Raw genomic sequence first — 144179 nt, 5'->3', positions numbered from 1 at the left:
TTAGAAATACTTCCTTGAATCTCTCTTTGCTCCATTCTCCTCAGCTAGCTATATTCTTTGTGCTGTTCTTAGCCCCTGCTCTCTTGGATCTTGGGCCTTTGGGATGATTTAGAGACCAAGGCCTCTCACTTTCTTATCTCTGAACAAAATGCTTCAATAAAAATGTAGCTGTCTCTATCTGTCTAGTTGTTTGACTCTTTCCCTGGCATTCCTCCCTTGACTATGCAGAAGAGAGTCAACAGAGTCATCTGCAAACACTCTCTCTTGCCTTGCCATGTCAGTCTGGAAGTCACAGATTGCAAAATTCCGTTATATGTTTCTTCTGTTGCCAAAAATTTTCTCTCCTATGTTCCCACCGTGAGCTCATCTGCTTTCCTGCAGAGGGACAGATGCACACGCGTGTTCCATGGTTTGAAATCTGTTACTTTAAGGAAAATATAAAGAAGTGGCACTTAGGAGTTTAAAACCTCTCTGCCATCTCATCTGAATGACCCTCCCTTGTCCAAATGGAGACCAGTAACAAGTGGTGTCCCTCAGGTGTCTCTAGTGGGACTGGTATGGTTCAATATCTTTATTAATGACACAGACAGTGGGACTGAGTGCACCCTCAGCAAGTTCTTGGATGACAGCAAGATGAATTTTCTCTCTACAACATCTCAATATTCCTCTTGTGTAACCTGAGTTTGTTTCCAAAATCTCTCAAAGTCACTTTTTTTTTTTTCCTTCTAAGTTCCAGAAAGAGAAGTTAGAACTTTCTTCTAAGATCCACAAGAGCTCCCTGTTTAGTGAAGCTACCCCTTTGCCCTGCTTGACTTTTACACATGGGAATTTCCTGCTCCTGTGTCTTAAAAGATAGCTGTTAAAAAGTGACAAGCAATACCCTTGAAAGCAAATTCCCAGGGGACCTCACAAACTAGTTTCTTGAGCAGACCAAAATCTGCTCTTCCAAAATCCAGGTAGCGGCTCTGCTGATAGTTTTTCTCATACCAGCTAAGACTTTAAATTGAATCATTTAATGATCGTTGTGGCCAACAGTCACCAATCTCTATATCACCCACAACACCATCTCTATTTACAAAAACCAGATTTAGGAGGGCATATTTTCTAGTCAACTCCCTTAGTTCCTGAATCAAAATGCTATCTTCAATATTATTCAGGAAATTCCTCCACCATTTTGTGTCTGTTACATGTTAGTTCCAGTTAGCATCTGGAAAGTTGAAGTTGCCCATAAGAACAAGGGTAAATGATCTAGAGACTTCCCTTAATTGTTTCTAGAATAACCATACAGTGTCACCATCATCCCTGGGTGATCTGCTGTAGACTCTCGCAATAACTTCCACTTTATTTGTTTTTTTCCCTAATTCTTACTCAGAGGCTTTCAATGATATATCCTCAACTGCAAGTGCTGTCCGGTCCATCCCCTCCTTTATATACAGTGCTACCCCTCCACCTCACCTGCTCTGCCTATCTCTACTGAAGAACTCATAACTGCTCATCACAGTAGTCAATTCACAGGTCTCTTCACACCACATCTCATTTATACCAGTGATGATGTATCTTCTAGTTCCTCCTGTAAATTCTTCGTACTGCATGCAATAGTGTACAAACATCTCAAAAGTTCTCCAGTGTACTTAGTACATTGTGGAGCAGAGTGAAAGCCCTCAGTAGCACTCCATCCCTCACTGTCATGACATCCCATAGCTTACCACTAGTAAGCCTGATTTTTACCCCTTTCCCCCTTTGTATCTAGTCTAAAGGTCTTTCAATCAGCTCTGCTAACTTCTGAGCAAAAATATTTTTCTCCCATTAAGAAATGTGAATCCTGTCAATCACAGCAAGCTTGGTGTTCTGTAGATGACCCGTGGTCAAGACCCCAGAATTCTGCTGGTGTCACCAGTCTCAGAGCCAGGCATTGATAAACTGGGTCTGCCTGTTTCTTTTGAAGTCATTTCCTACAACTTGGGAGGGTAGAGAAGAATACTGCCTGCACTTCCAATCCCTTCTGCAACCTCAACAAGGACCTGAAGTCTCTTTTGATTGCCAGTGGGCTTTTCACTATGGCTTTGGTGGTACCCATATGACAGAGCAATAGCTGATAATAATCTGAGGACCATAGAAGGCTAGGAAATTGCCTGCTAATTTATTTAGCTTGACTCCCAGGGTGGCAGTCTGCTGGAAGGCAGCTGTGGTCAACAGATCAGACTCTGTTCTTCTCAGAATGGAGTCACTTAAGACAATAATAGAAGAGGTAATGATACAGATAATAGGCTGACCTGACCTTGGAGGCTCCTCTAGCATAGGTGGATCACTGTCTACTTCATTGTGACGCTGTCTTTCCAATTACAGAGCTTTACAGCATTACATTTCTGATCATTACAGATCTCCCCTCATTCCAGACTAACAACTCTGCTTCTCTTTTTAGCTCTCAGCTGCAGTGAGTGCTTGGTCCTATGTTTTAATCCAATTTCACCTTCACCTTTTTTACAGGTGGCTCAGGAATTCCCATTATTTCTTTCTCTTCCATCACCTAATTGGTCTTCAAACAAACATTGTCAAATCTCAGTGACTATCTTTCTTCCCACAGTCCCATTCTCTAGTACTGACCTTAACTGGGGAAGAAGGATAAAAAAATCAAGCTTGATTTGGAGGCTTGCAACTGACCTCAAAGTGGAGAGTGTTGGCACAAAGACAGGCAGGGCCCTGAGGGCCTGGGGAAAGTCCTGGTTATGGAGGGATGCTTCTCATCAAGCCTGTGGTGTGGGTCTAAGCAAGGTTTCTGCTGCATATGTCAGATGTTGTAAAGGGAGGACTGTCCAAGGGGCAGGAAGACTGGTTTACATTTTAGAAGAATCCACTTTCACTGAGCTTTCTCTCAGATGCTCCCAACATGACATGACCAACCAATGACACATACTATGGATTTTTTTCTTTCAGCATTATTTCACCTGATGTGTCTGTCTCCTTTCTTAGCACTTCTGTTTTCACATTTTTCCCCAGATTCACTGAGAGACCTTGCTATTTCTAGGATAATTTTTTTTTCACTTGCCTGAGGCGTGAGCAGTCAGAGAGCATTGCCTTTTCAGTGGTGTTAACTCAGATAAAATACAGACATCTGAACCAGACAAACAGCAGTTTGGCACATGCAACTCTCCTGCCATTTTCAAAATTTTCTGCTGTCATCTTGCCCTAAAATTGTGTTTGTGGTGTTGCATGTTCTCTAGTTTTCATGCTTACAAACTCTCTCCTGGTTTTCCTTTAGATTAATAGTTCTTCAGGAGTCCACCTCATGTGGATAATCTGTGTCTCAGGTAGTCTTCAAGGTGGGGAACATCCTGCCACTGAAGTCAGAAGTTGCTCCTCTTGAGGTTATAGTGTAGTGGTATTGTCACGAAACTCCAGGAAATAAACTCTCCAGTCAGAATGATAGGTTTGCAAGTGACATGACTTTATTATGGTACCCGGTGCATGGGAGATCAATCCACCTGTCACACTTACTGAAGAGACAGTTTGCAGCTCATGTATCTTCATTGCATGCACATTCATCATAATTCTGTGAAATGCCCACCCAGCTCCTGTCACTCATTGCATATGGTAATTTGGTCAGACAAGGCTGTGGCGCAGGGGCTGTGAGCTTGAGGAGTTTTCTCTGAGGGTTGCAGTGCTTGTCTGGGGAGAAATACCCCCACTGGGTTTACCCTTCTATGGAAATCCATTCGTTAAGGACACTGGAATGTGTTCAGTGTTTCCCATTAACTACATGTTCTTGTTTGGGATAATTTATGACCCTGAGAGGTTCCTCGAGCTTTTCTTTCACAGCCATTTACCTATTTGTCAGGCCTTACCAATAGGAGGAAGGCCTACACTGGTTTGAGAGAAAACATCTGGTTCTCTTGTTGCATGCCTTCCTTATCTCTATATCCTCTATACACAGTCTCTATCTGTATAGCCTCTATGCCCAGTAAACTTCTAATTTAAGAATCCTTGTAACCCTGTCTGTGTCTAAGTCTCTATATTCAGTGAAATACTAATTTAATTTGGTATCAATTATACCATGAAATAAGTAAAGGACTAAGCTATTCTTTACCTTCAGTGGGGATGGAGAACTAGAAATAGATTTAAAAAGCCAGAAGGGTAATTATAGAAGGCATTAAGAGAAACTTTCTGGTGGCAAATACACTGCTGGCCCAAGTTCCATTAGACATGTTTTTAGAATTCTCCAGACGCTCCTATATCCCCCAAATCAAACCTGAGTGAACTCCTAATTTTCTGGATCCTGTACAAGTGCAGCAGGAGTTTCTTTCCTTCTGATTAGAGGCCTACCCTGATCTTCCAGAGGGCACTTGCATGAACCAAATAGTGTGGTAGTGTTTACGAAGCAATCAGACTGTAAAACAGGATAGAGAGTTATGTTGTATTTATCCACTCCATGCTGTGCCTCAGCTTTGTGGTCTAGTCAGGAGATTATTAAGAGTATATATTTCATGTTAATTATGGTAGGCAAAAGGGCAATTTGATTACTGTTAGAAGCTTAGTCTTGCTAAGTGCTCTACTTAGTTAGAAAATAAATAACCAGAACCTAATAGCCTTGGGCCAGTTTTAATTCACGCATGTAGAAAAATGGTTTAATCCTCCTTAGTGGTAGTCAAAATAATAATGGAGTTATAGACAATTCACAAATGTGCTGTCAAAGTAAACGTGATCATAATTAAAGACTATATTCTTTCAGGGAATTTTATTTCATGGCATCCCATGATAAGCATAATTATGGCATCCCATGATAAGCACAATTAAACTTCTTGGTAAGCTGAATATTTAAGCTGAGTTAGAATTAACCTGCCACACATCAAAAAATGCCGCTGCTGAGGTGTAAAAAGGAGCCTAGGATCTGTGATAGCTGGAAACATGTGAGTCTTACAGAAGAAGCTGCTTTTCCCTGGCAGTCTTCCCATCCCTGTTGTCAGACCAGAACACAAAACATCCATTCTTGTGCATATCTTCCTATCAAAGGTACTATCTGGGGTGGGGAAAAATCTAAGCAGAGAGTTCATGGTGGCTTACTACCAAAACATTCAAGCTTCAACTGATTCACATATTCACTGGAAAGCCCTTTCAACTGAAAATCTTATTCAGCTTAATCTCCATAAGACTTCTAGGTGTTGGAAAATGGACCTAAAAAGAGAGAGAATGTCCATCACTTGGCCTGAAGGAGAATCGAGTTGTCATTCCCTTACCTCTTCTGAGCAGAAAGCACAGCCAACATTGTCAAGAGTGACTACCTTTCCTCTCTGTTCTGTCACAAAACCTGGAAAAATATTTCCTCCTGCAAAACACAAAAGGTCACCAGCCATTTTCTGGTCCTTGCTGGACAGAAATCAGCTGCAAGCTTTAAATCCAGCTAAAACTAGGCTAGCATCCCAATGAAAGGGTCATAGAAAAAAAGGGAAAGAAAAAATGGCTTCTCTTGGGAGACAGTAAGAGCCACAGAAAAACAACAGCACTGGGTGAGTTTTTGTAATAGAATGTAAAACCTGCAAGTTCAAGGGAATTTTCTTTGTTTGGTTTCTTTTAATAAGCAGGATTGAGAAAATCTTTCTTTAAAGAAAAGATCATTGCCTCTGCAGAAGATCATGTGAAGCCCCCAGGAGAGGCTGGCTGCCAGACTTGTTTTACAGTCCAGCAGGTAATCATAGCCCAGATTATGGAAAGCTGGCTTTCTATTAGAAACTGTCATGTACATCTGCTACTCCCAAAGAACTGCCAGAGGTCCCCATGCCAGTGTGCTGCGTGGGTTGCTCTTCTCAACCTTCCACAGATCATGAGCGAAAGTGACAGGAAAACTGAAGACAACCCTATCCAAACCAGAACTTCTTTAGTTTGTCCTTCCTCTGAAGTAGCTGAGCAAGGCTGAAAATCCACAGCTCACATACTGCAGGTCTTTTGGAAGGTTATAGAATCATAGAATAGTTTAGGGTTGGAAAGGACCTCAAGATCATCTAGTTCCAACCCCCCTGCCATGGGCAGGGACACCTCACACTAAACCATCCCACACAAGGCTTCATCCAACCTGGCCTTGAACACCGCCAGGGATGGAGCACTCACAACCTCCCTGGGCAACCAATTCCAGTGTCTCACCACCCTAACAGGAAAGAATTTCCTCCTTATATCCAATCTAAACTTCCCCTGTTTAAGTTTTAACCTGTTACCCCTTGTCCTGTCACTACAGTCCCTGACAAAGAGTCCCTCCCCAGCATCCCTATAGGCCCCCTTCAGGTACTGGAAGGCTGCTATGAGGTCTCCACGCAGCCTTCTCTTCTCCAGGCTGAACAGCCCCAACTTCCTCAGCCTGTCTTCATACCGGAGGTGCTCCAGTCCCCTGATCATCCTCGTGGCCCTCCTCTGGACTTGTTCCAGCAGTTCCATGTCCTTTTTATGTTGAGGACACCAGAACTGCACACAATACTCCAGGTGAGGTCTCACGAGAGCAGAGCAGAGGGGCAGGATCACCTCCTTCGACCTGTTGGTCACGCTTCTTTTGATGCAGCCCAGTGTGGGAATCGCCGGGAGACGAGCTCATCCGATGATGACCGACAAGTCTCGTTTATTGCTAAGCAGATGGATACTTATATACCTTGCATACAGAGATTATTGGCTCATAGCTTTTACATGTTACAAGATCATTGGTTCGTAGCTTCCACATGTTACAGGATCATTGGTTTGTAGCTTCTACATGTTACAAGATCATTGGTTTGTGATGCGGTAACGAAGTTCAACAGAACAGGATACAAAATAGAACCAGGGACAAGGAGTCTGGTAGTGAGATAAACATTAAACAATTTGAAGGTCACAAACTTAATTATCGGTCTGCTTTTGCCGCAGTCTATCTCCAGGGCGCGCTCTTCTTGCTCCCTTGTACTTCTCTATCTGAAATCTGCACCAGTTACAGTATGTCACTATGACCTTTATCTTTTAACCATTCAGCAACATAGCAACTCTCCACAGCCCAGGATACGGTTGGCTTTCTGGGCTGCGAGTGCACACTGAAGCCAGCTCATGTTCATTTTCTCATTGACCAGCACCCCCAAGTCCTTCTCTGCAGGGCTGCTCTGAATCTCTCCTTTGCCCAGTCTGTAGCTGTGCGTGGGATTGCTCCGACCCAGGTGTAGGACCTTGCACTTGTCGTGGTTGAACTTCATAAGGTTGGCATCAGCCCACCTCACAAGCGTGTCAAGGTCCCTCTGGATGGCATCCCTCCCCTCCAGCATATCAACCGGTCCACACAGCTTGGTGTCATCGGCAAACTTGCTGAGGGCGCACTCGATCCCACTGTCCATGTCAGCGATGAAGATGTTAAACAAGACCGGTCCCAACACCGATCCCTGAGGTTGTGGTCTTGTTCCTCATATGTTGCTTTTCCAGGTAAAAATCAAATCAACTTTCCTTCATCTAGAAGGACTTGGAAAGTGTTTGCTTGTGAGTCTGTATCTGGATACTGGGAATGGAGTAATGGGCAAGTGGGCCTCTTGACTTTCTTACACAACTCTCTGGAGTACAGATACTCTTCAACAGTTGCCTACTGTGTTCTGCAGTGCATGGGACAGTATCAGTAGCTGTTCCAGTGAAGTCCAGGTGTCTTCCTAGGTGTTCACTATGGCAGTGAAAATTGCTAAAGTCCATTTCTGTCCTAGAAGCAAACTCAAGCTTTTCCATTTCCCGATAAACCCCTGTGTTGTGGGGTTTTGTTGTGTGTAACTGGGGGCAGTTATGCTTCATACAGCTGCTTGCTCAGTCAATCCACCCCCAGTAGGGTGGGGAGGAGAGTCAAAAGGATAAAACTGATCAAACTCATGGGTTGAGATAAAGCAATTTTAACAGAAAAAGCATAACTGCCTGAATAAACAAAGCAAAAAAAGGAATTCATTCACAGTTTTCCATTATCAGGCATTCAGCCATTTCCAGGTCTTGATCTGTCATAACGATTAAATGGGAAGATATGCCATAACTCTGAATGCATCCCCTTCCTCCTTCTTTCCCACAGGTTGTTTCTTTTTCTTTGCTGTGCATGATGCATAGCAAAACAAACAAACAAAAAAAAAGTTATGGGATATCCCTAAGGCCAGTTGGGGTCAGCTATCCCAGCTTCTTGTGCACCCCAGCCTGCTTGCTGGAGGGGCAGTGGGAGAAAAAAATATGGCCTTGGTTCTGTGGAAGCACTCTCAGAAATAACTAAAACACCCCTCTGTTATCAACATTTTGTTGGTCTCAAATCCAAAACATTGCACCATATAAGCCTCTATGAGGAAAATTAACTCCATCTCAGCAGCATCATAGAATCCTAGAACGGTTTAGGTTGGAAGGGGCATCAAAGCTTACCCAGTTCCAACCCCCTGCCATGGGCAGGGACAGCTTCCACAAGACCAGGTTGCTCCAAGCCCCTCTGTCCAACCTGGCCTTGAGCACTGCCAGGGATGGGGCAGCCACAGCTTCTCTGGGCAACCTGTGCCAAGGCCTCAGCACCCTCACAGAGAATAACTTCTGCCTAAGAGCTCATCTCAATCTCCCCTCTGTCAGGTTAAAGCCGTTCCTCCTTGTCCTGTCCTTACAGCCCCTTGTCCAAAGCCCCTCTCCAGGTTCTTGTAGCCCCTTTAGGCACTGGCAGCTGCTCTAAGGTCTCCCCTTAAGGAGCCTTCTCTTCCCCAGGCTGACCCAGCCCAGCTCTCTCAGCCTGTCTCCAGAGCAGAGCTGCTCCAGCCCTCACAGCATCTCTGTGGCCTCCTCTGGACTCGCTCACAGGGTGGGTCCTTGAATATCGATCAGCTTCCATGGGTCCCTCTTCTTTCCGGGGCTGTATCCTTTTGGATTCTTCAGAATAGATATCTGAAGAGGTTAAAGTCTGCCCTCTTGAATTCCTTGCCTCTAGCCCTAGTTTTTGCTTTGCTCCCTCCTCTTAGAATCCTGAACTCCACCACCTCATGGTTACTCCAACCAGGATTGCCCACAACTTTCACATTCACAACTACTTCTTCCTTGTTTATAAATTTCAGGTTCAGCAGATTGCCTTTCTTTGCTGATTTCCCAAACACCTGTATCAGGAAATTGTCGTTAGTGCCCTCCAGCAGACTCCTGGGTTTGTGCTCTCTTGTGTCCCTTACCAGCAGATACTGAGGTGGTTGAAGTACCCTATGAGGTCCAGGGCCTGTGAATGAGAGACTTCTGGTTGTTTTCAGAAAGTCTTATCTACTCCTTGACAGGGAGGTCTGCAGCAGACATCCACAAGAAATTCACCCATGTTATTCTTCCCACTAATCTAGACTCATCAGCTCTTGACTTGATCCTAACACATCCACAGGCAGGGCTTCATGCATTTTGGCTCCTCTCTCACATAAACGATAAGCCCTACTCCTTGTCTGCCAAGCCTGTCCTTGTTGAAAAGCCTATCTCCCTCCATCAGAGCACTCTAGTCATGTGAGTTATCACACTGTATCTCCATGAAGTCATAGCCCTGTATCTGCATACAGACTTCGAACTTCTCCTGTTTGTTTCTCATGCTGCATGCATTAGTGTAGACTTGCCCCATAAGCTGTTCTGCAGGCAATTCCTTCTTTACATACCTATGCATGAAGTGACTGCATTTCACTTCCATTTTGTTGAATGCTACATTCCTTCTCTTCCAGTCACCCTAAGCCCTCGTCTTTCCCACCTCATCCACAACTCCTTCACTTGTTATTTGAGAAATTTCTCTACGACATCAGCATTCCTAGTTTAAATCTCTTCTTATCTGGTTGGCAAGCCTGTTGGCAAAGATCCTTTTGCCCCTGGTTGTCAGGGGGATCCTGCCTCTTCCAAGTGGTTGTTGATCCTCAAAGAGAATCCCAGGGTCATAGACACCGAAACCCTGGTACCAACACCACCTGAGCAATCAATCAGGCCCTTATACCTCACCAGCAGGACTGAGGAGAGCACCTCCTGGCTCTGGCTCCCCATGCCCTTGATTACTGTATTAGCATTGTGGTAACTTCCTAGGTCATCCACAGCGATGCCTACATAGAAGAGCAGCCCTGTGCAATAGATGGATGTACCTTAGTAGCTGCTTCACATCACCCTGAATTTGAGCTTCCAGCAAGCAGCAAGCCACCCTTGATGGCAAATCAAGCTGGGGGCCTTCATTATGTGCAGTAAAGCCTCTAGTCTTATGTGCAATTTCCAAAACCAGACAGGATTCATTTAAGCACTGTCTGAAGCTCAATCCCATACTGTCCTAAATAGAGATGCATGCTTAATGTTTTCTAAGCGTTACAAGTGCAATTTGTGTGCTGGTCTCCTTCCTCATTGTATGGTATTTTTATGAGCAGTTTGGGTTTGGTTTTTTTTTTCCCCTGGGTCGTGATTGAATCCTGGTGTTAACTACTTCACACTCTCCATGCAACAGTGAATTGAAAATATCATGGAAATGTGAATGTGTTTCTGATATGCATTACTGAAGTTAAAATGCATGAGGCTTGGGGAGATTCAGAGCTGTTCTCACTAATAAATGAACTGGTATCTCACTACTGGTGGGCAAGAAGAAGTGTGAGAAGGCTGAGAGAGGAAAATAACTTTCTGTACTGCTATCATCAATGCCAAAGTTAAACAAAAGGAAAACAAGAAAAAAGTCCTTTCTATAGAACTCATCCTCTCTTTTCTTTTACAAATGACTCCTATTAATGCAAGTGAATCTAATCTACAGTACTTTGCTTTTATCCTCCTGATCGAGCTGCACATAATTCTGTAATTTTATTATCTTGTTAGTGGATAAGCAAAGTGTTTTTTACAATTTCATACATATTATGGCAAAGCATGACCCCATGTTTGCAGATGCATACAAAAGAAATAGTATCATCAGAAGAGTCTTTCCAGCAATCAGCTAGAACATGAAGTAGGAAAGAGACCGGGCAGTTTTGTTTTCCTGAAATGCATAAGCAAATTTTTAATATGCTGTAAAAGGGAGAGGGTCTTATTGACACTGGTGACTTATAGAATCTAATATCACTTTAATAGTTTGCTCCAACATCCAGTGGAGTTAATGGGAAAGCTTTCAGTGAGATAGAGTCCTTTTGTTGACAGAAGTCAGCATTCTGGTCTAGGAGGGTTGGTTCATTGTCCTTCTTTTACAGGAGAGGTATCTGAGATGGGATTTTTCTTGCTGCCCAAGGGCAATGGAAGTCTCTCAGCTTTCTATTTGCAGTTTCAGTCTAATTGCTATCAGGAATCCCATCTACACAAATAATTGTAGTGATTCACAATACAAAAATCATTTGCATTTCTGTGAATCCCACATAAAAATGTAGGTGAAGTCAGTAAAGAGCCTGGCACACTGATGAAGAACATAAAACTCACAAGATAAAAGCAAATGTGCTTAGGGTCAGATTCACATTGAACATCCTACATGGGGATTCTGTGTTAGCAGGACACATAATTTATGACACTGCAGTACTCACAGCAGGCAGAAATGTCTTTTCTTACATTGTACTTTGAGAGGTGAAATTAGATATTTCAGCTATTCTGAGTCAGAAATACATTTGTGGCCAGTGTCAATTTACATTAAATCAGTCTCCTTTTTTTTTTAGCTGGGCTCACCTGAATGTTAGTTGATATGTTTGGTCTCCTTTGAGGATGCTTTCTGAACTTGTAATTTGCTTTTCAGGAAATTAAAAATATTTGTGAAAATATATAAATAGATATGTAAGTATATAATTAATTTACATAATGAATTATAAGTACAAATATAAATACAAATATTAGTACCTATGTATTGGGGATATTCTTGTAGCCTTCTAGAGGAGTTTGCATGTAATACAATTTTTAAAAGATTTCTACCCCAAGTATGTATTCGTTTTGTTGACTTCCAGATTTAAAAATTTCCAACTTCTTGTCTTGCTGTTTTCAGTTTCAGAAGAGGAATAATATAATTATTCCAGATTAATGTGATTTCACCTCACAAATGAGAGCTGACTAACTGTAGAGCCTCTGGTGTACAGTCTGTGTCTGGTCATATTTGTTTTCATCACCAGCTGGAGGAAAAGGTGAGGGTCAGCAAGTTCTGCAGCACCATGGCTATGCTTTGTCTCCTCTAACCTTATTTAGCTCTGCTCAGAAAGCTTTCTTAGTAAGGACAGTTCTGAGCTGTGACAATTAATAGAGCTGCTCTGCACCTTGCAGTCTCAGCACTATCCAGGCGCAGAAACAAGACATCAGCAGGAAATTTCAGCCCTTGCAATTCAGTGGGAACTGACCCTGAAAAGCAACTTGGAATTCCCTTTTGGGCTGCTCTGGGATTTTCAGATCTTTGTGAATATGAATTAGCCCAAAAGCTTCTTTGTGTTCAGCCTGTCTTTAGAGTGGAGTTTCCCACACTGAGGCTGTTGCTTAGACTGAGTGAAGCTGGTTCGGTGTTGAAAGCTGTATTCCTTAGCAAGTCTGGACTCTTATGCAATCCATAGTTGGAGACAGTAGAGGAGTGTGTTTCAATACACTTAGTCTCCTGCCTCTTGTCTGCAAGACTCTTTTGAGATGGGAGGTGTGTAAGATAGGTCCTACTAGGACCAAAGGGCCAATCTGGAGAGCTGTTGGCTGCCTATGGGGTATCTATCGTCATTTTCACGTTCTGGACTAAGAATTTTGATGTTGTTTGTAGGCAAAAGAGGCAAAGACAAGTACTCTGGATCAGACCCAACACTGGACCCTGAGGGACACTGGTCTCCAACTGCACACTGAGCCATTGACCGCAGCTGTCTGTGCACAGGCATCCAGCCAATTCTTTATCCACTGGGTGGTCCATCCATCATATTTGTGTCACTCTGCAAGGATGAGACAAGGGTGTTGTGCGGGATAGCATTGAACATTTCACACATGTCCACGCCGAGAAAAAACACACCTGGAGCTTTTGTTGCAAGGATTACAGATGTGGTTCCTCCCTGTGCCTTGTGCCGTGGAGCTAGTCAAATCCTATCATACTCAAGCACATATTGAATGCTCTTCTACCAAAGAGCTTCTGGAAGAAGCAGGGTTAACAACATGCTGGTGGGTATGAAAAGTGCTGGTGAGCAAATATGGACATGCTCCAGATATGAGTGTTCTGACCAGAAGATAAATGCCAAGGTAGAAGCACCACAACGCCCAGTTTTTAATGTATGGTGATCCCAGTTGTTCATTGTTTGATTGGATTAAGCACCATCCAACCCGGCCTTAAACACTGCCAGGGATGGAGCAGCCACAGCTTCTCTGGGCAACCAGTGCCAGTGTCTCACCACCCTCACAGGGAAGAGCTTCCTCAGATCTCATCTTAATGTCCCCTCTGTCAGGTTAAAGCCATTCCCCTTGTCCTGTCCCTACAGGCCCTTGTCAAAAGCCCCTCTCCAGGTTTCTTGTCGCCCCTTTGCGAACTGGCAGCTGTTCTAACATCTCCTGGAGCCTTCTCTTCTCCAGGCTGAAAAAGACCAGCTCTCTCTCGCCTGTCTCCAGAGCAAAGCTAATCCAGCCATCACAGCATCTCTGTAGCACAGTCCAGGTATTAATAGTCCAAGGAAGAAAGGGGTTTTTTGTTTGGAAGTATGGACAGGCCTTCTTTCCTTTAACATCACTCTCAACATATGTGCTTATTTTTAACATTAATTGACAATTTTAGCACACTTTTGATGTATGTTTTGCAGCAAAGTCTCCTTAGTTTAACAGGGACAGTATCCTTTGTGACAATAAATGCACTTCTCTTTCTTTCCTCTGGATGCCTGGTGTGCTCTTACCACAAAGTTAGGACTAAGAGTCTAGCTGGAAAACAGAGTAGTTGCTAGCTCTATCTTATACAACAAATATTCAGAGATGTACCTCTGCCAGAAATAATCCATCCTGAGAACATACCACCCACCACTTTTTGGATGGATGGCAGATTGAAAGGGGGATTCATTAAACAGGGCTCTGCTTGTAGCATATATTGTTTGAATCTTTATTCTCCTGTCCATTGGCATTGTGGGGTTTTTGGTGTTCCTTCCTGGCTGCTGCAGTTGTGAATCCTGGTTGAAATGCTGCTGTCAAGCCGTGGGTATGAGAGACAGGCAGTTTCTTGAGGATTACTACTATAGGTAGTTTAATATATTTCCATTTCAGTGACATCAAAGGGTTCAGTGATTCATTCCTTCTTTCCCCTGCTGTGGTTTTCCATCCCTGATAAGGGTCAGGATCTTCTCCTAAGATAGATTTAACCTTTGATGTGACAATGCAGAAATCTACCCACCACAACCAATGCATGCTATGCCACAGTTGGCCTTAGTCGTAACTTCAATTTCAGTGTTCTTATGCCAAATTGTTTCCAAGCTATAAACTATGCTCGCACCTTCCTTCAAATCCCTCAAAAGGGAAACAGGGAGACTCCTCTCTGCCTTTGACCTACTTTTACTTGGAGGGAGGGGGGAAGGCAATTTTTCATGGTAAATATGTGGGGCTAAAGAACCTTTACCTGAACCCCCCCCATAAAACTTTCATCTTTCTTGGTTTCTTTTCCCTGCCTGTGGCAGGGGTTTGGAACTATATGATCTTAAGGTCCTTTCCAACCCTAACCATTCTATGATTCTATGTTTGTATGATTTTTTTCCTAAAAAAAAAAAAAAGCTTCACAACAGCTCCATTCCTGAGGTATTGAATAACTTTTTGAAGTGAAGAAGAAAAGGAGAATGATTCCTGTAGTAAGTTGAGTGTGCATGTGGGATGACAATTTTTCACCAAAAAAAGTCATGGGAATTTGGAAGTTTTGTGATAATTGCTCTTTTATACATTATTTGTTCTTGTTTAGGGGTAGGAATGCACAGGTGAGAATATCACTGCAAATTCTTGTGAGGAAGTGTGATAAAATGACAGTCTGTAAGTGCCCCCCTCCTGCCCCCCATTCTTGATACACTGAGAAGTATGTCACACCTGCCTGATTTCAGCTGGCAGCTGAGATTATCTTTCACCTATGCTGCTTTACGCATCATAAGAGTTGAGCTCATACAATCAATACAGAGCTAATGACAAATGTGCTGTCCCCTACTTGTCCTTCCTAACAAACACAACACTTGACTTGACTTGACTTAAAAAATAAAGGGTAAAAAAAATCCACAACACCCAAAACCGAGATGGGAAGAAACAGTTTTCCTGCTGCAGGAGTTCAACCCTCCAAGCTTCTGGTACTGATTTTCTCTCTTAATTGCTTTTGTGAACCAGGCAATCACATGATGCAATAATCAAACCAGTAAATCTATTCAAGCAGTGATATACCTTGTAACTGAGCAATGAAAGTAATCAGCCTAAAATGGGGGCCATAAAAAATTATAGTGTCATCAAGCAATACCTCCATCACAGCTCTTCATACCGTTTGGCAATAATGTGGAAAAGATTGTTTAGTTATTAAGCCCCTCAATTTTGGAATTTCCAGTAAGATTCAAGCAATATTTAAATACCCTGTCAGAAGGCAGAACTACTTTCCAGTTAAATCTCAGGTACTCTCTTACTGTTGAACTGGTAGAAAACATTTTTATCTCCCCTGAAGTCTGATGAGAATTGAGTTTCTGACAGTGTCCGTGTCTTCACTCTGGAAACCTTTATTTTAAAAGGAAGAACACTGTGTTCCTATCATTTTTACCTCTCTAAAAGCTTCCCTTTTTTTTCCATGGAAACCCTTTACAAAAACAAAGGCATTTTACATTTCTTTGTGATCAAAGTAACCCCTTGTACAATTAAGACGAACATTTTGTGAAGTAAACTTTCTCATGTGGTTGAAAATACTTTTCTTCTAGAAACTGGAAACAGAAATGAGTAATAACTTTTTAAACCATTGGGGTTTCTCTGTAACCTTTTATGCTGAAGTCTTTGGTTTTCAGGTGGTTTTGAAAGAAATGCATGAATTTTTTTAAATACCAAATATGGTTTTCAGAAATCAAATTGCCACTATTATAGAATCATAGAATCATAGAATAGTTAGGGTTTGAAAGGACCTCAAGATCATCTAGTTCCAACTCCCCTGCCATGGGCAAGGACACCTCACACTAAACCATCCCACCCAAGGCTTCATCCAACCTGGCCTTGAACACTGACAGGGATGGAGCACTCACAACTCCCCTGGGCAACCCATTCCAGTGCCTCACCACCCTCACAGGAAAGAATTTCCTCCTTATATCCAATCTAAACTTCCCCAAAGTTTTAACCCTTTACCCCTTGTCCTGTCACTGCAGTCCCTGACGAAGAGTCCCTCCCCAGCATCCCTATAGGCCCCCTTCAGGTACTGGAAGGCTGCTATGAGGTCTCCACGCAACCTTCTCTTCTCCAGGCTGAACAGCCCCAACTTCCTCAACCTATCTTCATACGGGAGGTGCTCCAGTCCCCTGATCATCCTCGTGGCCCTCCTCTGGACTTGTTCCATGAGTTCCATGTCCTTTTTATGTTGAGGACACCAGAACTGCACACAATACTCCAGGTGAGGTCTCACAAGAGCAGAGTAGAGGGGCAGGATCACCTCCTTCGACCTGCTGGTCACGCTCCTTTTGATGCAGCCCAGGATACGGTTGGCTTTCTGGGCTGCAAGCGTACACTGAAGCCGGCTCATGTTCATTTTCTCATCGACCAGCCTCCCCAAGTCCTTCTCCTCAGGGCCGCTCTGAATCTCTTCTTTGCCCAGTCTGTAGCTGTGCCTGGCATTGCTCCGACCCAGGTGTAGGACTTTGCGCTTGTCATGGTTGAACTTCATGAGATTGGTATCAGCCCACCTCACAAGCGTGTCAAGGTCCCTCGGGATGGCATCCCTTCCCTCCAGCGTATCAACCAAACCACACAGCTTGGTGTCATTGGCAAACTTGCTGAGGGTGCACTCAATCCCACTGTCCATGTCAGCGATGAAGATGTTAAACAAAACCAGTCCCAACATCTATCCCTGAGGGACACCACTCGTTACCGGTCTCCAGCCGGACATTGAGCCATTGACTACAACTCTTTGCGTGCAGCCATCCACCCAGTTCTTTATCCACCGAGTGGTCCATCCATCAAATTGATATCTCTCCAATTTAGAGAGAAGGATGTCGTGTGGGACAGTGTCAAACACTTTGCACAAGTCCAGGTAGATGACATCAACTGCTCTACCCTTGTCCATCAGTTCTGTAGCCGCATCATAGAAGGCCACCAAATTGGTCAGGCAGGATTTCCCCTTAGTGAAGCCATGCTGGCTGTCACCAAGCACCTTGTTGTTTTTCATATGCCTTAGCATGCTGTCCAGGAGAATGTGCTCCAAGATTTTACCAGGCACAGAGGTGAGACTGACTGGTCTGTAATTCCCCAGGTCTTCCATTTTCCCCTTCTTGAAAATGGGGGCTATATTTCCCTTTTTCCAGTCGTCGGGAACTTCACCTGACTGCCATGATTTTTCAAGTATGATGGCCAGTGGCTTAGCAACTTCATTCGCCAGCTCCTTCAGGACCCATGGATGGATTCCATCAGGTCCCATGGACTTGTGCATGTTCAGATTTTTAAGACGGTCTCGAACCAGATCCTCTCCTACAGTGGGCCCAAGGTCTTCATTCTCACAGTCCCTGCGTCTACCTTCTAAGACTTGGGTGGTGCTGTCAGAGCCTTTGCCAGTGAAGACCGAGGCAAAGAAGTCATTCAGAACCCCAGCCTTCTCCAAATCCTATGTAGCCAGTTCTCCTGAAAGCTTCCTCAGGGGGCCTATGCTGTCCCTAGTCTGTTTTTTGTTTGCTACGTACCTGTAGAATCCCTTCCTGTTATCCTTAACATCCCTGGCTAGGTTTAATTCTAACTGGGCCTTAGCCTTCCTAACGTGGTCCCTAGCTTCCCAGACAACATCCCTGTACTCTACCCAGGCCGCCTGTCTTTGCTTCCACTTCTTATAAGCCTCTTTTTTCCTTTGAATTTTGCTCAGCAGCTCCTTATCCATCCAAGGAGGTCTCCTGGCCCTCCTGCTGCACTTCCTTCTAGTTGGGATACAGCACTCCTGAGCTTGTAGCAGGTGATCCTTGAATATCAACCAAGAGTCTTGGGACCCCCTGCCCTCCAGGGCTATATCCCATGGAACCTTACTAAGCAGGCTCCTGAACAGGCCAAAGTCTGCTCTTTTGAAGTCCAGGGCAGTGAGCTTGCTGCACGCTCTTCTCACTGTCCTGAGGATCTCAAATTCGACCATCTCATGATCGCTACAACCAAGGCTTCTTTGGAGCATTACATTTCCAACCAGCCCTTCCCTGTTGGTGAGCACGAGGTCAAGCATGGCACCTCTCCTTGTCTCCTTGTCGGCTCCTCTATTACTTGCAGAAGGAAGTTGTCTTCCACACAGTCGAGGAACCTCCTGGATTGCTTGTGCCAGGCCGTACCGTCGCTCCAACAGATGTCAGGATGGTTGAAATCCCCCATGAGAACAAGGGCCTGCGAGCGTGAGGCTTTTCCTATCTGTCTGTAGAGTGCTTCATCCACAGGTTCTCCTTGACCAGGCGGTCTGTAACAGATCCCCACAGTAATGTCTCCCACGGCTGTTTTCCCTTTAACCCTGACCCACAAACTCTCTGTTAACTGCTCACCTGTCCCCAGACGGAGTTCCATACTCTCCAGCCTATCCCTAACATAAAGGGCAACTCCTCCTCCCCACCTGCCTGGCCTGTCTTTTCTAAAGAGCCTGTTCTTGATTAGAAACTTGTCTTGAAATACAGGAGTTGGGGGGAAGAGTGTGGTACGTGTGTGGTTTTTGGTTTGTCTGTTTATTTTTTCATTTAGCATTTCTGGAGTTCTTTGAAAACTTGAGCAAAAACAGTGAGAATAAAAACTTGACAGAAAAAAGCACATCCAAACTGAAGCAAGAAAGTCCTTCTATTGAAACTCTCATGGAAAATAATATCACCCTGTGAGTTTTGTTTCAATGCTGTTTTCTACAGCTGGGTGTTAGCACTGTTCTTACAAGCTGCATTTATTTTGTTTGGAGTTAAGCTCTCATTATTATTTGCTTGGTAAATGTAGCTTAATTGATTTCGTTTTCTGCCTACTGTGATATTTTAAGCTGCAGCCTCAATGAAGTCAGAAGATCTCTCAGCTGCATCACAGGGAGTGCCCTTTTTATCCAGCTAAATGTATCACCATGACTTGAATCTTCATCTGAGATTTGTGAATTGAATAGATGGATTTCTCCACCCCTCTGATTGATGTACAATTGTGAAAGCTTGACCTTTACCTGCTGAATACCCATTTCATTTTAGCCTGAAAATAATTCAGTCCCAGAGCTGTAATGAAGTTTTCCGAACTTGTTTGTCTGCTAAGTAAAAAGTTCTATCCTATGCAGGGAGCCAAGGAGGGAACTGGTTACCAATTAATCGTAGAATCATAGTATCATAGAATAGTTAGGGTTGGAAAGGACCTTGAGATCATCTAGTTCCAACTCCCCTGCCATGGGCAGGGACACCTAACATTAAACCATACCACCCAGAGCTTTATCCAACCTGGTCTTGAACACTGACGGGGATGGAGCATTCACAGCCTCCCTGGGCAACCTGTTCCAGTGCCTCACCACCCTCACAGGAAAGGATTTCTTCCTTAGATCCAATCTAAACTTCCCCTGTTTAAGTTTGAACCCTTTACCCCTTGTCCTGTCACTACAGTCCCTGATGAAGAGTCCCTCCCCAGCATCCCTATAGGCCCCCTTCAGGTACTGGAAGGCTGCTATGAGGTCTCCACGCAGCCTTCTCTTCTCCAGGCTGAACAGCCCCAACTTTCTCAGCCTGTCTTCATACGGGAGGTGCTCCAGTCCCCTGATCATCCTCGTGGCCCTCCTCTGGACTTGTTCCAGGAGTTCCATGTCCTTTTTATGTTGAGGACACCAGAACTGCACACAATACTCCAGGTGAGGTCTTACAAGAGCAGAGTAGAGGGGCAGGATCACCTCCTTCGACCTGCTGGTCACTCTCCTTTTGACATTTCTGCTGTTTTCCTGTCCCAGAGAGACTTGACGTATCCCACAGATCTTCTCCTTGTGTCTTCAGGAAGTCTACACCATATTATTCTGTACTTTTCCATTAATATATACTGTAGAAGATAAATGTAACAAAGCTATGCAATCCCTTATGGAAGGGGGAGGGAATTTTATTTAAAATGGTCTCTCAGTGGGATAAAGCTATGCGCTTGCACTTTCAGATCCAGTCACTAGCACCAACATGAGTCTGCCCAGCTGCTTTGATTAAGATCAGTTATGTATGGCATAGCAAGAGTATGTGCACACTAGGTTAAAATGGCCAGAAGCACTAAACTTAGCCCAACGTAGTGTTCAAAACACTCCATGACAACCCACAGGACTAACACCAGCAGAGACTCTCTCTGGGAGGCACCCAGCTATACCAGGGACATATATTCCAGCTAAGACTAGCCTATTGAATGGAGATGAATGGTTGACCCAGTACATTTTATATATGCAAAAAGGGTTTAAAGATAAAAGGAGATATGCCCAATGGTGCCATACCACACCACCTGAAGTGCAGGTACGTGTTACACAGCCAGGAGACAAAGTCTTAATTAAAGTGTTTTTCCAAAAATAAAAAGTGGAACCTAAGTGGTAGGTGCCATGTACTGGTTTACTGTGTTCTTATTTTGCTGTTAAGGTTTTAGGAAAAGAAACTTGGATCCCATTCTCAAGTGGAGAAAGTTGTGGACAGCCAAACCAGCAGATTGAGGACAGAATCCTGAACAGCAACAGGGTCAAGTGGGATATTTCACTACTCTGACACTGCCAACTCTAGTGACAACTACACCATAGCTAAGTATAACATTAAAAAGAATGAGTATTAAGGGTGGTCATGTTGTACCTGTTACTGATAGTCACCTTTATGCGAAATTATGGAGAACGATCACATGATTTGAAAGATTTTGTTCAGCATATTAGTAGGAGTGCTTAATAAAAACAAAGGGAGGACTGTTGAGAGATATTAGTCACTTAGCTTAAATGAGCAAGTTTTAAATAGTTTAAGTCACTTAGAGTTATAGTACTGTGTGGTTTAGTATGCTGTTTGCATATCTTTACTTTCTTAGCATAGGTAGCTGTATTTGCTGAAGCCTTAGGCTGTAAGCTGTGAACTTCCACCTAGACATGAGTTAGTTTTCTTAGTAATTGTCCTAGAAGCTGATACAGTGCAGTGTTTTGTCTTTAGTGTGAGAAGAATGCTGTTAACACAGAGATGTTTTAGTTGTTGCTAAGTCATGTTTATCCAAAGTCTAGGACTTTTTTAGTGTCCTGTAGTTTGTCTATGAGCTAGTGCAGAAGAAGGACAAATCAGAAGATGAGGAGGCTACCACCATCAGCAGAAATGTGTGAAAGGCCTATCTAAACCCTGATTTGTCCAAAAACCTATCAAAACAAATCTACAAGATTCAATGAAAACTCATTGAGAGGACAATGGAAGCATCCATTGTTGTCTGTCCTGAACACTCTGGATGATATGTGGTGTGTAGATTTTTCTCTATTCATAGTTTTTCTCTATTAGTACATAATAACCTGCAGATCTTGTACAAAACAGTATTCTGGGTCCCCATCTTCATCTAATCTATTCTTCTTTGCAGGGCGTTTAAGAGTATTATAGAGCAACACACACTCTTTCAAAATTCTTTGGGCTAAATACTCGTCTGTTTGCTTTTGAATGCTCTTCTCAGCTTCTTGGGGAATAGGATACTGTTTTATGGCCAGAGGGGGTTTCCTCTCTTTGTTTTTATGTTTATGGGTTACTAATCCCACATGAGTTGTAGTTTACTGCACAGCTTTGATAGTACTCATTTCAATACTTCTGGTATTTATGGCTCATTTTGTAAGCTTTTGGTAATCACACTCATCACCATAATTATTAAGTCTGTCCCTTCAGGTAACATATGTAATTCTACATCCAGAGACTTCAAGAGATCTCCCCTAGCAGGCATGCCAGGGGGTCCTCTGCTAGTAAAAATTGCCCCATATACTCATTTCCTATTGTTACTAATCAGGGCTTACTCAGATTCCACTCTTGTTGTCCTATAACTTCATGTATTAAAATTCTGTTTGTGGTCCTGGACCATCTCAGTGTAAAAGTTGAAAGGGAAAACATGGTTCCTGTATCCACCAATAATTCAGTTTCATTCCCTCTAACTTCACATACGTTATGTCCCTACTGGTCCATTTGAGTTACCCACGTATTAAAAACCTCTAACCTTTCTAGACCCCATCCAAATCTGCAAAGTCCTTCTAAACATTGTGACTGCGAGTCTTCCTGGGGCAATTCTCTGCCATGGTAATTTTTTCGTTCTGTCCTTTCCCATGGCTGGAGTGGATATTCCCACTGTATATGTCCTAAATTCCCACAATAATACCATGATTCTCCAGCATTCCTTCCATTTCTCTTTCCCTTTCCCCTGGTCTTAGTTCAGACCTTGTATCTGCTGTCTTCGTTTCCCAGCCCCAGTCTTTTACATGTAAGTTCCTTGCTAAAGCCACAACCAATAAATTTGTCTCCTTTTGGTTTATTCCTTTCTTTAATTTGCTTAGCTTTTTGCCTTTCTCTTTCCTTGCATCCATCATATACAAATACAACACTCAAAATCTTCTGCAAGTTCTCTACCTGCCACCCAGCCTTCCAGGATCTGAAGGGTGCCTACAAAGATGCAGGAGAGGGACCCTTCGTCAGGGACTGTAGTGATAGGACAAGGGGGAATGGGTTCAAATTTAAACAGGGGAGATTTAAATTAGACATTAGGCAGAAGTTCTTCCCTGTGTGGGTGGTGAGGCCCTGGCACAGGTTGCTCAGACAAGCTGTGGCTGCCCCATCCCTGGCAGTGTTCAAGACCAGGTTGGATGGGGCTTGGAGCAACCTGGTCTAATGGAAGGTGTCCCTGACCATGGCAAAGGTTTGGAACTGGATGAGCTTTAAGGTCCTTTGCAAGCCAAACCAGTCTGTGATTCTGATTCTATACCAGGGGTTGCCTGAACCCTAGTTGTGAGTGCGTAATTAAAATTCTGAGGTGTTATTCTTCTGTGTTTTAGCAGAGCTTCTTAGAGCCATCCCCAGAAATCACTAGGGTGCTTATCAGGTCTGCATTCTTCTACTTTAGTCCAGTTCACCCCTTATTCTCTTAATAGGTTCTACTAAATTCTAGAGCCTTGTCTGACAAATGGCTCATCCCTTGCATTTGTTCCCAATTTGGACCATTTTCTAGCCAGGGATTTATTTTTACCTCCTGCCTGTTGAGCTAGTTCAGCATCCTTATTTAAGATTTTACCTCTCTCAACAGGTCAGAATAATTCTCTCAGTAGCACCAGGGTATCTCCCCAGCTGGGATTGGGCTGAGTGCATATGTTAGAAAATAATTGAGTACATTTCTCAGCATCCTTCTTCAGTCTCGGCATTTTACTTCCCCGTAGAGCCAAATCACCAGATCCATCAGACTCAGAGACTTTCTCCTTCAGACCTTATGTGAATAACTTTCTCCCAAATCAACATGCAGAGAAAATTAAGCCAGAAGATGAGCTTGAAGAAACTAGCTATGTTTTTTTTTTTCCCCTATGCTTCAGCTTATCCAGCTTATCTACAGACAATTTCTGAGGAGGTACAGACAGCCTATGGATAAATTCATAGTAGGGCATGCAAAATGGTCATAAGAACAGACCTAGAAATACTGTGGAAATAGTCCTGTACAGTAGTATTTCCTGGAGAAAGGGGGCCCTATAACTCTAACTCGTACCTGTTTTTTAATTTTCCTCCCTCACTAGGCCTGTAGAGATCTATTAAAAGTCAGGTAAGGATGTGACAGTAAAATCGTGCATTGGGAAGTACAGAAGACTTGGTCTGTGATCAAAATGCAGAAAGAGCACTGCACTTTTCAGCACAGTTGACTGATGTCCCACTCTACTCCATTATAATGTCTCTGAGATCTCCTTTGGGTTCACTGGCATCAACTGATTTTGCCCAATGATTTCCAGTATTCCATCACTGATGCCTGTCAATGTTTTTCGCTTCCAAAAGTGTAGGATGCCTATCAGGATCACAGGGGCAGAGAGCCTGCAGTCTTCAGGGTGTGCTATGAGGTCTGATGTCAGGAGCTAGGTTACCTCATGTAATATAATTTGACAGCTAAAAATCTAAACAATGTGACAGGATCTTATAGTACTCTGTCAAGATTTACCCTGTATACTTGTATACCCTACACACAATTACTCATCATCATAGAAGACTTATTCTCCATGAAATCTCGTGAAGTCTTTCTTCCCCTGAAGACTGCCTTACTGTCATTGGGGTGTCTATACATTCATAGTTTGATCTGTGGAGAAGCGAAGGAATTAAATACCCAGCAAGGTAAAAAGAATATGCCTATTAGCTGTGGATTTCCCAACCTACTCACTTTGTAAGATGCTGATAGTACAGAAAATAATTATTTTTATCCTTTTGACTAGAAAAATTCTGAGCTTCTATAAATATGAAGCTAACTAAGAGGAAACTAGTTCTGATCTGCAAATTAAACCCATCCCACTGCTAGCTAACTTAGCAAATATGGACTTTCTCAGCATCCTGCTATGCATGGTCCCAGAAAGTGTGATCAGCTTCTTAGGGACCAGTGGTCTTCCCTGGGTATTTGTACACTTCTGATTTGGCAGCAAGACACATCTAGCCACATCAGTTGTGCTAGACAATAAATTAACATGATTTAATCTAAAGAAGAGTTCTCTTGGGACATAAGCTAAAATCCAGTGGCTAGCCCTGGTCTGGCCACTAGGCAGTGGAATCACACTTGTTCCTCGAGGTCTGTCTACATGAAGAAGAATCCATCCATGCATGATCAGTATTTTGGTATCTGCTGTGTATAAACAAACTCCCAAGGGGATCCTATGGGACTGCCACCTTGTCTAGAGCTGTGACATTGTATATCTCACTTATTGCTTGGAACTGAAAAGGAAGTTGCAGAGAAACCTGGCCTTGTGCTTGTAGGCCTGCCTTTGCTATTGCTCCTGCCGCCGTCACTAAGGTGAGTTAGAATAGATTTTCCTCTGGAAGCATGATTCTCATGGGTCAAACTTCCTTTCATGACCTCCTTCAGCAGCTGCCACAGCCTTCTTCCATTTCACTTCGCTGATGAACTTTATGTATCCATATTTGTGTTATCATACAATGTTAATACTAGAGCTCTTGATTCACATTAGGAGTAAGAATTCACTCTACATTCATTTTTGGAAACTTGTGTTCAAATACTGCTCCTGCAGAAAGCTGATGCCTTTCTTGTTTTACTTACCTTCGTTCTCTGTGTATTGAGAATGGCTTCATGGCCCAGCAGTGAAAAGAATGCATGTTCAATGAATTTTCAGTAAATGAGTGGGACAATTTGAAATCCGTGTGGTAACAAGCAGCAGACTTCTAAAGCCTATCACAGTACAGTTTCTAGTTTCTGTTTAATTTTCTAGTGTCAATGCAGTGTCATATCACATGGAGCAGAAGGCAAACCTCAGATAACACAAGTGTGCAGACATTCATTTGAATTTGGTTTATAAAGTGATTGTGTCACAGAGGTAGCTCCAAGGTAAAACTGGAATGCAGAAAAAATGGGTCAGTTGAGACCCCCAACATTTCAGAATGAAGGGGGAAACAAAATCGACATACTAGCAAGCTAGTATAATGTGAGTTATATTTTTGGAGAAGAGAAGGCTGAGTAGAAACCTCTTATCAGCCTTCTGGTCTCTAAAGGAGGCCTACAAGGATGCTGGAAAGCGACTCTTCATCAGTGACTGTAGCAACAGGACAAGTGGTAATGGGTTCAAACTTAAACAGGGGAAATTCAGGTTAGATATAAGGAAGAAATTATTTTCTGTGAGGGAACAGGTTTTCTTCCTGAAAATGCGGGTTATATTTCCCCTTTTCCAATCATCAGGATCTTCACCTGACTGCCATGATTAATTTGTAGAGGAAGCCCCAGCAGGGAATTCACCACCATTCCCAGCCAACCTGGAAACCTGGATGAGAAACAGCACGATTAGAATAAGAAAACAAAATTTTCTGTGAGCTTGCTTAAGCTTGCTTCAAGCATGCATTTCTCAGTCGTGTGTGGGCCAAGCATGAATGGAACACCAACCAGGCCTCCTCGACTCAAGCTCCCCCTGCCCTGCCCCTGCATGGTAGTTAGTTCCAGAAACTTGCGGAAATGATCCTTGCTCTGCTAAGCTGTAACTGGCGCAGTGATGGGGAGCTTGCAGAGAGGCATTCATCTTTACTTGCTTGAATAATTATCTGCTTTGCTTGATGTGCATCAGCTGGCTTTGTGAATTTGATAAATGTTATCATTTGAAGATTAGATTTTACAAAAGAGGATTAGATGAGAAATAGCGTGTAACTAATTAGTGGCAAGCAATGTGAAATTAAAAGGCAGGCAAGCATATGGAGCAATGCTTGTATTTCACCCAGATTGAGGCACATTACTGATTAAACATTTAGGTTATTGAATCCTGAAATGCTTTGACTCTCAACAGAGGACATACTTCTCTTTCTACCTGCATCTCCTGAAGATTCAATAAACACAGTGATTTTTTTCATTTCATCTGTAACTGATTTTAGCAAAAAAACATCATACAGGAAGACCTTGTGTAAGAGTTAAATCATGTTTCCAAATCACATCATTTGTATTCAGGGAAACTCATCATTTGAGTTGTTCCAGCCTAGATGAATTAATTTGGATTCGACAAAGCACTTACACATGTGCACTAATGGAAGTACCTGCTTAAGTTCAGTTATTTCAGTGTAGCTTAAGAGATGCTTTAAGTAAAATTCCTTCTCTTGTGGTTTAGCTTCAATTGGAATCTGTGCTTTGGCCATTCTTGTCTAATATTCAACTCATTCAGATTTAAGAACTGTTTTATGACTACTGAAGTGTCGCTTCTGCTGGCCAGTAATAAGCCATCCATTTTGTGACTATTTAATAGGGTCATAGCTGATGTGTTCCATGGACACTAACATTGTATAGCATAGGTAACCTTTTTGTTTTTTGGTAAGGGATTCACTTGCATGCACTGGACATGAGGCAGATGTGGAAATGGAAAGAATAAAAGGCTATCTTTTTTTTTTTTTTTTTTTTGCCTACTTTAGCTATAAAATTTATTACATGATCAGAGTAAGTCCCTGGAGGTCTGATTTACTAGTTGCTATAACCCAAGAAGACAGTGGGATTATGTTATAGGCCTAATAGATATGGTGTAAGAAATATGCTCTTAAGAGAAGAATTGAGGACAGACGCAATATTTTAGCTCCACTTGCATTGATTTGTGCACATGTGGATGCTTTCAGACAAAGGTGAAGGGGGAAAAGGAATGGTAGTGGATGTCCTTGCATACTCTTAGAGAGAAGCTTGATGAAAGAACAGTGTGTTGTGTAAAGCTGTGGTTGTGTAGATAGGTTTCCTCATTGTATGGTTGACCTTTCTTTGGCTGCAAAACCTGAAGGAATAGACTCTCCTACACTGCTGCCTGCATGCAGCCTTGTTCCCACAATGGCTGTGGAGCTGTCAGTTGACTGACACTGATTGGACCAGTGCAAGAAATGCCATGCTAGTAAAAACATGGAATGAGTTTATTGGACATATTTATTTATTTATATGACATTACAAGTTACTTTTTTACAGTGCCACTAAGGGAAAGAGTACTCATTCTAAGGAGAAATTTATGTCTGTATTTTCTGGATTACACAGACTTGCTATTTCCAGGTACTGCTATTTCCCTCATCCTGATTCAGCAAGTACTTTCTACCTAAAATATTACTTCATCTTATGTTTAGATTTCTTAACAAAGTGAGGCGGTAGAGAGCAAGTTCAGACTGAAATAGGAAGGTATGAACTGTTGGTTTGTGTCTAAGTATTATGGTCTCTTTAGAGACATCTGAGTGTAAACAGCATAATACTGTAACAGCTTAATTTACCAGCACCATATGACATACCTAGGAGTAATTGCTCTACAAGTGCCTGAAGTATCTAAAGAGATATGCACACATTCACTTCATGCCTAATGAAAAATTAAAAATAATAAACAATTAGATTTGTTGTTGTGAATGGGAAATCATGCCTACTGATGAGTTCAGGACCCAGGGCTACTCTTTTTACACGGGAAAAGAGCTACAGGACACAGTAGTATACTCCTCATACTCATACACAGCTGAGTATGCTGTTTCCCTCTGCTCCTTTTCTTTGCTCACAAATAAAGAAGATATAATATGCATGCCTGTTTCTGCATGTCATGGAGACAGGGTGATCAACAAGTATTTGCTTTAGGTTTTAAAAGAGGAGACAGCTAAAATTTGTTCATTTGTGTGATACCTGCAGCAAGTGCTCACCTTGAAAGGCCATCTTCAAGAAATCTGAAGTGGCTTTTTCTTCAGATCTAGCAGAAATGGTTTAAAAATCCTTTCACAGTTTTGACAAATGGGAAACATGCACTTCTTTAAGGGAATTTGTATGTATTTTTTTTATTTTGTTGGAAAATAAAGAGCTTACTTCAGGACTGATGTAAGCTGAGTAGAATAGCAAGAAACAAAACAATACTTCTGAAGAGACGAAATGTCTAGGATTCTGAAATGTTTTAAAAGCCGGAAATGACAGCTGAAGAGCAAACAAAAACATTAAGTAAGTTTGTGCTGAGTGAACTAAACCACTGGGGGAACTGAAACTGCTGTCCACAAACTACCGTTAGCAAGTGTCTGATTCCTCTGTCTCAGTAGCTGGTTTGACAAGAAGTTAATCATCTTATTCAAGGCCAGGCTGGACAGAGCCTTCGGTGACATGGTCTACTGTGAGGCACCCCTGCCCATCACAGGGGGATTGGAACTGGATGACCTTAAGGTTCTTTCCAAGCCTAACCATTCTATGATTTTATGATCCTATCTTGCTGCTGACCAGGTCCTGCCTGCAGCACACTGAACAGTGCTGCAGGTACATCAGTGAGAGTTGATACTAAGGTGGGAAAAAAATTACCAAAACCTCCCCAAAACAGCTAAAAAGAAACAAAGTAGGTTCATTCTGGGCAGCTGCTGAAGTATTTTCTATAACCTTCATACTTTCTTATTAGTAACATTTTTAAATGGCAACTTGGCATTGATTTCAGTTTAGCAAACACCATATGGAATTGAATAATCAAACATTGCATTTAAAGATGCTGAAATAAAACATCTTGACTCATGTAATATTTTTTTTTCTTCATTTCCTGGAAACAGACTCTTTTCCTTCTTTTTGGAGAATTGAATATTCATTTTTTTCAATGAAAAGTATGACCAAAGCTGATTATTGGCTTACACCACTTTTTTACACAGACATCCGTAAATGCACAGACACCCAGCTGATGGCCAAGGAGTCTGAGTTCCATAGACAAAGCTCCATGGAGATCTTCCTCTGCTTGGTGATCCTGTGCCTTGTTCGCCTTGAAGAAGAGGGAGCTGCGAAGTAGCTGGTGTTGTGGTCATGTTTCACAGATTCATGTGTCTTGATTTTCTGTGGCAGCTGCATAATCTGGAAAAAATGGAAGCAGTTTTCGGACAAAAGCATGGGCACATGACCTTTGAAGTGTCACCTGGTTCTGGGGACAATCCAGCAGCAATAAACAGGTCAATGAGAAGCTCAAAGACCTCTCAGGGCCTTCTGCTTGATATGCTTATTGTTTTGCATGGCTTTGAAGGCCCCTGTGGGTGACACCACTTTATTCTCTGCACACAGGGGAGGACATTTGCTGTTGCAAAACTTGCCATGAGCCTATAGACAGGAAAGATGCCGTTTCTCAGTAGCCCTACTTGTCTGTGCTGACCCTTGGTTGCTACAGGAGTTTTTTGGTGTAGTATGCTCTGGCAGGGAAAAACCAAGTTTAGGCAATTAGGTGTTTTAACTATTATCCGCCACTTCTCTGATCCTTTTGTTTGAGAGAATTTGAATTGTTCATTCTCAGACTCCAGAATATAAGAGGAAGTTGTGTACGAGGAGGTTAAATAATGTGTGGTGAGCATGCTGTCTTCTTTTCCAAGAGTATCCACATGATGAGGGAAGAATGTGAGGTGATATATGACAGACCCAAACTATAAGCCCCACCCAGAATTATATGGGAACATGGGGGGGGGGGGGGGGGGAAGGGGGGAGGCAGGCAACACAGACTTAAAAATGCTGTGTTAATTGCACAGGAATGTGGGCACACAACTCCACCAGGCTCCCAGGTTTATTTCTTGGGCATAGCCATCTACAGTGACACACTGCTAACAGTGTGTATGGGAAAGAGAACATCAAAAAGATATGCCCTTTGGACTGGAAATGTAGGGGGTGAGGTAGGGCTTAAAAAAATCAGGTTCCCTACCCCCTCTTGGTGAATAAAGTGTAGAATAGAGTATAGAGTAGATGAGATAGAGGTAGAGATAGAATAGAGAGATAGAGAGATACAGAGATAGAGATAGAGATAATAGAGACAGGATAGAGATAGAGAGAAAGATAGAGAGACAGAGAGATAGCGATAGAGATATAGAGACAGGGCAGGGCAGGGCAGGACATGGCAGAACAGGACACGACAGGATAGGGTAGGGTAGGGTAGGGTAGGATAGGATAGCATAGGATAGGGTAGGGTAGGATAGGGTAGGGTAGGGTAGGATAGGGTAGGGGAGGGTAAGGTAGGGTAGGGTAGGGTAGGGTAGGGTAGGGTAGGATAGGATAGAACAGAACAGAATAAATAAAAAGAATAGAAGAATGAAGAATGTAGAATAGAATATAAGGATTATAAAATGTAAAGTACAATAGTTCAGTTGGAAGGGACCTCCAGTGATCACCTAGTCCAACTGCCTGGCCAATTCAGGGCTGACTAAAAGTTAAAGCGTGTTGTTAAGGGCATTGTCCAAATGCCTCTTCAATACTGACAGGCTTGGGGCAGAGAGGCGGATCCAAGCTGGGGGCGGACATCAATCTGAGCACAGGATCCCTCCCGCATCTTCCCCCGAGAGCTCTGCAGGCTGCAGAGCCCCGGTGCCTGACAGCTCTGTCCCGCGAGGAACAGTTCTGCCGTGTCCCTGGACCCGCACCCCTGCGCCCCGCTGCCCCATTCATTCCCATTCCTGTGGCTTCGGGGACTGCTGTTCCAGCTCTCCCGCTGCCGATAGCAGGGTGGGCAGCAGCAGAAGCCCAGGCCGGCTGTGTAATCGTAAAGGTAGAGGGTATGGCTCTGCTTCGACACGTAGCGCTCGCAGCACACGCAGCCCCTTCCTCACCTTCAGATGCCATCCAGAATTCGGGATGAACCGTGGACGATCTTAAAGGTCTTTTCCAACCTAGTTGATTTTATGACTCAATGTATAGCCGCAGTAAACTGCAGGGAGGGGGACCCGATCACCTCCATTCCCCCCTCCCCCCACCCCCCCGCCCCGCTTTCTTCAGCCTCCTCCTAGGCTGCAAACATCGCTGGGTAGCGAGAGAACTGAGCCGGGCGCGGTGAAATCCAAGCGAAGGGAGAGGGAGGAGGAGGCTCTGCTCCCTTCCCCTCTTCTTCCTTGCCTCTCCAACTCCTTCTAAGACCTTGGGGATTAGAGGGAAGGGGATCTCCGGGAAAGACCCAGAGCAGAGGATGCGGACCCGCTCTCCCACCCTCTCGCTTTTGCAGGAATCCGTATTTGCAGAGATGTCCCTTGGTATACACACACAGTGACTCCCGAGTAGATGCAAGGACGCGATTGCAGAAAGCATCAGCTCGCTCGCAACCTCCCTTCCTTCCCTGCCGGCAAAGAGCGAGAAAAGCTGGGCATTCTGCAAAAACCCGGGATGGGGCTGGGGGTGTGTGTGCATGAGAGAGCACACGCACCCCCCGAAGGGCTGGGGAGCGCCCAGGCAAGGGGCGGGGGAGCCGGGGGCAGGGGGAGGGATGGAGCCCGGCTCCCGCAACGAGGGGAGGAGGAAGGAAGGATCGTGTTGGTGGGATGGTCCGGAAGTCCTGTGATAAAAAGAGGGGCGCGGGGGGAAAAGTAGGGAGCAGCTCTGGACTCCTTTGCGCTCTCTTCTCCTCATCCCCGAACACGCAACTTCCCCGGCACTTCCCTTGAGCGCACGGGAGCCGGTAGGACCGGAGCGGAGCTGCCGCAGGGACCTGACATCGGCCCGGCCCGCCTCATCTCAGCTCATCCCAGCTCAGGAAAGCTCATCCCAGCTCACCACATCGCTCGCCCGCCGAGCGAGGTACCGGCTCCGGGGCGGGATGGACCGTGCGGTGCTGTACCGTACAATGTTGTGCCTTGCCGGTGTGCGGAGCGGCAGCGGGCATGCAGGGATGGGGAAGCCCTTCTTATCGTCGTCCCCGGCGCTGGCGGGCCCCGTGGTGCCTGTGCCGGGCGGGGGAGCAGCCGCCGAAGCGAGCGCACCGCTCCCAGCCTTGTCAACCTTGAGCCGTCCCGGGTGTTCCCGAGGAGGTGAAGCCCTCGCTGGCGTTGAGCCGGGGAGAGGGTTCTGAGGGATCAAGGTGCGGGATCCTTCCCCGCATCCATTATCTCTATCCCTCCTCCCCCACCGGCACTCGCGGATGCTTCACCTTCAAACGCCCCCTCGGTGGTCCTCCGTGGAGCTGCGGCTCCCGAGATGGACCTCGGTAAACCGAGAAGGCGACAAGCAGGAGGGGAAAACGAGGAAGTTCAGAGGTTTAACGCCTTCCTTCCCGCCTGCAGGAGAGAAGCCCTGAGGAGCATCACACGGCTCCTCCAGGATCACTCCCGTGTTCCCTTCCCTCCTCCTCCTCCCTCTTCCCTGCTCATCAGCATCCAGCTTTGCTCCCCCTGTGCCTTGTCCCGCAAACCCAAGGTCTGCAGGTACGGCAGGTTGGAAACTTGCCTGCACCCAGACAAGGGGAGAAAAGTGAGACTGAGAAGAAACTGAGAAAGACCAGGCATCAGAGTTTTCTCCTTCTCGAGAAACCATTCCTCTTACAGTTGTGCCTCTCTGCAGGGTGCCCTTCAAGGACTCCTGATCCCTGTGCATCTGAGGTGTGAAGGTGGGCAGCACCGCTAAGCCATTGTCATGGACTTCGTCATGAAACAAGCTCTAGGAGGTAAGTGCAGTTGGCACAAGAGGGGCCTCCCATCCTTCCATCCCCTTCCCTTTGCATCGTGGCAAGAGAGGGTCCCTGTGAGTCTCTGTAAGGGTCTGCAGCTGGAAGAGCTGTCTTGAAACACATGCTTCTCACGGATTCGTGATCCCACAGCCAAGTGTCTGAAGGCTCTGGGCATGAGAGGGCAGCAACAAGCAGACAACAAAGTGTCAGGGGAGAGATCACCACAAGGTGTGCAGGGCCTGGGTCATGCCCCATCTGACACTTCACTTGCTCCATAGTGCACAGGTCTTGCCTTGCTTCATGTCATACTGATGAGATGGGAATTATAAAGGCTGCAGAAAGTTTTAGCTAGGGTAAACCCAAAGAAAGGGTAGCATTCTGTGTATGCGCATGCACCTCCTTTTCACCCTCTCCCCCCAGACCTTGACCAAAAAACAGTGCAGAAATGTTTGTACATGGCGTTTAGAGATTTATTTTTAATAAGACAATCACTGCAATAAGCAGTGATTAAATACTAATAAAATATCCCCCACATATGCACCATACATGGATTCTGGGCTAACCCCAAATACATTTTTGACATATTTCCCTCCATGTGTGATTAACTGTTTTGACATAATGGTGGGAAATAGAAAAGGCAATGGTGTATGTGTATGGGGAAACTGAAAACAATGCAGAAGTATTTGGGGATGAGATTGTTTTGTTCTGCCACAGTTAACATTGCCTTTCTGTGCTGCTTGGCCTGAACATGCAGTCCAAGCAAGGCTGTCACTGCGATCATGATGCTGAAGGATGGCTGCTGTTGGGAACTGGAATAGTTGGCCTCAGAGGAAGTCACTGAGGTTGATCTGATCATTCCTTTCTTGTACTGTACCTCATGTGTGAATTTTTCATTGATTTTCATTGATTTTCCTTTGGAGAAACTGTAGAGTCATGGGACTGTGAGAGTACTTTGTGCATAGTGTTACTCTACGGATGTCATATGCAGCTTCAGCATTTACTGCAGGGCTCTCTCCCATGGCATGGGAGCAAGATTTTGATCCTTGAAAGCAAATGAACTGTTTGAGGCTTTTTTTGTTTTGTTTTGTTTTGTTTTGTTTTTTTTTTGCTGTTGTTGTTTTTATCACCAAGAGAGCAATGTTCTCACAGTTAAGACTAGAACAAGCAACCCAAGTTTTATCTGGGGTATTTTGAATGGGAAGGTTCTACTGGAGAAGAAAAGGTCTAATTTGATTGTACAAAATAGCTAGATATGGAGGTATCTATGTGAGAAGACAGCAGTTTGCATGGTAGCAGTGTTACATTTCATTACTCTCCAGGACCTGTTTTGAAGGAGAAATAGTTTTGGGAAGAGTAGATTTTGCACTGTTTACTACTGCTTGCACAGAAATGACCACCTGTACCTACAAACTGGAGATACAGCCACTGCAGCTGGAGATCTGTGAATCCACCAGGTGAAATAACTGCTTAGAGCCTGCAGTTAAAGGCAGGGGAGAATGGCTGCAGCAGAGCAGTAATGGCTGAGGTGCATGCCTTTTTGTGCAGCTTAATTTCTAACCTGAGCTGGAAGCAGTGCCTGCCCATGCTTAACATCCACCCTGGGCAGACATTCATTCTAACATAATGTTGCATGCCAGAGTCAGGATTGGCATCATAAAAGGAGTTGCTGAGAAGGCAAAGTCTGAGTTCCTGATATCTGTTAAGATGCTGTCCAGGGCACCAGCTCTTCTGCCAGGCGACTTAATGTGTCCGGAACTTGCCCACGTAATAAATGAGAAGTCTCTGCAGAGTGGTAAAATCCAGGAAATGCTCATTCATTAAGCAGAGACCTGTTTTTAAATTAGAAATAGTTTCTAAGAGGAAAAATAACATCTCCCAGGGCAAACAGACCATGGAAAGCAAAGCTAGTTTTGGATCCTTGTTTCCCACTGGAGCTAAAGCCCAAGCTGATGCAGTCTGGCTGCACTGGCACAGTAAGATAAGGACTAAAGGTTGCAGTTTCCTCAATTATGGGGCCAGAACCCTTTTGTTTGCTGGTTCTGACATCCACGGGGAGATGCTCAAACTGAGCAAAGCACCAAACCTCTGGTGGGTAACAGGCTTGCTTTGGCTAGGATACATGGTGTGATCTGCTAGTGGGCTTTTTCATTATTCACACTTCCAGCAAGATCTTCCTGTGGATTTTGTGGCTTTTTGACTTCAGTTTCATTTGGCTTTTCCCAGAACATCTCCAAATTCATTTTGCTGCCTGCTTGAGATTTTTTGAATGGTGTGAAAGTTCTTACCCAATTCTCAGAATCTCTTCTGGCTACCCTGGAAGAAACAAAAAATACTGCAATTTTGTCAGTGAGGTCCAGTTTACAGAGAATCAGACTTGCTACAGATATCATTTGGAGATCACCTTCAGCTATGATAGCTTAACCCTTGCACTACGTCAGCCACGACAAAAGCCAATGAGCTTCCTTGTATAATCATTATGGTCATGACATTTGCTCTTCCCAGCATCCAGCACCAAAGTGGGGCCTAGATCAGAGCTTATGGTAGCTCAGAGCCTGTATCTGAGAACTGCTTGCAGGTTGGGTGTTTTTCTGCTTTCCTGCTGGACAAGGCTGTACAGGGCTCTGAAGTATATGTGGACTTTGGGACCAGATTTTGCCATAATAGAGTGGCTAGACTATGTACTGGGAGGAAAACTTCATTGCTTTCCCACCTCCTCACTCATTAGTAGAACATTTCTGTGGGAGTTCTCCTGTTGTCTTTGAAGCTATCCTGGAGGACGTTGTCCTGTGCCATTAGAGACAAGGGAATCAGGTTTGGTTTTCGTTGGAGTTTTGCCAGTCAGAGAAGAAGAAGTCAGTGTGTCTTGGAAGGTAAGTGGGCTACGTTAGGAAGCAAAGATATGCAGTTATGTCATGTAGAGTCGCTTGGCTTGGAAGTCTGTGTGACTGGAAAATTTGCATTTTTTGAAATCGGTTTTGCAGGTTACTGTGTTGTGAAAGAAGAATGTGTCCTTGCCCTGACTTGTTAAAGGGCATCTGTTTCTGTGCAGTGGAAGGCCATACTCCGCTATACTGCTGCACTGGGATTTTGCTGCTCATACTGGCAGCAGAATCTGCATGGCAATTGGCCATTTCAAATGTGTCTTTGCAAATCCCTGTCCCCTTCAAGGCAAAATCCTTGTCCCTATCATTAGCAGTGGAGACTGGTTGAGGAAAAGCTGTGCAAAATATGAGCTCATTTGGCCGATTTGCTTCCGTGGCTTGTTTTGTGCTCCTTAGACATTTCAACACCCTGTTTGAAAGTCACCTCATTTATTGTCTGACAATGTCAGAAGCTACAGAGATACAATGCAGTCATGACGGTTATTAGCTGTGTAGGACAGCAAGAAGAAAGTAGCAAGAAGAAACCCAGAGGCTTTCAATTGTGACTTCTTACGCAAAAGTAAAAGGGACAGCAAAGGGGTATTTTGTAACTGATCCTGTCACACCAGCAGACACTGACATAGGTATGCAGCAAGGGTGATCAGTCACTTTACTGTTCCTGTGACAGTTCACTAAATGAAGACAACCAGAGTGATTTAATGATTGTGTTTTACATTAGGATTGCTCTTTACCAAGCCAGAGCAGACCTCTGCAGCACTCTCATAATGACCAAGGTGTCTAACTTTGCAGGAAAAAACTGGTAGTGGAGGACCTGGAGGAATTCAGCCATAGTGTTTTTCACTGGGAATTGTTTATTTCTTTATAGATTTTTGTGAAAACAAAGGTTGTGTTAACAGCTGTGTTATACTCCTGTCATACTGCACTGTCTCAGTTCTTCTGTCACTGGTGGCTTGGACAAATAGGTAAAAGGGACCAAAGTAGAAGACAGTAAAGTTCATGAAGATCTGGTAGCTGTCATCCTATAACTGGGAGACTTGGGGGACAAGGGTCTCTAGTCATTTTGAAATGGAAAAAGAGGAAAGCCTATGGGGAGGTGAGTAGGATTTGTCTGAGGTGGGATCATGATGTGGTTGAAGAGAGAGAGAGATTTCTTAGGGCAGAATCTAGCACTGTGCATACCATTCTGTGAAGATATGGATATACAGAACACACAATAGCTCTAACTCTATTCTATGATGCTGTGCAGGGGCCTTTTAATGTGCTCCTTTTATTGGCATGGATAGGAGACGTGTCTTGCTGGGATGTCTGCATTAATTAGTGACTTTTCCTAATGTTAGCCTGTGGATAAATCATGTAACTCATTTCATATACAATAATGCAGATGAATGGTACTTTCTACGTTTCGTGTTCATACTACCTGTACTCCTTGAACTCTTTGTGCAATGCAAGCTCCATCAGGAGGGAGGCTTCATTTGAGTTTGTGGGTAGATAGTCACTGGTCTATATTGCAGGTATAAGTTTCTGTTTTATTGGCTGCAGCTTCGAGTGAAGACTACAGCTTAGCATTCACTTTTTTATCTGTCAGGATTCAGTGACTTGGTTTGGTTCATAATAATTGTTAAAATACTGCAGGCAGAAGACAAATGCAAAACTATACTGCCATCTGGAAGATGTCAGCAAGGGGGGACTGCCTACTTCATGTTGCTTACTGGCAGCTTTGATTCAGCTAGGCATACCACAAAATACAGTCCAAAGAGAGCCTAAAGTGCCCTTGTTCCCTAAGATAGGCAGGGATCTAAACCTTCCTGAAGATGATTGGGTTGAAGTCACGGTTCATAAGCTCTGAAAAAACAGCCCCTGTGCTAAGCTTATGTTAATGAATGTGTGACTATGTGTGAATGCCAGCTAAGCCTGAATGGAAGCTGTACTAGTGTTTGACAACACCTTAGCAGTGGGCTTCTCTGTGGTTTGTGAAGTGTATATTTTGCTGCTACATTTGCCTTACTTTAGTTGCTTGTGATGTCAGGATGAAGTCCTTGATTTTCGCTAGAGAAGTCAGTGAGATTGAGTGCAGTCAGAGGCAATATAGACGTGCCTAGGATGGAATAGACAGTGAAACAAACAGAGTGGTTTCTTTCTTCTCCTCTTCCAACTCATCCTCTTGTTTCTCACATGTGCAGTTCTCTGCTGAGCCTCTTTCCTGTTCTGGGACCTCATGCACCACATAGATCATGTGCCGCTGCTGATGTTAATGTATGAAGTTCTGGAGCAGGACTGAAACTGTAATGCAGAATGGCAAATTATAGTGCCAACATGTAGTGATGGTGTTTACTTCTGGCGTCTCTATTGCCTATAATCCTTGAAACCTGTGATACATGAGGTCTTCCTTTTTGCAGTCAGGTACACATAGACTGAAGAAGCAGAGATGAGACAGGAGTTCTCCAGCCCATTCTCTAAGTGGTAAATGTGGGGGGCCCATCTACTTTTGTTCTCAGATAACTTCTGCCTGCATTGCATGCAGCTCTAGGCCCCACGATGTAGGCATGATGTTAAGGTATTTGACTGGGTCCAGGGAGGGCAACAAAACTGGTGAAAGGGCTGGAGAGCATATCCTGTGAGGAGCAGCTGAGGACTCATAGTCCGGAGGATGCTATGAGGATGCTTCAAGGGCTGGAGCACCTCTGCTGTGGAGACAGGCTGAGAGCCTGGAGAAGAGAAGGCTCTGGGGAGACTTTGGAGCAGCTTCCAGTGCCTAAAGGGGTCAGAAAAAAATCTGCAGAGGGGCTTTTGACAAGTGCCTGTAGGGACAGGACAAGGGGAATGGCTTTAACCTGACAGAGGGCAGACTGAGATGAGCTCTTAGGCAGAAGTTCTTCCCTGTGAGGTTGGTGAGGCCCTGGCACAGGGTGCCCAGAGAAACTGTGGCTGCCCCATCCTTGACAATGTTCAAGGCCAGGCTGGATGGGGCTTGGAGCAACCTGGTCTAGTGGAAGGTGTCCTTGCCTGTGGCAGGGGGTGGGAGTGGATGAGCTTTAAGGTCCCTTCCAACCCAAACCACTCTGTGATTCTGTGAGTCTCTGATTTTATGATTCTGTGACTATAGGTTTGTCTAGTTTGGAGAAAAGCGGGCTGGGAGGTGTCCCTGTTGCTCTCTAAAGCTGCCTGAGGAGGTGAAGTAGAGGCTGAGGATTTCATCCCTTCTTCCCAGTGACAGGATATGTGGAAATGGTTTAAAGCTACATCACAGGAGGTTCAGATTTGATGTTACAAAATATTTCTTTATTGGAATGGTGGTCAAACACTAGAGACACTGAAACAGGTTGCCTAGGGCAATTGTGGATGCCCCATCCCTACAAATGTCTGTGGGAGGTGGTGAACGCTTCAAGCCTGTCAGTGTTGAAGAAGGATTTGGACAATGCCCTTCATGACATGCTTTAACTTTTGGTCATCTCTAAAGAAGTCAGCTGGACTAGATGACAATTTAAGGTCTCTTCCACTATGTTATGTGGAATATATTGTATTATATATACATCACACATATCTATGAACTGTATTATCTTAGACTATTCAGTTCTAAAGTGAATAAGAGTATAAGATGAATTCTGCAGCCCTGGTTTCTAGTATGGTTGTGCTGTTGATCTAATATCTTCTGGGTCTTCTTTTCTTCAATGCTTTGAGTGTATGTATTTTAACAACATTATGAAGATGTAGTGTTGATATCTGATAGATACATTTTTCACAAGGAATGTTTTTGTAAGCCTTTTTCTTCCTAATGTATATTGCTGGAAAACAGATTTTCTTTAAGATATTGGATTGAGTATAATCATGATGTCTGTGGCAGAGGAAAGGATAGAAAGCAAAATCGCATGTAGGTGACTCAGTGCTTCCAGAAAAACAAAACATAGATGCACTTAGCTGTTAAAGGCTGATTAATCTATACCAGCCTTAGGTCTTCCCTGTTAATTTATTTGATGGCAGATCCTCCAATAGCAATCCGTAGGGCTTAGTTATTCAGGGATTCCCACTGACACCAAAGAGAAAGATGTCTTTCAAGGAAGCAAGTCACCAACTGTGGAGATGATACTGATGAAACAGCTACAGTGATGCTCGTTATGATTTATTCCATCTAGGATCCAACTCAGAAGGAGGAAAACTGCCCAGGTCCTTTCTTCCTGTACCTTTCTTGGGAAACTTTCCTTTTATTTTTGCTTGCCTCCATTGGGCCTGTTGCTGTTATACAGATGCTCTCACTTGTGTATGCTGGGAACTTACTTATGCTTGTCTTATTTGTAAGCAGGCACTGAGATCAGAGTGTGATTATTTAGTATTCCTGGATGAAATGAGCAACCTTCAGCCTGCTGATAGTAGAGATATGCCACAAAGAGCTTAACTAAGATTTCTCCTGCTGAGCATCTGCTTGACAAGAGCCTGCGTGGAGTGCAGTTACAAGGATAAGCAGGAAATTTTCTCTCTCAGAGAGGGGAGAAAGGGAGAAGAAAGGAAATTTCATATGCACTATGATGTATTATGGAGTTTATCTAGTATTTCTTCATGGAGGAACAAAAGATGCTTCTCTTTGATTCTCTGTCCATTTCAAAGGAAGTTCTGACACTTTTCATTTTAACATCTGTTGCTGTACAGCTGAATCTTTCTGGCTTTTCTCTTTCTGCGTCTTCCCTGGTTGAAGCTGATTCTCTTGGGGGCAGAGAAAAATGGCGGTTTCTTGCCCAGATGTATACTTTTGGCACAGAGTTTGTCAGTGCTGAATTTTTGGCCTGCTTTGCATTGGTAAACCCTATCTGCAGCCTCAGATTTGGAGCTAGTCAGGAGTCTAGTACATGACGCATTATAGTTATTCAGACCTTTCTGGCAAAATGGGACTCTGAAAATACAAGCTACTGGTTTGCCTTTGTGTTGGTCCTTGGGGAGATAGAAGTTCAGACTGTTGTTAGGCTGTTAGTTGTGGAGGCCTATTCACTTGCTTGTGTGCTGGCAAAGAGACAGCCATTAGAGAAGGCTGTTGTATATGAATGCTGATGTACATGGCAGGGCATTGTGCTTTGATTAGAAGTGAAAATAAGATGATGAAATCAAATCCATGAGGCTACATGGGTTAGAAATCTTGCTGTGTGAAGTTGAAAGTGTATTGGCTGTTTATATTTGTTAGCACTGCAGTAATACAGGGCCCTAAAAGGGCTAACTAATCACTGCAAGTGCTGAAGGGAAGACAGGCACCCTGTTCTGATGGAAGACAAGAATCTTTCTTTCATTCTGAAGCAACCCAAAGGCCAACAGCATAGAGTTCAATTCTAGCAGTAAGATGTTTGCATGGGAAATTGCAGTAAGATATCCATGGCAGCTGCATGGAGATGAAAAGCTCTCCAGCAGTTTTTGAAGGTCACCAAATTGTTGTGTAGGCCTGGAAAAGGAATGGCAGTAAGGACGAAAGGCTGGAAGAAAGAGAGGGACAGATCTTCAGTGTGTTGGCACTGGCTTGCCTCCTGTCAGAGGGCTGTATGGAATGCTTTTCAGTTTGAGCATCATGGTCCCATCTTAGAACATTATATGATAATGCTCAGAGAGGAAAGAGAGGGAGTAGAGGCTGGTGATGAGACTCAGAGATAGATGCAGGTTCTAGTGTTCTCAATAATGGGAATCCACCATTTCTCAGGCTCCTGGAGAGGTGAAATGGTTCATAAAGTGGTGACGATGGGGCATGAGTCTCTCAAAGCTGCAGAATTTCTACTCCCACTTCCTACAGCTGCAGATGCACCATGCTGAGGCTCTTCCAAGTTCTCTGAATCTCCTCTTTCAGTGGTGGGGCAAGCAGCACCCTGCTTAACCTCGGACACTCCTTTTTAGGAGACAGCAACTCTGCACTGCCTTTGTATACTCATTCCATGTGCTGAAATCAAGTGCTTGCTCAAGGCTCCACAGAACCTTGAACTTTTGCTAAATAATGTATTTGAGAACTATGTGGCTGTCTGACTTTCTCACCTATGGCTTGATAGTGAGAGCTTGGATACAGTCAGTTCTGTTTCTCTCTTTGGTGGGTTCAGGTTGGGGTACATGTCTCAGGATATAGAGCTTTGCCAAGAAGGCTGAGAATTTCCACAAATTACTGAGCAGATAACCGTGTGGTTTGCTAAAGGGTGATCACTGCAATTACAGACATGGCCAAGGTTACTGGTGATCTTATCACTGGTACAAATCACAGTGCATACGAGAAACAAAATACTTCATCAAATTGTGTCTCTCTACTAGGGACAAATTGATAATAACACTGTGCAATTAGAGAATTGATCCCCCCTCCTTCTCCCTCCCTGCAGTTTTAAATGAGCTGATTCCAAATTGGGTAGATGCTGTCACTGCAGAAATGCACTAATGCAAACACTAAATTTAATCTGATGACTTTGATGTGCATCTTTTTTAAAATTTGAATTTGCCATTACCTACAAGAACAAAGCTGCTCAGCAATTACTTGTGTTTTTGCAGCATGATTTGAGTCTTGTGGCTTATTTGCAGTGATACTGACCTTGAATGAATGTCAAATATGCAACATTAACAGGAATGCAGGATTTGAATGTTTGATAATTATCTTCTCTGGGAAATCAGGAAAGAAACAAAGAAACCCAAGCATGGAATTGTGGAGCTGTCTCCTGAGATAATAGGAGGAATAAAAGCGAAGGCACACATCTATTAAAGGAATAAGGATGGCAAAGCCATGTGTGTCAATGTTTAGGTTAGCTGAACTGCCATGTCTCTGTGTCTCTGGATCCACCTCTTCTCTTTTTGCTGGTGAGCACAGGCAAAGTTGACGAGCTGAAAAGAAATTCGAACCTTGTGCTTAAGGTAATTGAGTAGGAGATGGTTGTCCCAGCTGCTGAACCCTGGGTGCGCTTGGAAATGTCACTTAGTCTCTAGGTTAGATTGTGTTTCTCCCAGTCCCCTTCCACAGAAAACAAAGCCGGGCAGAGCCAAATGTGACCTGAAAGAACCTGAACAGTGCCCTTCTCTTAATTGGAAGGGAATAGCTTTTCCTTTTCCTTCAGTCGCTCCTTATTCTGCTTCTTGGTGCTTGGCAGAGCTGAACATGCGTAATTAATGGACTTGAAAGTTTGCCCTTGGCTTGCTATTGGGAGTGAAATTTTTTTGTTTATTCTGCCTCCCTTCCACCCTGCATGAGACTCTTTATCAGGGACTGCAGTGATAGGACTAAGGGTAATGGGTTCAAATTTAAACAGGGGAGATTTAGGTTAAAGAAGCTCTTCCCTGTGAGGGTGGTGAGGCCCTGGCACAGGTTGCCCAGAGAAGCTGTGGCTGCCCCATCCCTGACAATGTTCAAGGCCAGGTTGGACGGGGCTTGGAGCAACCTGGTCTAGTGGAAGGTGTCCTTGCCTGTGGCAGGGGGTGGGAGTGGATGAGCTTTACGGTCCCTTCCAACCCAAACCAATCTGGGATTCTATGATTCTATGTAGTGTGAGACTTTCTGCATGTCCCCTGAAGGGGCAGCAACTGTGGGTGGCTGCCTGATCTCTGTTCAAGTCCCTGTTCTTAGTATATGTGTCCATGGAATTCCTTGAAAAGACACATATTAATTAAAATTTTATTTTGCAAGACGTCTTTGGAAAGGTTTTACTAAACCATGAGGGTTCGGTTGGTTGGTTTTGTTGGTTGTTTTTTGGTGGTTTTTTTTTCCTGTGAAAATATTTTAAATACACAGTTTGTATTTTCTCAGCAATCAGGAAGAGACCCCTCATAAACATGAATGATTTTATATCCAAGCAGACATATTTTTAATCTTTAACAGGCACTTATTATTTTGCTGGAGTTAAGTGTATGGATGCTATTTTCCCCTGATAGACATGTTGCTCTTACTGGGTACATGTTTTGTTCTTTGTGAATGAATCTATTCCTCTTTGTAGTTTTCTCCAGATTTATTTTTCAATTAAGTAAAATAAATCTTATTTAAAAAAACTGCAAACAAACAAAATACAAACAATCAAAAAATTGAGGAGAAGGAGAAAATACTCAGAAGTTTTGGCAACTGCCATCATATCAGCATAGCTGCTCTTGTGGACGGCTCCAGCTAGTAAAACTGCTTGGGAGAGTGTTTAGAAAAACCATAGTCTCTGTTAGAAATAGACAAATCTGCCTTTTATTATTTATGATGAAGATGATGATGATGATGATTATCTATATTTAAAACACTTTTCTTGCAACAATTATAAGTTTCTCCTCCATATTTTTCTTACAGTTTAAATATCTGCAGTTCCTGTTCCATGTCAGCCCAGCTGCACTGTGACAGATGAAAAGGAGCATAAAAGAGGAAATTTGTAATTACATGGAGATACATTAAAATGCTGAGGAAAAATTTAAGAAGGGAAACAACTGCTCTTTCTAAACACATGAGAGAGGTAAACACTGCAGTAAAAGAAGACCTACTTATGGTGAAGGACAATATTGGTAAAAGGATAACGTGAATAAATTGGCCATGAACATACTAGAGTCAGGAATTAGAAGAGAGTTTCTGACAAGTGGAACAAGGTGCTGGGGGAGTCTGGGGGAAATGGAAGTGAGGTCTCGTGTAGGTTTCAAATAATCAGTGTATTTGTGTATGCCCAGAGATACAGGGACAGTGAGGCAGGAAATAACTCTGTATCCTGAACACCCCTATAGAAAGCAGACAATGTCTTTTACTCTTCAGTTGAAAGACTGTCCTAATAACAAAACTATCTTTAAAAGGGGTTTAGTTTTTATGTTTAGTTTTGATGTTATTATAATATGTGGTAGTCTCTGATGGGATACAGGGGTCTGGCCTAGCTCAGTGGGAAGCAGCAGTGTGCCCCTCTGCATGAAGCTGTCATGGAATCTTGTAATCATCATGTAATGGTTTGGGTTGGAAGGGATCTTAAAACTTATCCCATTCCAAACCCCTGCCATGTGCAAGGACACCTTCTACTAGACTTCCTCAAGCTGTGCCAGGGCCTCGCCATCCTCACAAGGAAGAATTTCCCTCCATTGTAAATGCTACCCACAGTTTACCTGGAACAGTTTACACAGTTTACACACAGTTTACAATTTTCAGCAGTTGTCAGAGAACAAGCTATTCTGTCTTCCTCAGTACGAATATTTACTATTTTACTTCTGATGGCAGATTATTAGACTCAGTTTACATTCCTCACTTTATGCTCCTTCTCTCTACCTTGGCCATAACCTGGACTTAGGATCACATTCCAGTGACTTAAATCTCTACCTGAGTAGGCACTTCAGGAGGATGCATTATGCTGGCTTAACACCCATGAAAAGAGGCATGTTTTATATGCAGGACTGAATCCCCTGGTCTCAAATGCCTCCTGTAATATTGTGAGGCTGATAACTGTCCACCCAAGTCTCCTTAAAATTGCTGAATTACTCCAGGAGTACCTACCCAAAGGAAACCTTCAGTCAGGGCATATAAGCAGACAGTAAAATATCAGGTCATTGCCATAGCAAAGTGTTGGCTTCTGGAAGGGAAGAGGAAGGTGCCATCACATTCTGCTTGTGTGACCAAGCAGGGATGCCACTGCAATTCCCCTTTTCTGGTTATGTGTCTTGAGGTCTCCTGACATGGAAACAATGACTTGCCCCCTGGCTGACACACTCAATTGGGACTTCTGGTTTTGCTTTTAAACTGCTATCTGGTAAAACTTTTCAGGTGGTACTGCTTCCTCCTGGACCTCAGTTCAGTTCTTCAAGGACACTATACATGTATTCTTGCTATGCTAGCTGCTGCACTAGCAGTTGCTTAAAATAGGTGAGCAAAACCCATCATCTCAATCATGACCACAGACATGAGGTTCTGCTTCCACACCAGCTACAGTGAAGACAAAGCTACTACAGTTTTAACTCCTTCACATCTTGAATCCTACCAATGCAGGCTATGTCAGCTTCAATGCTGTTTAAACTCCAGCCAGCTATTGTGAATTGGCCACCCTGAGTTAAGAACACCCATTATTTTTTATCTCACTTGTAGACATGCTGTCTAATTGCTGATTTTTAAGTGGTTGTTTGTCTGGTATTTATTTGGGTCTTAGTTTAGCATGCATTTTACTATGTCCTGTAAAAGACTAGGTCTTTTTATGTACTTAGAAATTAAAATTGAAAGACAGCAATTGAACTAATCTAGCCCAACAGAGACAAGCTCTGCATGACCAGTGAAACCCAGGGCTTGATTCTGCACAACAGGGTCCTGAGACCTCACAGGCACTGCTGTGATACAGCATAATGTAATTCACAAATTTCAGCTGCTCTAAGAGTGTTTTTATTTTTTTTTTGACAGAGATCTGTCAGTCTACAGCAGCTGAAGGCAGCATTTCTACTAATTCCTTGTAGATGAGAGTAAAATGATCACAAGGTTTTTCTTCCTTTTCTCCTTAAAATCTCACAAAAATCCCTCCAGAATCTCATGGGTTGGAATGTTTTGTGTTTCTACACAGGCTGAAAAGGATGGGTCAGATCTAGTGCTGCTGATTGTGCATAGAAAAGCTATTTGTGGCTCATTATTAGGAGACTGGCTAGCCAGAGATGGTGTTACTTACATAAGATCTCAAACATACCCCAAGTGCAGCACGGATGCTTTGGAGTGAAGCAATTATCTATTTTGCTGTCTTAAGAACAGAGTGACCTAGATTCTGTCTTCTTTTTTCTCTTTCTCTCTCTCTTTTTTTTTTTTTTTTTTACTTTTCCTCACGGGGTGGCCCACTTAGTTGATTAAACTGCAACTCCATTATAACAGGTTGTGTTACAGTTGGGAATAAAGCAGATGTAAAGAGTCTGGAACTGATAAAGTAATTTTTTCTTTTCTTTTCTTTTTTTTTTCTTTTTTTTTTTTTTTTTTTGCCTTGTTGGTTAGCTGGAAATTAAGTTACAAGCGTTAGTTTTAGTAGTTTTGGGTGACAGGTATCTCACAATAGCGTTTGCTAGCAGCAGGCAAGTGCAAAAGTTGAGCATTTCATGGTAATTTAAAAAAAAAGAAAAAGGTAATGGTCTAATTTCAAGTAAGAGATTTGAAATAAGCTTTAAATCCAAAAGACGCCCAAATTTTGGCAAATGCAGTGACAATGTGAGGCTGATACTTTTTTGAAGTAAATACATAAAACATGTTTACACTTGTGCATTATTTGTAATTTTGGTGTGCCTGCAAATTCTCTAATAAACCATCAGAGGCATTAGGACAAATAAGTCATCCAGGTAAAGTCCATGGATGTGACCAAGATCCAGCTGAAAACTACCCATCCTAAATATAGAATTATCCTTTACGTTAAGGACATGACAGCCAGGTAACATGTGGTCCATGCTAAAGCATGCTGTATTTAATCAAAACTGAGCATCAGCTCGGTGTTGTATTTGTTTCCTTCTCTTTTTTCTCCTCTCATTTAAACCTCAGGGAGCAGAAGAAAAGCAAATCTGTTCAGTGCAGGACAACCTGAAAAGTAAAATTCCTCTTCCCATCAAGTTCAAGGAGGAAAAGGATCCAATGAGAGCCCTTAATCCTTGCCTGAAGACATGTGCAGTCAAACTGTACTCCCAGGTATATATTTCTGGGTAGGTATCTGCAGCAGGGATGAAGCTGTGGATGGAACCCAGCACCAGATTTATGCATGGACTCCAAGTGGTGGGAGGACTACCTTCTGTTTCTTTGGGCTGGATGTTTAGCAAGTGTTCTGGCCATGTCTTTGCATCACCCGCAGCTGAGCAGCCTTCATAGCATTGCCACCTGCACATTCATCCTGCTCTTATTTCTGTCCCTGACAGTGTGGAAAGCTGATGCTGTGAATGTATTTCCTGATGGCAGAACAGAGGAAGACTGCCCATTTCTGCTCTGGAAAGTCACATTGCCCAAGCTGAGCTCTAGTGTACTGTCTTGCTGCTCACTTACTACTTCAGGTTCTGAAAGTGGTCTCAGAGCTGTAAAGTCTGTTCTATGCAGTATGAGACAGACAATCTCGTTTCCTGCCTGGGTTCTCATTTTACTTCAGCAACACATGAAAGAAGCATCTACCTGTGTCAAAATCTGCCTTTGATACTGTGGAGCTTAAAGAAGTTCCTAGGGGATCTGGGAAGAGCTAAGGGAGAAGGGCCTGGGAAAATCCCTCTTCCTGTGTTTATGCTGAACTTCCTGGTATCAGGGAGTAGTGGGCTAGTAAGGAAGAATTATGCAAATATTCTGTGAAATACTATGCAAAACTGATGGCTGAATTCATCATTTATGAGAAGAGCCAGGTCTCCTCCAAGTACATCTCACTTAGAGCAAAAGAGAAAGATCACAGTCTTCTATCTTCAAAGAGTTAGTAAAAATAAAGTGCTATTTGTCTTTGTAGGGGATTTTTCCTCCACTGGGAAAAATTAATCAGCGATACCACAGAAGATAAAAGCCAGTCATGTAATCTGAAGGCCTTGAAGGCCCTAAAAGATGACTTGCATTAAAGATGACTGTCATCAAGGGGAAGGCCACATTGATTTCAAACGGTCCAAGATCCATTTGAAATTTGAAAGCATTTGTGGTACACTTACACATTATCTTAGATGCTTTTATTTTGAATTTCATGATTAATTTTCTGCCCTTTCTCAATGGCTAACTTACACAGACATGGACACTGGTGTATGTTGCAGTCTACTCTTTTTTAATTCATTTTGTGAACCCTCCTGTCAGGATGTTATCTCTGTTTTTACTTTGGTGCTAAGATAGCACTAAAGCCACTTGTCAGGGTCTGTTCTTCCTGGTGTTCTTTTATGAGGACGTTAGTGGGAAGGAGAAAATGGAACAAGCAATCTTGTCCGAGGGCTCAGCACTCTGGTTTTCCGCCAATAAACTTGTTCCCTTCTTTGGACTGCTGCTACTTCTTCCGTGTAACAATGTGAGTAGATTCTGGTACTTGCTGCTGCTTAGACCTAGCAACTATGGATTACGTGGCTAGTATGTCCATGGTGCTGCTGAAAGAGCTGGTATGAACTGCCAGTGGAGCATGTAGGGGTTAATGCTATCAGAGACATTCAGCCAGTGAGCTTTAGTCCTGTCTTTGCTCATGATGATGTGGTAATTTTGTGATGAATTGGATTCACTGTGGAATTGTAGTAACTTGTACTAGGGGCATGCATGTGCAGCTTCCCCTGGGAAAGACCTTGCCTTGGCTTTATCAAGAAAGCATGGTGACCTTTGAGAGAAACAATAAATCATGGATTTGGTTTGGGTTGGAAGGGACCTTAAGGCCCATCCAGTTCCACCCCCTGTCATGGACAGTGACACCTTCCACTAGACCAAATTTCGCCAAGCCCTGTCCAACCTGGCCTTGAACAACGCCAGGGATGGGGCAGCCACAGCTTCTCTGGGCAACCTGTGCCAGGGCCTCATCGCCCTCACAGGGAAGAACTTCTTCCAAATGTCTCATCTCAGTCTCCCCTCTGTCAGGTTAAAGCCTTTGTCCTGCCCCTAGAGGCCTTTGTCAAAAGCTCCTCTCCAGATTGTTGGTTTCTTTAGGCACTGGAAGCTGCTTTAAACTCTCCCTGGAGCCTTCTCTTCTCCAGGCTGAACAAGCTCTGACTGCACATCCTGACTTAGAATGGGGAGAGAATGATCTCCTTTATGTGTAGGAAATGTTTCAGAGCTTCCAGCAGTAAGCGCAGGGACCTTGTTCATATGGTGACAGGGTACCCTCTACTGCTGCTGGGTGTACTACATCATGGGCCACAGCTGATGGACCCTGCCCACAACCTCAATTCCAGCAGATCTCTTCTCCCAGAAAACCCATTGCACCTTTTGAAGAGCCATAATGTGCTGAGAGGACATTTTCCCTCTATTTGTTAGATGTGTCCATTGCCACACAGAAAAATCACCAGACTGGCTTTGCTATACTCACCTTGCTGAGAAGGTGTTCTCTCTGTCCCTCCCACTGGTGTGTGCACACAGTAACTGCAGAGTCTGATTGCTGTATAGGGCATTGCCTATGAGCATGTATGAACCCTTCCTTGACTGTATTTATTGTAGAGAGTAGACTCAGAGTAAACAATCCCTATTATCCACAGTTCCCCATAATTTTCATTCCATGTTCAAGTTTGTACCAGGGAATCAGAGACTTGCCTTGATCATATCACTGACAGTCTTGGGGAGTTAAATTCAGTTCAGCGTTTAAGCAGAGAGACTTGAGGTTCCTTATGTCTTGGCAAATGCTCGCTGTTCATGTTTGCTAACCTTTTAATTGGAGAACCAAGTAGAGAAAGTGGTAAGAGGTAACTGGCTTGAAATACAAAACCCTCAGCAGTGCTTTCATTTAAACAAGGTTCTTATTCCCATTCTCTTTAACTACAAAGCCTTTACAAGACAGCCAACTCATGAGTCAGTCTTCATTAAGGCATGAACTAAAACTGGCCGTAACTGTTACTTGAAAAATAAGAAATAAGTTGTGTTGGACAGATCAAGGTTTCTTGATTTGTTTGTCTGTTGTTTTTTTTTTTTTTAATCTCTCTCAAATCTACTCCCATGCCCTCAAAAACACTGCAGGGAGCACACACTGGGGCAGTGGGAGGAGAGAGTAGTACTGGCATAATTTATCTTCTCCTCAGAGAAGCTGGCCTAACCTTGCATTCTTTGTTGCTCAAGGGTAGAAAGCACACTTGTAATATTACACTTGTAATAAGGCACTCAGGGACTTTGCTGACTTTTGCCTGACTCTGTGGCCATAAGCTCATGCCAATTTGGTAAATGAGGCAAAATTGCCTACCCTTTCCTGGTCTGTTGGGCTATGTAATTTTTCACAGGTAACATGGGAAGTCCCATCTGTTTCATAACATATTCCGGACCTCTGAGGCATCTTTGGGAACAGAAGCTGTGAGCAGAGAGCTTTTTCCTCTCTGTGTACCATCACCTTCTTCCCCTGTCAGAAGCAGAGCTACTAAGGCTTTAGCTCTCATTTATGGCATGCCATTAACCTCTGGTCCCAAATGGCTGTTAATTGTTAGACAATTTCTCAACACTGTCAGCAAGCCTCTGATTTTTAACCAGCTCAGTCTGGCTTATACCTGTAGCAACCTGTATGTGTATCAGTATGGTTATATTTAGTCATTTGGTGAGTGAAGACTGTGTGCCCGAACCCAGCATGCTTTTCGTCCAAGACTGTGCCCGTAGCCACAAATGTGTGAGAGGAAACCAACTGGACAGACACTCTTTACTGCTTTTTGGGGCACAGCCTTTAGTTTTCCAGTGCAGTGTCATGGCAGAAGTAGGCTAGACTTCAGCTGTGATGGTCTATCCAAAACCCAATGGTGCTGTGGTTTCACTGCTGCTCGATCTGTGTCAGACAGATAAACAGAAGCACAGATACATGGCTGTGTGTTGCGAATCAGTCAGCCACCATGACATCAAAGGATCTAGAGAGTTGAACTGGTTTTGGTGAAAGAAAGTATTTGCCATAAAATCTGTTTATCGTTAAACTAAACTTCAGCTTAATTAACCTGTGACAGACTCATCTGTGTAACTTTCCAGCTGAAGTGCTGAAGCTCCTGAACAAGCTCATTAAGGCACTCTGACAGATCAACCAGCTTGACAATGGGAAGTAACACAACTAAAGTACAGACTGTTTCATTATGTAACATTTTAAAAATGTTTTTTCCAAAAGCAGATCTCAGCACCTCTGGGGAACATTTACAACTTCTTCCTATGAGCAAGCATGTGTTCCTTCTCTGGCCTGAAAGGTGATAATGAAGTCCTTCGCAGGATCTGTGTTAGTTCCTTGCTAGAGAAAGATGAAATACAGCACTGGGTTATATTCTGGCCACCAATGAAAAGAACAGAGTGAAGGTCATTTAAGAATTTTCCACAGAACACAATCACTCAGATCAGGATGATTTGCTGCCTGATATACTCACATAATGTCAGGATGAGGCAGAGCTGTATTTAGTAGCTCTTCTCCTTAATCTGCAATATGAGCTATTTCCTGGCACACTGCATTGATTTCCATCTCATCTTTATCTTGTATAATTGTAGAGGCAGAACAAAGCCTAATCTAGTCTTATTTTTCTAGTGTCTTCCATGCCTTAGTTATGACAATAGTCTATATCACTGTCACCTCCTTTTTGACAGAACTGCTGGTGGATCCACACTCCCTTGTGGGAAGCATACTTGTACTTGTGCGCTTGAATATTCGTCTTTTGGTAGACAGCTTTGGCTTTGCACCCATCCTGTTTTATGCCATTATTTAAGTGCATTGCTAATGCTAATTTTGCCCTGCTAACTCTCCAGCATCCAGATAAAGAACTGTAGGAAGGCTGGTGTGCTCGAAAGCTATGTGTTTTTTTTTTCCCTGGGTAATGCAAAGTACTCTGTCTTGTAACAAGCCATGGATGTCTAACTTCCTTACTTTACCCTGTTTACACCTACACTACTGCAGCAATGGAATGAGTGTCCATGCTGTCGTTCAAGTGATTAATTAAAATGAGGGATAGACCTTTCAGAGCACTCTCCCTGCAGCACGTCCTTCCAACCTGACAGCAAATCAATTATGCATCATCTTCCAGACTTAACAAAGCAATACCAGTGGTCTCCAGGAGCCTTTTTATTGTTGCTTCTACAAACATACTGATGAATACAACTAACACAGCTGATCGTCAGATTCTGAGGTCCCCTCAAAGAATTAACATGAAGTGATCTTCTAAGGGACCCAAGAGACACTGGTTTCCCTTCAGGAGAACACAGGCAATGTTTCTTAACTGGATGCCCATATCAACTGAGATGGATCCCATTAGGATTGTCTTCTTGGGAAAAAGTTCTGAATTGTCACAGCTAGAGACCCAATTTAGATTAGCTAGAAATGTTTACAAAAAGAAGAAGGTCTGTTCTTGCTTTCATGCCTGCTAACCAGAAGTCAGCTTTATAGCTTCACTGCTTCTATTCCTTTGCCTGCGCCTGTTAAACTTGGTAGACAAATGGGACAAGGAAAGGTGCTGAGAGATGAGAGAAGGGTTTGAGAGGAATAAGGAGGTATCCTAACAGCAGAATTTGGAGCTGTGAGTATCCTGGAACTGAGATATGCCCCTAATCTTCTAGAATTTAGATAATCTTTCTGGTAAAGTATCTATGAGGTTTGTGATAAGTGTTACACTCATCCAGTAAATCAAGTTTTATCTGTGTTATGTCTTCTAATATATTACCTCCTTTATAAGTGCAAGGAACAGGTTATTACACATTAGCATTGTTGCTATTACCTCTCTCTGTGTGCTCCTCAGTCTGGTTTGATGGATGTTGGTCCTCTTTTCTTGAGCAAACCGAAGCATTCTATCAGTATGGAAGCCCTCTCAAAGGAAGGCTTTGTTCATAAAGTGTAGTATTTAGAGCAGGAGTCATCTGAGCCTTAATTCAGTATGCAAGATGCAACGTGGATGTAGTCTCATGTATTTCAGTGACACTGCGTTCTATTTTGATGGAAAGGAAGACATAACTGGCATGAGCCATTTCTATATGCGCTGTCTCCCTTCAACTTTTCAGTGCTGCACATGTACACCAGTCACCCAGAAAGATCATAGCAACAAGCAGGAGAGTTTTCTGAAACTGCGGGGAGTGTTTCTGTATTGGAGGAGAAATCTGAAGTTGAGGTAGGTGAAGTGGAAGGAAAAGACCCTTTCACACAGTTTTCAATTCCAAAGCTGGAAGTCAGCCAGATACCACACAAATTCCCTGCAGAGTCTCTTGTGGGAATTGTCATCCACAGCCACAACATTTGGGCAAATCAGTGATAAGCTGAAAGCACAAGGAGGCAGCAGACTTTCTGCTCCAAGGTGTGTCCAAGTGGCCCACACTAGCGTTAGGACTGGAGCGGTTAAACTGAAAGTAGGATTGGAGCTGTTAAATTGAAAGTGGTTCCAGGATATGGTTTGTATGAGTCTATTTGGTCAATGAGAAAATGAACATGAGCTGGCAGTGTGCGCTTGCAGCCCAGAAAGCCAACCGTATCCTGGGCTGCATCAAAAGGAGCGTGACCAGCAGATCAAAGGAGGTGATCCTGCCCCTCTACTCTGCTCTCGTGAGACCTCACCTGGAGTATTGTGTGCAGTTCTGGTGTCCTCAAGGACATGGAACTGTTGGAACAAGTCCAGAGGAGGGCCACGAGGATGATCAGGGGACTGGAGCACCTCCCATATAAAGATAGGCAGAGAAGGTTGGGGCTGTTCAGCCTGGAGAAGAGAAGGCTGCGTGGAGACCTCATAGCAGCCTTCCAGTATTTGAAGGGGGCCTATAGGGATGCTGGGGAGAGACTCTTCATTAGTGACTGTAGTGGTAGGACAAGGGGTAATGAGTTAAAACTTAAATAGGGGAAGTTTAGATTGGATACAAGGAAGAAATTCTTTACTGTAAGGGTGGTGAGGCACTGGAATGGGTTGCCCGGGGAAGTTGTGAATGCTCCATCCCTGGCAGTGTTCAAGGCCAGGTTGGACAGAGCCTTGGTTGGCATGGTTTAGTGTGAGGTGTCCCTGCCCATGGCAGGGGAGTTGGAACTAGATGATCTTAAGGTGTTTTCCAACCCTAATTATCCTATGATTCTATGATTTATGCTTTCACTATCCACACTGCCCTTTTTGGGTACTTGCACCTTCCCACTAACAGTGTGGCCACACAAGGAAACAGTGCAGCACAACTAGAAACCTGCTCCAGGGCAGGACTGAAAATGAGAAAGTGGTACACTTCTTTTGGTTCTCTTAGCCACGTGAATGCAAACTCAACATATATGACAAGGCAAACAGATGATGGATGTTCCTGTAGGTGGTCTGTGGGAGCAACAATGGTAATAGTCCTGGTTTTCCTTTGTTCTTCCAGACTGGATCATCAGTTATGCTTCTGAGATAAATGCAGAACCCCTGTCAGAATGAACAAGGGGCTGAACTTGCACAGTGCCAGCATAATGAAGATGAAAGGTGAGGATATGGCGGAAAGTAGCTGAGATGCCATGTTCTCAAGAAGAGAAGTATGGTTTACAGGAACTGAAAAAAGAGATGAGGGGTGTGTGCTGGGAGTATGTCCCTTGAACAGTTGCCCAAAGCTGCTGTGAATCAGATATGTTGCCCCTCTTTCTTTCAATTCATCACAGTTGCACTTTACCTGAATAACAGTAACTGGCATAAATTTGTAAGTGGCACATTCATTTTGAATATGCCCACCAGTCTGACACCACTTCAAGTTTCCAGCCTAATGAGGCAGGCAGCTGTTCTTAATTCTGTCTGCAATTATGCAGAAGCATCTAAACTCATCAGGTATGTGCTGACCTGGGACTGTGTTTGAGCTTTCTTCTAGAAGCTTTGGTATTTAATCTCTTGGGTTTTTTTTTGTTGTTTTTTTTTCTTTTTTTCATGTTAGGAGTGATTTCTCAGCAGTTGTGGCCAATGTAGTGTCCCCTTGTGTGTATGTTGGCTACATGGTGGTGGGATAAGAGTTCTTTCTGTGCTGGAGAACAGTGCACTGAGTTCACAAAACAAGTGAACCTGTTCTGTCCTTCCAAAATTGAATAGCTGGAAATTTGGTTGTTGGTGTTCACAAATGGAAGAAACAGAATGTGACTCAAGGATTAATTAGATTGTCCTATTTGCAATGGTAGTCACACTTGAGGTGTGGCACTCAGCAAAGGGTTGAGCATGCAAATTACTCTCTGTTAGTGGTCTTCTCTCTTTTTAACTTTCATGCTTGAAGCTGGGTTTCGGTTTTTTGTTTTAGGTGTTTTGTGGGGTTTTTATTTTTTGGCAGTAAGCACAAATAACACTTCAAGGAGCTATTTGGATGCTGCTAAGTGTTCCCCCAATCTCTCTGTCTGTCTGTAAGTCAATGTCTATCAGCCTTGCCGCAGACTTAAAGGGGGAGGGAAAAGGGACAAGCATCAGCTTTTAGAGGTTGTGTTGGTTCTTGCCTAAACAGTTGGTTCTTGCCTTAACAGTGTAAGTTTTAACTTGATCTTAAGGCATGACTTTCTCCTTAAGCTGAATAACTGAGTAACTCTTACGTTTCACACGAGAGAATGAAAATCACTGGGGTTCCTGTGATGCCAGCTGATGATCTGTGGCTATAACCTGGAAATGCTTTCAATTGTGGTCCATCAGACTCTAACCAAGTTTCTAGCTGAAAGAAATGTTTCAAATGTTCACCATGGTCATCACTAAGGTAAAAAACATGGACTAAAATGAAACATATGTGTGGCTCCTTTGCTGGGCTGGGGCTCTATTATTTTTTGTACACAAGAAATTGGAACTTGTCAGGCTTTTGTAGCCCCTTTTCTCTTGTTGTCTTGGCCTAAACTGAGATCTGTGCATGGCAGAAATCTCAACATGAATGTAGAGCTATTTTCAGCTGGCAAGAAAACTGATGAGAACCATGATGTGTTGAGACTCGTGAGGAGACCCAGGCTACAACCATCAATTGCTACTTCCCTTTATAGGACAGCCTTTAAACCTTGTTTCTTGCAGCCACTGCCATTTATTCTTGGCAGCAGAAAGCCCTGTTCTCCCCTTTTTTAAAATATTTGCTGTTTAGCCCATTTAAAGAGTGTGCAGTTAGAAAATTTTCCAGCCACTCTTCTAGGTCATGTTCCATCTCTCTTTGCATCAGTTCTCCAACTCCAATAATGCTTCAGATGCAGCTGTGTTTCTGGGCTCTTTTGCACAGCAGATTTAAAATTGTGATAAGCAGCTGCTAGTTGGAATTGAGGCTTAGGGGCTCATTAGCTCACAGAGACACTTGTATTTCCATTTGCATTTTAGGAGAGCTTATGATACCCTGTAATTACAATGTCTGAAGACTCTTCGTCCTCCTGGGCCTGAGTAGCCACTGGTTTTCTGCTCGTTTGATAAGTAGCAGCAAAATTAACCATTTGTTTGGAAAGCAGCTAACTTCCTTGTACCATTGGCAGCTAAAGAGGTGATACCCATCCCTGCAGGCACTAGGGCATGTCTTCAGTAATAACAATGGATGCTTCTTCCTTAGAACTCACTAGACTGCAAGGTGTTCTTCAAGATGGGGAAGGTCTTTATTGCTTTCACAGAAGAAAGAGCTAGGGCTCAGAGGTAAACCCCAGTCACCGGGATGTAGGTAAGGTGAACTTGCCATCCTGACTAAGAACCAGCTTAGTCCCCAGTGCTCACCTGTCCTGTTGTATATGTGGAGTTCTATGGGACTGACACTGTCATGGAAGATGATTTCTTCTGCTATCTTCATCCCCAGGTATTAGCCTTTAGAAAATTAACTCAGGCACCTGAGATAATGTTTCTGTGATAAGAGAGGAGAGTCAGCAGCAAGCAAAAAAGAGTGGTGAACTAAATGGAAACATCATGTGAAGGAAGGAGACAAGAATGGAGATATTCTGAAATTTCTCTGGCTAGAAACTCACATTGAGCAAATATCTTTTAAAGAGAGATTGAATGAGAGAGCTTTCAATGTGCCTTCCCATCTAAGTGGTTCTGTGACCCTGTGGTGTGAGAAGGCTACTTAGTGCTGGTTCATGTTTGTCCTCCTGGTGAAAGCACTCAGTGAAGAAAAACTAGAAATGAGCACTTGTCTCTTGTCTAATGTGCTGTTTTGTAGCTTGAGTGGAAAGCCAGCATGCACTTCTTTTATTATCAAAATCTTGTTGTGGGCACAGAGGAAACATATGTTACATATGAAAAGCCAAAAATGTATTAGTATAATCAAAAACTTAACTATCTAAAGATGTATTATTAGTTCAATTTAGTTCTTGTGGCAAAAGAAAACCCAAAATAAATACTGCTATTAAAAAAACCTCAGTTGTAATAGCAATACAGTTAAAATTATCATACACGTGTTCTAGTATTTATCTTCCTACCCCATTCTGTGATAACATGCTTGCCACTCCACTGCTTCTTGAAGTCATAAGGAGAATAGCTTCAATCTGATCAAGAGAGACATCGGTATTGAGAGTTCTTTAGCAAGAGAAACATGATGCTGATGTTAGTGAATTCTTCCTCACTCAAGGATTCAGTTAGGGTCATTTTTATACGTTCCCTAGCACACTTTTACACCTTGCTCTTTTTTTTTATCTACATTCAGATAATCTATGTATAATACTATACATGTATGTTCTTTGTTCTGTTATCTCTACAACTGCTTTTGCCCATCTCCAAGTTTGCATTTCTTTAAGTAACTACTAGTGATTTGCAGTTTCTCCAGTCTTAACCTGCGTCTCATCTTCCATTCCATGTTCACTTCCAATGATGAGGCATCCACAGCTTCTTTGGGCAACTTGTTATTACAGAATTACAGTGGAAGGTTAGATATAAGGAAGAAGTTCTTTACTGCGAGGGTGATGGGGCACTGGAACATGTTACCCAAAGATGTGGTAAATGCTCCATCCTTAGCAGTACTCAAGGCCAGGCTGGACAGAGCCTTGGGCGACATGGTCTAGTGTGAGGTGTTCATGCCCATGGAACTAGATGGTCTTAAGGTGTTTTCCAACCCTAACCATTCTATGAAGTATATAGTTATGATCATTTACCTTTATGCTCACCTATATATGTTATGAGAGGTCTTACAACACTCACCAAATAATTCTCATCAGTGTGGGATGGAAAAGTGTATATTCATAAACGATCCATGTCACAAAGTTTAGAGTCATACGGGCATCCTCAGTGAGGGTCCAGTCTGGGAGATGTCATCTAGGGAAGGACCAACAGGGAAACTAATCTTGGGTAAATAGCCACTTAATTTTTATATGATTTTGGTGTAAACACTTAAGTGGGCATAGGACATGATTCCCAGCTTTCTTTGTCACCACAGCTGGCACCAGTGGTACCTTGTCAAGTATGTTTTGGCTGCTGGGCAGCTAACTGGGGATATTCTGGGCTCTTACTGAGTTCATCAGGAATATCTCAGAAACCTGCTGAGTTCACCAGAGCCCTGAGCTCATTAGGGAGGCCTTGGGGTGGGGTGGCCTTGGAGGCACACACAAAGGAGATACACAGCTTTGTCAGCTGGTTTACTTGGTCACCTTTATGACTGCTTCCATGAACTCTTCTCTACAACATCCTGTGTCTCCATTTCTCTAGGCCCCTGCTGTCTGTTTTCTTCTAAACTATGCCAAATTGTGTAGATACAACTACACAAAATGACCGCTTGCTTCTGCTGCCTTCTTAAAAATCATGATTTTACTGTGAGGAAATAAGCAAGAGTAAGACAAATCAGCTAGAGCCACCTGGACATTAGGAAAACTGCTGTTAGAACTAAACGAAGCATAGCTGTAACGCCAGGAGGGTCAAAATCAGTTCAAATAAAGAAGGCTTGGCAAGCCTCAGCCCTGAAGTCATGCTGTGGTTTAAGCCCAGCCAGTAACTCAGAACCATGCAGCCGTTTGTTCACTCCCTCTGCTTCTTTGTCCCCCCAATCCTGGAGGGATGGGGAGACGAATCAAAAGAATGTAACTCCTACTGGCTGAGATAAGAACAGTCCAGTAACACAAAACCACTACTGTTACCACCAATAATAATAATGATAAGGAAAATAACAGTACAATTACTCATCACCTGCTGTCAGATACCCAGCCCTACCTGAGCAGCAATCTGGGCCTTCAGGATAACTCCCACCAGTTTATATACTGGGCATGATGTGCTGTGGTATGGAATACCTCTTTGGCTAGTCTGGGTCAGGTGTCCTGTCTCTGCTTCCTCCTGGCTTCCCCCCTCCCTGGCAGAGCAGGAGTCTGAGAAAGTCCTTGATCAGAGCAAACATTACATAGCAACAACTAAAAACACTGGTGTGTTATCAGCATTGTTTTCAGGCTAAAGTCAAAACCACAGCACTGCACCAGCTACTAAGAAGGAGAAAAATGACTGCTACAGCTGAACCCAGGACAGGTCACTACACAGCTTATGCTCTGGTACTCACACTGGTGGTACCGCAAACAGCCTTCATTTATCCAGGGTGAGCGGGGGCACATGGTTGTTTCCCATGGCCCCACACCAGCTGTTGTGGCTGCTTATCTGACCCACACCTTCCACCTGTGGCTTGGGTCTGATCGTTTCTCAGGTTTACTACCTCTAGCTTCACTTACAGTAGCGTAACATACAACGCAGACATCCTGCTCTAAAAGTGCCATTAGCAGCTCTTTTTTTCAGGTTTTTGAGGGAAATTTTAGCTCTGCTATAAATTTAATTCAATTTGCACTGCAGTGACTTGACCTCTCCATGCTGACCATTCATGCAGATGTGGATTACACTCATGTACCTGTGAAGTAGGGCTCAGATTTATTTTTATTTTTTTTGACATGTTTTTAATGCTCAGCAAAGTCACGTTGAAAATGTTCCATGACTGCCATAATCAATGCCAACTTGAATCTGCCAGTATTTGTTATCAAGTCCTTGCAAGTACAATGCATTATATGCTGTAGTAAACACTACACTGAGTTCTGTGGCATTTGCAGGATCCTGTGTTTGTTGTGTTAATCAAAATGTGTGTGTTGTATTCTCCTACTGTGAAATTTGTTTTCATGTGAGATGCAGCAGAAGCTCACCTCACATGACCCGTAGTAGGGACTCCTATGGCAGCTTGCTATGGATTTGAGAAAGGACCCAGCTCTCATGTGGAACCTTAGAGCACTGAAGAACAAATATATGTATGTGTGAGCAAGCAGCATCCAAAATGTAGTTGGAAAGTTGGAAAGGGTTAAAATGAAGAAAAAAGTGGAGGGTAATAAAAAGGGTACAAATATCTTAACTGTTAATGGTTAGAAAGACTTCTCCAGGATAGATATACATAGCATCTTGGTCAAACACTAATTATGTTACTAATCAGCCAGAACCATCCCAAAGTGTGCAACAAGGACACACATCTGAAGACAGAGTTTCTGAGGGTGAACTACAATTTTGACTTTCACTGTGCATGTAGGTTACCCATCCTGCGCTTCTTCTGACATGTACCAAAATAGATTGCAGGTCTCTAATCACCAGGGCATATTCTCCATTGATGTTGACTTCACAGAACTGCAGGCTAGTTCACAGGATGTAAGAACTCGGCTTTTACCTGTAGTTCTAAGAAGCAGCAGCTTCACACACTTACTGGTGATACAAGCTGACTAGTGTATGTGGAAGAAGATACCTGAAAATGATGAAGGGTCACAACTGGTTTGTGTTTTCTCTATACTCTAGGTTAGAAATGTGAAGACAGCGTAATTACACAGGGACGGGATTTCTGCCTTGCAGTGAGAGAGAGTAATTTTTAGTATTTGGCATAGCAGGCCTATAGGAAAGCATTTGTTATAAATAAACCCAGGATGAACACAGAGGGGATTCCAATAAGCACTGAAAAAAGTGCTAAGCAAGAAAGATACCACCTTGTGACACTCAGCGCTGCTCAGTACGCAGTGGGATTAGCCTGGATCTTTGAAACTGAGTTGCAACCATGTAAACTGAAAATCTTTACTATAAATCCATCTGGAATAAACACCAGGCAGACAAACTTTAACACTGCAAAGTCCGTTCCTGTGCCTCAGCTCCTGTTGGTTCGTAGCAGCATCTTTGTGCCCACCAACACTGAAATTCCCTCACGACTGAATTCCTATTGTACTCCCTCATGCTGTTAAGCTTAACCATTCCTTTTAAACAGTGGCTGCACCAGAACTATTTGGAATCAGTTTCACTGTTGTAAATAGTCAGTTCAAAAGGATATTACATGGCAGGACTCTGGCAGATCAAATGAAAGGATCACCTAGCTCTGTGTTGGCTCCAACAGTGGATGCATTGGGAAGACAGCAACTGGGTAAGTAAGTGTAGTGGAGATCCATCCAGAACATTGTCCAGCCTCCAGTAGATGTGTCTTTCAAATCCAGATGTTACTTCTGTGAATATTTGATAATCGTGAGGATTCTTTAATTTGGAGCAACGGAGTGTTCCTGTAAAAAAAAATAAATTGTAATGGGATTTGAGCAGAGACAAAAATATGTTATTCTCCAGCCTTGTAAAACTGGACCTCCACACTGAGACCTGCATTTTGTATTGAACTGGATTTGTCATTCAAAACAAGCAAAGCTCTGGTATTTTATAAGCTGTTGAAAACAATATGAGAGTTTAAAAGGCTGTGAGAGACATTACATGGAGCAGTCTGTGCCTTTTGCTTCTTTAGGTCACAGTCAAAGGCTCAAAGCCTTTGCATGGAAAGCCTGGGTGATGTACGATTTGGGGTGAATAGAGAATTTAACATATATTCTCCCTTGTTGTGATAATGATGGGTGAGCTCTGTCAGCATAAAATTGGTATAAATCATGCTCATGGTAAAGGTAAGGGGCCTCATTGCTGTCAGCACTGAAATCCCTTGCATATTTCTTGAAAATCACTCACTTGAAAGGAGGAATGAAAAGATCTTTTGCTGGAATGGGGAATTTGCAACACATTGGCCGTCCAATTGTGTAACTAGGGTACATAATTAGCAAATCTTACCAAAAAGCTGTTGCCTACTGTCACTTAGATCCTGGCCTTGGCTGTCCTTTTCTGCAAAGAGGTGGGCAGATTTCTGCCTACATCCTGCACCGCTGAGGTTAATGTGGGGTGGGTTTTTTTAATTTCTGAAAAGGCTTAGCAATGTAACAGAGACCTCTGTGACCTTATGTGTGGTGTGGGCAGCTCACACTGTTTGTTTCACCACTATCCCACATCATCTGTTCACAGTAGGGCCTTTTTACTGTTCTGGGATCCTGTATGCCAGAAATATGTGTAGGAAGGAAGGTTTACACTGGATCACACCAGTGGTCTGCTTCTTTCTGCATCTTGTCTCTAGCACTGAAAAAATGTAGATACTTCAGCAAAGTGTATGCACATGCTGAAATAATAACTTCCCCCTGTATTCTTTCATCTCTCTTATTCTCTCTTTCCATTATGGGGGCTTCCTGGGCTATAAGTATTTTCTCTGCATTTAATGATACTAAGTGGAATTATCTACTGTGATCTTTTCCAGCCTGTCCTTGAATCTGTGGCACATTTTGTGTCCTCAGATGGAGTGCTGTGGATAACTTCTATTATCCACAGGACTTTGTGCAGGTGTTCCACCAGCCTACTATTGGTTGCATGAAAAATCCAGTTTTGAATCTCGCTCCTCATACCTTCATTTGCTCTCTCAGCTGATTTTCTGGAATTTAAGTCCATGGGACAGGGGAAGTGCAGTGTGTTTTCAGACAGGGAGGAGGTCTGTTGTTTCCCATACTCCCACACGTAAAGGAATTTTACTGAGAGGCATGTTTCCCAGTGCAAATCTCAAGCAATCAAGAACTTGGTGCTGAAGATGGCTGCATAACCAAAAGTGGAAATCACATAGAATCACGGAATCACAGACTGGTTTGGGTTGGTAGAGACCTTAAAGCTCATCCAGTTCCAACCCCCTGCCATGGGCAGGGACACCTTCCACTAGACCAGGTTGCTCCAAGCCCCGTCCAACCTGGCCTTGAACACTGGCAAGGATGGGGCAGCCACAGCTTCTCTGGGCACCCTGTGCCAGGGCCTCACCACCCTCACAGTGAAGAACTTCTGCCTAAGAGCTCATCTCAATCTCCCCTCCGTCAAGTGAAAGCCATTCCCCCTTGTCCTCTCACTACACATTCTTACATCCGCACTCAAAAGATCTACATTGTCTTCTAGTAGTCTGAGAATACTTGTGAAAGGAAGAGAGCAATTTTGCTGTGCTGTTCAAGCAGAATTGCAAAGCTCTTGAAGGTGTCTTGTAATAAAGAGACTCTGAGCGGCAACTGAATTTGATCAGTCAACAGTACAACATCAGCACAGGTTTTTTGCTATATGAGAGCAAGCTCAGCCTTCACAAATGGAATTGATATTTGTCTATCTGCAAGAAATGTTTTGGCTTTTGCAAAAGTGTTTCTAATACTCAGTAGGTGTCCTGGGTTCAGCAGTAGCAGTCATTTTTCTCCTTCGTGGTAGCTGGTGTAGTGCTGTGTTTTCAACTTTCGTCTGAGAATAGTGCTGATAACACACCAATGTGGCTTAAACCATGACAGTAGGTCAGTTAAGGAGTGATAGAAAATGCTGTGTGACCTAAGCAAATGTGTAAGATGATGTAAGAAAAAAGAAGTAGAATAATGGTGAATGAACAGTTCAGAAAGCTCTATCCCTCATCAATTGTTCATGGTCTGCTGGTAATAAGAAGAATTAAGAGCAGCACCCCAAAAATTAGAAAGAAGATTGTGTGATACTGCTAAGCTTGCAGCAAAAAGGATGTATATGGAATAGATTCAGGCTCACTTGTTTATTCTTTCCATGACTTACTTAGGTAGCATCACCTGATTTCATATAAGAGTAAGCCTGGCATGAGGTAGGAACCCAGATGACAGTCCTAAAGGTACATAATTATCTCCATCTTTTATGAAGTGTTCAATCTTGGTCATTTTAGACTATTATTGCTGTTGTTATTACTGTTGGTTTTGTTGTTGTTACTTACAGTTTTTAAGTTAGTCGGAGGAAATCAGCATCAATGAAAAAATTGGAGAAAAAGTATCATCTCTTGTGCTGACAAAGATGGATGGATGAAATTATTTTGAGGCCTCGGAAGGAAAGCATTTACAGCAGAGCACAAAATGGACAATTGCAAATGAACTGTGTGTTAACTTGCCTCAGAGCTGAAACTCTAGACTGTTCATAGTTTTGCAGCTAAATGACTGCAATGGTAAATGTAGTAGCTGAGAAGTATCTGGACCTCTGCTCTTAGAACAAGAAGAAGATGTCACACAGTTCCCACCTTTGCTAGTTTAGGTTTATTCACAACCCCCTGGGGCAGTTGCTAAACCCCATAGCTATGCATAAATATCAATTCTCAATGTGAGTGGCTATAAAACATAAAGAGGTTCCAAGAGACTGTCCAGTTTGTGAACTCATAGTTTAAGTCACTAAACTCTTCCATGGGCTGGAAATTCAGACGTCCTCTCTCCTCCATCTCAGTAGAACATTTGGTATAAGAATGTGGTTTGGGACATGCCAAGCATTCGATTTTTTTCCTGATCCTAACTATAAGCTGTTTCTGACATTAAAAATGGAAACTGTCCGTAAGTATAATGCACATGTGCTTTTTCTTTCTTTTTTCTTTCTTCTTTTTTTTTTTTCTTTTTTGTTTTAATTAGGAGTCTCTATTTAGTGACGTTTGTAGAACTGGCTTCTGTTGTCTTCCTCTAGCCACGGCATACTAGAAAGGGTTTCCCAGGATGGTAGTACATCCTGCTGTTAGGAACAGAAATATTTCAATGTAAATGAATTTCATACACCTGAATTTCCAGATGTGAGGCAAGTGTTCCATGCAGAAAATGCTGCAAGGTGAAATGTAGTTCATTAAAGGTGCTAGCATCCTCCTGTGGGCTAAGCACAGATAATGTTTGCCTATAAATCAGTCTGTAGCTCATACTTGTCCCTGTCAAATAGTTGGAGAGTCTCAAGGGGACAGTGTTGGCTGTGCCTTTCCAGTTAATATCCTCCCCGGGATAAAATCCCATTGATGACACATTGTTCTGCAGGCCACAGTGTCCTGACTAAAGGTTTATTTTTGTAAGTATGCATATCACAGCCAAAAATTGATTTCCGTGGAGAATCATACTAATGTGGCTTCTGGTTCTCTTCAAAAAGAGAGGCTACAGGTTTTGCCTTAATATTTTGCCTGTGTATGTGAGTTCTGGCAGATGATGCTATTGACAGCGTTATTTTACCTATTCCTCTCAGCGAAGTAGTTTTTGTGGAGAATTGTGAGTTTCTCTTTCCTGACATGGTGCTGTAGCACATTTGATAGGATGTCTTGATCAGATACAGAAGTGCCAAATTGCAATTCAGTTACCAGGGTGCAAAGGAAAGAAAACATGAGTTAGATTTGATGTTCAGCAAGAGTTAAGTGGGATCATGAAAAGGATTTGAGGAAGCATAATTATCCAATTTTTCATGGTTTCCTTGCACACTTGCAAAGGAAACCAAGGAAGCCATAACACACTAGTTATCCCAAACTGCAGCTTTACCTGTGTTATCCCTGAGGAAATCTTGCACATGCAACAAATTAAAGTCCCTTTCTGATAATTAGACAGTGAACTTGGCCATAATTCACTGTGGTGAGGGGAAAATGTCTTACAAGAAGACAAAGAGTAAAGTAGGAATAGGAGAGAGAAATGCTGCTTGTGTTCTTTTTCGGGGTAACTAATCTGCCCTAAGGTGCTTCTGGAAGCAACTTGTGTAATTGATGGCTTGGAAACTTTAGCTGTTATTGCAAGCATATAGCAAACCAGCATTTATGAGACAACTAAAAGTCCAGAATTTCTTTAGCACTCAGGAAAAGGCTTTGTGACTCTTTCTTCATTTATCTGTGGCTCTTGACTTTTCAGCTCAAAGCACAGTTGTCATTTGGGTCATTTGTTATGTTCATTGTGAGGTGGGATGTCATTGCAATGACAGCGCAGTCCCTTGCTGCACAAAGTGGTCATGGAGGTATTGGTTGCCTTTTAGAGCTCAGTTTTTACTAAAAATCACAATATCTTGTACTGAAGCTGATTCCTAGATGAGGTGTCTGTGAATAAAAAGAGACAGATCTGTCTGACAGGATTTATCGTGAGTGTTAGAGAATGTAGAATAATGAAGTCTTCAGTAGCTTCTTTCAGTCCCAGAAAAGTAGAGTACTATGTCTTAGACCAAACCATTACCTGAGGGTAGTGCCTGCTGGTTTCAGTCTTAATTCCTGCACTTAGCAGGACTACTCTTAGAAGCTGAAATTGAAGGTACCTCTTGAGATCTGCCCCAGACTGCACAATCAGGTTTGTACATGCATATATACCTACTCTTTGAAGAAGACAGAAACTGTTTTCCATGCATGTTGTAATGACAAAAAAGAGAATCACAGGGTGGTTTGGGTTGGAAGGGACCTTAAAGCTCATCCAGTTCCAAACCTCTGCCATGGGCAGGGACAACTTCTAGACCAGGTGGCTCCTCAAAGCCCTGTCCAACCTGGCCTTGAACCCTAATGTCTAATATAAATCTGTCAGGTTAAAGCCATTCCTCCTTGTCCTGTCCTTACAGCCCCTTGTCCAAAGCCCCACTCCAGGTTTCTTGTAGCCCCTTCAGGCACTGGGAGCTGCTCCAAGGTCTCCCCTTAAGGAGCCTTCTCTTCTCGAGGCTGACCCAGCCCAGCTCTCTCAGCCTGTCTCCAGAGCAGAGCTGCTCCAGCCCTCACAGCATCTCTGTGGCCTCCTCTGGACTCGCTCCAACAGCTCCACGTCCCTCTTGTGCTGTTGCCCCAGAGCTGGATGTGGGACTGAAGGAGGGGTCTCCCCTGAGCACAGCAGAAGGGCAGAATCCCCTCCCTCCACCTGCTGCTCATGCTCTGGGGATGCAGCCCAGCACATGGCGGGGTTCTCGGCTGCAAGCTCACACTGCTGTACACGAAGCACTGGTTTTACTCACTCTCCCATACTCACTTGGGAGAGACAAAACTAAAGTGGTCAGGGTCCAGATATCTGGCAGAGAATGGCTAGATTTCTTCTTGGGAGTGGGCTTCTTCCTTTGAAGGATCAGCAACAGGTGAGGAAATAACCCATTAAATAAATTGATGCAGAAACAGTCGTAGTAGGAGGATGGAGAACGTGATTTTCTTGGGAACTTTCCAGCCCTATTTCCCATGGTTGTTTCTCCCTGATAAAATTCTACTGAATTATTGTTTTAATGAGGAGCAAAGACTTCTCATTTTAGGTTGTGATAAATTATTACAGTATTAATTAGAACTTCCATAGCCAATTTCATTTTTCAGAGTTTTTTAAAAATGTTAATTACTTTATTAGTAATAATTAACATGTTCTTTGGGAATTATAGTGCTTCTTTTTTCCAGTTGTTTGTTTGCCATTGAGTTTGCTCCTTCAGATGTGTTTTCTGTCCTCACTTTGCAGTTTGGACGGTGTATTTTTACCTGGTGTGTTTAAGTTATATTCAGTTTCTTCCCCCGATCCTTTTTTAATATGATAAGATGGGTCATGGATGTAAGAAGGAGTATGGATGTATGATGACTGTAAAAATTACTTCCAAACATTTCTTTAAGAGCCCTGTGAATGAAAGAACTCTCACCCTCAATTAGCCTGACTCCTGGCTTCTGTTATCTTTAAACTTGTTTAAAAAGTGGCTTTGTTTTTTGAGGAAAAGGTCATATTGTTGTTGGGTTTTTTTCCCCAGTAGACTGTAATTTTTCTGGAATGGTTGCAATGTTCTATGAACTGATGTGGCATGTCATCTCCAAGGGTCTTGAGTGCCCAGTTCATCTATGCATGGCCAGGGTTATCCAGTGAAGTTTGGTAAGCTCTCATAGCGTGAAAGTAGGAGTCCAGCTTGGCTCCTACCCTAGTTGCTTCTGTGGTAGAGACAGAAGTCAGCACCAGGTGCATAGCTCAGCTGATTGTGAGGAGAGTGGAAATATTTCCTGGCTCCATTGCTGGATAGATTTCACATTTCCTTATTCCCAGACAGGAATTTATTACCTAGCACATAATTCCTTGACATTCCTAGGAAGTACTTGCTGATGAAAGTAAAATGGTTCAAAACAAGGTCTCTATGTATTATAGCAATACAGCTCAATTGTGTCATTTTTAAGTTTAGATGATATAACACGATATAGCCTCAGCACTTTGCTATCTGAACCAGTTGTAAGGGACATAAGCCAGCAGTGGGCCCTGGGGAAAGCAATAGGTATGAAACTACTTGCATCTTGAAGTATATTTCATGTCCCTGTGAAGATTTGAGAGGGAGTGAGTTGGGCTCCAAACCCCTTTACTGGAGATGGACCTGGAAAACTTTCCTACTACTTCGCCTTCTCTTCACGTTTATGTTATGCCCTAGGTCTTTGCTGTATCAGAAGCTGAAAGATAACCACACTGGCACAGAGGCAGGGGATCTTGGTCACCTGTATCATCTCTTTGGGAAAAAAAGGGGAGAATGTAATTTATTTCAGCAATTAATTTGCATGCCATAATAAAAAAATATCCCTAACTTTCGTGTGACATAAAGGTGATGGACGGAATAATTGACTTCAATTCATCTTCAGTGGTTTTCTTTTCCTTTCTCACACTTACAAAATGCTGAAGGCTGGATGCTGAAAGACTTTACTCCATGGACTGAGTCACCCCTACCTCAACAGGTTCTGAAATGCTAGAATTGAACATTCCTTGCAGGTCCGGGGGGCCTCTGCTCACTTCAAGAAAACCAGTAACACTCCCAAGACCTGTTAGTCATTCTGAAGGGATTGCAAAACTAGTTAAACAATATGCGAAGTCGAGTGTCTTTTGAGTGCATGTGGTGATCAAGATGTCTTGGAAACCATCAGAATAAAGCCTCCTATGAGCTCATGGTTTTGTTGCATTTCATAGTGAACCTATCTCTGCCTCCTTGTAACCCCCTCAGTTCACCGCCTTGGGCACTAGCTTTTTAACAGCATCCCAGCTACCCATCATATCCTATTTACTCCCACTCCACAGTTTTCTTTCCCCTTTCCTATACTGCCTAGCATTGGTTGCTAAAGCAATGCTGACTGACCTGATCACTGCCTCCTGGGATAGGGAATGTCATCATATCTGTCCCTCTGGGTGATAATTTCAGTTCATCAGTCTTACCTTATCTTCTGCTTTTTACATAACATGTCAAAAGCTTTCAAGATGTCCTGCTCCATCTCCTCTGTTTGCAACTGGAAAACAGGGCTGAAACTGTGCATGTCCCCTTGTTAGTGGGATAGCAGAGGGAGGGTTGGTATGGCATATTTATATAGCACAGTGTGGTGACATATAAATAATCTTCCAAGGAAGCAAGCTCAAATATAAAGAAAAATATAGGTAATACAGTGTTACTATAATGTGTATTTCCCAAGGAGATGAAGATGTCCCATCCAGCCCTTCAAAGGGAGGTCTTTCAGAAAAGTTCGACAATGCTCCAACTATTCCAGATTTTTTTTACCCAATATGTACTGGATTTTGACTGTTTCTCATGATTCCTCCAGAAAGTAATGCTGTTGTAGCAAGCAATCTCTTGAAGATGCAGGAAAAAAGCCTTTAGATAAATAAACTATTCTGGTTTGTGAGTATTTTGTTAAAGAACACTGATTGAAATATTGTTATTTTGCAGGAGTTTGCAGAGGCCAGAGATTTTTGCATTGGCAGTGTCCCTTGGCAGTAGATCTGTGCTGCCAGATCTGTATGTAGATCTCTAGATCTCTAGATTCTGTACAGTCAGGTCTCGGAAGGACCTTTGCATGGGTTATACCTGGCTGCAAAGCAGCCTGTGCAGAAGACTGAATGCGTAAGGATGGGAGATGTGGTTGGCCTGATATACCCTTCCCACACACCCCAGGATTTCTGGTCAGATCCTCATATGGAGCAGAAGTCCTTACATTAAATTAGAGTGTAACTTGAAAATGGTGCCATTTCATTCTGGTGGAGACACAACAGGAGCTGGGATAACTCTTGGGTAGTCTATTAGCCACAAAAGCATGAGGTAGAAGCTTAAATTCTCCTTTGAAGGATATTTTTCAGCCCTGCAGGATTGACATGATGACTTTGAATGCAGGATGGAGAGTAAGTAGAATGGGATTGTCTAAGAAAGAATGTCTACAATTTGTCATTAATGTGTTACCAGGTAAGGAAGGCAGAGACATAGAATACAGATTTGGATTTATGCTTTGAGAAAGATTCATTTTTCAAAAGGCAGCAGAAAGCCAAAAGATTGCAGAGGTTTATCAGTACCAAACTGAAAAATCTTGATGGCCTGATCAGGCAGAGGCTGGATTCTGGAACTTACAAACTGGAGTTATCAGTCTTTAACTGGGCTTTCCAGAAGCCCCAGTGCCATTAAAAAGTTCCGGGACATGATGAGATTTTCTGCTAATGTCTTCTGTATTATATCCTGCTGAACACTGACTGTGAAATCACAGCCTGTCTGTGTTCTTGAAATGTGTGAAGAAAAATAGTTGAGCTGGGATATAGATGAGAAATAGTGCAATTGAAGCAGTTCTGGGAGCCCATCCAGACATCTTTGAAGCCTGTGTGAGTCTATCCATCCATGCAGCTTTACCCTCTCCAGAGCTTCCAAATGTTCAGTACAACAGTGTGTATCCATCCCCAAAAGATGCTAGACTAATGCTTTAAGTGCTTCAGACCTAATTCCCTGAGCTACTGGTACAGATCTGAGCTTTACGAGACTGCACAATGGGAGTATAACACAGAAGGAGGACAGATCAGAGATTAATCTGAGCAGGGTGTGTCCACAAGAAAGCTGGTCATGGAATTACTACCAAAGCCCTTGTCACCAAAATCCTACTTTGATGCCAGATGTCTGCTGCCCCTTTTTTCCCGTTGTTTGTCTCAGGCTTTAACCTGACAAGAGGGCAGAGTGAGATAAGATCTTAGGAAGTTCTTCCCTGTGAGGGTGGTGAGTTGCTGTCACAAGTTACCCAGAGAAGCTGCGGTTACCCCATCCCTAGCAGTGTTCATGGCTGGTTTAGATGGGTCTTGGAGCAACCTGGTTTAGTGGAAGATGTGCCTGCCCATGACATGGGGGTGGAACTGGATGAGTTTTGAGGTCTCTTCTAATCCAAACCAGTCTGTGACTCTGATTCTATGGCTATACATGCAGGAAAAAGAAGGTGGAAAATCATTTTCAAACAGCAAGGCCTGGCGTTGCTTCAATACACATTTTACATCACTCCTGCAGGCTTCATTTCCACCTGTCCTTGCCATCTCTCTTTACCCAGCCCCAAGTCTTGTTCTTCTATCTGTCAATGTATTGTGATGGTCCTTGTCTACTTCCAAAAGAACCTGCAGAAGGCTTTCTGTTAGTTTATCTCCAAGGATGTCACAATAGGGACAGGGACTGTAATGGCCCACTTTTCTCTTCTGGGGGCAAGCTCTTATTGATTGAAATGTTCAGGTGAACATATGCCATCAATCTGTGATAAAGCATTTCTGTAGAGCAGATTTAGCATAGCCTTATACTTTTAGGCCAGTCTTAGGCCTGAATTCATAAGACCAGAAATTTTTTTCCGCCAGCTACTGACATTGCATAGAACTGTTGTGCTTTCACTTCTGGATGTTTAGACTTGGGTTTTGCAGCTCCATTGACATTTTCAGTAGGTGTTAGCATGCAGGTGACTCTATCTTAACGCAAACTCTACAAATCATCAAAAACAAATGCATCAAATACATCTTCTCTTAAGATTTACCTGCATGCTCCTTTTCAAGAACAACTCAGCTGGACACGCCTGTTCCAGAGTCATTTGGAGTCCATAGTAGCTTAATTCCCCTTTAAAGGTGTTGCACTTGAAACTTTCAACTTCCCGTAACCTGAAGGAAGTTGTGGGTGAAATATCCCACCCAGAGAGCTGCATTTTGTAGGACTGTTAAACATACTAGTACACAATTCTTTCCAGTGGTTAAAGGAAGAACTGTTCCTGTCTGACATCAGAATCAGCTGTCGAATATGAAGGTGATAGATCTTGCCACTTTGTTTTTTGTTTTAATAAAACCAGTCCCTGTTAATGATGGAAGAATGATGATATGTGTGCATTTCAAAGTGAACCCTGCACAAATAACTAACTAAGTAATGATAAAACTGTAAAACAGTCATGCAAAGCAGTTCAGCAAATATTTTATCCTGGAAAACAAGTACTCCTCTTATTATCAGGTTTACATTTCCAGGCTGATCATCATTCACTCTTATTTTATAAAAAATGGTATGTGCGTGCTCTAAGTATCCTTAAGTAAAACCCTCCAATGCAATGTCTGTCTGGGGATAAATTTGACTGAATTATGTGGTGTATAAGCAAAATGGAGCAAGATGAGTAGAAGAGGAAATTCTACTCAAAGTGCTAGGGAGTTGCCAAGAGTTAACAGGAGGCCAAATGTAGTTTCTTTAATGACAGATGAGCTTGCAGTGTCTGCAAAAGAAAGGGTGCAATCAATAGGTATTTCTACTATGGTCCAGCCACAAGGTATAAAACTGGTGAAATATTTCCTTCACAAAAGGGTGAGAGTTTTTGCAAAATTTTAAGATTTCTTCCCAGGGAACTCTCTGGAAAAGTAAGGCTGTGTTTTCCCAGTAAGTTTTTTGAATACTGAAGGAAGTCCAGAAGAAAACTGGTGTTACTCCAACAATGAAATGTTGAAAGGGAAAGAGGGTCACCCAATTTTCTCTGTATGTTCAAAAAATAAAGAAAACATCTGACACAAGGAAGGTAGATGCATACCATGTCATATTAAGTAATTTCCTACTAGAAATGAGATGACATGCTAGACAGAATTTCGGTGTTTTTGACTTAATACTTTGGGTACTGGAGATGTGAAAGGTAGGCACTGCGTGCTGCCTTTGAACCCATTAGGATGTCAATAAACAGCATACTGAATGGATTAAAGCTTAGTCCTAGGTCAGGCTTAGAATGTCCTTTTAAACAGAAACAATGGGCTTACAATGTGTGCTGCTATATGGTACCATACCAGCTACTAGGAAGAAAATTAACTCTATCCCAGGCAAAACCAGGAGAGCTGAAAAGTCTGTGCCGTTTGCAAGGCTGAACCGGTGCATAGTGGAGACCGTAACAGAAGGCCAAGATTTTGTGTTCATATTCATGTGCTCAGCTTGCTAATGGTGGAGTGGACTCTTCTCACAGCCTAGGAAAGAAGCGGGACCTGATTTGTGTCTCTCAATGTCTGATTAGAGATTTGGGAAAAGCAGTAAAATGATCACTCTCTGGAGATGGTTCAGGATGGACCACGTACTTAATAATGACTATTTAATCAGGCTTAGAATTCTTTGCAAGCGTAGAACTGTAGCCAAGGTCATGCTTGTGGCTTGGAGGGGGAGCAACAAAATTCTGCACTCAGATTTAAGCCTAGACTTCCACAAATCTTGTTTAGAGTTAGGCTATATTTTCAGCATGTTCAGGATAAGACAGCAGGTAAGTATTCCTTTTCTACCTCCTTGATCACCTCTTTGCAACATTAGAAGGAAAATACTTGCAAATACTCTTCCATCTTACTGCTAGCTCAAAACAGAGGAAGCTGCTAAAATTTACTGTGATACTGGCCAAGAACGTAAGAAGGGATCTCCTTTTCTTCCTCATCCTGGATGTACGTCACAATCAACATTAAACTCAGACCAGCATTGTTGGCTGCTATTTTTGGAAGTGTCCAAAGGAGTATTCAAGAAATATCTAGAAATATTGGTAGAAGCTAAGGACTATGGGAAAAGAAGCTGTACCTTTGCAGGTGAGCTACAGCCCTGCTGGTGGTAGACCTGGCTGCACCAAGCCACAGTAGTTCATTGTTTGATGCCTTGAATGCAGCCTGAAACCCAACAAGAGGATGATGTTTAGAACTATTCCGACAGTTAAATTACAGTAATATATGCTGACAAGTTCATTGCATGGATTTTTGAATGTAACATGTAAGTAGAAGTCCCAATAAATTAGTTTCTAGCAACATCAGATTAATATTCAGTGTAGGTTTCTCTGCTGGCTGCATACAAGTTTTACCTACACTGTAAATAAAGCTTCTGTCAAGTCATTCTGAGACCTTGTTCATGTTTTATCATGCACAAGAAAAATTAAAACTCATATGACAGAAGGAGAAGAAGAAAGCTGACAATGTGTGTGTGTGTGGGGGGGGAGTGTGGGGGGGGGGCGTGCTGTGTCACTGGAAAGCCTGATGGAGCTTTTCAGCTGAATTAAATGATCCAGACATGATGCTTATTTAGTAAAACTGAAGAGCTGGTGCATATCAGGGGCATATATTCATTACACAGTTTGGGCAAGAAGGGAAGTTGCGATTTTTTGCTGAATTCAGTAGGAACAAATACAGTTTGAGATGTGTCAGGGAATGGCAAAAAGAGCTCGTATGTCAAGCCCAAATGTTCGAGGCTTTGTATATTTTTGCAGCAGCAAACAAGATGTTCTCAAGCTGTTCTGCTTGAGGACAGAAAAGTTCCGCAGAGGGATCTGGACAGGCTGGACCTATGGGCCAAGGCCAATGCTTTGAGGTTCAATAAGGCAAAGTGCCAGATCCTACACTTCACCATAGCAACCCCATGCGACTCTCGAGGCTTGGGTAACAGTGGCTGGAAAACTGCTCAGCAGAAGAGGACCTGGGGGTGCTGATTGATGGAGCTGAACACAAGCCAGATTGCGCGCAGGCAGAACGCCAACAGCATCCTGGCCTGTATCTGCAGTAGTGTGGCCAGCAGGGCCAGGGCAGTGATCACCCCCCTCTACTGGGCAATGGTGAGGCCACACCTCGAATCCTGTGTTCAGTTCTGGGTCTCTCACTACAAGAGAGACATTGAGGTGCTGGAGTGGGTCCAGAGAAGGGCATCAGAGCTGGTGAAGGTCCTGGAGCACAAGTGTGATGGGGAACGGCTGAGGGGTTGTTTAGCCTGGAGAAGAGAAGCCTCAGGGGGGACCTTATCACTCTCTACAACTGCCTGAAAGGAGGATGGAGTCAGGAGGTGGCTGGTCACTTCTCTCAAGGAACAAGTGATAGGACAAGAGGAAATGGCTACAAGCTGTGCCAGGCGAGGTTTATACTGGATATTAGGAACAATTTCTTCTTCGAAAGGGTGGTCAGGCATTGGAACAGGCTGCCCAAGGAAGTGGTAGAATCACCATCCCTGGTGGTATTTAAAAGATGTGTAGGTACGATGCTCAGCAGCATGTTTTAATGGTGGCCTTGTCAGTGTTATATTCGTGATTGGACTTGATCTTAAAGGTCTTTTCCAACCTAACACTTTATAGTTCTATGTAAAAAAAGATGTAGACAGGCTAAAAAGTGTCCAGCAAAGGGCCACAAAGATGATCTAAGGACTGGGAAGCCTGCCATATGAGGAATGGCTGAGAGAACTGGGTTTCTTCGGTCATAAAATAAGACACTGGGGAGACCTTATCAACATGTTCCAGTATTTCAAGGGTTTTTGTTTACCCCTAGAATTTCATTCAGCTGATAAGATACCATAAGCACCAGGCTTCCTGTGATTAGGAAGTCCATGCTTTTGAAAGTGCTCACAGATACAGCCTACTCTACCATGAACTAAAGTCAGCACATGTCTCTTTTGTTTTAGGTACAACTTTTGCTTCAGCCTCATTCAGGCTTTCACCAGCCTGAATTCCCATGGCATAGGTTTACCAGCTGCATTGCCTCATCCAAGATTGTGCTTCTGATGTCTGTTCCCTGCATTGTTTCCCTAAACAGAGGTCCCCTGTGAGAGAGCATCTCTACAAACCACACCAATGCACAAACAGGTTTATACACTGCGCTGTTAATATCTCCATGTTGGAACAGACCACGTTTTCTCCTTGGCTCGCCTCACAGGGATAAGGACACAGCTAGTGAATAATCTTTGCTTGATAGTCCTTAATGATCTAGGTGGAGCTGAGAAGAGTGTACTGCCAGGAACGGTCTGTGGTTTATTGGCAAGAGGACTGGATGTTCCTTTGTGTAATACAAGAGCAGTCTTCTGGAATTATCTTGCATCCTTTTGTGCTGTTAGTGCTGTTGTAGTGCCAGGCACAACAGGAAGTTACTGTATTAATGACAGTAACCGTTCTTGAGAATAGTCACCTAATACTAGGCTAAAGTTCGTTATTATTGTGGACTGTGCAATAAAGGTAGCTCAAAGTCTATAATTAGGCAAGTTTATTTTGTATAGTCCTAGTATCCTCACTGTTAAATAAAAACTGATTGAGGAGTATGGGAGGATATCAGTATAATTACATCATCATTATCATCATAATTATCATAACCAATTATTATGACCCAAAACACAATCAGGCTTTGTATAAAAGTGCTTTATACTCTTTTAACTTGGCCTTTTCCTGACCTGGAATCAAGTGGATTGGAAACATCTTTATGTTAGTGTCTGTTTCATGGTGAGATTCCTTTGACATCTGAATATGTTGAAGGCTTAGAAAAGTGTTGCTGGGACTGCTTCAGTAACACTTGCAGCCTCCGAGATTAATTAAATTGGCCAGTTTGGTTTCATAGATTCACCTTGGATCATAGCCACATGGCTGGAATTGAAGAGTTTAGCAAGATAATTTCTGGTAGGAAAAAGAAGGGATGGGAATGAACGGCTGAACATAGTCCTAGCAATATGTATATTGTCTGTACTCAGCAAAAAGGTTTTTGGAAAGGCACCAGAGGCTAACTGGCTATGGGATTCTCTAGAAAGGCATTTGAAAAATGGTCTGGTTTTATGTTCAGACTCACATGATATGAAGCAAATAGTGCAAGTCATGCTTCCTGGCATGGTAGGTGGATGGCAGTCCTCAACACTGCCATTCCTTCTGTCATCCATTTTCAGAGAAGCCCTGCGAAGACTTGCACAGGGACAGGGTGGGGACAGAGTAAGAAGAATGAAGTGCGAGGACAGAAACAATCAAACTTTGTGTTTGAAAGAGGAATTTCATCCTGTGTGTATAATCTGATGAATAACAGCAGAAATTTTTAGTCTCTTTACTTGCGCTCAGAACAGAATGAAGATTCCAGGTACCAGGCTCTGTCATGTTCTTCTGCATCCATATATCTCAACATTCAGTACAGCAGCATGATCGGAGTCAAGTACATGCACACATACAGAACCTGGGACTTAGACAGATGCCTAAATAAAATATAAAATTCCTGAGTATATGTATTTCCCCTCTTCTCTCTCCAAGGAAGAGTCCACTAGCTGTGAACACCCCTTTGAAGAGGAATTGTATTAGACAAATAGCTCCAGAAAATCTGCAATTCAAATGAAAAGTACTTGTGTCAGTGTTTGACAAAGCATGCCCAGTGGGGTGCCCTGTGATTCTGTCACTGAGCAGATGGGGAGATGGAGGATTATTGTTTGCTGTATTTCAATTTCATGTAGACAGCACATTGCACATCACACGAATGCAATGAATCAGATGAACCCTCACAGCTGAAGTGTGACAGCTACTAATTGAAAAATACTGATGAAGTAAAGCGGAGTTTATCAAAACCGTAGGCTTAAGTTATGAGAATAATTTTTTTAAAGGAACTGTTTTCAAACTTCTGGACTTCTTGAGATTAAAGAGAATAAATTTACATTTTTGCATAACAGTGAAGTTGTGATGAATAAGCAAATTCTTTTATTTCTGTTCAAGTATAAAGTCTCTACAAATAAAGCAACTATTTGATGATGGGCTTGGAATGATGCAGCCTTGTCCTGCTGCAAAGTCTGATGGCATTTTAATTTTTATTGTGACCTTCAGTTTTGCACTAAAGTGCAGTGCTACTCTGTGTACTGAACTCCAAAAGCCTTAAGCGTATTGGGATATCTAGCTGATGTATTCATTTCAAAGCTCCTAGTCTGACATACGCACATTCCTCACATAGCAGAGAAAGACAATGTGTTAATTCCCAAAGCAAAACAAAATTATGTGAACTTATAAAATAGCTCTGTTTTGCTTTGGGGATACTATCTCCCAAATACCTTCCATGAGTGAATGTGTTGCTTGTACCCTTAAATTACCAGGAGAAATATGCTTAATTGGAACATGTATAATCAAAGAGCTGTTGACCTTGAGCAGTATGCTGTGTCATGTTAAACTCATGAACCAATATTCAGACAGGCTTCACTTGTTACAGGATGGTATTCTTTTTGGTCTAGCTCTCTTCTTCACTAACAGTTATGTGACTATTATATGGCTTGCAACCCATTTCTCTACTTAGTCATCCACATATGCTCTTCATTTATCTGAAAGAGAAAAAAAGAAAGCTGGAAGATTATTCTCACCATGCTGAAAAGATGAGGTTCATCTGAGCTATGCAACATCAGGCTGTCAATACATCTTCCTTACTTTGCATCCTTAGTGTTGGTTTACAGCTGTTTCCTGCAAAATCTCTCCATTGGGAGTAGGCTTATTTGGGGTGCAAGGAGGGCTAGTTCAAATTCTAGTAATTCTGTCTCAACACTCAGTTCATCTATGAAAGTGATGTTAGCATGAGCTCAGGCATCCTTCCCTTGGGAGAGTCCAGCCCTGTGACCTAAAGGAATTCTGTCCCAGCTAGGAAAAGAATGGAAGTAATTGCAATGATTTAGTATGTTTTATTTAATGAAACCTCACTTTACTTACTAAAGCATTTCGCTGGTGGAACAGATTTGGTGTGTCTAAATATTCTAATGGGAACAGCCTTTTTAAAATTCAAAATACCAAAGAAATTATCCATACAAGGTAGTAATGTTGTAAAATACACACACATATATTCACATGCTCCTTTCACCGTGGGAAATAGAAAGCAACAAAGGAAATTATGTCTCAATGGGATATCAAAGAAGATGATGTGCCTCACTTCCAGAAATAGTAATAAAATATGTAATGTTACATTTTCTTTTCTTTTTTTTTTTTAAGGACTGTTGCACAAAAGCATCAATTCAATTCATTACACTGCCTCCCACCTGGTGCTGAAACCTGAAAATCTATGGTTATAAACTACAATTTTACTTTAATCATAATCTAGGCTCAACAACATGCACTGCTGGAGCAGCAGTCCAACTCGACAAGAGCACAGGTCATTTGTCTCCCTCACCGTGCTGCTGCTCATCATAAAGACTATAAGAACAGAGAAAGTTTGGGATCATTGCTCCCCAAACATTTTCCAAGCTTCCAACACTGGTGGTTATGGAACTTCTTGAACAGAAAGTAGTTTCTTTATATTTGGCAGCCCTCTTTTTCTTCTTGATCTCTTCTATTCTCCTCTCTGTGCCATGGAAATTGATAGGATTTGCAATATCCTGTAGCAAGGAGTCTCACAGGTCTGTTACTTGCTTTATAGATAACCACAATATTCTGTTTCTCTGACGTTTTCCTCACACTAACTCTGTTTGAAATTTGCCTCCTCCTTAGTTCCTGCTTAACTCTCATATTTAAATATACAGTGAAGAGTCATTCTTTCTCCAGGTCATTCCCAATTCTGTAGATCTCCAGCAATGTGTCTTCTTCCTTGGCTGGAAAGTTCCACTCTATTAATAGTTGCTTGGACTAAAGCTGTCCCACACCCATCGTCCTCAATGACCTATTTTAATGTAATCTTACTTACCTTGACAAGCTGCACAGACCTTTACTGCAGAGCAAGCAAGAGTTTAAATTACTCATTTTTGTGAACCTACTCCTATTTGTGACAGATGCTGACTGCATAAACACACACCACAAAATGCACTGTGCCTCTCCCAGGTTACCACTTCAGAGTATTTCCATTAGTGAACATTGATAAACTTTGCTTTACTACTAGAAGATCTTTCTAACCTTTGATCAGCAAGTTTCTTTTGACTTAATTTAAAGGATATTCACTTCCTGTAGCTGAGAATATACTCTCTTTAAATATTTTCTTTTTTTTTTTTAAATCCTTTTTTTCCCCATGCATAGAGTAAATGGTGAGCTTGCAACTTTTCACAGAAAAAGCATGCAGCTTCTCAGTATTGCAGCCCATCTGTCTGCAAAAATGAGACTGAATCCAGTTGCAGTTGAGGTTACAGATGGACTGAAGATAACGGTCCCTCCTACTAATTTTCCTACACTGCATTTGTTAAGCATCTCAGTGCTGAAACCATCCTTCTGATGCTTTCCTTATTCCTGCAGTTCTGGGTTGTAGATGAAGATCCTAAATATATTTAATTGGCTATTGAAATGAACAGTGCTAGTTTCTCTATATAAAGCTTTTAATGTGCCTTTCCCTCCTTTCCACTGCATATGGTCTCTGTATCACTACAGCATTACGGGTCAGGAAGAATAAGGCCAAGTATTGCAGGCCACATGTTGGATTATGTCTGTAATAGCAAGCAAGCTGTAGCCTTGAAAGTGTGCTGTCATGCTGTCATAGAATCATAGAATAGTTAGGGTTGGAAATGACAGCCTTGCTCTGGTGGCTGTTGATTCCAGATCTTTTGAGGTCCCTTCCAACCCTTGGGATTCTGTGATTCTGTGATTCTGTACAGAAGGCTGAATTTATTCCTCCATAGCATGTATGTGCTTGTCAGCACAGGATTGCACTGCAGAAGCGTCTTTACTGTATTTGTAGCAGTGGAGTTAAGACCAGTGTCTTTCTCCAGTACCACCTTAATTGCTTTGAAGCCTGAAGGGTTTGGGTCTGTATGTATCATGTTTTCTTTTTGGTACTGAAAGCTTTATATTTGGTCCCTGATCTTCCTTAGGTCTCAAGGTTTGTGAGCGTGGGCAGTGGCAAAGCGGTGTAATAGCAGTACTCCCTTCAGGGGTAAGGGCTTTATATGACATGCTAATTCCACATTCTACCATGGAAAGCAAGTAGTAAAAGCCAGTTATTTTCTCTCTTTGCCAGGGATAAGGAAAGATAACATTCCTAAAGTACAGTAAACTGTCTGGTCCTGTGTACTGATGACCTTTTCTAGATAGCCACAGTTGTATTGAGGTGCTCTTAGGAGCTTTCATGCTCTCTCTTTAATGGTTTGTGTAGCCAGAGGGTTTGACTGGGAGCTGTGTGGATTCAGCACTGCTAACATCACAGTGAGCTGGGAAGGAGTTTGGTGGAGGACCTCCATCGGATACCTCCCAGCTAGGTTAGTCCAGACGCATCAGCCACTGTTATGAGCACACATCTAGGCACGTACAGGATCTCTGCTGGCACCAAATATACTGGCCTGATACCAGACAACAGTATTCTTTCTTCCTACCTACTGCAAATACGTCAGTGCTCAGGTTCAAAGCAAAGAGAGGTCAGTGTAGCTAATGTGCTATGTGTGGATTCTTCCTGAATCTACAGGAGAAGAGACAGGGTCATCAGGGTCAAACTCAGAGATATAGAATTGCCTATTCAAAGTCAGCTATTGCTGAAGTCTCATGTTATCTTCCAATTGCTCCATTCTTTAACCTGTATCACACTATTTCTGGTTCCATTTTGCAGTACCAACATATTGAGTCATAACACATTCAATATAGTTCAGAAGGGATGTGCTGGGGAAAAAAAAGAGGAAAAAGAGAATTTACCAGTCATCTTTCCTCTGTGTAAGAGATCTCATTGTGATGCTTCCATGATAGGATTAAGCTATGTGACAAGCCATTGAATACTGCACACTTCTAATGTGAAACAATCAGTCTGGTAATAGTTCAGTTGCAGATCTGTGAATACAAGGTTCCAAAAGACTGTGCCTGCATAGATATCACAAGAAACAAATACAGTTTTTTAGCATGATGTTGGAATCTCAGATTACGAAGCAGTCATTTTATAGACCAAATGAATATGGTGGTCCTTTCATCACAGCTAAGAGGGATACCACCCTTCCCTACCTTAAAATGCTTCAGGAAGAGAAGGATGCTGTTGATTGTGCTGGATCTGCTGCTAGGATATGTAGCAGCAAATATGCTATAACTGTATGCTATACTCCTTGCCCACCATAGTGTAGCAATCTAGCTTTTGGTCATGGCTGTTCCCTCAGAGACCCTTTCAAACCCTGACTTTTCTGTTGCTCAGGTAAGGCAGCTGCTGCTGCTGTAGCTCTTAGAGAAAGACTTGTAGTTGAGGTACTTGAGGGTACCTTCCTGCTATACCCTCCAATCTGCAGTACAGCGAGAGGAACAAAGTGCCTCTGGAGAATAGCCATAGTAGGCTTACAACAATAGATAGAAGTTACCAAATAAAAAACTGTTTCCATGAGATATAGTTGGTGTCTGAGCAATCCTGACCACTATTTGCAATACTTGCTCTGGAGTGCAAGAGAAGGTAATATTCATACAAGTAATGAATGCAGGGTAAAAGGAGCAATGTAGATTAGTAAAGTGTTCCCATGTAAATCCAAATTATTTCAAGGAGTAAGAGCAACAGCCTTACACGACTGTTTCCTTGTCTTTTTCACTAGGAAAGCATTTATAAAAGTATGTTTTGCTTTAGGATTACATTGTAGGCTCTCTCATTTATGTAATATTTCTGCAAGTTGAAGTTTATCAAGAGCTGTGAGCCATTAAAATCTCACTTTCTTCATCATTCATCCATAAATAAGGATGTGAAATCTCAAATCTGGAATGTTTAAAAATCTTCTATAGAAAAATTTCCAAAAATAGTTTGTTCTGGTTCAAAAGTGTTTCATATCTTTCAATTTTCTTTCAATTCTCCTGCAAGTAAAAAAAAAAAAAAATCTAGAAATGGCATAAATTATTTTTCTTGCTCAATTATCTTATTATCCCTTGAGCTTTTCTGAGTAATTCTATAGACTCAAGTAACTCAATGTCATGCTGAAAAATGCATGGATCAATAGCAGGCATGGCCTACATATTAAGAAGAGTGAAACAAATTAGTACTGATGAAAGACTGAAAATTGAACAAACACATTTTGGACAACCAAGGCTACAAGGTCACTTGCAAGAGCTCTTTAGTCCCTTGGTGTTTAACAACACCTAGGCTTTTTTGCCTCCTGATGAAGTAAATGAATATAAAATTTTGCAAGAAATTTTACCTTCCTTGTTTTAAGAGCATTCATCCTGAGATCTGCATGTTCTAGAAGGGTTATGAAGGTCTTACTATGATGAAGACTGAACAAGACACCAGGATGTGCAAGAGGCAGCAGGCTCACAGGTAAAGGTTGGGTGAAGAAGAGATTCAGAGCAGCCCTGAGGAGAAGGACTTGGGGGTGCTGGTAGATGAGAAAATGAACATGAGCCGGCAGTGTGCGCTCGCAGCCCAGAAAGCCAACTGTATCCTGGGCTGCATCAAAAGGAGCGTGACCAGCAGGTCGAAAGAGGTGATCCTGCCCCTCTACTCTGCTCTTGTGAGACCTCACCTGGAGTATTGTGTGCAGTTCTGGTGTCCTCAACATAAAAAGGACATGGAACTGCTGGAACAAGTCCAGAGGAGGGCCACGAGGATGATCAGGGGACTGGAGCACCTCCCGTATGAAGACAGGCTGAGGAAGTTGGGGCTGTTGAGCCTGGAGAAGAGAAGGCTGCGTGGGGACCTAATAGCAGCCTTCCAGTATCTGAAGAGGGCCTACAAGGATACTGGGGAGGGACTCTTCATTCAGGACTGTAGTGATAGGACAAGTGGTGATGGGTTCAAACTTAAACAGGGGAAGCTTAGATTAGATATAAGGAGGAAATTCTTTCCTGTTAGGGTGGTGAGACACTGGAATTGGTTGCCCAGGGAGGTTGTGAGTGCTCCATCCCTGGCAGTGTTCAAAGCCAGATTGGATGGAATCTTCGGTGACATGGTTTAGTGTGAGGTGTCCTTGCCCATGGCAGGGTGCTGGAACTAGGTGATCCTAAGGTCCTTTCCAACCTTAACTGTTCTATGACTCTATTCTGTGATTCTATATGAAAAAGGCACCAAGAACAAAACACCTCGTGTGTGGGTTCTCTTCAGACTGATGCATCAAGAGTCAGGATTTTATATGATTCAGGTTTATGCAGCCTGCCTATGTTATATGAGAGAGGTTTATGTAGCCTGGTCCTGATGGAAGCCCACAGCAGTTAAAGACAAGCTGGGCAGCCATTGTGGCCTCTCATCCTGATGGTCTTGACTTGGGATAGTTCACTGAGTCCTTTGATGTTCTGCCTCACAGGAAGGAAATTCCTGTTGTTGCTTTCAGATGAGGCAAATATTTAGATTAATTTAGAAATGGAAGTTCTTTTGAATATAGTAATAGTGCTACTGTATTTCCGTTAACTTTTTTGTGCTGGTTGACAGGAAATTGCTGTTTTTGGTATTGGGTTAATGTGTGGCCAAGCTTTGGGTCGTGCTTCAGGTGTACGGTTCTTTCTCACTTAAGCTACATTCATGACTTTTGCTTTCAAAAAAAGAGAAGGCTTCACCTTGGCACAGAACAGCCTAGGATACAGACTTCAGTAGTGTCGGATAGCTAGACTGTCCCTAAATTTGTCAGAAAATGATAAAACCTGCCTTAGGAACTATCTCACAAATTGATTTCTGTCAATATAAAAAGAAACAGCAGACTTTGTTTTGAGGGTTACCCACTGAGGTCTGCAGGACCCAGAATAACAAAGGTTATTTTCAAGGGGTGAAAGAGAACACCTACCTCCAGGGTAAGAACATGTGCAACAGAAATGCTACCTTCGTTGGTTTGGGAGTAGAAGATATTTTCTCTTCTTCCAGATATTTGAAGGAAATAGATTTACCTCGGGATGTTCTTAGTCCTGAGAGATGGTGTTCTGGATGTCAGAATAGATTTACTGCTCACAGTCTATTAGGAAAAAATTGCAAAGTTTTTTTGTTGGGTTTTTTTTTTGAGATGTTCAAAGTTGAGTCACAGACTGTGTGTGATGGGATTATTGAAAAGTAGACAGTGACAGAAGGGTAAGTCACCTTGGCAGAATGGAAGATAGTGGAATTCGGAGTTGTGTTAATCAAGATTAAAGGCTAAACCAGAGCGTGGTGCATTTGACAAGAGACAATCGCCAGGCCAAATATAAGACCTGCATTTACTGAATGAGGAGTCATAGGGGTCCAGATTCTTCACTCTCCAGCTACATGCTTGTGAAGACAACTTCTTCAGGTCCCTCTTCTATGGATACAGACTTCAAAGGACTTGCACATCAAACATTTCATACTGAGTCTACTTCTTGCCAAATTTTAATGTTTCTAGGTGAGATACAATCATTACAGAATAACCCAACAGTGACAGTTCTGAAAACAACCTCGCACATCTTACCCAGTTATCAGACTTCAAGCGTGAACAACAGCTCAGAGAACTTCTGATCAAGTCAGACATTAAGACAATTATTTATCTTAGCTTATTTTTTATTCTTTATTTTCTGTAAATGTATTTTCAGCCTTCCATTTGCACCTAAAGACTGTTAGAATGTGAAACTATGCAATATGTCAAGAACTGCCATGCCACTATGATCTTTTTTATTACCTTCTACAAATAAAGCCATATGTCTCAGTCTAACGAAAACTTCAGTCTTTGTTTCCTATGACAAAATTTTGGCTTCTCAGGTCTCATCTAAGCTTTGAACTCAGCAGGGTCCGACTGCTGCAGTATTGCTTCCTCTCCACTTTTTGGGGATCTTTTTGGTTTTGCAACTTTCTGAAAATAGTCTATTTTGTGACCTTCATGGAATTATTGAAAAAGCCAGGAAACCTTCTTGCTAGGTTCCGTAGTAGCAACAAGACCATGGACACTGGGCAGGCAACAGTATTTAAAAAACACTGGAGAGAATGTGCTAGTTCTTTCATGACCTAGTTTGTCCATTTCACATCTGTTTCAGCAGATTGGAATATCCCATGATGCATTCTGTGTTCTAGGCCAGGTTGGATGGGGCTTGGAGCAACCCGGTTTAGTGGAAGCTGTCCCTGCCTGTGCAGAGGGTTGCAACTGGATAATCTTAAGGTCCTTTCCAACTCAAATCATTCTATGATTCCAAGCTTGCCTACAGGTACCAGCACATTGTCAACTCCTTCCAGAAAATAATTCCCCTAAAGTTTCACTCTTCCTCCAGTGGAAAGGCTGCAAGTTGAGCGTATGGGGGTAGAGAGGAGACCATTTGTGCTGTGTAACTTTTGTGTGAATCAGAGACAGTGGGAAGCAGGAGCTGAAAATGGGCTGGGAGCATCTGCAGGGCTTCTTTGCCAGGAAAGACATAGACCTTTTGGAGAGGCTCCAGAGGACGGCCACAAAAATAATCAGAGAGATGGAGCACCTCTGCTATGAGGAAAGGCTGAGAAGGTTGTTCAGCATGGAGAAGACTCTGGGTAGACCTTCCTGTGGCCTTTCAGTTCTTACAAGGGGTCTGTAAGAAAGATGGAGAATGACTTTTTAGCAGTGCCTGTTGCTTTAGAATGAGGGGTGAAGGTTTTAAACTAAAAGAGTGAGATTCAGGGTCAATGTGAGGAAAAATTTCTTTACAATGAAGGTGGTAAAATACTGGCACGGGTTGCCCAGAGAGATGATGGATGCACCATCCCTGGAGACATTCAAGGTCAGTCTGGATGGGGTTCTGGGCAACCCAACAAATCTGTGTTGCTGTGATTCTGTGATTCCGTGATCCTGTGATCCTGTGATCCTATGATTCTGTGATCCTGTGATCCTGTGATTCTGTGATCCTGTGATCCTGTGATTCTGTGAACCCGACCTAGCTGAAGATGTTTCTGCTTGTTAGAAGAGTGTTGGACTATATAATCTCTAAGGTCCCTTCCAACTCAAGCTATTCTGATTCCATTACTAGCTCAATGATAGCATGGAAGTAGCTCCCTCAAGCCATGGTGATAGGCAAGCTCAGGAATGAATGACAGGGGGGAGTCAGACCAGGCATGACTGCTGGAGGGATGCAGGCAGGACTGCCTCAACAAGTGACCCCAGCGGAGTGAATGGCTGAAGTCTCTGAAGCAGCTAACAGAGATTTCTTGCTGAGAAAGTGCAGGGCTTTGAAGCACGTCTCACGTGAAGTTAAAAACACACTCAATCACAGAATCACAGAATCACAGAATGGTTTGGGTTGGAAAGGACCTGAAGATCACCTAGTTCCGACTCCCTTGCATAGGCAGAGATGCCTAACGCTAGAGCATGTTGCTCAATGCTTTGTCCAGTCGGACCTTGAACACTGCCAGGGGGCTTTTACCACTTCTTTGGGCAACCTGTGCCAGTGCCTCACCACCCTGACAGTAAAGAACTTCTTCCTTATATCTAACCTGAACTCTCCCTGTATAAGTTTAAACTTATCTGCCTTTGTGTTACCAAGGAAGCTCTTGCAGCCTCAAACTCCTCATTCGCATCTCCATGCAAAAGGACTTGCAAATTACACTGTTCCTGGGCTGCTGAAAGATGTGTGTAGACTATTGGCTGACTCTGAACCAGTTTTGTCAGTGCTCTGGAAGGGATTATGAAACAAACTTTTGTCAAACTTCAGGCATTGACAAAGAATCTGGTCACTTCAAATGTTGTTAATAAGGCTGCTGGGGTTATGACATGGATGATTTCAGAAGTCACATCTGTGAAGTAGTTTTTTATTCTTATTTTTTTTGATTGAGGGAAGTTTTTGATGGCTTCTGTTTTGAAACTCCTGAAGGCACAGTTTACCTTTTACTGTCTGAATTTAATTTTCCAGATAGATTTGTCTATTTGGGATTTTATTTATGTTCCATCAGTGTCCCATCCTAGATTAAACTCCCACAAAGAACTCAAATAGCTCAAGTTGCAGAGAGGAGAGAAATCTAGACTGACCAACGTATACAATATTTGTGTCTGTGAAAGTGTATATATTATGTTTCTGTCTGCGCCTGTATGAAGAAACTGCTGGGAGCAACACAGATTTAAAGAGTTTATTTCTGGGCATGGTGTGTCTGCAATCACTGTTATTTCTTGACTATGGAAGTTCCATAGCTTCTCATGAAAATTCATCTCCTCAACTGTTCATCCTGCCGACTGACCCTCAGGCTTGAGAAAACATGACGAATCACTGGGAGAAAATACATTTCAAATCAAGCAGAACTTGATTGTATACAATAAGATGAGGTTTACAAGCACCTAATTTGAGTAACAGCCCATTCTAAATGACATTTTTCTCTGTCTGCTAAGTACCACACCAGTGATACCACCATAGCTACCAAGAAGCATCACAGCACCAGTGTATTGCTATGCTGCTGTTAGCAGGCATCCACATTTCTTGTTATATATTAAGAAAATAAGTGAAGGTGCATTAGTTATGTCTAAGGAGTTCCTACCTTTTCTGATAAGTTAGTGATTTCACCAGGTAGAATATATTACAGCTGCTACACCCCTTGCTGCTATGTAGAGGCTCACAATGATATTTCATCAGAATAACTCAACTGCATGGGAAAGGCTTGTAATGACTGTTGATTTGACTGCAGTCTGTTTAGAACTTTTGTGTGGGAGGATGTCATGTTTCAGTGATGGTTTAGCTCATGGCCAGCCCCAGTGCCCTCATGCAGCATCATGTCTTCCTGACAGTAGGCAGGACACAAGGGTGTCAATTAGGCTGGAAAATACCTTTAAGATCATGAAATCCAACCATTCCCCCAGCACATCCTGGCTTTTATCAGCAATAATGTGGCTCTTATGAGGAGCATGTGAGGGAGCTGGGGGTGTTTAGTTTGGAGAAGAGAAGCCTCAGGGGGGACCTTATCGCTCTCTACAACTGCCTGAAAGGAGGATGGAGCCAGGAGGTGGCTGGTCTCTTCTCCCATGGAACAAGTGATATGATGAGAGGAAACGGCCTTAATCTGCTCCAGGGGAAGTTTAGGCTAGATATTAGGAGCAATTTCTTTCCTGCAAGGGTTGTCAGGCATTGGAACAGGCTGCCCAGGGCAGTGGTGGAGTCACTGTCCCTGGAAGTGTTCACTAACCATAGGACTTGGCAGTGCTGGGGGATGATCACTGCTCTGGCCCTGCTGGCCACACTGTTTCTGACACGCCAGGATGCTGGCATACTCCTGGTTCATGTTCAGCTATTGTCAAACAACAGCAGGTCCTTTTGCTCTCTGCAGCTTTCCAGCCACTCTTCCCCAAGCTTGTAGCATTGCATGGGGTTGGTATGACCAAATTGCAGGACCCGGTACCAAGCCTTCTTGTCTGTTATTGGTTTTGTTTTGTATTTTTTAATTGCCAAACACAATTTCCATTTCATGACAGACTAGAAATAGCTACTTGGCCAATAGGTATCTGTCATTCATGACCTGATAGAACTTTTTCTAGGCTGAAGCAGGTACTGCATTTTGTGACTAATTTGTGAAAGATATCAAATTCTGTTGTTGACCTGGCAGCCGTATGTAATTTGTATGCATGAGAGCTGGTGTTATTCTTACTTCTTATTGTGCTGTACACCTTTGATTTAATATACTTAAAATCTCTGTGCAGTGAAATGCTCACTCCAGGTGATTCGTGAGCTTCCAAACATCCTCTGTTGTAAAAAATAAGCATACTTCCTAGTTGAAATAGTTTATATCCCCTGATGGAATTTCATTCATTCCCTTTCTGCTCTGTGACTTCTCATTAAGCCTACAAGGCAGCACAAACAATAATTTTCTGATACATTAAGCGTACTGTATACCAAACAGCCATGATACATAGGATGACACCATTTCATGTCAGGAACCACAAGATAGTGGTACGTGGTGAGATGATTGAGACAAATGTACAAGACAAATGTGGGAAGACAGATGCTGCAGGACGGTTACCATCTACCTCTGACCTGGGGGAAAGTTTTGCAGCAGGAAAAATCCTGTGGCCAGTACAGCTGTCTTTTCACAGTGTGCTGCAGTTTGGTTTGGAAAGGTTAAAAATATCTCAGTTCCACACACACACACCTCACATTCTGCAGGAGATTGGTTTACTTTTCATCTGAGTGCATCATTCTACATCACAAACCACACTGAAGCACTTCTACCATTGCCTTTTTAGACACACAAGACCCTTAGGAAAGGCTGATTATTACTTCAGTCAATAGTAAAAGTACTACTCTTGTTTACAAACAGGCTGTCTGGAAAAGTCATGAGCTCACCTAAGCAGGCCCCATTGAAGATAAGACCATAAAAACAGCTCAAAGAATTATGTTTTTCTGCAGGTGCTTCAAAGATAATCTATATTTCAGACTTTACTTCAGTGTGCATATGTATTTAAGTAGCACAACTGCAATTCCAACCTTGTCATGACAGGGAATATCTGATGATGTACATGCAAAGCTCAATATGAGCAGGGCCAGCGGGCCAGCCTGTCCCACTAAGATACCTCGGGTTGGGGACACACTGTCTCCAACAAACCCAGTTCATCACCTCACTGGCCCAGACCCGTCCAAAGGTAAAAGGTAGGCTTTCACTCCTACAGACATTCCCACAAGGAACATTCAAATACATTGAATACACTGCAAATAAAAGACAGACTAGGGACGTCGTGGGCCCTCTCCAGAGCCCAGAAAGCCAACCGTATCCTGGGCTGCATCAAAAGGAGCGTGACCAGCAGGGCAAAGGAGGTGACCCTGCCCCTCTACTCTGCTCTCGTGAGACCTCACCTGGAGTATTGTGTGCAGTTCTGGTGTCCTCAGCATAAAAAGGACATGGAACTGTTGGAGCAAGTCCAGAGGAGGGCCACGAGGATGATCAGGGGACTGGAGCACCTCCCGTATGAAGACAGGCTGAGGAAGTTGGGGCTGTTCAGCCTGGAGAAGAGAAGGCTGCGTGGAGACCTCATAGCAGCCTTCCAGTATCTGAACAGGGCCTATAAAGATGCTGGGGAGGGACTCTTCATCAGGGACTGTAGTGACAGGACAAGGGGTAATGGGTTAAAACTTAAACAGGGGAAGTTTAGATTGGATCTAACGAAGAAATTCTTTACTGTTAGGGTGGTGAGGCACTGGAACAGGTTGCCCAGGGAAGTTGTGAATGCTCCATCCCTGGCAGTGTTCAAGGCCAGGTTGGACAGAGCCTTGGGTGGGATGGTTTAATGTGAGGTATCCCTGCCCATGCAGGGTGTTGGAACTAGATGATCTTGAGGTCCTTTCCAACCCTAACTATTTTATGATTCTATGAGTCTCCTTTCCCCATCCCACATTTTGTCTCTGTCCACTGCCAAAGAGCACCAAGTCAGTAGCTCTTAATGTCCTGCAGCTGCAGAAGGAAGGGACAGGAGGTGGTATCTTTTTTCCCAAAACTAAACCGCGCACAGCAGGCAGGTTCCTCAGCCTCCTTTCACCTAACTTCTGCCAGCTAGATCCTGCTACAAGGCAGCAAGAGGAAAAAGGAAAAACCTGGAAACAAAAACAGTTATCAGACTTCAGCACCCACCACTGTGCCCTGGACAGATGAAGAGTGCAAACCTGACTTACCTTCTGGAGAGACTTCATTATTCAATGATACTTGGAAGGCCACAGAATCTTGCCGTAAAAGTCTGTGGCTGCTTGGTGGAAAAGGACCTGGAGTGCTGATTGATGGAGCTTAGCATGAGCCAGATTGTGCCCAGGCAGGCAAGAAGGCCAACAGCACCCTGGACTGTATCAGCAATAGTGCAGCCAGCAGTGATCATCCCCCTGTACTGGGCAGTGGTTACGATGCACCTCAAACCCTGTGCTCATTTCTGAGCCCCTCACTGCAAAAGACACATGGAGGTGCTGGAGCAGATCCAGAGAAGGGCAAAGGATCTGGTGACTGCCTGGAGCACAAGTGTGATGAGGAACAGCTGAGGGAACTGGGGTGTTTATTCTGGAGGCTCAGGTGGGACTTTATCGCTCTCTACAACTACCTGAATGGAGGATGGAGCCAGGATGTGGCTGGTCTCTTCTCCCAAGGAACAAGTGACAGAACAAGAGGAAATGGCCTCAAACTGTGCCACAGAAGGTATTTAAAACATGTGTAGATTAGACCCTTAGTGACATGGTTTAGTGACAGCCTTGGAAGTCCTGGGGTAGAGCTTGGACCTGATGATCTGAAAGGTCTCTTCCAACCTAAGTAAGTCTATGATTCCGTGAAAAAGAAGAGAAAGCTCATATATCCAGGTTAGTGTTACTGTGGGTCTGAGATCTGGTCGGAAGAATGTCACCTGATTTCTCTACATACATGGCATAGGCAACTTCACTGTTCTAGGTAAAGCAGAATAAAAAGGACCAGTGCAAAGGAATAAATCATACACTAGCTAGAGAATTCACTTAAATATTTGAACTGGTAATTATAAGCTAGAAAGAGAAAACAGAAGAGAGACTTATCCATTTGTTGCACAAATGCACAAGTGCCTTTGAGATTAGATGCTGGGTTTTGCGCAAGTACTGTACTGCTCATCACAGTTGGAGAGAAACTGTCCCTATGCAGGGATGGGACTTCGCAGAGTCAAAAGCAGAGACAAACATTTTAGTTTATAAATTATGCCATTTATAAATTATAAATTATTAGTTTATAAATTATGCCATCAGGCTGGCAGAGTCTTGCTCTAAAAAAAATACTTTCATCTGCCAAAGAAGACTCCCCAACAGCTTGTGAAATAGGAAAATCATTACATTCTGTTAACATGGCTACCTCATTCAGTTTTAGGCTTCAATACCTATCTGCAGAGTGAAACATTGCTCTTGCACATGTTAGAACCTATTGCTACCTCAGAAAAAATCATTCCTTGAAAGCTCTATTTGATTCCACTTGGGTTTATACCAAGTTTAAAAAGGCTCTTCAACATTAGCCTTTAAAGTCTGCATTGGGGTGTGTAAGGAAATGAAACACTACTGTAGTGATGAGAAGAGGCATTTGTCTCCAAAAAGCTGGAGTTCCAAATACCTCCAAATAGCCTTAGATATTTCAAGTACCTTTACACAGAGTTTGCTCAACTTGCCAGCCTGTTTCCCAACAAGAAGATCTCTGAAAATGCAGTTTGTCTGGCTGGTTCCAGAAGGAGAGAGACTGAAGTAAAATACCAGAGACAGATAAACCTGAGTCTGGGGAGGGGGGGGGTGGCTGAAGCAAAGGACCCCGGGGATAGTAAAAGAAAGGATTATCTATCTAACCATGGACAGTGAAGCAAATGCTTGTTGTTCAGAACACTTTTCTGAAGAAAGAGCTGGGAATGACAAGGCCTGAAAGTTTTTTCATGTTATACCATGAACACAGACCAGGATGTGAAATAAGGAAAGCTGAGCAACAGTTACCATTCTGATGATCACCCTCATGTCTTGATCACTGAAATAATCATCTAGTGTCTTGTCACATTTCCGATTCTGTGAATAACTTCTCACTATTACCTCTGTATGTTTGTTCTAGTGCCATGTTTGTCACATGGGACAAGTCTCGGTGAAGCCATTGTTCTAGGTGCTGGGTATCCTCAGACCTTTGTGTTTCCTTCTGGGAATATTGTAAATCCCAGCATGAGCACTCACTGAACAGAAAGGACCAATTCAGTGAATTCCAGTAGGTTGAGGAATACTGATGCTGAGAAAATAGTAAGCTGACCAACAACCTGGAAAATGGAGATGGAGGAAAAATGAAAAGACCAAAAGCAGACGAAGCCTGTATTGCAGTGTAATGAGCACTACAGTGGCCAGCTAGCTGTTGATCACAGCCTTATTTACTGTTTTGCCTTCAACTCTGCAATACTTTGATAGAAGGTGAGACCAAGGGCTGGCAGGAACAGCATAAGGCTAATCCTTGCAGCAAGGGATAGACCAGACTAGTCTTGCATTCTCATTTGTTTGGAAGATAATCTAACCAATTTGTGTGAGGAAAGCGAACATCATAAAAAAAAAAAAATCCATACCTTCCTGTGCAGCTTTTTTCAATATCGTTAATTTATAAACAATGTAAACTGAGGCTTTGAGTGCTCCTTTTCTGCTCCTTCCTCATGCCCATTTGTGTTCTGCGACTACGTAATTTGCACAATCCCCATGATCCATGGCTTACCACTTGATGTGTTCAGATGGACTTCACTGGGATCCTTCAAATAACATTTTTCTGATGTATCAGAAAACTTAATGCTGAAATAGATAGGCATCTCACTGACTTGGAAATAATCCTAAAACCATAGCTTGGCCCAGGGAGCAGAAATGCATATAAACACTCCCCTTCTCCACAGTGTAAGACACTTGTGTTGAGTGGATCTGGAAAAGTAAACGGCAGTAGAGTTCCATTAAGTTCTTTGAGCTTTGAATTTCATTAAGAATTTCTTCATTTAATACAATGTTAATGATCCTTATCAGAGATCCCCACTGTACCAAAAAGACCAGAGAAACAGCATTTCAAAGATATTATGATCTCTCAAGTGAGCTCCTCAAGTGAACTTGGCATCAGCTCTTTGTTTATGAAAGATGAATCACTAATGCATTTCAGTAGGTGTATTAGTTATAGTTAATTAATAAATTGTTATGATTCCTTTGGAGCTGTTCAGTACTAATGTATGAACATTGTATTTTGTTCATGCAATTATCACTTTGAATTATCATGCATAGCCTCCTGAAGGGCTGTTACATTTTTAGTAAATGCTTAAAACTTTAACAGGAGGAAGTCAGGGGTCTTTTTTCAGCTGCAGTAAAGTGGCTTTTGCTTTTTTGATGAAAAATAGTAATCTATTTTCTAATAAAACTGCAGAAGGAAAAGGCCCTACACATTTTTTTCCCAGTTGAAGTAGTAGGAGGCAGATAGCAGAGGCGGCTTCATTCTTATTGCTGAAGAACTGTGCAAATATTTGCTGTAAAATTGCTTTCTATAGCAAGCATGGAGCTGTACTCTTTGGTTTCCAAAATATTCCTAAAATCATTGTTTGTTCCAGTTGTAAATGAATGAAGAACAGGCGTAGGGCTACATTTTCTATTCACAAAGAGCATCAGGTTCCTGTGAACACAGACAACTTAGGCTATTGACTTATTGTATTGAATTGAGAAAGATTTTTGTTTCAAAACATGATGGCCTGGTGCCCTATGGCCAGATCACTCTCTGTCTTCTCCTTTTTGTCAATGGAACAGAAAGACCAGGCTGCCCAAGTGGTATGGAATATTCAAAGGCTTTATTCTGACCAGTTGACAGTATGAACTGGTTCTCTGTGGGTAAGTTGTTTTGGTCTCATCCTTGACCAGAAAAAATTTTTGTCCGTGCAATTAAGGATTCTTGAACTAGCCCCAGTCTGAATAGAGGTATTTTGGATCACATTTTTTGTAACATAGAATCATAGAATAATTAGGGTTAGAAAATACCTTAAGATCATCTAGTTCCTACCCTCTCAGCATGGGCATCTTTTGCTCTTGTCAACTCTGATAACTTTCCGTTGGATTTTGCCAAACTCAGCACTGAGACAAGCGTTGTCTGATGAAAGCTGACTCAAAAAAAGTAAGAAATCAGAACTGCCTTAGATTATGCACCTCTGCAGAACAAAAAGTCTTCAAGAGAGACTGGCATCTAGATTCAGGGCTGTTTTACAGATGGAAAGACTGAAGAAAGGAGTTGTTTGAAAAGATCACAATATACGTAAGTCCCCATAAGGGACGTTCAAAGGTCATCTAGTTCAACCCCCCCTGCGCAGAGACATCTTCAACTAGATCAGGTTGCCCAGAACCCCATCCAGACTGGCCTTGAATGTCTCCAGGGATGGTGCATCCACCATCTCTCTGGGCAACCCATGCCAGTGTTTTACCACCTTCATTGTAAAGAAATTTTTCCTCACATTGACCCTGAATCTCACTCTTTTAGTTTAAAACCTTCACCCCTCATTCTAAAGCAACAGGCACTGCTAAAAAGTCTTTCCCCATTTTTCTTACAGACCCCTTTTAAAACTGAAAGGCCACAAGAAGGCCTACCTGGAGTCTTCTCCAGTCTGAGCAACCCTCTCTGCCTTTCCTCATAGCAGAGGTGCTCCATCTCTCTGATCATTTTTGTGTCTCTTCTCTGGACCCTCTCCAACAGGTCCATGCCTTTTCTGTACTGAAGACTCCAGAGCTGGATGCAGTGCTCTAGGGAGGGGTCTCAGATCACTCTGGAGTCTCGTATGGGAGATTCTCTATCCCCATTGTCATCCTTATGGCAGTATTAAGTTTGGCGCTGTTTAATTTTGGGGAGTCAGAAAAACTCATGGATGAATCAGTTGATTTTGCAAGACATTGTGGAATGGAAGTGAGTTGCACTAGTACTGAAAAGAATTCAAACAACTTTTAGATATCAGTAGCTTAGATCTGGCTGCAGAATGCATTCTCCTTACTTTCCATTTTATTTTAGGCTGAACTAGCTTCTTCATAAAATGCTGTTTAGTGATCATTTATCACCTCGTCTTAGCTGCAGAGGAGGTTACTGATACACTGGAAACACCTCTTTCTTCTATAAGGGTGAAGGAAGCACATCAAAACAGGATTGCTGTCCAAACATAATAAGTTTGGGAGCCTGATATTTCTTGTCTATATTTAATGCCTGGGAGAAGCTACACTCACACCGCTTGTGTCATCCCTGTTGGGAACTGAATTTCATCTTTGTGGTGAAAACTGCTTTCTCAGCCAGTATAGCTCATTCAGGTGTAATCAGCAGATGTACTGACTACTGAAGGAAGACTAATAATAGAGTGCAATGTTTTAAGAGCAGGCGAACAGAGGTTTAGTTTGCATTTTGTTTAAAAGAATCTCACCTACTTGTGTAAATTTGGTTGTGATGATGACGAAGTTTATGTCACAGAAGCCAGGTGGAAGAGTTTGAAAGCATCTCCATAAAATCAAAGGGATTTGGACAAAAATGCTTGGACAAGATCTGATTTGTAGAATCATAGAATGCTTTGGGTTGGAAGGGTGACAGTGGGTATGGACCATGAATATTCCAGTTGGAGATCATTTGTGATTCGTGGGTGTCTCCATTTATTTATCCAGTTTTCCCAATAGAATGGAAGTGTCAAAACGTTTGTGGTTAGCTAGCTGAATGAAGATAGTCATCTTTATTGTTATTATTTACCACCTGGAAAAAAAAAAAAAAAAAAAAGAAGTCTATACAACCAGATCTTGTCATGTCTAAAATGACCAGTTTCTCCATGTTTCTGTATGGGAGATGTAAAGGGGCCATTTCTCTGTCACTTTTTTGGGGTTTGTAGTGTTGCTTTTGGTTCAGGGCAGCTTTCAATTTAGGGGTCTGGAAAAACATAGAATCACAGAGTGGTTTGTGTTGGAAGGGACCTTAAAGTTCATCCAGTTCCAGCCCCCTGCAGCGGGCAAGGATATCTTCCACTATATCAGGTTGCTCCAAGCCCCGTTCAACCTGGCCTTGAGCACCACCAGGGATGGGGCAGCCACAGCTTCTCTGGGCAACATCTGCTTGTGTCTCACCACATGTGATCTGGAAAAGAAATGTGGAAGGGTAAAGTCATAGTATCTGTTCACCTCCCAAGGAATTCCTTGGTGGTTTTTAGAGACAGTAGTTAACTTGGTAACTGTCATCTCTGGAGCAATTCAGGAGGATCGTCCTGTTGCAGATGTTTTTCCCAAGAACTGATGTGGAATGCAAGAGCAAGAGCAGTCCTCTGGCACTGCTGGGACAATGAAAAGGTAATTTATAAGGGAGGGATAAGGGGTTGTGAAAACTTCTTCATTTTATTTAACCTCCAGTGGTGCCAACTAGCAATGATTTGAAAGGACTTTGACAGTATCTCCTTCCAGACTAAGCCTTTGAAAAGGCCCAATAACTTTGTCTTATGCAAGGTAAGAGATGTTAAATATACAACCAGCCACCTACAGTGTTCTTTCAGGGTGAAGGTACCTTTTTTAGTAAATGATGCATGGTGTGTACCTACTCCAGAGCAAGTCTAAAATGCCTCCCAAAGGATATGCATCTTCACTTCATCCTGTAACCAAGCCTGGTCCTGCTGTAGCCTTCTGGTGCCCTAATGATGAAGTATGACAGTAAATGCCCTTCCCTTTTCTCCAGCACCATCTTTCGTCTCCAGCTGGACTTTTGCCAGTCATTTGCCAACAAAAATGCCTCCGAAATACAGGGTAGCTGGATTTATGCAGCCATCTGGGGACAGGTGCATTTGCATGGATGTGCAACGGCTTTGCACAATAACAAAGAGCTGGCTCAGAAGCACATAGGGGCTGAAAATTTGAGACCAATGCGTATGCAGGGGTAGAAAGAGCACAAGGCAGAGCCAGTATTCTACCTGCACAGTAAGCATTAGAGGCAGTGGTGTCCAAGTGTAAATAAAAGACATGCAGAAATGCTGTTTCTTTCTGGTCTGTGATAGGAACCTCGAAATCATCAGCAGCTGCGAATGTCTGCTAATACTGTGTGCTCTTACGTCTTGTGGGATGTGTAATTTCTGGCAGCAATTAAGACTGTGATTACTCATCCCTGTAACTGAGATTTCAAATTCCTTTCCTAACCAAGGTGTTACTCCTTTCTGGATGTGTCAGCTGTCTGTTACATTAAAGATCCTCCAAAATCAATCTTCAGCCACTTGACTTTAGGTTAGACACAAGGAAGAAGTCTTTACTGTGAGGGTAGTGAGGCATCCTTACAGGTTGTGCAAAAAAGTGGTAAATGTTCTATCCCTGGCAGTATTCAAGGCCAGGTTGGAAGGAGCCTTGGGTCTTATGTTTTAGTGTAAGGTGTTCCTGCCCATGGCAGAGGGGTTGTAACTAGATGATCTTAAGGTCCTTTCCATCCCTAACCATTCTAAGATTCTATGGCTGAGCTGATGGAGTGAAAACATCATGCGGATGGCAGCTTACCCATTTCTGGACTGCAAACTGATTATGTTTCTTTCATGCAAGTCTACAGACACAGTGTCTTTCTCTTGCAGTCCTGCTTCTCACACCAGTGGCAGGTAACCCACCTGGTCAGACTGGGTGCACTAGCTATCCCCTGCTTCCATGTGGAGTGTACCTCCCCCACAGTGGAAGGAGAAGCTTTTCCAGCAGAAGGAGGTCCTGGATGTGGGGAAGTAAAGAGCTGGAATCATGGTGGTTTTCCCACATGCTTACAGGGCTGACTTTGTCTTGTGCTTTCTCTAGGGGCTACCAAAGACATGGGGAAGATGCTGGGTGGGGATGAGGAGAAAGACCCGGATGCTGCCAAGAAAGAAGAGGAACGACAGGAAGCTCTCAGGCAACAAGAGGAAGAGAGAAAAGCCAAATATGCCAAGATGGAGGCTGAAAGAGAAGTTATGAGACAAGGGATTCGAGACAAGGTAAGGGATCTGGCTTTCAGCACACACTGGGCATCTCATAATGCTCAGTGGAGAACTACAGGTTTCAGCTTTACAGCTGATTTGAGACCAGTTCCCTGAGTACCTCCATAGAGCCAGGTAATTTCTTTGTCATACTGAACTTTCTAGTCTTATGCACTGTCCCTCTAACTCTGTCCCTTCTGTATGGGGGTTTAAACACACCTCCCATACAGAAAAACCCTGTAAAGTTGAAATAGTTGATGATGAGAGGAGAAAAATTATTATTATTTTTTCATAATCTATGAAATGCTCACATTATTTTAAACATTAGAAGCTTCTCTGTCCTTTTGAGGATGCTTTCCAAGCTTACATTTCTGGTGTATAAGAAGGGTCATAATTCAGTGTGTTTCTGAGAGATACAGTCCAAGTATCTTTTGTATTGCTTGCAAGGCTTTCTTTGTATTGACAGGTGACAAATCTGCTCTAGTTTTCATATCTAGGCTTCCACTACACACAGGGAATTGATTAATCCGAAAGAAAAGTTTTGCTTATCTGAGGGACTTAACCATTGGCAAGCACTCTCTTCTGCTTGAGTTGATGATGTTCTTGTAATGACACAATTTAGTGTGAGAAGGAAATGAAAAAATGTGAGGATTGAGAAAGAGATTGAAATGTAGAAAACAGACCTTTACTAGAGAAATTAGCTAGATTTAAGGTGGCTGAACCCATTGCTACCATACATTAGCTTCTGGTGATTGGTGTGTGGAGGGAGAAGGAAGTTTTTCTGCCTCATCCTCAAGACAGGGTCAAAATTGTCTTTTTATAATAATATAGTTTTATAAGAAGAGGTCGTGGAGCTCAGATAACTTGGAAAGAAATGTGGGTAATGGTTGGAGGAAAGGTTTCTGATGATGAATGCCTGTGCGTTGACTTGCATCATATGACAGAGAACAACAGGAAATACCCGTAGACAGAATGAGGAAGTCCTGGTCAGTATAAGAGATGTTCCCTGTGCAGGCCTACCACTGCACAGCTTACAGTACTCTAAGAAAATGTCTGGGAGAAAGCCTCAAAGTCTCATCAAAAGGCTGAGGGAGGCTGTCCACAAACAAAACTGTGCACTGGGTCAAACTGACACAATCTTTATGATTCAAGAGGAAAGAAAGGTTAAGGATGAATTGCTGTGCTGGCATAGTGCATCTTGTAAAAAGAAATCAAGAATTGTTCAGCAAATCAAGAAATTCTGGATTACACTTCTAAAAAAACAAAAGGTACTTACATGGAATTATCTAAGTATGACACTGCCAAAGAAAGGTATTCATATGGTCATTTGAAAGAGGGTATTGGCTACCAGGCAGACACAGAAACCCTACCTGATCAAAATTCGTTGTTTCATAATGTATTTTATGACTATGTATCTAGAATAATATATTAATATAAAAATATCAATGTGTGCAGTATATGTTCAATGTATGTTTATAGGTTGAACAGTTTCTAAGCAATAACAAAGGTCTGCATCAAATACGAGGGGTGAAAAAGAGTATAATGAATTTCTGAGTTGCAGGCAGATGGTCTGATGTCTTATTTTCACTGGTCACTGTCTCTTCTGGTAGATCACTGAAGGGTTTCCAGAAGCAGATGAAGCTTTCTTTCTGTTGGGCAAACTGCAGTAAAAGCATTTGAAAAATCTGGGATGCACTCTGTTACAAATCCAAGGTGATTCACGTCTTCATGTGTAAGATGCACATAGCCTGAGGTTGGATGAAACATTCAGCCAATGGGGATTTCACTGGGATACTGTCAGCTATCTTGACTTTGATGAGTCAGGCTAAGTACTGAGTGGTGAAGGCTCTTGAAAATGGATTGACTCCTGAGCCATATGGCAACTGGTTGGCTCTGCAGAGGTGATAAACGGGGTACTTTGAGCAATGTTATTTCACCTCATTGAAATCTCTGGATTGGAACAGGCATTGAAAGCTTTTCTAGTGATGTGGTGGGTGATCTTTGAGATAATCAACAGGAATTCCTGTTTTGGGGAGTGCACCTGTATTGCCAAAACACCATTTAGTTTCCCATGGTTCTCTTTCTCTTGGGGATAATCCCAGGTAGCATGCATTTGAAAGATGAAGTTGCTTTCTGCAGAATTAGGAAAGATGGATAATGCCACAGAAAGAAGCTGTATTGGGTTTTAAAGATTATACATTTTTAAATTCTTGTTTTTAATTTTTAGAGATCTGTGAAAGAAGGCAATTACTTTGTCCTGACAAAAAGGTGGATTTGAAGATACACAAGATTGTCTCCAAGTACTGGTGGCTAGAAATGCGAAATAAATTTTGAAATAATAGAAAAAACAGCTAGATTATTTCCTCCATTACTTGTCTATTTAAAGATTACCTTAATTTCTCCACCAACTCCTGTAAAAATAGAAATACAGAGAAGGAGAAAACTGAAAAAGAGATTCTGTCTGGTATGTGTGCACATAGTTAGCATGTGGAAACTTCAGGTTTTAAATTCAGTGTGTTAAATTGAGGTAAGTATTTCCCTAGCTCAGCAAGGCTACCCTTTGGAAAAGGGTAGAATGAATTTAACTAGGGTTGTTTAGTCTGGAGAAGAGAAGGCTCAGGAGGGACCTTATCACTCTCTACAACTTCCTGAAAAGAGGATGGAGCCAGGAAGTGGCTGGTCTTTTCTCCCAAGGAACAAGTGGTAGGACAAGAGTAAATGGCTACAAGCTGTTCCAGGGAGGTTTAGACTGGGTATTAGGGACAATTTCTTCCCCAAAAGGGTGGTCAGGCATTGGAACAGGCTGCCCAGGGCAGTGGTGGAATCACAGTCCCTGAAAGTGTTCATGCACTGTATAGATGGGCTTTTAGTGCCATAGTTTAGTGGTGGCCTTGTCAATGCTGAAGCAATGGTTGGACGTGGTGATCTTAAAGGCCTTTTTCAACCTAGTTAATTCTGTGATTCTATGAATTATATAGCAATCATTTTTTTCTTTTTTCCCCCTTTTAAAAGTAGGCAGCATTTTCATTTGTAAATGAATTTTTAAGGATGACATTCAGACATGACACTTTGAAATATCTGGACCACCTCCTACCCAATAATAAAGTCCAGCATCTGGTACTGAAAATGGACTGAAAGTATGTAAAGAACATAACTGGGATGTACTCCAGCTTCCTTCTACCTCCAGATGCATATATGCAGCTTGTTTTCTGAGCTGATCTGGGCTGGGGATCTCAACACTCCTGCCAAGAATCCTTCAGTGCCCCTCTGCCTGGTAGGCCAGGTCTCACCATCCCGGTGATGAGGCTGTGGATAGCTGATATCTGTTACCTTGCTAATACCATCAGCTCGACATCTAGAGCAACCATCAGTGCAGTCTCCAGTGCTCTTAGGGGAAATACTGCCTTCTATAAATAGATGACCTTGTTTGTGTCATGTACCTGCACACCTCAGCAGCAAAAGGTAACTGCTTCATTCATGTAATGATCCATAATTACTTATTTACATGATTAATTATTTCCATCACTGTGACAGACCCAAGGCCTAAAAGAACCCTAGTACATGTTCTGTAATTAACACTCTACCCACCTTGGCTGCTAGTGAAAGAATGCCTGTAGTTTGGCTTCTTGCAAATCTTACACATGCTTTAGAGAGTCAGCATTGCTGAGCCTAGGCTGAAAAGTAGCAAGAGCTCAAGGCTATCTTCACAAAGATGGGTTTCAACCAAAAAAGATATTAGCACGGTGCTCTGTCCAAAAGACTTGGCTTCAAGACAGAATTCAGGTTTGGATTTAGGCCATACTTGAGATGGAGCATGAACTGCTTCAGTAGGTGCTGTATACTCAGTTCTCAAAGTAATAGGGGAAAGTGTCTCTGGCCCATTATGTCTTTGACCAGCCTTATGTGCTGTGAGGAATAAAGCAAAAGTTTAGTTCTACTAATAAGGATTCCTGCCCTCCGAGTTGAGCATGAAATCTGAATGAGAAGTATGGAAAGGTTTCAAATGGAAAATTCAAGTGCTGGAAGAATTATGGTTGTCTCTACAATTGCAGCTGACACTGTTGTGTGCTGTGTAAAGATTATGGCACAGTGCTTAATTGTATGGTCATACATTTATGCTTCCAGGCACTTCAGCTTTCCCATTCAACTGTTTCCTTAATAAGCAGATATTCAGTATTTCACCTCTGCCATGCCTTAAAATGTTGTTCTGAAGCTCATTTATTATGCAGTATCCAAATTCTGATGGTAACATAATGAATTCCCTCATTTGAGAGATTAATTCTTTGTTGCTATTCTTGAAATGCTTTCACTGAACATAGCTGATGAGCTCATCCTAAGCATGGTTTCTTGGGGTATTTGTCTTGGTGGGGTACAAAGGGTTTTGTTGATTTTCTCCTGTTGACAAAGTACAAAAGCAGAAGGGTCATTATGTGACTGAAGCCTTGGGGGCAGAAAAATGTGAACATTTTGTTGCATCAGTGAGCCTGCATGGCACAGTAAGAGATGCTCAGGACTTCCTTCTCCCTTTGTTGGCAATAAGGAAATGATGAAGTCTGGTGTTTGATGTTTGTTTCTTCATGCAGCGTATCTCTCACTGTGGGAGAATGTGCAGTCCTTGTTCTCTTAAAGTGTGAGTTCTTCTGCCTCTGGATGTGTGCCATTATTTTTTCCTGTTTTTCTTATGGGGTCTTTAAAAGCTTTCAAATATGGTTGGGCAGTAAGAGTCTCTGAAGCATCTGGAATTCTGCAGGAAAACTATGAAAGCTATTCGTTCTTTATAGGCATTTAAGACATGTAATTTCCAGGTCTTCCACTGTTTAAGGTAGGTGTTACTGGAATTTACTTCTAGAAAAGTGAGAGCATTTGGGTTGCTGGCACTGGGAGATGTCCTAAGTTAAACCGTTGCTTTTCCCAGTGGTAAACTGTTTTCTTTTTTCTTTCCTTTTTTTTTTTTTTTTTTTTTCTTTTTTAAATCTGATGATGGCTGAACTCACTTTTGGCACTAAACCATTCAGACAAGAAAGCAATCAGGATTTATAGCTGTAGTCCTAGATCCTTATGTGAGATAATCACCATGCAACATGAATTAATTATTTACTGTTCATATATCATTTGCATATTTTTATATAAAATTGGTGCCTAGCTGTGAAAATCCTGTCCTAGGGCAGGAAAAATACCAGAATGTGAAATGACCCTGTTCCACAGCAATATCAGACCTTTGAAACTAAGCTCCAAGCTCAGGAGTGCAAACTTAACTTCGGTAAAACTTTGTTGATGCAAAACCAGCTTCAAACTGTTAGCAAAACTCTTTGGTGTTCCTGCATCTATGGGATGTTTCATTCGTGTCTAACTTCAGATGCAGCTATTACCAAGGGCTTTAAAAACTCCTGTACAAAGGAATAAATTTTCACTGCCTGAAAATGTAATTTTGAACATGCAGCCTTCCTTGTGAGGAAGAAATATATGTAGTACATTTTTTGCTGGAGACTTATCAGCAACTGAAAAAAGTGCAAAAATTGTATTTGTATTCTTTGCATGTCAAAACAAAAGATTTTCCTCAGCAACAAATCATGTTCTGTAATTCAAATGACAGGTTTCATATCTCAGTGAGCAGAAATATTCTGTCTGTTCTCTTCCCTTTTTAATCATTGATAGTAAACCAGTGATGTGAATTTTTATTTAGCACTTGCAATATAATGGACCTGTGGCTACTGTTCAGTGTGTGGACCTTAAAATTGATTTTCAGGGATTAAAATGTATGCATTGCACAGATGGAGAGGTGTCAATTAACATGACTCTTCTGCTTCCACAGTGTCTTTTGGAAATCCAGGATTAAAAAAAAAATAAAGGAAAGAAAAAAATCCTTAAATCCTTTCTTTGTTTATTTCAGCGAAGAAACAATTTGTGCTGTAGACTAAGGAGTGTTTACAACTGGGTCACAGGCCTTCTGGCTATGAGAAAGCATTAGGCCTGGCTGTGACCTTCCTGGTGTGATGCTTTGCAAGATGGATATTATATTGTGCCTTCCAAGAAGTGGGCTCTGGAGTAGGTGGGAGCAGTCATGGTATCAGTGATGATGACACAGAGAAAAATACATTCTTTGTAGCAATGAAATCGTAGTCTGTTCTGGGTGAAGAACGCTGCAAGGACACTGTCTTGTGGTGTTTACTGTACTCCACACACATTTGATTCACTGGTTATAGAGGACAGTGGAACCTGGAGTAATTGTTGGAGCAAGTCTGGAGGAGGGCAATGAATATGATCCGGGGACTCAAACACCTCTCATATGAAGACAGGCTGAGAAAATTGGAGCTGTTCATCCTGGAGAAGAGAAGGCTGTGTGAAGATCTTGTAGCAGCCTTCCACGATCTGAAGGGGGCCTACGAGTATGCAGGGATTGTAGCGGTAGGACAAGGGGTAATGGGTTTAAACTTAAACAGGGGAGATTTAGGTTAGGTGTATGGAAGAAGTTCTTTACTGAGAGGGTGGTGAGGCACTGGAATGTGTTGCCCAAGGAAGTTGTGAATGCACCATCCCTGGCAGTGTTCAAAGCCAGTTTGGACGGGGCTTAGAGCAACATGGTCTAGTGGAAGGTGTTCCTGCCTGTGTCAGGAGGGGTGGAAGTAGTTGATTTAAGGTCCTTTCCAACCCAAACCATTCTATGATTTTATGATTCTAAGCCCAATCAGAGTTAGAAGAAGGAAAGGACATTTGCAGGGTGCTTGAAGAGCACCACTGCCACAGGTCATTATCATGCTGGTATTTGGCGACATTGAAGGGTATAAAGTGATTCGACCTGGACTAGACTTCTGACCTTCTGCCAGAACTTGCTCCCCAAACCAGTTGTATGCAAGGACGACTGGACTGGCCTGTGTTGCCTTTCATCTGGATTCTTGAATTTCCATAACAGTTTTCTTGATAGTTTAGAGGACAGTTCTTTAGCATCAAACTTGTTTCCGGACTACAGCGCTTTGAGGTTTTACTAAATCACCCACTTCTCTAACACTTGCAACCTTTGAAAATTCCAGCCATATTTAATTTTCTGCTTTGTGTACCAAAAAATGTCCCCTTGTCTGTGAGGCAGTGACTGTCTTTTGTAAAAGGGTGAACAAACTGGTCCCCTCCAGTAAAAGGAAGCACAGCTAGAAAGCCAAAGGTTAACAAAGCTACATGGGTATGCCTAAGCTCAGCAGTGTCTCTTGAGAGTTCAGAGAGAGAACGGTGCCTTCTCAGATGTGTTTTTCAGCATGAAACAGGGATCAATGTACCTGCTAAAGACCTCCAAAGCCATCTTAGCCACAGTCATCTTCAGAGTGATTTTAGGGAATCTGTTTCTACCTAACCTCTGTAGTTTCATCTTTATATTCTCTCGGAAGTCCCAGGATATGCAACACATCTGGTGAATCCAGACACCTACATGTACAGAATTCTCTAGGTGGTCTAATGAAAGTATGTGTGTGCCAGGTCTTATTTCTTAACATTAAACTAACAGAACTTCCCCAATGGGACAAGTTGTGTGGATTCCTTTCTGCTCTGTAGCTTTCAGCCATTTTAAAATTTAGAAAAGGGAGGCACCATTATCAAAACATTGGAGTTCAGAAGCAAGCTGACATCTTTTTCATCTCCTCCATGATAGTTAAAGGTTCAATTATTTAGGAGAACTCAGCAGGATCAGTTTCCAGCTACTGATTTCTCCACTAATACCTTCTGGGGCTCATTAGTCAGCTTCTTTCTGCAGTTCTGCCTTGCTCTAACTTTGTTTCTATGTTTCACGCTAATCCAGATCTGTACCAGTAGATGTCACTTTGGATACTCATTAACGAGATCCCACTGGGTGATGCTTCTGGAGCTATTGAAATGTCTCCTCAAGTGCAGAATTTTTTACTGTTATGCACTGGCTAGGGCACCTTGTAGAGTCATTCAGCTGAAATCCTCACTTCAATAACTTTCGTCCTGCTGAACTGGCTGGCAAAACTTGTATACGTTTGCTGTCATGGTGCTGAGCAGATCAACCCACTCAGGACTGGGTGCAGAATAAATAGAAGTAAATAACATACAGAGATTAGTTGAGCTATGAAAGACATCTGAATAGTATCTCATGCCTTCCTGCCTGTGACTTATCAAAACTCCAAGCATTTAGCTCACCTACTTGGAAAGACAAGAAAAGTGAACTCCAACAAATGCTCTTTTTTTCAAGTTCTCTTCCAGTACCATTGCAACTGAGAATCTGTGTCTGAATAACCAAACATTGCTGGTAATCAAACATTGCTGGTGCTGTTCTACCACCTCACAGACCAAGTTGCACTTCTGGCCCTCAGACCAGAGTGCCACATTGCCAGAAGACGTTTGGAAGCTAATATGCAACAATTTTAATTGACTTACTATTCTAGTCTCATAATAAGGAACTCTTCAGGACAGCTCTCTCTCACCCCATCAGTACTTATTTATGTTACCACCCAGAGGACAAGAAAGGTGAGAAGGCAATAAGTATTTGTAATTTATTGTCTGATCACACAGTGCATCCTCCCTTCCCCCTCTCTGTTTTGTTTGTATTTTCTGTTTCAGAAGCTATCCTGTTTTTTCAGAGCTAGGATAGACTGACTACACTGCAGAGCAAGAACATGTCATCTAGGAATCACTGCTTTATTGGTACAGAACATCATTGCTATAAGGAAATAAGCATGTACACACAGAGAAATGTATGTTGAGAAAGTGTGAATAGATTTTATTTATTCAGACTTTTTTTTCATTGCATGTAGGAGAATATTAATGCAAAGGGAATGTCTGCATCATGGACAAAGCCTTACTTCATTCCAGTTTTGATGTCAGCGTGCATTCATTTGTCATCATGACTAGTTCCACAGCTGCAGGAAGTCCATGAGAGACCTCATGGAAGAGGCTACCCAAAGAAGTTGGTGGCTGCCCCATCCCTATCAGTGCTCAAGGTCAGGTTGGACGGGACTTGGAGCAACCTGCTCTAGTGGAAGGTATCCCTGCCTGAGGCAGGGGGTTGGAACTAGATGAGCTTTAAGGTCCTTTCCACCCCAATCCATTCTAGGATTCTATGATAATAAATTCTATTTTAAATATATAATTTAATTAATGTTTTAATTATTATTACATTTTACTTAGCATTACTGCTTGTGATTTACAGGTGGAGAAATTGAGCAGTTTGCCCCAAATCATGCAGTGGTTGAGTAAGAAACAGATTCCCTGAGCTGGAGGCCTAGGGATAATCTAATCTTTGTATAAATGGGGTTTCTCCCAAAAACCTCCACAGGGAGCAGTACATAACAGAAGTTTAGGACTTAGAAGCTAAGAACATTCCAGAGCCTGTATGAACCGTGTTCCCATTGCTACTGGTCTCCAGAAGTGGCTACCATGCCAACAGCCTTCCATTTGGAATTACTTTAAGTAGTAGAGGCAAAACCAAATGGAATAATTTCTTGGCTAAATGCCAACAAAGACAAGAATGCCTCTCTTTGCATTGAGTGGCAGAAGAGCTTATTTGCTGCTCTGCTGTTTTGAGGAATAAAATATTCTTTCCTTGTTGGAAAAACCCCTCAGTCAGGATGGTATAAAATTTGGCCAAGTGGCTGAAGGACCTCTGAGTTTTTTCTAACACATCGTCTCTAAATCTCTCGATTCACCTCATCTTTTAAGATAGACAGTTCTGTCCTGGATCATGCTGCTTGTGTCAGCCCCAAAATGCAGACAGTGACATTAGACTAAAGGGAGAAGTACTATTGCTGTAATAAATACAGTTTCACCATTTTGTCATCTAACAAATTCTTTTTCCCCTAGATTAAAAATCACAAACATGGGGAGGGCTTGTACAGTTGTTGCTTCTTTTTTATGTTAAACTAATTCAAGGACTGTAAAGGTCACCAAACAGGATTTGAAGGTCTGTTTCCTTTTCGCTGCAGCCAAAGAGCTCCCATTACTGCTTAAAATCAGGCATTAGTCACATTATATCTTTTATATTGGCAGTTTGTTATCTGAATATTGGATGATCAGATAATTCATCAGCAATTAATGAGACCAGAGGAGCCTGCTTAAGAATGCAGCCTGGTGCCTTCATGGGTCAGCTCATCATTCTTTCCTAAGAGTCATCAGAGCCAGGCTCAGCCTTTGAAATACTGCTGCTTCCTTAAAGCAAGATGTGACTTTGTGTCAGTCTCACTACGAAGCTCTTCATCTGTTCTGACATTGCTTTCAGTTTCATCAGCTGAGATTGAAGACTGTCAGGGAGAATTAGTCACCCCACCTGGCTGAAAGAAGAGCTGATAAGAGGCTAGATGTGACTTCATGCATTGGACAGGGTGATGATGTTTGGGGTGTGCTTTGCTTGTGGTAGTTGTGTAGCTTTTCCCTCCTATATGTCTCTATTCCCCATGGATGCTTATTGCTTACAGTTAAGCTGGGAAAAGACTGGAGGGTTTGCACGGCCCACTCCTAGTAAGTGCCAAGTTTTTCTGATGTTTTGGTATTTCTCATGAATCCCTGGTGACTGACAGGTGGGTAGTGCTAAAAACATTCATTTCTTTTCTCAGAGGATTGGTTTATACCACTGAAGATGTTACAAGTAAAACCTGCCTATTTGAACTGTAAACCTGGCCAGCAAAGGTAGGAGTGGCAGAACCATATTGCAGAGGATCAGCTTCAACATGTTTGTGTGCTTAGTCCAACCACAGGCTAGAAAATTTTCACTTGCTTTCTTCATGTTTTCTTTGCTCTGATGTTGTAATCACAGATTTCCATGCACTGCAATTTGGAGCAGGTATTAGGTTGATTTAGTGGGGAAGAAGCTAGTAAACTTCCTTTGATGGCATGAAGGACAGTACCTCCACTTTCTGCAGTCAACAAATGAGAAGGAAGAATATTCTGTCCCTGCCCACTTTCAGTTAGCTTCATACAGCACTGGGGCTTTTAGCTCTAGATGGGATTCAAATCTGTGGCTTGAATTCTGATCTGCAATTCAGTTTTAGGAGAGCAAAACTTCTAAGATATTCTCCATCCATACCTCATTGCTACTACTACAGCTCTTCTCCACCGTGTTTCTGCTCCTGGCCAGCTCTGATAGACGAGATGAATGAGAAGATTTAAAGCAGAAACATAGAAAAATGTTTTTTGTGGCATGCTCAGATCTCTGGAAAGCCTCGGACACAATGCAGATCCTTCTGGAAATCTGAGAGAACAGTTCCTTGACTTTACACAAAGCCCTGTCAGTCTGGTGATGCTTAACAGAAGCAGGCTTAATTTAGTTAACTCCTGAAAGTGTGACAGTGCTTTTTAAGTCAGGAAATAAAACACCAATGCCTTCTATACATGTGCCAGGTAGTCTTCCAGCCTTTGCAAGTCTTTTCTAATTTGAAGAGCCAGCTCTGACTTCTAACTATGGTGTCTCCTCTGATAGAAGAGTCAATAACGTCTATAAGCTCTTGGAACAGTCTTGGTCTTGATGGGTGTTTTTGCTCTTTTTTGTTCTCTTTCTCCCATGTCCTGAGAAAGGAAGCAGAGGAATTGAGATGGACTGAGGATCACAGACCAAACTAAGAACCACATAGGAAGCTTTACATTGAATTCTTGCTGAGGAAGTCTGACTTGGACAATGAGAATGCTGTGGACTTACGTTTCTAAAGGCATTTGAAAAGAGATCATCTGATCCCAAAACAAGTTGTTTTCAATGTAGGGGAAGGATGAGGCTGTGTTCTTACAGCTTCATTGTTTCTTACAGGCTGTTGCAAAATAAAATAATTTGCTGTGAGGGTGATGAGGCACTGAAAGAAGTTGCTCAAGGAAGTTGTGAATGCTCCATCCCTGTCAGTATTCAAGGCCAGGTTGGATGGGTCTTGAACCTGGTCTAGTGGAAGCTGTCCTTGCCTGTTCCAGGGGACTTGAACTAGATGAGTTTTAAGGTGCCTTCTGACTTAAACCAGTCTGTAATTCTATGATTCTAATAATGTGCTCCTAAATTTCGATGTATGGTGAAAAAATGTGTTCCTCCTCTAAGAGATTTTCTAAGGAAGGGTGATCTGCAAACAAAAACAGATAGAAAAACACTGGTCTGCTTTTAGATTTACAGTCACTCTTCTGTCATTTATACTGGGCGCTGGGCAAGGGGTTTAAGCTGATTCTGTGGTGCCATATGCAGCACACGTGTGTATTTGGAGGTAGAGGGTGGTAGGGGGTGCTTCAGGACTCACTTTGGATATGTACTGGGTGAATCTCAACTGAAAACTTCCAGCCTATGACCAAAGATAGGGATATCACTGCTCCTGCAGGGCATCTGACATAGTGAGGGAAAAAACAGGAATCTGGCTCAGAAGTCCTCTGGAGTGTCCTTCTCCTGAGAGGTGTGCATGGTTCCTATTTTAAGATTTCATTTTCTGAGAGATTTAGCACTCAACCTTGTTTGACAGGCTCAGTGAGTGTCAAACTGAAAGGCCTGTCACTTATGCTAGTCATAATCTGCCTCTCACTCTAAAGTGTCACATTAGTGTCTGTGTAAAAGGTACTCTGCACCCTCCAGAGGCTGCGCTCACAGGTCTGTTCACCAGCATTTCTGGCAAGAATCTCTGAGTGAATCTGGTTGACAAATGCAATCACAGATTATGGGAGAACTCAACACACCAACATTTGTGTTGAGTTTTCTCTTCTGCCGTTCTGGCTGTTCACTTGTGCTGTTCACATGAAACGGTCAGTTATGTCCCCAGCACTGCTTTTTATCCCTGCTTGCCTCACAAATGCAAAATGCAAAAGAAACCCAACAAACCCCCCAAAAAAACCCCACCAAAAAAACTTTAAAACAAACAAGACTGTGTTCTTCTCCTTTCACTGACTGGCTCTGGGTTTCCAAATGGCAGCATCTTCCTGCAAAATGCATCTACTTCTCAAGAGCAAACCTGGTGTCTTTGACTACTGGGAGCACTTAGGCGTCAGGCAAAGGAAGACAGGGTGCTTTGTCTTAGATTCAGCACTCCCACACTGTGTCGAAAATGGGAACTGACCTGCTTTAAATCCTTCTGCCTTCTTTTCAGTGTAATGATCCACATGATCACGTGAATGTTAGAGGTATCACATGACAGGTAACAAGAGCAAATACCCAACAGTAACATAGCCTTTGAACCCCTTAAAATAATTTTAATCTGCTTAACAGAGATATCTAACCATACCCTTGATAAAACTTATTCAGTGAAAGGTTTTAGGCTAAGTGACATATTTGTTAAGAAGTTTCACTAAGCTCCTGCTTGCCTGTTTCTACAACATGGATCTTGGCAAGTGTCATTAACAACAGAGCAGTGTAAATAAGAGCACCGGCATAACCACGGGAGAGATTAGTTGCCTCCTTTTAGTAAGCATGCCCAGAAATTTAAAAGGTGTACTTCAGTCTTAATGAAATTATTTATTTGACTGACATGGACTATTTTCCTCTAGTGGCCCGAAGTAGTTTAGAAAGACATTACAGTTTTTCGTTCAAAAACTAAATACAGAAATTCATCAGTTTCTCCTGAGCCTGATGTGAAATGGAGTTGAGGAACCAGCTATTGATTCACCAAAGGTGGGGGTAATTCAGATATGGGGAAATGACTAAAGGCACTTTGTCTGTCCTGATACCACCAAACAGCATGAAATCCATTCCCACACCTCACACACATACCCTGCAAGCTTTTAACACAAAGTATAACTCTGCTTTTTCAGGAGGATTTCTTTATGTTTACTCCGTGATGACTCAGAAACAGCATTGTAAGGCTTGCATTGTTGTGCACATGTAACTTTGTACACGAATCTGTCAAAAAAAGCCTGAAATAAAAAGTTCAAAGATAGGTAAGCACAGCTTGGAAGGAGTTTGGTAGGAGTGTCCTAGGACAAAACTAGGCACTTCCTAGTACTGTTATCTTAAAACAGTGCTGCACAGGTCTTGTCCCCCCAGTCTTTTGTAATCAGAGCATCATTATTGTGAAGTAAGGCAGTTGCTCAAAAGATACTAAAAATGTCACAGCTCCTGTAATTAAAATCAAACCTGAAAGCTCTGAAGTGTTGACTAAGTGGAATAATAGTTATTAAAGCACCTGGTCTTGCTAGGAGATGCCAGATCTCTCTGGCTTTACTGTACTCAAAGGAACACTGAAGAATTTAACAGTATGAATGGAAAATCAAACTGAAAGCTGCACAGTAGGATGCCTGTGGAAACAGACTGATTTATAACTTGGTGCAGAGCTATCAAAAGGCTACACTGGATTGATTTATCATTATTTTGATTAATAAAGCACAATACTGCCTTTGCAAGTCTGATTAAATCAGGTAATTTATTCACTTTCTAGTGATTGCACTTTAAAACACAGCTCCCTTCCTATAAAAAACTCCAGTCCTGCAAGCAATATAGTCCTGATCACTGTGGGTAAAATTTCTGATGGTTCCTGGCTAAAAAATGTAGAACTTAAAAGCAAGAAACTAATTTTTAGCTATGGGTAGTGCTTCAAAAAATTCAGCCATTGCAATGGCTTTATGATCTGCAAAACACACTAAGTACCACCCCACGAAGCAACCTCATGTTTTCTAAAGCAGAAATTATAGCACTGCTTTTGTTGCAGGGTGAAAAAGGTGAAGTAAGAATAGGAATAAATTCACCTCTAGTGTAGTCTGGAGAAGAGGACATTAATCTCAAGAAGAAGCCTGCCTTCTATGTCCAGCAATTGCCTGAGATAGGGCTAGAAGAAGGATGGTTCATTTGCTCTCCACAGTCCTGCATGGGAAAGGCAGCAGCCACTTTGTGTCAGAGTGATCCCTGTCCTGAGGACACTGCCAGACAGATATGCTGAAGTGAAATGAAAACCAGATGCAGGCAGAGGAGGTGGTGTGTGTTAAGTGTGTAGGCATGTGGCAGGGCCTGGGTCACAGACTGCTGGGTGATTTCCTCCATCCTGCTTGAAAAATTGGTTTATGATTTTGCAGGTCCTTGTCTGTATCCTTCGCCAGGCAGAACATTTTAGGAAGATGATACCACAGCTAAGAGAAAAGTACAGTGACAGAGAAGTGTTGTTGATGCTTCTGCTGTAGATTGCTATCCTAATGATGACAGCAGAACTTAAATTTGACGTGCATTGTATCTCTTCTTGTACACTATTCATTTAAGGAGCAACCCCATTGTGAAGACCATAGCAGGGCAATAACAAGAACAGATACAAGCTTCTTTTGAGTCTATGCCCCTTGTTGAATTTGGATTCTGTACCACTTTCTGCCTCCCACCCTCAGAGCAAAAAAAATAAAAGCCAGAAATTAAACTAATTAAAAGTCACAGTAGGTTGCTCATTATAATTTAAACAAGATAATACATGCATGGACTTTTTTCCACCTAAAAAAGACCAAAAAACCACAACCCAAAACCCTACCAAAACACAGAAAACAAACAAAAAAACCCCAAGCCACTAAATATTACCTACAAATCAAAGTACCTGACAATTTTATCTAGAACTCTTAAACTGCAGAGAGATGTCCTACAGCATTTAACTTGTTTAAATGCGGATTTACAGATTAGTACAGGAACAATGATATTGTTATGCTAATCACAACATTTTTCATCTTTTTGACTAAAGGCTGATTTTTTCCTTTCTTTTGCTTCTGTAAGAGCTGGTGTGCTCTGATTCTTTGTTCTCAACCAATGGATTCATTTTTAATGAAAAGCAGGGGGAGTTTGCCATAGATATTGCACACGGAGGAAACTTTGCAATGTTTTCTGTGTGGATAGTTAAACTTGTCATATTTGTGTATGTGTGCATGGGATGGTTGTTTCCGGTTTATCTGATAGTACGTTATCAGACTCTCTACTCCATGACTGCTTTTCACATATCCTGTCGGTATTCTTTCTTCCTTGAAACAATATAACTAAACATCAAATGCTGAGAAGATGCCAGAAACTGATGCTGCATACAGGATCTTCTTGCATTGTTAGAAACATTTACCTTATATGGAGTTGACAGTATTTCCTCTGTTCTTTGACTCTTAGTCATTTAGTCATAGCTTAAACTTTGCTTAATTCATGTCATTAACTGATGCAAATTAAAGAACCAAAATGCAAAAGAGAGGATTTAAAAGCATTCTCTCCATAAAAAAGGGAACTTAAATGTGTGGACAAATGGTAGTACACCTTTGCAAGTCGTGCAGCTGCTGGTCACTCGTAGTCCTTGGCATCATTCTGGACAGCAGGCTTGTGTCTGACATGATCTGCAAGAGTGGAATGCTATTGCTGGAGCTTTAATACAACAGAGGCTCTGGTGATGCATCTCAGCTTTACAACCTGAGATGTAAAGTATCCTGCAGCTGTGCTCCAAACCATGATACCATGGTCTCCTTTACTTCATGTAAAGTTAGGAGCATGAGCATGTTAGGAGCAGGACTGTGCAGTCTCCTGGCTGCTTGCGGATACCTCCTGGCTCTGCTTTGCCCTCTGTATGCAAACAGTAATAGCACTTACGTAAAACCAGTGCTCTGCCAAACAGCTTTGTCCTTTATTAGCCAGAATATGTCCACCCTGCTTGGCCATTGCCCTGGGCTCTGTACACACAGCTGTCCACCCTGCTCTAGCTCCAGGAAGCAGCTTGGACAACATGCCACTGCCTTGCTGTGCTTGTGGTCCAGACAGTCTAGGGACAGAAATGTTCTCTGGATGGCCAAGCCCGAAGAGTAATGGTGAATGGTGTCACATCTAGTTGGCAGCTGGTCACTAGTTGTGTCCCCCAGGGCTTGGTACTGGAGCCAGTGTTGTTTAAGATCATCCAGATCTTTACTGACAACCTGGATGAGGGGATCAAGGGCACACTCAATAAATTTGTGGATTATACTGAGTTGGGCAGAGTGTTGATCTAAGGGAGGTCAGAAAGGCTCTGCAAAGGGATCTGGACAGGCTGGATCTATGAGCCAAGGCCAACGTTATGAGGGTCTACAAGACAAAGTGCCAGATCCTGCACTTATGCCATAGCAAACCCATGCAATGCTCCAGGCTTGGGGAAGAGTGGCTGGAAAACTGCTCAGCAGAAAAGGATCTGGGGGTGCTGATTGATGGAGCTGAACATAAGCCAGCTTGTGCCCAGGCAGCCAAGAAGGCCAAAGGCATCCTGGCCTGTATCAGCAACAGTGTGGCCAGCAGGGCCAGGGCAGTGATCATCCCCCTGTACTGGGCACTGGTGAGGCCGCACCTTTAATCCTGTGTTCAGTTCTGGGCCCCTCACTACAAGAGAGACATTGAGGTGCTGGAGCAGGTCCAGAAAAGGAGCAATGGAGCTGGTGAAGGGCCTGGAGCACAAGTGTGATGAGGAACGGCTGAGGGAACTGGTGTGTTTAGTCTGGAGAAGAGAAGGCTCAGGTGGGACCTTAGCACTCTAGAACTACCTGAAAGGAGGATGGAGCCAGGAGGCGGCTGGTCTCTTCTCCCAAGGAACAAACAATAGGACAAGAGGAAACAGCCTCAAGCTGTGCCAGGGGAGGTTTATACTGGATATTAGGAACAATTTCTTCTTCGAAAGGGTGGTCAGGCATTGGAATAGGCTGCTTCCAGTCCCCGGAAGTGTTTACAGACTGTGTAGACGAGGCCCTCAGTGACATGGTTTAGTGGTAGGCTTGGCAGTGCTGGAGCAACGGTTGGACTTGATGATCCTATCAGTCTTTTCCAACCCTGTTGATTCTGAGATTCTATGAGTCCATTATTCTACTAGTGGGTAGACAGTCTGCAAGGTTAAACCCTGGTCAGCCCTTCCCTGACACCATGTGCTGCATTCCAGACACCTCCTCGGATGTGGCAAGTTATTTGTGCTTTCTGAGTCAGCTCTTGAGTCAAATATCTCAAATGCTTCTGAAACAGTACTTTCATGCTTCAGATACAAGATGGGCTGTAAATTGGTGTCTCCCACTGCTATCTATTTTACAAGACAGAACTCCACAGCCAGCTCTTTGACGATCTAAAATACTTACCTAGAAAGTGTAGAAAAAAATCTTCTTTTTTATGGGACAGTTCAACTGAAATGGATTTTGTCGCATAGCTCCTGCTAGTAGGGAAGGCATCCCTGGAAATGTTTTTCCTAGCTCAAGAGGTATTGCTTTCATGGAGAAGTTTTATATTAGGCTTTGTCTTGACAGATAAGTAGATATCAATCTCAGTACCTGCAAGTGGATGATTTTCAGGTGCAATTGATCATGGCATGAATATGTTTGCAAAAGTAAATTTAAAAAAGCAGATAACCACTATTTGTTACTTCTGATGAGTGGCTTTAGAAATCTCAAAACAGTAATGGGCTAAATGAGCTAGAAGATCATATTTAAACAGAAAACATAATAATCTGAAACTGCTGAAGAAGTTTTATCCTGTGCATGCACCTATTATACAAAAACCTTGATAGTCTTGGAGGTAGTAAAAGTCAGAATTAAAAATAGAAAACACACTGGAATGAAGAAAACGTGGAAGAATAATACGATCAAGGTGGTAAAAGTCACCAGAATTTATAAAGAAAGAAAAAGAGCAGAAGCAGAACTTCAGAACTGGCAGGATTAAAGGCAATAAACTTAATAGAATCATAGACTCTCAGAGTGGTTTGGGTGAGAAGAAACCTTAAAGCTCATCCAGTTCCAACCCCCCTGCTATGGTCCAGGACACCTTCCACACGACCAGGTTGCTCCAAGCCCTGTCCAGCCTGGCCTTGAACACTGCCAGGGATGGGGCAACCACAACTTCTCTGGGCACCAAATATGCACCAAGAAAGAATACTTCCAAAAGCACTGATCTATTAAATGAATTCTGCACAACTGTTAGTGACACTGGTTTGGTTTTCTTTTTCTTCCTGTGTACAAGAGACACAAAAAATGCATATGAGATGAAAATTTTAAAACATCATTTACAGCTAAAGATGATAGTAGATAACAGCTCTGATGTGAAAAGAGCAAACTTTGATGACCTATGGTGTGGATACTACAGATCAGGCCAGTTAGGTGCATACATCAGAAAAGAAAAACAGATAAGGTAATACCACTAAGCTTGAATGGATTCTTGCGTACAGTTAGAAGTTTGGTTCATATTGTAACAGGACATTCTTAGGCTTGACATGACATCATTTCTGAATTGCTAGCCATAAATATGCATATAAATGGATTAAGGTTTTGCAGACAGAATCCTTGTCAAATAGGTAACTTCTAAGTCTCCTGAATGATTAGTCCCTGGCCCTAGACCTAGAGAATATTTTTATTAAGACGACAAAGACATGTATAGACAGAACAGAAAATCTATTACCTTTCCTGCAGGCCAGATTAAGAGCAATTAGTAACATGTCATAGAAAAAAATCACATGAATTGTCACATTTCAATAACAATGCTGTGGGGAGGAGAGTTTATTTCAGCCATCAAGCCTGTGGTTCAGTGAAGAAAATACAGGCAAATCCAGTTCTTTCAAAAATTACAGCTTTACTCAGAACCACTGTTGAACCTCATTAGAAACATAAATAGTTTAAAAATTAACATAAAGGGAAAAAAGGCATTTGGTGATAAAAATGTTCCCTGCAGTTGGAAATTGTTTTGCATTCTCTCAGACAACTAAAGGCAAGAATGGAACACTTAACTGTGCTTTAAATGGTGTTAAGATAGGAGCACAGCTCTGCTTACTGATGATTCCACTTCACTTAGCCATCCTTAAGCCATTGATGCTGCCAGAATTGAATCACCAAGGTATATAAAATCTGAAAGGTTTTCAGGTTTCTTTCTTTCCCCTTTCCTGGCAGGATGGAGGGGAGGGAGGGGAGTAAAAACTTGTAACCACCCTGGACCAAATGATTCCCTTCTCCCAGAGGAACACACAGATGCAGGAAGAATTTTAGACAAATTTATGCTCACTGCCCAAAGTGTATCTTAGTTTTGGTCAATGGAGCATTATAGACCTGAAGCAAAATTGTTGTTAAGTGAGAATGTGTGCTGTGGATAGTTCTGCAAGTCCCATCAACTGATTGTCAGAGAAGAAAATGTCGCTGAAAATGTGTTGAAGACCTTTGAAGAAAATACATCAATTTGAAAAAGATTTCATCTCCTCACAGAAGAATCAAATGTTTCTGTCCTGATGAAACAGCCTAATCTCATGAAATTTTCTCTTTAGTATTGAAACAGCTCTTGAAATGATGACTAGTTGAGAGAGAGCAGAAAAACTGGTGTAAGTAAGTGGAATGTCATAACTTTAGTAAAACAGATGTACTCAGCTTCTGTTTGGAACTCATTTTCATGTAGCTTAGCTTTTTTATTATCATTATTAATAAACAGACATTTCAAAGAGGGAGAAAAAAAATCAAACATGGAGAGTTTCTTCCAAAACAACAACGAAACTAGAGGATTTTTTTTAAGCCAATAGCAAAACTACCACTGACTTCTATGGTGCAAGATAAGGTCTGAATAGGTGGTCATAAAAGGCAAAGAAAAGACAAAGAACAAGGAGGAAAAATGGGTTAAAAGACAATCAGGATGACACAGAAATTTAATGGCAATTCTGAAAAAAATCCATGTTCTTTGAAGTCCTGTATTGTTTAACTGCATGGCTTTTCAGCATGAGAAAGTAATCTCACTGATTTCCAATACTGTAAGAAGAAAAGGAATCTGATTGAGACACTATACATGCAATATGGAGAAAAGCAGAGCACATATACTTTAGACCCAGGCAGACTAAGCAGAACAGACTCCCTTGTGCCAATGCTCTGAAGTGACCAGCAGAATAATATTTGTAAAATTTATTTAATTTAATAGAGATGAGGAGAAGGAATAAGACAGTCCCAAGCCTGATTCCCTGCACAGAGGAATCATTGAGAGACTTTTCTTACTGTTAATGGAATGGATTGATCTTTTTAGGAGCATCAAGTTAGCTTGAAATCACAGCTGAAAACACAATCTTATATTAAGAAATATTATATTAAATGCATATTACGATCAGAGAACAAAGTATGATCAAAGTAATGAATAAAGTATGTCCCAAGTGCCTTTATGATTTATAAAATGTAAATTGGTAAATAATATGGATTTGGTTAACTCACAAAGGACTAATCATAGCAATTAGAAATCAGTACCTCCGGAGCATTAATAGAATGGAAAATTAGAAAGTCAGCTCTGACTTGTATCTTCAGACCAGTGTAAGTAGGGTCAATAAAGTACCATTATGTCAACAGTGTTTAACTCAATCAGAAAGACCAGAATGGTAAAATGTAGGATGTATTTTGTTTATCTGGTATGTATTTCATGAAGTATTGTGATCCATTTTTTTGTGTTCTCTAATTATACACTTCCAAAACCTAACAAAACCACACTTCCGAGGTTTTGTTTGCCAATTGTAAATTACCAGTAATCATGACATCCACACACTGGAAAAGCATTCACAGCACATTTCAGTTTTGCTTACAGAAGAGACACAGAAGCCAAACGAGCTATTGTAAATAACTGGTTTCAGTAAATATTGAAGACTACCTTTAAATTTTTTTAAAAGCCTTGAAAGTTTAAACCACATAGAATGGGAAGATCATGCTTAAATTGCTCCTTTGGGCATATGCTGTCCCATCTCTGCACTACAGCTTTGAATGAGAGGAGCCAGTTATCAGGCATGTCCTCCAGGACTCAAACTTCTTTGCTGAGTCCTCATAAAGGTAAACATCTGTCCTGTGTTCAGCAGTAACAGTCGTTTTTCTCCTTCTTAGTAGCTGGTGCATTGCTGTGGTTTTGACTTTAGCCTGAAAACAATGCTGATAACACACCAGTGTTTTTAGTTGCTGCTCAGTAATGTTTACTCTGACCAAGGACTTTGTGAGTCCCATGCTCTGCCAGGGAGGAGGGGAAGCCAGGAGGAAGCAGAGACAGAACACCTGACCCAAACTACCCAGAGAGGTATTCCATACCACAGCACGTCATGCCCACTACATAAACTGATGGCAGTTACCCAGAAAGGTTAGATCACTGCTTGGGTTGGGCTGGGTATCGGTCAGTGGGTGTTGTATTCTTTCCTCTTGTTATTTCTTTTATAATTATTATTACTGGAGGTAGCAGCAGTGGTTTGTGTTACACCTTAGTTACTGGACTGTTCTTACCTCAGCCCATGGGAGTTACATTCTTTCGATTCTCCTCCCCACCCCTCTAGGAGCAGGGGGAGGAAGTGGTGGGGGGGGGGAGTGAGAGAGAGGCTGCGTGGGTCTGGTTTACTGACTGGGCTTAAACCACACCACCACCTGATTTCTATGTGGCTGTAGAGTTAGCTATATGCATGAGTCTTTAAAATATATATAATGAACAATTAGCAGAGTATCTAAATGTGCATCATTTGGCTGAATAACTTTTTTAGTCACAAGTGCTTTTTTAGACTAAAGAATAGCTACATATACCCACAGCACTCACTCTCACTTCCATGCTCTCTACAGTTTAATCTTAGTACTGTAGTTAAGCCTTGAGCTGTGATTGAAAGAGCTGTGCGATGCTGCAACATAGAAGCTCAGAAGAATGTATGACAGTTGCATCCACTTCAACAAATTCTCAGAGAGATGCCCAGTAAGGTGGGATTTGACAAGTCACCCTGGCCGGTCATCAGAAGAGGAAGAGGAGTGTAGGGTTTTACAGACATTTAGGAAAATCTTATGACAATTTAGGGTGTGTTGCAGTGTTCCATGTGCAGGTTGCATCCATTTTCAGTCATCATGTCTGGAGACTTTCAACAGAATTGGAAATGCAAAAAGCTAACATCATTAAAAAAGAAGAATTATTACATCCATACGTGGGGAAGAGCTAAATATGACAGTCCAGATGCAAGCCTGGTTTCATGATGTCACTAAACTGCTCATGGTTGAAAGTAGTTGAGGAAGTTGTCAGAGGAAGGATCACTTAAGATTGCCCTCATTCTTACAATCCTTCTCAAAGCAGCAACTTCTGGCCAGCTAACTGGACCCTTGATCTAACATGGAATTACAGGTTTGCTACTCATTTTGCTCTGTGCTTCTGTTGTTTTCCCTCACTCCCTCTTTCCCTTCTTCTCTTACTTCCCTTTCTTCTTTCCTTCTTTCCTTCCTGATTCCCTCCCCTTTCTTCCCTTCAACTATCGCCTCTCTCCTCAGAGGGAGAGGGTCCACATTTAAACAGAGTTAAGATCTGGCATGCAAAACAACTCTTGTTGTCAGGAAATGAGAATTGCTGGAGGACTATCCTGAAGCTGCATCTAAACTGAATCCATGCGTGAGTAAGCCAAGAAGTATATTCAATCAGGTAGTTTCACCTTCATTTTAAGAGGCTCTTTTCCTTTGTGCTAGCTGTTAGTTGTGAAATGGTAGTGTGTGACATATGTACATTGGAACTAGTTGGGACATGCTACAGAGAATCTCACAGCTCTTGCCAGCTGTGATTAGCAGAACCTGAATGCATTCCCAGGCTGTTTCCATTTCTGCCGAAGAAATTGATTATGCTTAAGGGAAGGGAGGTTGAGAGAAAGAGAGGGAGAAGAAGGAAGAGGAGCCTTGTTGCTTTCTAATTTTAGTGAATCCATCATAATGGGAATGAGTAATTAAGTATCTATTTAAAAATAAAAAAAAATAAGAACTCCTCAATGTACAATGTACATAATTCAGAGTGAGAGGAAAATAAATTAATCTGGGGAGGGAGCCCTGGGAATAGTTGCTACGATTTAGGGATAACCAGGTACGTGAAGTGCTTTTGCCTTTTTAAGCTTTAGCTATCAAACAGTTCATTTGTCTTCCCCTGAGCTGGTGTTCATTTCCTCCTTCGTACTCAACAGGGAGAAATGCATACCTCAAATTATGATGTCCGAGGTGCCAGCCTTAGTGCAGAATGTAATGCTGCCCACAGTGTATGTCACTGACTAGAAGAGCTCAGAATAGATGCTTAGCTTCTAGCTATCAAACTGAGCAAGGTGCTTATGGGGAACCTCTTCTGTTACCAGATTCATTGCAAAGCCTTTGTGGTGAGGAGATCCAGAAATAAGAGGGCATCTTGCTACATAATCGTCTTGGTCGTTCTTAACCATGGTCTTAAACCAACTACCAGTTTGCAGTCTATGTCTCTCTGTGGAGCTGTAAAGCACAGTGCAGAGGCAATTTCTCTAGGGTCTGAAGTTTTTCGTTTTTTTGCTTCAAATACACTTTCCAGAAGATATCCCTGTAGGAAAAGCCACAGGGCAAAGTGGGGAAACTATTGTTACTGTCTTCTAAATAAGTTCATTAAACAAAGAAGCTTTCTGCTTCCTATATTCTTCACTGTCTTCAGCGTTGCTGTCTCTAATTCTCTTGGGAACCCCATACCTGCTCTAAAAGGCTGATGAAGTTAACACCCCAGAAAAGTAATTTTCTAAACACAAGTCTGAACAGCCAGGCAAATAACATTTCCATGCAGCATTGATGAACAATAATACAGTGTCCTCAGGCTTGCTGTGCTGCACTGGGAAACATGTGTGTGATGGAATATTGATGGGTAATCTAGAGAGTAAGTGGGTGCTGTTGAAGTCAGTGATGATAATGCTGTCAGTGAGCTGTTCTGTCTTCAGACAATTAGAAACTGTGTGTCTCTAAGGCTCCTGCTTTTTCCTCCTGATATACCTGTGGTAGGGATGGGTTATTTCTGGGGAGAAAACCAAGAAAAACTAGAACAGGAACTGGGGCTGAGGAACCTGCAATGTTGAGAAAGTGACAGGCAAGCTCTTATCAGTAGGGATTCCCAGAATGTATGAATATATAAATGAGAGAGAAATTTTCTGTCAGCAAAAAATGCACACCACCTTTCCCAATATCCTTGAGATAACTCCAGAATTAAAAGCTTGTGCCCATCTTAAAAATCTGCAAACAAGTTTTTTTGCCAACGTTTGCAAAATTCCTATTCTCCCAAAGTCTGCAAGCTTCTTTGGCAGAAATCCTGCAGATGAAGGGTTTCCACCCTCAAAGCATATCAGGTCAAGCACAAGTGCCAGAACACAACCATACACTTCAGCATCTGCCAAGCAAGATCTGGGGTCAGTCAGTATCACTGACGATGCTAAACATCTGTTCTCTGACCACGGCCAGTCAACAGAAGGGATGAGAAAAGGTCAGCAGATGATTCCACCCAGAAGAAATGCAAACTATGAAACACGTATCTCATCTCTGGTGCAGGTTTTGAGCTACCCACCGAAGCTGTTTCCAGGCTGTTGCAATGCTGGGAGCTTTATTATGCACTGGCTGTTCACATGTGACAGCAGCTCTCCAAATTGGTAATAGCAACAGAGCCTTGCAGCACTACAAAGCCTGAGTATGTCCCTCTAGCTCTGTAACATCATTAATTGGATAGATGAGATGCACCAGATATTCTCCCTTACCAACTTTCATTCATTACAAAACATGACTTCCACAGCCTATTGTGCAGCAAGAAAACTACCTAAAATTACTAAAGTAAGAGGCTGGTGTTCCAGATCAAAATGGGCTAGAGAGAGATAAGCAACTTGCCCTTCATTTTTTTCATGTCCCTGCTAAGGACTACAGCATGTGAATAAACATTTATGCCTTCTTACTTGCTCTTTTTGGATGTCAGAAGTGTTCTTCCCATTTTTTAATCATTTTGATGTCAGAGTTCTCCCCTCCGTGGCCAGCTAATGGGGTTGAGAAGTACTTTTGTACTTCAGAGTGAAGTGCGTGCCAAAGGTTTGAAACTAATTGATTAGCTACCTTTGATTTTACTGAGTCTTGTTTCTGAGCTTGTGGCAATGCCTGGGTCTCCACAGATGTACTGTCAGGATGTGTGTGCTAATTAGATCCTAGCCACAGTGGGATGAGGTAGGATTTATTCCACCCAGAAGAATCCTCAAAGAGCTAATGACAAAAATTAAACAGTCTCACAGCAAGGACTGAAGATAATCACCTAACTAATCTTTCCAGATGCATTACTACTACACAATTACATTGTCTTGTGCTGTCAGCAAAGTCAACATTGAAAACATTCGTATAAATTACAGAAGGAAAAAAATCTTAGTGAAAAGTTTTATGGAGATTCATGTCCTGTCAAACTTATTCCATCAATCCAGGGCAGTTACTGAGGACAGAATAACCTCATGAGAATTGCATGGAAGCAACTTGTTAATTTGTGTGGCATCACTATAAGCAATGGCTCCTTCCGAGCAGATTCAGTCACTGCAGACCCTTTGGAAGGTAAATCTTAGACCCAAGTTCTCTGTCCACCAAGAAGAAATTAATTTTCTCCAATACAGGTCACACAAAAAGCTGGGGGGAAAAAAATGCAGACGCATACCTATATTCAGGAGCACTTTTTAGTGTACTACAAAATGCCAAGGACAACCTAGAGTTCATAATAGCAAGAGCCGTCACGTGCACAGGGAAATTAATGCAACATGCCAGAAACAAAACTGGCATGTAGAATATTTTTTTAATCTGTAATATAAAATTAAAAACTAGGGGAAAAAAAACGAAACAAAATCCTTTCACATATGGTAAACACTGGAAAAACTATGGAAACACTGGTAAACTATGGAAAATAGTTATACCTAATCTAAATTATTGCAACTTAGCAGGTAATTAATTTGACCAGCTTTGTAGTAATAGAAAAGCTTTCATTTGTCAAAGAAGAACATTGCAGGAGGCAGGAAGGAGGAGAAGCAGCTTGTACTCCATGTTCTGATCGTGAAAAGTGCACACATAAACACAGATATATTCTGTGGATTTATTTATGTCAGATACTTAGCTGTAACATAAGTCCTTTTAAACTTACACAAGTGACTGTATTTTTCCATATCCAAAGTCACTGCCACTGGCTTCTGGGAAGTTTTTCTTGTAAAAATCAGAATGCAAATGTTGGAAACACAAGAAATCATAACCCACTTGGGCTAGGAGCACACCTGTTCCGCATAACTGGAAGATGCCCTGTTCTCATGGGAGCCTTCTAGCAGCTTGACCCCATCCTGGTGATCATGGAGTAAAACTCAATATCCACTGTAACCTATGAGAAATTAAACTGTAATTCTTACTGTGAAATATGCAACTTTCTTCCTATCATGTCTCATCTGCTTTGAAGAACAGAATTGACCCAGATTTTTCTAATTGAAGCTGCAAGTCAGGTTCTGAGGGAGAGATTTTCCGAAGGACCTAATAGGCTTAGTACAACACATACAGTACTTACCTTGTGCCCTGTGGTCATAAGTCAGTGGTGATTTCAGTCAAACCTCCAGATACCTAGAATCAATATTTTGAAGCCTCTGATCCTGTGTTTTTCTTCATGAATCAGATATTCTCTGCTTACTCTGGAGATTTCTTCTCTGATTACAAGATGGAAGTCTTTGCTACTCAACAGCAATTTAATTACCTCCACTCCTAAAATTCTCTGAACCTCATTGCCTCTCACCAGGGCTGACCATTATGCAGTAAGACATCATTTTAATATGGATGCTGCATACACAAGAGGAAGAAAAGATGCATATTTGCAAACACAGAGAGAAGGAAATCATGTCTCCTGTGGGTATTCTGAAAAACATATGTGATCCCTATGCCTGTTCTTTCTTATGGACCCTTTCTTCCCAAAGAGGAGTAATTTTCTTCTGAAATTGTAGTTCACAAACCAGTTCACACCACCTGAGGGCAGTGATGGGAAAGAGCATTTTGACTGTAAAAACCTAGCATAGTCCAGTTGGTTGAGCAGGGAACACAATGGCAAGTTTGTTTCGGAAGAGTCAGCAGTAATAGCGGATCAAGCCAATACATGTTTCCCATCTCTCTCTTTTAACCATATATGTCTGGTCTCACCTCCATCAAGACTAATGGAAAGATTCCCTTTGATCTGAACCAGCAGCAAATTCAGTGTCCTCTGCAACCAGGAACAAGATGTACCTCTGTTTTTCACTTACAGTTACACAAATAGTAAGCATTGGACAGATGTGATGTTGCTGCTTATCAAAGTAGCAAGGCTTGTCGAGTACAGATCAGACCTACCCAGGAAACCACTGCTTTACCTTCCTCTGTGCCAGTTGTGGGGCAACATTAAAATGACTTTCGTGTCTATTGATTTGGGCAGCACTACTCTTGGATTCTGGGGTCAATGGGTATTCCCACAGGAATCATAGAATCATAGGATCATAGAATGGTTTGGGTTTGAAGGGATCTTAAAACTCCTCCAGTCCCAAACCCCTGCCACATGCAGGGACACCTTCCATTAGACCATGTTGCTCCAAGCCTCATCCAACCTGGCCAACAAAAACAAACATACTAACAAAAAAGAGCCAATGTTCATGCACAAATGAACTGAGGAGATCACTAATGGTGAGGTGGAAGAAGAGGCAGTGCACATTTCTGGGCCAGAATCATGTAGAAGCAGGTCTGTGTGCTGAGAACAGAGTGCCCAGTATTACCATCCCCTGTAGGAAAACCCTTCTGTCATTCTGCAGCATCCCCAGCTCAGGGGTTTGGAGGGAATAGACATACGGGAAGGAAAATATGCTGTTTATGTTGTCACATAAACACACAGGAGCACACTTATAACAGGAACATCTGTAAGCAATACTACAGCACCAGTAAAAAAGACAAAACCAGACCAACAAAATGACAGATACTTTCCTAAGACTTTGACTGAACATTGCCTCATCTTCACTTGAAACTTAAAGCCAAATATGTACTCAGCAGCCTGTACACTCACAGAGACCAAAGAAATAATGTAGAAAGGCTTCAGGACGTATTACAGGAAGAGTAGTTTTCTATACAGTTGTGGAGCTAAAGGTCAGTGCTAAACCTTACCCATTCCTCTCAGCTTGTTTCTTTCTGACATATAGTCCTAGCAGAAGGTGCCATTAGGCAATGGTGGGAAGATTTTAATTGGGCTGGTGCTCTCTTGGGGAATAAAAGAAAAAATCTAACTTAGCACATAAAATAAATGAAGCCCAAAAGGGCAGATAAGAGATAAATCTTTTTGCAGTAGCTGTGTCTTTTCTTTTTTCCAGATTTTTTTTCTTCAAAAAAAAAAAAAAATCAGAAGGAATCAGGTTAGACATAAGGAGAAATATTTTAATTGTAAAGAGTAGTTAAGTTCCAGATAAGAGCTCTTCATCAGCTGAGGTCTCTTGGAAAAGGACTGGCTCAGGTCAAGTTAGCCCTTGAGGTGGAAGGGTGGGAAAATTGCCCTGTGTCTTCTCTAACCATATTCTTTCAAGTCTGGCTAATAATTTGGTTATTTTTCTATTGTATTGCAGGTTTGAATGTAAATGAAACCTAATAGGCAGGGCTGTGTATGGAAAGACAAGCTCTTCTGTAATCTGTATATGAAGCAAGATAAGCAAGAAACATTGAAATCTTCCAATAGCTTTTAAAAGCTCAGCTGCTAAATAAAATAATAATTCCAGAGATGGCTGTATCTGCCACATCTGTTCAGACATGGATTCAGTACCACCTGCAGCTACGCAAAACCACAGAGGAAGAAAATTCCCTGAAGAGAATGTAACCAGTACCATTTATATGCCAAACCCTTCTGAGAAACAAAGGACAGGCTGAGAGAGCTGGGCTTGTTCAGCCTGGAGAAGAGAAGGCTCCAGGGAGACCTTAGAGCAGCCTTCCAATACCTCAAGGGGCCGACAAGAAACCTGGGAAGGGGCTTTTGACAAGGGCCTATAGGGAAAGGACTAGGGGGAATGGCTTTAACCTGACAGAGGGGAGACTGAGATCAGCTCTTAGGCAGAAGTTCTTCCCTGTGAGGGTGGTGAGGCACTGGCACAGGTTGCCCGGAGAAGCTGTGGCTGCCCCATCCCTGGCAGTGTTCAAGGCCAGGTTGGACAGGGTTGGAGCAACCTGGTCTAGTAGAAGGTGTCACTGCATGTGGCAGGGTTTTGGAACTGAATGAGCTTTAAGGTCCCTTCCAACTCAAACCACTCTGTTTTCTATTATTCCAAGAAACCAAAATTCAGTGCTGGTTTATGTGCAGTGTTATTTCTTGTGATGCAGACTGAAGACCAATTAGACTTGTGTACATGTGAAGCCAGTCAAAGGAACACAGTTAATTTTTCTGCTCCAAGGAATTAAACTCATCTTTGTTCATCTTCTTCACATTCCCAGTAGCTGACACTTCAAGTCTAGGTTGCAGGACAGACACGTAGTACCAAACCCACTAGTCCTCATTTCCTTTTTATCCAGGTATTAAGAGGAAAGAAAAGCATACAGTGAGAATATCCAGTGATACCCTGTGACTATATGAAGTATATACATAATGATATTTAATAGTTTATAGAGACTGTAAAATATGGTAATTCAACCATGACAATAGCAGATACAGTTATGTGATTGACTATAATAATTTTAGTAACTACAATAATCTAGTAGCATACAATCATGGTAAATATTAGTAGCATAATGTTATGGTTATTGTGTTATGGATAACTCAACTTGCTAAGGTCAGCAAGAGCACTCTGTTGGTCTTCTGAATCCCCATTCAGAGTATAAGTCGCTGTAGGGTCATACTGCCTGGCATGTCAATGGGAAAGGTGTTCATCTTGGCAGCTGCTTATTCTCAGACTCCAGAATCCTTATCGCTGCTACGGTTCTGCTTGTCCCACCATGGAGTCTCTCTGTCCCCCACAAAAACTCCTGTATTTCCTTAGCTTCTTGAGATAAATCTCTTATTGTTCCTAGAGGGTCAGTTCAAAATCTGATCAAAATAAACTACTCAATCTTGATTCTAGCTGTCTTCCTGGAAAGCCAGATTTTTACTAGATAGATATGTTCATTTTTAATAAACAATTATTAGTTTGTCATAAAAACTGGTAACTACCTTTGGATGGATTGACATTTCAGCTGTAGGTCCACCTTGGCTGAACATTCCCCCTATTCCTAACATACTTACTGCCATTAGAGTCACATCAGATTTCCAACATGTTTCTAGTTCATGCACTTAATTTGACTTGTGGAAAGCAGAAGGAATAGGCAAGGAAAGAAATGGCAAAGAAGTTGATTGTTAGTGTAGTCTTTTCCTGGCATCCACTGAGTGAGTGTGGGATAAACTAAGCGCCGTGGTATTTTTCCCTGTTCTTTCCACCCAATGACTGATGATTCCAGCCTGCCAGTATTTCACCAACATAAAACCCAGTGAAAACAATTTTATGTGACAGCATAGTAATGACTTTAAAAGCAGCAATGCAGTTTACATACTTAAAATGTTTCAGCATCTTGCTGGTTTAGGTCCATAATTTACACTATTAATTGTATGGCGACATGAGTGAAGGCCAAGCAGATAATGGTATAAATACAGCCTCTGATATTAAATTTTGTAGGGTTGGACTTTGAAAAAAAATTATGAAATTGTTGTCATCCTTAATTTCTTTTTTTTTTTTTTTTTTTTTTTTTATAGTGCAATATTTACTATCCTCAGGAAAGCCAGAGCATGGAAAAGGTCACATTTATATTTTTAAAAATTATTTGTTGACTTCATTTTACAGATTTCCAGTGAAGACTCCAGGTGCTTTTTTAAAATTTTGCTCACATTAACTTTCCTTGTTATAATTCGATTTCCCCTGAAACAATTTCAAACCTGAATAATTCCATTTTATTCACCTATGAATCATCAAGCGTTACATTTTGACTAAAGTGTTAGAAAATGCCACCAACCTTTAATTATATCAATGAACTGATCCTTTCTTACAAAAATTGCTTTTGATGCAATGCCATCTTTCTCCAAGAGAAGAATATATTTGTCCAAAATAAATCTGTATTTGGGTGTTACATATGTACTAGGCAGAAATGACTTATTATTACATGTTGTAGCATCGCTATGGATAGGAATCAGGCTGATGGGTACTGTGCTACTTCCTTCATATAATCTTTGATCTTCCCTCTATTCTAGCACATAGTAGCACCTGAGTGGTTGGTTTTGTTCCATACTTTCCTGTGGTCTAGATCTTTGTTCAACAAGTTCATGACACAGAGGATCAACCCACTATTGTCTTGAGATGGAGGATTTGAAAGGATGCACGGGACATGTGTGTTACTATTCTCCTCTAGGTGGCAAAGGAAGGTAAAGTCTATAGACAAGTTACACTAGAAATCACCTAGAGGGGTCTACCTGTGGCTTGAGAGGGAGAGTGAGCATCAGCTAGCCATATAGACTGTACACAGCCTCGTGGTGTATGCCAATCCCCCTGCAGTGGTTATTGTTACTATGCTGGATCTTCTTTTTGCTGTTCAGCCCTGCAACTATAAGTTGATCAAATGCTTCCTTTGCCTCAGATGTGGAGACATCATTTGTCTTGAACATCTCTCCCACAAAATGTGTGTGACCAGCATCCACTAGGTATAAAAATCATAAAACAAATGTCCTTAATTAATAGTTTTTGGAAGAACTGATTTAGAGAACTAGGTGGTTTTGAAGTTACTGGTTTCAACCTTGCAGGATGTCATCCTAAATCTTAATGACAGTGGAGAAACAAAGCAAAAAATATTGGATATGTTCAAAAACGTCTAGGATTTTCTTGCCAAAACCAAGAGCCCTTTGAAATCAGAAAGTCATGACAGCAGCAATGAATTTTTTGCTTTACTGATAAACAATTTGTTCTATACTTAATAGAAAAAAAAAATTACAAGATAAAATAATGAAAAGAGCATCTACTTCATTTCTATTCAGCAGAACCACACTATTGATACTAGAAAATACCGAGTATTTTGTACCAACATAATTCTTTGATATTTTTTAAATAACATCTGATTTTCATTTAAAAGTCCTTTTCAAGCTTATTCATGTAAAATATTTTGCTGTTATTTGCCTGGGTTTAAGTTAGTTACCTTATGGTTGTGATGTACTGAGACAAACCTTAATTCCATTTGGAACTGTAACTAAAATTTAGGCATCTGTAAAGGAATAGCTTCTACAGAGCAATAATTTTGAAGCTGATAGCTGCTACAGCCTTTCCTCTTCCTTTAGAAAGGTCAAATGCCTCTATAATATAGCTGAAGTGAAATGGTTTTAAGGAATTATTCGTGCTTGTGAAGTTGAGCAGGCAAGAGTCAGCAGCTGTAAAAAAGTCTGGTTAGAAGGGGAAATGACTGAGAAGAATGTTCCTGGCAACCTGGGAGCCTGGGGACCAGAATCTTTGCAACATGCAAATGGCCTTTTTGAAGGACAGCTGGGCACTGAGAAGTGGGACATCTGAGACTGCATCGATGACAAAAGAAACTATGAAAGTTTGACCTACATTTATAGTCTGAAAAAGTCTGAGAAATTTAAATTGATCTGAATAAACAGAGCAAGTCTCTGAGCAACCTGATCTAGTTGAAGATGTCCCTGCTCACTGCAGAAGGGTTGGACTAGATGACCTTTACAGGGCCCTTCCAACCCCAACCATTCTATGATTCTACAATAAAGAGGGTAGCTTGCAGGTATCCTTGTTTCTGTAGAATTGCATGGGACAGCTTGAACTGGTTTATTTTTTTTTTAATTGTGTTTCACCATAACCTCCAAAATTTCTGTCAAAACACTTATTGAAAGAGCATGAAAACCTGTGAATCACCGAAATGCATGAAAGCTCAGGAGTGATGAGGGTTGATAGTGCAGAAATAGTTTTTCTTGGCATCCCTTCAAACTAGAAGTTTTAAAGAAAGTCCTAATGACTGTGGGAGCTGAGATACTACAGCACTTCTCTCCCTAATCTGATTCACTCAGGCATATATTTAGTTCTCTATTAAATCTTGCATTTTGAATGTAAAATCATAAAAAAGAGATTCTCATTAGTCATATGAAGTCTTAATAGCACACCTTTAATTCTTAATGGGAGTAGCAAATTTCAGGTATCTATTCTACTCTGAGACATCTATTCTGCTCACAGGCTTAATGATATTCCTCTTTTGTGTGAGTCAGCTTTAGCCACAGAAGTGCAGAGTTCAGTGGGCAAATACAGTTTCTCATGAAGGTTTATTTTCACTAGGTCTTTCTGTCCCACTTTTAATGTCTTTTCATTGTAGTCCCAAATTCTCTTCCATGCTTGTTTCTGAGTGGTTTGAGCATCTGACTGTCTTGTCACAGAATCAAAGGGTTGTTAGAGTTGGAACAGACCACTGGGGGTCATCTAGTTCAATCCCGTGCCAAGGCAGGGCCACCTACAGCAGGTTAGATAGGACCCTCTCCATGGTGGGTTTGGAGTGTCTCCAGAGAGGGAGATTCCAAAACCCCCCCTGGGAAGCCTGTTCCAGTGCTCTGCCACCCTCAACATAAAGTTCTTCCTCATGTGGAGGTGAAACTTCTTGTGTTTTAGTATATGGCTATTGCACCTCATTGTCTTGTGACATCTGTCCATCCATGTGGCTGCACTTAGTGGGGGAGTTGTTAGGAGGTGTAATTTGGGTGTCCTTGTGAAAAAGCAAATATGAACAGTGATGCCCATACTGCAGGATATGAAGCACTGTGTGTGATTGCTGGTTTCATCAGTCATCCAGTTCAGCAGGTGACTGACAATGTGTTCTCTCTCCCCTGCAGTATGGGATAAAGAAGAAGGAAGAAAAGGAAGCAGAGGCCCAGGCTGCACTGGAAGCTAATGCTGAAGGGAGTCTGACACGCCCAAAGAAGGCTATCCCTCCTGGCTGCGGGGATGAGGAGGAGGAGGAAGAAGAAAGTATTCTAGACACAGTCATCAAATACCTACCAGGGCCCCTGCAAGACATGTTCAAGAAGTAATAGATGCAGACTGTTAGATGGGCATAAACAGTACTGCAAAGAATTTTTCTTTTGCCCAATGGGGATTTACAATCTTGCCATCCATCATGCAGCCCCACCTCTCCCCTTTACTGCTCACTGGGGTTCCCTTTGCTTCCCATTCCCTTCTGACTGCCTCCTGCCCTTTGCTCATCTGTTTCTTTTTTGTATATAGTCACATCCAGTAGATGCCTCTGAATGGATGTAAAAATTAAAAAGCTGCAGACTACACAACTTTTATTATAAGCCATAGTACTATGTATGTTAAGGCAACTGTACATTAAGCATATAAAAGGAACAACCTGATGTGCATTTCCATCCAAAGCAGGAAGGAGTGTTCACTAAGTGTGAACAGTGGCTTCTTTGATTTTCTTTCTTTTTATTATTTTTGATAGTAATTACTAGCCATTATTTCTTGTTGATTGGCTCACAGTAGCCATTTGATGTTGAGCATGTCTGCCCTTGGAAGGGATATCACAGTTCTCCCAGGGGCAGAGCTTTCCTGTTTTAATTCTATCACTGGCATAAATAAGAGATCATTTGAAAGGTAAATCAGGCATGACTTACACAGCTGACATCATTCAGAACTGTGAAAGAAGTGAGTCATCTGCCTTCAGATGCTGGTATGTTAGATGCCTCAGAATCTAAGCAGGAGTCATGTTAATTTGGGAATTAGCCATACACTTAACTTGAAAAGGCAGATTTGGTCAGACAGTTGCCATACAGAGAGCTGAAACCACAGGTGAGTTCACGGTGCTCTGGTAGAGGACCTCCCCAACCCCTTTGAAGCCAATGACCGAGTACATAGGTCACTCTGATTAACTGACCCTCCTTCTGCCCAGTGCCATACTCAACTGTCCCATTCCCAGCCGTGCTTGCAGGATGGACATTTGAATTTCAGTGTATTATTGTGTCTGTGTCCTGTCCACACTTTCCTGCAGTGTGTGGGAGATTGTGGTGGCCTGAATGTTAGCCATACATGGCCCTAGAGATCCAGAAATCCTGGGTATGCCTGCTATGAGTCATGCTAAATTACTGCATTGCCTTGGGGAGGTCACTTATTTTCCTGTCCCACACAGCTGCTCCAGCTGTGTAATGTAGGTTTCAGTCTCTACCTACTATAGATGCATAAAGTGAGGATGCTTCTCCAGTGCCGTGCAGAAGCTAATTAATATTGTCACAGTGTGTGGCATCCCTTGATTCCAGTAGGGTGGGAGGAAATCTCTCTCTCACCGTTATCTTTGCTGCCTTTCCCAAACACAGATACAGAGGGCTCTTCAAAACAGCTCTGTACACACTGAGTAACTGCATAAGATAAGCCAAATTCTACTGCAGATGTTGGTTTGCTGGTATATACAGAGACTTACATACACAGACAATCTGATTTTGAACACAGACCCTCATGGTCAGGTATCTGGCTTGTCATTTGAAGAGCTCATCCTGGAGTTCTTGTGTTTGTCTAGGTCTCTGTAGTTGCTGCTGTGAGAGCATCATGCCATCTCAGTCTTACAGTCCTATAGGAGAATCATGGTTTAGTCTGGCAGAACCACTATTGTTCATCCCTGTCATAGGAACAGAAAAGTTTCTTAAGTATATGGAAGACATTTGGCAGCAAAAAGGAAAGCAATCTCAAACACTTCATTATGTACCTAAATTAATCATTTTACTTCAATGGAATTTCCTTGATGCACTTGTTCAGTGGAAGCAAGTTTAGGCAAACATCTCTACTTCCCTGAACAAGAAATTTTTAAAGATATCATCTTGTCAGGTAAGCAGAATAAATCTGCACCATGGTTAAGGCAGTGAGCTTGTGAACTCTGTGCCTTTTAGCAGTATCTCTCATAAAAGAGAAAAAATATAATGAAACAGAAGAAATGTATTTATTTTGCCCTCCTTACCCAATTCTTATCCATGCCCTTGCTTCTTCACAAATTACTTCAACTGTAAGTTTCTACCAAATCCAAGGTAAAGGTTGAGGAAGTTTGACTGATCTAGAAATCAGAACCAGCTGATGGAAGATGCAATTTATTTCAGGCTGTGTCTACAAACAAGGTGTGTTCATTCAAGTACCAGCTGCCAAGGGCTTCCCAGAGGAAAAAGAAGACAGGTTTTCCTCTTTCAGATAATGTCAGTGGGGTTTTTTTCCTAACTTTCATTTAAAGCAAGGTGAATGTCTTACCCCCTTCAAGACTTTAATAGCCCAGAGCACTCTATCTCTGAATCCATGCTTGAGTGCAGCATAACTGTGTTGTGCAATTTACTAGTTCTAGGGAGAGTGTCCTACTCACCCCATGAAAATTCAGCAACTAGTAATTTAAACCTATTTAAGTCAACCTGACAGAATTGAAAACTCACCATTTGTCACAAAGGCAGCAGCTGGTTTTGATGCTTTGCCACAGAGGGAACTAAATCCAGCACCCCTGAAAGCCAAAAGGCAGAGGACTGCTCTTTGCTCTGGCCACTCACTAGCAGTGAAATCTAGATCACACTGAGATACAGACATCAATCTTTTATAAATGCTCTGCCTAATCTCTGTGTCCTGCATCCTTTGCAAAAGTAGAACTAGCAGAAATGTGCCCATGCTAAAAAGAACACATCCATTCATATCTTCCTTTAGCCTTGCGCTGGAGAACTCTGCAAACAAACCAAACAGGAGGATAAGCTCATTCTGCTTTGCTTTGGCCTTTCTCTACCACTTCCTTGTTGATCTTTCTTTAGCCCCTATCATGGACTCACTTCCTCATTCAACCAAATACTCTTCTTGATGTAGAATCAGAATTTTCTGCCTGTTGTGCTCCTTGCTGAATGGTTCTCCCAAATGCTTGTTTATCTTCAAAATCTCTGGCAGCTGGATGTGCATGTGTGCGCACGTGTGTGTGGAAGAGGAGAAGAAGGGAGAAGAAAGGGGGAAAAGGGGGAAAGGAAGAGTGTTTGGTATTATGTTTTCTAACAGTCTCAGCAGCTCTGCTATTGAATGACTGGTCTAAGTGTTTGTAAGCAGGTAATGCTGACCCTGGGCATGTAGCATTAGAAATACTCCTTTAGTGAACTGAACTCCTGAGCTGTATGAACATCTGGTTCTAAACTCTGAAGAGGGCCATAAGAACTCTGTGCTGAGTGTTTTAGGCCTCATGCCAGGGTCAGAGAGCAGCAGAGAAAGGGAAGGTGGCATTAAATGTTTGATGAGTCTTTTCTATTGTGGGAGCTTCCCAGCCCAGTCGTGTCATCACTTCTGTACCTCAGCTGTCCACACCAGTGCTTCCTCCAGCAGAGATCTCAGCCAGGCCTGAGTTGGTAGTTCCTATTTTAATTGTCCTTTTTTTTTTTTAACAAAGAAACATGACAGGAGATCTGCTGCAGGTACTGGGCAGGTTTTGCTTGGGTTTGCCTCACATAACTTTTGGCACCTTGTATGAGTTGTGGACCTCTCCTCAAGTCACTCCACTGTCCCTGAAGTGCCTCAGCCATGCTGAACACACTGGAGAGCAGGCACCCTCCCTTCCCTTCTGCCCATCCATTTCCCTTCCCACTCTTAACTGGCAACATGGGACACAGACACCTTTGGCTCATGTATGAATGTGAGAAGCATTGTCTCAGACCCTTTCCTCCTCAGCACTCAAGCAGGTGTTGAAGTACTTAAATGAGACCAAAGACAAGCATGGTTCATTGTTCGAATTATGAATATCTCTTTGTATTTCCATGTCATTGCTTTATTTGCATCACTGGTCTGTTCAATCTCAGGTAAAAGAGGTCTTTCATTTTTTTTTAACGAGTTTTTATTTACACAGAAAGGTTGGTGGCTAGACACTGCAGCCATTTCCTTCACAGTTCCAAGACCTTACTTGTTAGAAGGAAAACAATTCAAAAGGCCTCCACATTTGGAGGGTTTAGTTTACCCTTGACCTTGTGAACTCACATTTATATTTAGAGAAAGCCATACGAAATCAGACTGCAATATAAATTATCAATGCTAATCTTGTGTTTTAAAATAAATAAAACAAAATATAAGATCATGTGCTAAATCACTTTGGAGTTCCTCTGTGTTTCTAGTACTATACGTTGGCTTAGGTTCCTCCCAGCCCCTGTCCTCTGTCAAGAAAGACCATACCAATGCTGCTGAATACATCTTTTGGCAAGCTTACTGTGCTAGAACAAGAATTGTTGGAAGTTAGCTGTTGTGACCTCAGTCTTATGTATCTGAAAATTGTCTGTAACTATTCCAAATATATGTTGTCAAGATGACTGCTTCTTCATGCACTGAGTTAGTAAAAGATTTCATTACTGTCATTAAAAAATTGCTTGTTTTCTCTCACACACAGAGCAAAATTCAACTTAGCCATGCATTTTCTAGTAGAAACGCTCCCCAGCTTCCTTTCAGATGCATGCAGTATTCTCCAAGCAACTAGAAGATGATTTAGAGACTTTGTGAATGTGAGCTTCATTTGTTACATGCCTGCTACTTTTTCCTGCATGATGTGGGTAAATGGTATGATGTTCTTTTAAAATGGAATCACAGCCAATAAAAATACTGGTGATTTCATACATTTTTTGCAATGCGTTCCTGTGAAATTCTGCCAGACTACACTTGAAAATCAAAGCATGGATGCTGATATACAAACAGAATGGTAAAAGAATCAAGGAGAAACATGGGTATTATTTGATGAGGCTTGACATCTACAGGTGATTATTAAATTTTAAGTAAGTTTTGCTATTAGGAATTAGTGTTCCTTAGGAAGAGCACAACAACATTTCTTTGAAAGATACACAGGCCTCTAACTATGGTTTAGTGAGAACATGTCTGGATCTTAAAACAAAAAGTGTAAAAAGTTGATTTGCAATGATATCAAATATATCTTTGGATCCAGATTTTGGGACGCATACAAAATTCTTTTGGTGGCAAGTTGTGCACAGTTGAGCCTTGTTTTATTTGTTCAGGGTCAAATCAGTAGTTGCTATGCCCAGCAACATGTTAGAAAGAGAAATAACCATACAACTCATAGGAAATGTTGACAGTGTTTTCCCTGGGAAAACTTTTTTTTAGGACCATTGCATGGTGATGTGTTGGGGTTTTTACTAACTGAAGCAGACAAAGGACTGTCACAGAGAAATCAGCAAGCACTCATGAATGGTTCTGGTAAAAATCACTCAAGTTACAGAGGTGTGTTAGCACCCTACTTCTCATACACTAATCCTGGGATGCAATAATTAGCCCTACTGCAAGCTTCCAACCTTCACTGACAGCAGTGGAGGCACAGACTACATGCTTCGACAGATACAAAATTCCTAAATGAAAAGCTGTGTACAAAGACACTCATCATTTTTTGTCCCAGATAAGTCCATTTTAATGGCTTCATTTAATTTTCTTTCTGAAGTACCATAGATGATAGAGGCTGCATAAATCTTTCTTTGAAAACGGGGCTTGAATGAAGGTTACTGAACAATGCTGGCCCAACACTGTCCTGGATCCCAGGAAGTTTGTGGCAGGCATCAATAGCCATAGTTCAAAAATCTCAACTAAGATATTTAATTCTCCCTCTCCAACTGTTCCTCCTTTCTTCAGGAAAAACAAGGTTAAAACTGTATTGGGATATTCCTTGTTGCAGGTAGCTCTGCTAAAGCCTGTCTCTGGTGTTTTTAGAGGAGATCTGAGCTAGATGCTGAAAGCAAAACTGAGAAACACAAATGGCTGGAGCATATCATAGAATCATAGAATTAGCTAGTTTGGAAAAGACCTATAAGATCATGAAGTCCAACCATTGCCCCAGCACTGCCAAGGCCACCAGTAAACCATGTGTCTAAGGGCCTCATCTACACAGTTTGTGAACATTTCCAGGAATGGTGATTCCACCAGTGCCCTGAGCAGCCTATTCCAATGCCTGATCACCCTTTTGGAGAAGAAATTGTTCCTAATATCCAGTATAAACCTCCCCTGGCACAGCTTGAGGCTGTTTCCTCTTGTCTTATTGTTTGTTCCTTGGGAGAAAGACCAGCCACCTCCTGGCTCCATCCTCCTTTCAGGTAGTTCTAGAGAGTGCTAAGGTCCCACCTGAGCCTTCTCTTCTCCAGACTAAACAGCCCCAGGTCCCTCAGCCATTCCTCATCACAGTTGTGCTCCAAGCTTTTCATCAGCTCCGTTGGCCTTCTCTGGACCTGGTCTGGCACCTCAATGTCTCTCTTGTAGTGAGGGGCCCAGAACTGAACACAGGATTTGAGTTGCAGCCTCACCAGCGCCCAGTACAGGAGGATGATCACTGTCCTGGCCCTGCTGGCCGCACTATTTCTGAAACAGGCCAGGATGCCATTGGCCTTCTTGGCTGCCTGGGCACAACCTGGCTCATGTTCAGCTCCATCAATCAGCACCCCCAGATCCTTTTCTGCTGAGCAGTTTTCCAGCCACTCTTCCCCAAGCCTGGAGCATTGCATGGGTTTGCTATGGCACAAGTGCAGGATGTGGCACTTTGTTTTAGAACCATAGAATCACAGAATAGTTAGGGTTGGAAAAAAACTAAAGGTCATCTAGTTCCAACTCCCCTGCCATGGGCAAGGACACCTCACACTAAACCATCTCACCCAAGGCTTCGTCCAGCATGGCCTTGAACACTGCCAGGGATGAAGCATTCACAACCCCCCTGGGCAACCTATCCCAGTGCCTCACCACCCTAATAGGAAAGAACTTCCTCCTTAAATCCAATCTAAACTTCTCCTGTTTAAGTTTTAATCCATTACCCCTTGTCCTGTCACTACAGTCCCTAATGAAGAGTCCCTCCCCAGCATCCCTATAGGCACCCTTCAGGTACTGGAAGGCTGCTATGAGGTCTCCACGCAGCCTTCTCTTCTCCAAGCTGAACAGACCCAACTTCCTCAGCCTGTCTTCATACGGGAGGTGCTCCAGTCCCCTGATCATCCTCGTGGCCCTCCCATGTACTTGCTCCAACAGTTCCATGTCCTTTTTATATTGAGGACACCAGAACTGCACACAATACTCCAGGTGAGGTCTCACAAGAGCAGAGCAGAGGGGCAGGATCACCTCCTTGGACTTGCTGGTCACGCTCCTTTTGATGCAGCCCAGGATACGGTTGGCTTTCTGGGCTGCAAGCGCACACTGCCGGCTCATGTGCATTTTCTCATCGACCAGCACCCCCAAGTCCTTCTCTGCAGGGCTGCTCTGAATCTCTTCTTTGCCCAACCTGTAGCTGTGCCTGGGATTGCTCCAACCCAGGTGTAGGACCTTGCACTTGGCATGGTTCAACTTCATAAGGTTGGTATCAGCCCACCTCAGAAGCGTGTCAAGCTCTTTCTGGATGGCATCCCTTCCCTCCAGGATATCAACCGAACCACACAGCTTGGTGTCATCGGCAAACTTGCTGAGGGCACACACAATCCCACTGTCCATGTCAGCGATGAAGATGTTAAAAAAGACCGGTCCCAACACCGATCCCTGGGGAACACCACTCGTTACTGGTCTCCAACTGGACATTGAGCCACTGATCACAACTCTGCGTGCAGCCATCCAGCCAGTTCTTTATCCACTGAGTGGTCCATCTATCAAATTAATGTCTCTCCAATTTAGAGACAAGGATGTAATGCGGGACAGCGTTGAACACTTTGCACAAATCCAGGTAGATGACATCAACTGCTTTACCCTTCTCCATCAATCCTGTAGCCCCATCATAGAAGCCCACCAAATGGGTCAGGCAGGACTTCCCCTTACTGAAGCCATGTTGGCTGTCACCAACTACCTTGTCGTTCTTCATGTGCCTTAGCATGCCATCCAGGAGAATGTGCTCCACGATTTTACCAGGCACAGAGGTGAGACTGACTGGTCTGTAGTTCCCTGGGTCTTCCATTTCCCCCTTCTTGAAAATGGGGGTTATATTTCCCATTTCCCAGTCATTGGGAACTTCACCTGACTGCCATGATTTTTCAAATGTGATGGCCAGTGGCTTAGCAACTTCATTCGCCAGCTCCTTCAGGACCCGCGGATGGATTCCACCAGGTTCCACAGACTTGTGCGCGTTCAGATTTTTAAGATGGTCTCGAACCAGATCCTCTCCTACAGTGGGCCCAAGGTCTTCATTCTCACAGTCCCTGCGTCTACCTTCTAAGACCTGGCTGGTGCTGTTGGAGCCTCTGCCCGTGAAGACCGAGGCAAAGAAGTCATTCAGAACCCCAGCCTTCTCCAAATCCTGTGTAGCCAGTTCTCCCAAGCGCTTCCTCAGGGGGCCTGTGTTGTCCCTAGTCTGTTATTTATTTGCTGCGTACCTGTAGAATCCCTTCCTGTTATCCTTAACATCCCTGGCCAAGTTTAATTCTAACTGGGCCTTAGCCTTCCTAACCTGGTCCCTAGCTTCCCGGACAACATCCCTGTACTCTTCCCAGGCTGCCTGTCCTTGCTTCCACTTCTTATAAGCCTCTTTTTTCCTCTGAATTTTGCTCAGCAGCTCCTTATCCATCCAAGGAGGTCTCCTGGCCCTCCTGCTGCACTTCCTTCTAGTTGGGATGCAACACTCCTGAGCTTGTAGCAGGTGATCCTTGAATATCAACCAAGAGTTTTGGCCCGCCCCTGCCCTCCAGGGCTATATCCCATGGAACCTTACTAAGCAGGCTCCTGAAGAGGCCAAAATCTGCTCTTTTAAAGTCCAGGGCAGTGAGCTTGCTGCACGCTCTTCTCACTCTCCTGGGGATCTCAAATTTGACCATCTTGTGATCGCTGCATCCAAGGCTGCCCTGGAGCCTAACATTTCCAATGAGCCCTTCCCTGTTGGTGAGCATGAGGTCAAGCATGGCACCTCTCCTTGTCGGCTCCCCTATTACTTGCAGAAGGAAGTTGTCTTCCACACAATCAAGGAACCTCCTGGATTGCTTGTGCCAGGCCGTACCGTCGCTCCAGCAGATATCAGAGTGGTTGAAATCCCCCATGAGAACAAGGGCCTGTGAGCATGAGGCTTTTCCTATCTGTCTATAGAGTGCTTCATCCACAGGTTCTCCTTGATCAGGCTGCCTGTAACAGATCCCCACAGTAATGTCTCCCATAGCTGTTTTCCCTTTAACCCTGACACACAAGTGATCACCTGTTCCCAGACAAGAGTTCCATACTCTCCAGCCTATCCCTAACATGAAGGATAACTCCCCCTCCCCACCTGCCTGGCCTGTCTATTCTGAAGAGCCTGTAACCTTCCATTCCAACACTCCAGTCACAGGAGCCATCCCACCATGTTTCTGTGATGTCTGTTATATCATATCCCCGCAGATGTGCACACATCTCCAATTCCTGTTTTTTATTCCCCATCCTATGGGCGTTTCTATAGAGGCAGCTGAGCCAATCTCCAAACGAAGCCGGCTCATCGGCTGGAGTGGATGAAGTATCTCTACATTGCTTCGACCATTTATTAGAGGTGCTGGCAACTGACTGGGGGTGTTGGGATGGAATGATGCCCCCCTCCCCCAACACATCTAGTTTAAAGCCTCCTTGACCAGTCTGGCAAGCCTCCTACCAAAACTGTTCTTCCCCTTCTTTACCAGAGCAGCTCCACCAGCCCCCAGTAGACCTGGCCTACTAACTTCAGTCTTATGTTCAAGACACCCAAACCCCTGACTATGACACCACCCTTTTAACCATCTATTGACCTGGCCAATCCTCCTAGCTTTTTCTTGGTCCTCCCCTGTGTCCTGGAGAATTGATGAAAAGACTATCTGAGCACCGGAGCCCCTAACCACCTCTCCCAGGGCTCTGTAGTCTTTCTTTATGGTCTCCAGTCTACTACTACCTATATCCCTAGCGCCCACGTGGATCACCAGGAGTGGGTAATAGTCCGTGGAACTTACTAGAGCAGGCAGCCTCTCTGTAACATCCCTGATCCATGCCCCTGGTAGGCAGCACACCTCCCTCGAGACGGGGTCAGGCCAACAGACGAGTGCTTCCGTCCCTTTCAAAGTA

At 42.5% G+C, this 144179-nt stretch overlaps 1 protein-coding gene across 1 annotated transcript; it reads left to right on the top strand.

The window, feature by feature from the left end:
• The first annotated feature begins 31979 nt into the window (after positions 1 to 31979).
• LOC136005647 (complexin-1) lies at positions 31980 to 138267 on the top strand. Its single transcript, XM_065663296.1, has 4 exons — positions 31980 to 32217; positions 32977 to 33079; positions 99395 to 99570; positions 134027 to 138267. The coding sequence occupies exons 2-4, from the start codon at positions 33049 to 33051 to the stop codon at positions 134222 to 134224; spliced, it is 405 nt and encodes a 134-aa protein (XP_065519368.1). The 5' UTR covers positions 31980 to 32217; positions 32977 to 33048; the 3' UTR covers positions 134225 to 138267.
• Positions 138268 to 144179: the final 5912 nt, after the last annotated feature.

The sequence above is a fragment of the Lathamus discolor genome, chromosome Z (genome assembly GCF_037157495.1).
Source record: "Lathamus discolor isolate bLatDis1 chromosome Z, bLatDis1.hap1, whole genome shotgun sequence".
Taxonomy (NCBI): Eukaryota; Metazoa; Chordata; class Aves; order Psittaciformes; family Psittacidae; genus Lathamus; species Lathamus discolor.
The sequence above is the reverse complement of the archived record's forward strand: the minus strand, read 5'-3'. Positions and strand labels throughout refer to the sequence as shown.

Bases quoted from the DNA above. Each gene is read 5' to 3' on its own strand.
- LOC136005647 (XM_065663296.1), top strand. From the start codon at position 33,049: ATGGACTTCGTCATGAAACAAGCTCTAGGAG. The intron at 33,080-99,394 runs GTAAGTGCAGTT...TGCTTTCTCTAG, and splicing joins CATGAAACAAGCTCTAGGAG to GGGCTACCAAAGACATGGGG. The intron at 99,571-134,026 runs GTAAGGGATCTG...TCTCCCCTGCAG, and splicing joins GACAAGGGATTCGAGACAAG to TATGGGATAAAGAAGAAGGA.